The sequence below is a fragment of the Falco peregrinus genome, chromosome 5, assembly GCF_023634155.1.
Source record: "Falco peregrinus isolate bFalPer1 chromosome 5, bFalPer1.pri, whole genome shotgun sequence".
Taxonomy (NCBI): domain Eukaryota; kingdom Metazoa; phylum Chordata; class Aves; order Falconiformes; family Falconidae; genus Falco; species Falco peregrinus.
The window spans coordinates 25,733,043-25,856,656 of NC_073725.1; the positions used below are offsets into that span (position 1 = coordinate 25,733,043).

At 40.7% G+C, this 123,614-nt stretch overlaps 1 protein-coding gene across 3 annotated transcripts; it reads right to left on the reverse strand.

The window, feature by feature from the left end:
- Nucleotides 1–22,615: 22,615 nt before the first annotated feature.
- On the reverse strand, nucleotides 22,616–97,933 carry NFX1 (nuclear transcription factor, X-box binding 1). 3 transcript variants are annotated; one of them, XM_055804535.1, is made up of 24 exons: nucleotides 97,810–97,933; nucleotides 88,865–89,908; nucleotides 86,163–86,324; nucleotides 80,247–80,324; nucleotides 77,983–78,088; nucleotides 68,765–68,836; nucleotides 66,946–67,085; nucleotides 65,772–65,871; nucleotides 65,329–65,546; nucleotides 64,134–64,231; nucleotides 62,657–62,687; nucleotides 61,246–61,328; nucleotides 60,623–60,731; nucleotides 55,075–55,194; nucleotides 54,313–54,392; nucleotides 53,748–53,978; nucleotides 53,383–53,456; nucleotides 50,690–50,791; nucleotides 47,306–47,347; nucleotides 46,848–46,946; nucleotides 40,399–40,465; nucleotides 34,941–35,086; nucleotides 28,045–28,146; nucleotides 22,616–26,616 (listed from the first exon to the last, which is right to left on the reverse strand). In XM_055804535.1, the coding sequence occupies exons 1-24, from the start codon at nucleotides 97,832–97,834 to the stop codon at nucleotides 26,541–26,543; spliced, it is 3,405 nt and encodes a 1,134-aa protein (XP_055660510.1). In that variant the 5' UTR covers nucleotides 97,835–97,933; the 3' UTR covers nucleotides 22,616–26,540. The 3 variants fall into 3 exon arrangements, 2 of the variants coding, with proteins under 2 accessions (XP_055660510.1, XP_055660511.1); XR_008747300.1 differs by lacking the exon at nucleotides 34,941–35,086; XM_055804536.1 differs by lacking the exons at nucleotides 22,616–26,616; nucleotides 28,045–28,146; nucleotides 34,941–35,086; nucleotides 40,399–40,465 and adding an exon at nucleotides 43,796–44,706.
- Nucleotides 97,934–123,614: the final 25,681 nt, after the last annotated feature.

The window sequence follows — 123,614 nt, forward strand, 5'->3', positions numbered from 1 at the left end:
CCAGCCGACAGCCTGCCAAAGGCAACCAGAGCGGGCTGCGGGGCCCTGACCCCCGGCCCTGAGGCGATGGCAGCGGGCGGAAGGCCCGAGCAGGAGCTGTGTGGGTCGCTTTTCGGACAGGTGGCGGAGAAGGCCCGCCTGCGCCTTGGGACCGCCGGGAGATGCTGACGGTTCCCAGAAATCGGCTCTCCGAGGCGGCAGCCGTGTGCGGCGGGCACCGCTGGAGGCCCGGGGTCAGTGTCTGGGCTCTGACCCAAAGTGAGGCAGAACCAGTGAACCGGTGATGGGCACTGGATCGAATCAAGTATTAATGGTGTAGCACTAGTGATGAGCTGTAGCTCTTGGCTACCTTAGACTTACTTCCCAGAGGAGGCTGCAACAGCTCCGCTCCAGGAGTAGAGAAAACACACTTGGAAGCCGAGGGCCTTTTCCTTGTTTCCTGCTGTTCTGCCTTCCCAGCAAAGTGCTAGAATAGAGCAGAAAGACTCTATGCATGTCAGTCTTTGCCTGTGCGTTTCAAAGGGGGCTCTGGTGGATTTGTGGGTCCCATACCTCGGTGGGATGGCACATGTCTGTGGCCTTCAGAGGGGGCGGGGAAAGTGATTCTGGCCATCAAAGGTGGCAGTGAAGTGGCAGATGAGGTGGGAGGGCAGCAAGAAATGGAGAGGCACAGAGGCATGGTAACACTTTGCTATCTGGTATGAGCTTCCAGTTCCACTCACGTTCAAACCGTGGTGTAACTACAGTAATGAGAACAGTGGCTGCATGAAAAAGGAGTGTCTGTGTCAGGGATGTGTCTCTTCATCCTCCCCCTGCCTTTTTCCAAGCTTAAGAAAGCAACTGCAGTGGCATCTTTGCTAGTGATAGCAGAGTTCTAATATGTTAATGATGTTACCTGCACACACAAGGATGTTTTGGGGCACTTTTAATGTTAAAGCTCACTTTGTCATGGTGCAGACTATTATTAAAATTAATGGTACTGAGGGACTAGATACAATGATAAATTAGAATAGTAAAAGTAATTGTAAACCTTATACAAAAAATAACAATTCACTCTTCAAAACAAGGACTGAACAGCATGCGATGTATAAGGTATGGGATCACGTGTGAGCATTGAGAAGAAAATTTTAAAAGCTGATCATTTTTTAAGTGCCATTGATCTGGTGCTCTGCAAAGTCTATTGAAAGAAACCCATGTATGATAAAGCTGAAAAGTGTATCATACTGCACACACAAAAGGTTGAAGTGGGGAGAAATTAGGACTACAGCCTTCAATTTTCCTTCAACCTGATAAAAATTTTTTGTCTAAAACAGCAAAGAGCCAAAGAGAGAGAAGCTTTGGACCAAACAACTTTTGAGCGAACAGAGACAGCACTTCCTCTTCCAGCTGTTCTATTTCCTCTGACATAACCCTGGAGACCCATGTGATGAAAAATGGGTGCAGTTCTGTGAAGCGAGGATGATAAGTTCGTATGGGGTTGTGGGTTGTCCCCCATGACAGAGATTCCCTGTAATCTGAGAGCTCTGATTTGTGAGCCTCTTAAAAGTTTTTGCACAGTGAGGACTTGGGACTGGGAAAAGTAACTCACTTCTTACGTTGATTTATTGTCATTGCCTTTCAAATAGCATGAGATAAGTAGTGCTGTGATACATGCCAGGTTTAACAACAGACTACTCTAATGGTACCCTTTCAGGGATAAGAAATAAAAAAGAGGAAAAGTAGAATAAGATTAGGACATTATATAGATCTGTGTCTAAAAAGCACGATGCTGGAATCATAACGTTACATAAGTGTTTTGCAGAAAAAAAAAAAAGAAGCTTTAAGTCTTTGATGCTTACTGAAAGCAGAGAGCTCTGGACCATCACCATCTTTCTGTTTGGCAAGATAGGAACACAGGAGGTACAGGACCAATACAACCAGATAGATCCAGATGGGCCTTTAGAAGGCATTCCTTCTGTAAACAAAAATGGGTTTTGGGGGAGAACATTCTACTGAACACTCACCCCCAACTCCCCCCTCCTCCCCCCAAAAAAACCCCCGCAGGAAAACCATGTGATATGAAAGTGTAATGAAGCTAGTTTACAAACTTGTATTGCCTTTGATGTTATTGAGGTATTAGAAATAAATCACTAGAAATAAATAAAAAAATACAGTTACTGTCACAGGAAAAAAAGTAGAATCAGAAATGGCAAAGAAGGAGAGAAAAATGCTTAATACATCCAGATCACAGTCTATGCGACCGACAATAAAAATCTTACTGAAATTACACATTCTCAAGTCACCAGGACTAATGGAGTTTATGTACATGAACTGAAAATAAGTTAGCCAGTGACTTCTTGGACTCAGGGATGTTAAATTGTTAGATATCCTGGAAAAACTGGGAAAATTGCAAAAGGGTGATTGATTGTCATTATTGAGTCATCTATACCTAAGAGGAAAAAAGAGTGACTCAGGAAAGTTAGGCTAACTGGCTTAATGATAATTTTGTTTTAAGGAAAGATGATTGTGATACATAAATTTTGGGGGACAAGATAATGTGTCTGAACAGTTAAAGTTGTTCTGTTGTTACAGCCCACATGAAAATAGCCAAGGCATTTGATTTGGTACCAGATGAAATTTCGTTGGAAATTTCTGTGGAATTAACTCCATATACCTTCCATGTATTTCAACACTGCTTCCTGACAGATCTCAAGGTGTTAGCAGAGGCAGAATGATAACGAAATTTAATTTAGATTTTCTGGTAAAGTCTGTGGGTGACAATGATTGCAATAATAAGTAATGGGGGGAAATGTCTGTAATCTGAATCGAACAGACAAAGGGATTATAATGCAGCCATAAATACATCTGAGTATCAGGACTGCAGGAAGTGAACATTTATCTTGGGAAACAATAACTCCAAAAAGGATATAGCGTAACCCACATTGACTGTGACACCTTTCTTGTCTGACCTTTGCCAGACCTTCCTGACTCTTCGAATATTTCTGTCTTGTACTGTGACCAAAATGCGAGCCAGCTACACAGTGCTTTTTATTTCTAGTGTACAAACAAGTGTTTCCCGAAGTCCCATACACCATGCCGAGTGGTACTGTTCTACGACTTAGTCTGTTGACTACTTGTCTCTCCTTAAGAGGGGCAATCACAACCTGCTATCACCTGATTCCTTAGTCTGTTATCACTGTCATCTAGAACACAGTTCAGGTTAGCACATGGCAATGGACTCCAACTTTGTGAGAGCCAGAGAGTTTCTGTTGCCTAAGTGCTCATGCCTAGGGTATTTCTGCAGAGATGCTGCAGTAGCTGTTCATAATCTGTGGTGATCACTAAGACACACCTACAGCAAAATGTCAGATTTTGTGTCTGTCTTGCGTTCAGAGCACCTGGAAATGGAAGCTGTGAAAACCTGATGAAAGTAGTCATTGCCAACATAGTCAATGCAAGCAGTGAACCGGCACTTTTTAGGCAGGATCAACAAGACCACAGTGGTGTAATCACAGTTTTCTGTGGAAATGGAATACCCAGCAGCAGCTCCAGAAATCCTGTGTGACGTCTCTGTTATGAAAGAAGTTGGCTATACTCTTCCAGGGTCTTCCAGAGCATGCTGATAGAAGAGCAGATGCTGGTATGATTCCGAAATGTGGCATCTTGGCCAGCTGGCTGATTTCTCATTCTTTCCAAATAACAAAATCATAAAGAACATTCTGGGGGATTCTTTCCTGGAATGATTTAGGAAGCTGTATCCACCACAGCATGAAGCATGTTAGGATATCATCACAAAAAAATGGGTATGTATAATTATTGAACAGTATTTGAAAAACTAGTGGAAAGTATTTTCACTTATAAAAAGCTCAGAACACAACTGGATTCAACGACTATTCCCCTATTCAGAAGGTATATGAATCTTAGCTGAACAAATTAGCTGGGGAAAGTAGGGGTGTCACATGCTTGCTGAGTAATGATATGCCAGAGCATGTGCTGATACCACAGCACAGGTTTCTGACAAGACTGCTTTGTAATCCTTTACTGAGTCTCTTTGCATTAAATGTGCATACATAGCTTGATTTTACTTGAGTTTTTAGCAGAGCAAAGCCGTTGGCTCATGGGCAGGCTTTGTATGACATAATTTTATCTTTCAGTAAACTCCTGTGGCTTCTGTAATAAGCACAAAACTCAACATTTGATAAAGCCTTCCATGGCTAAGCTTTGTAGAAATCCTCAGACAGAGTTGGGCTGCTTTATCCTGCCATTGGTTTACATGGTGATAGTTTACGGTGTTTTGTAGTCCATGAAGCTGGGTAGACTCCTAAGGTGCTATGATAGACAGCGGGATTTCTCAGATTTCTGGCTTCAGTGTACTGTATGAAAACCTGCATAGTCTGTTTTGTTGAAGAGATGAGATGGATAAACAGCAGATTGAAAAGGTGTGTGTGTACCTGCCTTAGTCAGTGCATTGTTTTTCACATGGACCTTTCTGACACTGGAGCCTGGGATAGGGATTCTGCTTTTTTAGACAGTAACTGAGAATGCTCAACAGAGAAAGTTTCCAAAGTGCAAGACATAGCAGGCAGACAAGGAGAAGCCATTAGCTGAGAAACTCCCCAAAAGATAAGGGGATCTGATTACCCCAAGGACTAGTACCAATAATTGATGATTAGAAGTTATGGAAGAAATAGATGCAAAGAAACCACGTGATGTGCTTTAACTCCAGGAATGCCGTTTAAAGTTGCTGAATTGTCCAGCAAGATTGTTGAAAAGGCCACACTAGGCAGATTTCTTTTCAAACTTCAGGTTAATTTGTTCCAACCAGCAGAGCTGAAATTCATATATTTGGAGAGTGATCTTACTCTAGCTTAGTATCCTCACATATGAAGAAACCTAGCAAAGAAGGCTGTTGGTTGCATCCTTCTCCATCCTTAGTGCTATCTAAAACTGCCAGGACCCTGAGTGCATTAATAGGCCTTAATTGCACTGACCAGCCTCACCTGAGACACTTCTACCTGCACAACCTCTGCCCCTGGGGCTGAATGGCTCCATGTAATTTCATGCCTGGGCCTTCTGTCTTGATTTTATCTATGGCATAGGTGTCCTTGTCCCCAGATCCATCACAGCTGTGCTTCACCGTGGACTTTGTTGACCCAGAGCCTGGCCTGCTTGTCTCACTTGGATACTGTGGAACTAGTCCCTGGCTGGTGAAGCTCCTGCCCTGCTAGCCTTGTTGCCATGCTTGGCTTCTCTCCCAGGGGGAGATTATGGTCTTGACTGCTCCTTAATGCTTGTCTGGGTGAGGCTCCAAGTAACTTGATCTGCCCTTGAAGTTTGTTCTTAGCATAAGAGGCTGCACTAAATGACTACCAGAGGTACTTTGCAAACTACTTTCTGATTCCATACAAATGCAACCACTAGCCCACATTAACTAGGCACAAGAGAAACAAAACAGAAAAGTAGAAGGGAACTAAAAACTTGGTATGTTATCTGTTGCGTTCAGGATCTACATCTGCTCTCTCCTTTCTACTTTTGCCTTTCCTTGTCAGTATTGCATGGTGTGGGAACATCGTGAGACCTAGCTCCTGTGGTTTTGCCATGCCATATCGGAAGCAGTAAAGGAAGATTAATTCAACAGGTCCCATCTTTTCTGGTCATAAAACAGAATGAGAGCCATCTGCTGCTATGAAAAAGGCCAAGCCTGTGTTATGGCACATGTAACAGCACTACTGTCTTAGAGCTCTAGGAGCTCTAATTTCTGTTCATCCTTGTTGCAGTTCAATATCACTTGCAGAATTAACTTACCCATCCTTTCCCTCTGTGTGCTTTTTTTAACAATATGGCACAGAACAAACACAGTGTCTCCTCAGCCTGTCTCGCTGCACTTTTCATACTATTGTTCGTAATTCTGTTTATTCTCTAGGTACCTTTTCTTCTTAAGAGAAGCTAATGCATGCAGTGCACCTTGAAATTTTTAATCTGCTACAACTCTGTAAGGTTGTTAACAGTTGTTGACTCACGCTCACTTTGCATGGCTCAGTGGGTTGGACATTGATGCCTGCTTGGACAGTTAAACTCCTATAACCATTAATGTGCAAGGGTGTAATTTGTTGGTTTTGTTTGGTTTTTGTTTAATTTCAGGAATGAAAGGCACAAAGCTATAGTTTTGTGTCTTTTAGCATGTTTAGCATGCCATTTGACATGTTTGCAGGCAGTTACAGATAGAGTGGTTTTGAGACAATGCCAGCATTCCTAATGGAAAGTTGGTTTGCTTTGGCATCTGCATTAAATATTGATCCATCCACGTAGGAGTTGTTCTTTCCGAAGACAGCAGTTCAAATCATTATAGCCCAAGGCTGATTTTGTTGCTTGTCCACCTGATGCAGTGTTTCACATATACCTTGAGCTGAGAGATTGTGCCAAAACTGCAGAGATGCAACCTTAGAATATGCATAGTATTTTTCTGACTGCACATCATGGGCCAGCTGGAGCTAGTTTTGTTAGTTACAGAAGTGGTGAAATAAATTATTTTCACTGACTAAAAAAACTGCAGTGCAAATCTCTCTGCAGGATGAAGGTAGGAATACCAACATGTTTCTTAGTGTACTATTTGCTAGCATACCTTTCACATGCACTTGCTCCTCATTGTTATTGATAAACCACTGCATGGGAGAGTGAAAACTGGGCTCATCGTGGAAGTATTCAAAGCAATTGTGCCTCTTAAACTCATCCCCTGCCAAAATGAACAGCTTCTCCGCCGTCTCGACGGCATCTGCTAGCAGACACAGTGATACTAACTTGCAACATTAGCATTGCAGGTTAATCATTGCCAAAGTTTAAATGAATTGTGAAACAAGTTTCATAATGCCCAATAAGTGAGCAGAACACTGAAGCACATTAGAAAAATATGAAGAGTTTAAAGAGCAATACCTGGTCAAATGAATGGCAGATAGAAACACTGAGATAATAAAATGGAAGTTAATACTAACTTTGTTCAGTACTACTTCGCTTTAACTGTGTTTTATTATTCTGCTGGCCTAGGGTACTTGACAGAAAAAAAAACCCGCATAATTCAACTGCATTGCTTTTCTTCTGAAGGGAAACTGTACTTAATGGTGAAAATCCCTTCTGCCCCTCATCACTGTCTGTTCCCTGATACACACTCCTTTGGAAGAGTGAGTTGTTGAATCTCCTCAGTTGAATCCCCTCAGGCAAGAAATGTTTAGAATCCACTTGGAGGAGTACTCTAAATAACAGGTTATTATGCTAAAAGTAGGCACTTCTCCTTCTGTTTTTAATTAACTAACTTTTAACTGTTATACACCATATTCTTCAATATGTCTGCTGGATGAGGACCCTCAGAGGACATGGGCAAAATCAGGTGTTTCTTTGCTTTATCTGAATTGCAGTGAATCTGTGCAGACAGGCTGATTCTTTATGTGTGAAGTTGAAAATCAAATACTGATTGAATCAGACAAGTCACTTACCTTGTTAGTAGGGAAGTATGTCTTCTCTGTTGCCATCTTGGACACAGGCACCTGAATTCCTCCCATGTATTTGTGTTGTATTAAATGCCAAGGAACATGGCCTTAATGTAGTTCATTATTGTTTATAACTGGCTCTTTAAAAGATTGAAGCATTTGTTGGAATCAGCTGGTGGCAATTTTCATTCTCCCTCCGTAAATTATGTCAATTTACTTTTTTTTAAAAAAATAATGTCAGGGATTCTTCTTAGTTGAACATTACTTGGTCTTGTAACTTGTCCATTGCTATCAGCTGAGAATATTTCACCTACATATAGGCTTCACAGGCATGGTTAGGAGTGACACAGTAAATCTATCCATTTCACATCTTCTGTAGATTATAATGACTAGATGATTTTAAAAAATACAAAATTGCTTCCAAAATGCTGAATTTAAAATGCCCAGACATTAGTTACAGTTTATCTTTCTTCCTTTTAATTTTCTTATGCTTCTCTGCTAACATCTGTGATAAAGTCAAGTTGAAAACACACACAAACATAATTGTGTATATATATATATATATATATATATATATATGCTTATAAGGAGATTCTGCTAAGTTCATCGTTTTGTGTTCCAACTAGAGGCAGAGTTTCCTGGCATTTTTCCTCAGTTGCCATCTTTCTTTCCATTATTGGAGGGTTGTAAAACAAAGGTGGAAACAGAAGTTCCCTGAACGGTAGTAACAAACTGCACAGTTATTTCTCAGTGAAGAGAGCAAACACCTTTTATGTACCAGGAAAGCTAGCCAACTTAATGAGCTTGCAAACTGATAGAAAACAGCTGCTCCAGATGATGCCTTTCTGTAACCTATTGCAATGGCCACAATTACAGTTTAAAATTTGATTATTGACTAAAATTATAATACATCTTGTCATGCTGAAATACTGATGAACATAATTTTATTCCTTCTGTATATTGTGCTCAACTAAATACATATAAAAACTCATACCTGTATTAGATTTACTGTTTTTTAAAAATCATAATTTTCACAGTAGTTGAGAATGTGTAGTCTCTGTGGATCATTTTTTTTTTTTTTTTAATCATGACTCAGTGTCCCCATATCATCCAGTGGAATACAATTGGACAGTGGCTATCAGAATAGCCTGAGGAAGTAAAACATGATTAAACAATGCCTTTCCAGCCAAGAAGCAAATGGAATTTTTTACCCAGGTTTGAAGCTGGGAGGCAACTGGTGCTGAAATGACATCTTTTGGTGGCCAAAGAGCTTGGAAGCAAGAGCCAGGTTTTAGAAGAGATTTTGGGTTTTTTTCCCCAAATTTAATTGTAATTCAGTGACAAACACAGCCATGGTGGATTCCAGGAAAACAGGCTAGGTTGTGCCTTCTATATGGACTTTGATCACACTTATCTAGAGACTGTGTGCTGCAAGCTAACTGACTAAGAGATGCTCATTGCCTTTAGAAAAGCTGTCTACATCTCTGCTACAGCCTGTTCTCACAGCTTTTCTTCAGAGATAAGCTCTCAGCATCAGCCAGTTTTGCCTTACAGGAACAAATGCCTACGCTGTAATGCAAAGGCAAGTCCTGATCTAAGTTGCACCGTCATTTGGGACATTACACCTTGAACTGTTTCCTCAATGGAAGTTCAGGAAACTGTATGAAAGGGCTGAGTGCTGCGCAAAGCCTTGTAACTCTTCATGAAATATCACCTTGTTTGCAGCCAAGAAGGTGGCTTCAGCCAAGGACATGATGTTCAACTTTGAACTTTCCAGTTTTTCACTTTTTTTAAGTTTTGAACTTTTACAGCATAAACAGAAGGGCATTGTTTTCCCTAGCTAGGCAGCTCACATGGCAGTGGTTTTCTGAAGTCAGACTAAGCCATGGATACGGAGCGTCTAGTCCCTTAGCACATACCACCGGGGAGTTCTAGGTGATTAGTCCTCAAGTGGGAACTACAATACTAGTGGTTTCACTTTTTTTTTTTTTTTTTTTTAAATGTAGCTATGTAGAAAGCAACGATTATTCTGGCTCGTCATTTTCTGCTTACACAGGGGTTAGAAGTGCTCTCCACCTTCTTCTCTGTTCCTAGAAGTCTGCTACAATGAAACTAATGAACAAAATAATTTTTGTGTCCTTACTTGGTGGTGATATCTTAACAATAATTGGTCTTGAAAGGAAAAATGTTTAGTTCTCTGTCAGTTACTGGGTTTAGTCTGAAAGTCTTAGCAAATCTGGATTCCCAGAAGAGATTTTCAGAACTGACACTGATAGAAAAGATAGATGATACTGCCATATTGATACATCTGAGCTGCTGAGGTACATTATCATTGCTTTCAGCAATGACACATTGGGGGCAACTTTTAAAATTTTTTAATGGAATAAATCAATGAATGTTAATAGAAGGAGTAGGACGGTGAAGAAAAGAAAGAATAAAAGTATTACACTTTTTGTTTAAAATATCACTTAAGATTTGTAAGGAATATGGAACTGGAAATAAATCAGCCAAAGCTGAAATATAACTGAAATCGACTGTAATTTAATGAACAAAATTATGAGAAAGTCATATATGCTGCCCGCCAACTTGCTCTTAGAAACAAGATTCAACTAAGACCAGTGTGCAAAACGGACAATGCTAGCAAAGGATTTAAGCAGTAAGAAGAAAGTAGTCTACTAGCAGTAAAAGGAAGCCCAAACAATGGTCAGTACAGAAAGTTAAGTATTCGATACTTGTGTATTTCATCTTTTATTTGAAATGAAAGTGTCTGCTAATGCCTACCAAAATTAAACACCTATGACAACTATGGCCAGAATTAGGAAAGAACAATATAACAGAATACTTGTATCAACTGAATATTTTTGAATCCACAGCACCAAATGAAATTATCCTTATTGTAATAGGTAACTATATAAAACAATCTTAAAGCTATTAGTGGACACCCATATTTTTTGCATCTGTTAAGACTGGGACCGTACAATCACCACCCAGACAGCCTTGCATTGTCTCTCCCATTCCTGAGTATCTTTCTTCATCCTGTCCAATGTCTCTCTTTCCAGTAAACCCAGATGTTACGAAGCTGCCATTTCTTGTGCAATTCTATTGTCCTTATCTTTTGAGAAAACTGACATCAGCAGTCATTCTGTCACCAAGGCAAAGGGGTTTCTTTTGGAATTCATTCACTACTTTCCATCAGCAGGCAGGGGCTCAGCCATCCCCAGGGCAGCAGGGCTCCATCATGCTAACAGTTACTTGGGAAGGCAAATTCCATCACTCTGAATATCCCCCCTTTCTCTTTCTCCCCCCAGCTTTTATTGCTGAGCACCACATCATATGGTATGGGATATCCCTTTGGTCAGCTGGGGTCAGCTGTTCTGCCTGTATCCTCTCCCAGCCTTGTGTGCACCCCCATCCTATTCACCGTTGGAACAGTCTGAGAAGCAGAAAAGGCCTTGACTGTGTAAGCACCCTTCAGCAATAACCAAAACATTCCTGTGTTATCAACGCTGTTTTCATCAGAAAACATGATCATCAGAAATGTGGTCTGCTTCCTGTTGCACCGTAAAGCACACATTCGTTTGCCAGGATTGGCAAAAAAATAAGTCATTAAAAAGTAAAGGCATTCCAATGGGTAGAATGAGTAATGAGTGAAATTTCTGAGGTGAGCACAGTAATTTAGAGGAAGCACTACATGAAGTTGTGGTGTGACTAAAACTAAGTTTTTGATGTGGCAATAATGGTGTGTGGCAGAAGACAAAGCAGTATTGCACTAGGAATTCAAAATGCAGGAATTGATGCCTGTATATTTAAACAAGTGCAGAAGAGACTCACAAAAGTGTTTGATCCAGGAAAAAAAAATTAGACTATTTTCTATTAATAAGAGCATGAGATGACTAGATTATATTATGGGACTAGTTTTGCAGGTAGATAGTGTAGGGTACTAAAGAGCAATTAATCTAATAGAAAATCTCTGACTGAATGCCAGAAACAGATAAGGAGCTATTGGCTCAATCTTGGAGGAAATAAAGGGCTTCTGAAGAACAGTGGTCTGGATAAAATCTGGGAACTTCCTCTGAAAGCTTTTACTTCATGGATTTAAAAATCTGTGCAGCCATCCCTGTTACTACTAGTTTTCTTTGAATTCATCAGCCATTTTTGCACATAACAAGAAGCTGTCATCTTGATTTATGCTTCCATCTACCTAGTGATTATTTTTTTTTGTTTCTCTAATAGTTTCTTTACAAATTATTTTAAAATGTGTGGAACCAGATTCATTTTATGTAAACTGGAGGGATGCAGGCAGAGTAAAGCGAATGGGACTTCAGATTATTACTATTTTTTTCATCTAATATATATGTCCAAAGAGCTATCTCAGTCAGGTGTTCCTGGTGGAGATACAGTCTATACTGGCAAAAGAATACTTTGGCTGGCCAATTTCTTAGGACAGCACTCTAAACAGAACAAGTCATACTTGCAGCATATACTTTCTTTTAGCTGGTTATACCTTTATGTAGGCATGTGGTGGAGGGAATCACATCTCTGAGAAAACGGTCTCAATATTTAAAGGTATAGATGATGTAGTTAGAACTTCAATGTTAAAATACTAGAATTCTGTAGAGGTGTACAGTGTTCTTGTAAAGAGCACTTTCCACCATTTCAGCTCATCAGTCTGTCACAAAACATTTATCTGGAGACAGTGAATGTCTTAACCCACTCCCACTCTAGAGATTCTGTTGCCTGTAAGAACACATTTTTTCTTTTGATATTAAGGGCTTAAATATATAAAATTACTGTTACTGTAGGATTTATTACCTGATATAGATATATATATATATGTATATAGTTTATAAAGTGTGTTTATATACACCCTAATATATTAATCTAGTTATAATTCCTGTAGAATTAGAACAAGGAGACTTGAATACCTCCTTAGCCAGAGTTGATTGTTCATCCTGTCAAAGCCATGGAAACAGGCAGCAGCAAGTCACAGCAGAGAAAGGAGTCAGAAACTGCTCAATTAGCTCAGCAACTGCTGCAAGATCCTCCTTTAAACACCGACTTTGTGAAGAAGACCTGTCCTCACAATTGGACAAGAGAAAAATGGAACGTTCCACCTAGAATGAAACGCCCATGAGAAAGATGACATAGGAAGAGACTGGGAGGAACCAGTTGCCATAATTGTATACAATGTGTTTGGGCTTGAATGGACAGAAGGGGATGACTCTGTGTCTAGTTGAGAGAATGGGAAACCTGGGAAAGCCAGCGTTGCATCAAGGGTGGAGCCTTGATCTGAGTGAGGGCAGGGAAGAGAGGGACAAGTTGCAGCTGTGACTATCACGTGGTCCCTCCAGAGTTCAGTGGAGATTTGACCTTTCAGTGTCATTTGACCCTTAGTCACAGCTCAAGCTCTGGAACTTGTTTCTTTATATGACTCCTTCACAGGGCTGAGTTTTGATCAAAACCAAACAGTAGAGGCGGTCCATAGAGTACAGCTGCAACCAGGGTGGCCCACTGCATGGCCCATGGCAACTCAAACCAGACATACACCTCTCTCTTTGTATGTAGTCTGCCAAGCCAGCCCTGTACCATCTTTGCTGCTTCTATTTAACTTTCCAACAGCCAAAACCCTACTCCTTTACCAGGTTATACAAGGCTAATTTCATTGGAACATGCCAGCTTCACCAAATGTATTCTTGACCTTAACTGAAAAAATTGTATCTCTGCCTATGTTGGTTTGGTTTGGTTTAGTTTATTTTGGTTTGTCGCCTCTGGCTGGGCTTTATCCACGACTGCCCCATGTCTGACCTCATTCTAGCTGCTGGCGCAAATTATTCCACTGCCATCTTCTTCCCTCCTGAACCACAGAACTGCATACACCTTTCCCATTCTTCCTTACTGTTTGCTATGTGACGCTGTTGCAAGACCACTGTATTTTACATTTTCCACAGATTGTTCAGTTGATGCAGTATTAGCAGTAATAACAGCAATCTAAGAGGGTGGTCACCGTAAGCTTAAAAGCATAGGGGAACACCAACAAGTTAGAACATGCAGGGGCGCCATGCTGCAGTCATAGAAGGCCACCAAGAAATCCTCAAGCAAGCCCTGTCCCATGCAAAGGGGCTAATCCCGTGAGCCTGACCAACAGACCCGTGCACCTTGACCCAAGCTGCCAGGATGAGCGTGGCAGTTCCTGGGGCAGAATTTGGGCTTTGCACTGTGCTGCAAGATACAGGCAACACTGCACACTAAAATGGAAAAACAGAACAAAAAAACCCAACTTTGGGTGAATGTGTAGGTCGTGACCATAAGCATGGGCAATTTGGTGCTGGCTAAGAGGCCTGCAGGCCTCTTAGCAGACAAGTTGGGGGTGGGGGTGGGCAACATCCTACTACGGTTTTAGTGCTAACTCCATGGCAAAAATGTCATTTGGAACAAAATATTCCTGTTTTCTGCATACAGTTTATGTCATCAGAAGCATAGCCCTTCCCTGCTTCTGTATATTCCAAGATAGGCATGAAGCACAGGTGCTTGTTTAGTTTACAGATCTATCCATAGCGCATTGCACTCTTCCAGCCTTTACATTGCTGACGCTTTCCATGCAAGCTTTGTGTTTCTCACAAAAAATCATAGCCAAATCAATGTTTGTTAATAGCCAGGGCCTTGTGCTTCTGCAGACATTCCCAGACCTGCACATCAGTCTGCAGCTGGGGCACCTTCATCTCACATCCATATTAACCGCACAGCTGTGTGGACAAACGGAGCTGGCAAAGTGTACAGTTATGGATGTGATCACACCACAAGTGACAAATACAGCAGCGAAGTTCCTTGCCCTGAGTAGCTTTCTGACAACCTTAACACTGTGGTAAGTTTGATCATGTGAAAAGAGGAAGGAATTCTTGGGATATCTATGCTGATCATTTGACTTAAAACCACCTCAACACTTTTTCCTCTCAGATAGAAGATATGTAACATGCAGCAGGTCTTCAGGCAAGGTGATCTCACACTGTATGACCTTCCCGTGCACAGACCACCCCAGCTGACAAGGCAGCTCTTTTGCACCAATTAACAATTGTCCATCTGCCAGATCCCACACCACTCTTAAGTCCTGTGAGACTCCCAGCACAACAGTTTATTGTTACCATTATTTAGATCAACTAAATAGCACCACTTTTTATCTATGATTTTAGAATGGCAGATAGACTGTAGGGTTCTGTGTCATATGCTCCAAACTGCTTTTATAGTAACGATAGGCAAGAGGAAAGTCTGATCAAACCCACAGCTCTCATTTAGTCTGTAGGAGAGTACTGGTACAGTCTAAAATTCTCTCTGCTTTCATATTGCTTAAATTAATAGCGGCAGAATATAAAGGGTCTGACAGCTTCAAGATGGAGCTGAGCATAATCCCCAGGTTCAAACAGTCGGCATGAGTGGTTAAAGCAAACATTTCATGCAGTTCTTGTGGCGATACGTCTACATATTGCCTAGCTCCAACCGCCTGGATGTGCCATTACCATTGCTGTACATCTTGCATGGATGCCTCCCACTCTACCTCCTCTGCTACATTTGGCTGTAGAGGTAACACAGCACTTTCAAATGCCCCCTCAGAACTTCGGTGCACTATCAGTGGCCCCTCCTGGTAGACACCCTCATTGTGAACTTGTTCACAGTGGGCACAAGCCCTCGTTCTATACGATGAGTGCAGTATTAAGGATGTCCCTTCCAGAGGATTCTCTTCTGCCCTAGCAGGACACACGTCCACTGTCCAGCAGATTCAGAAGAGCAGCTTGCACCTGGGGGACTTGTGGTTGCAATAAACACTCCCTAGCAAGATGCTCACAATAATGCAGAAATGGTTTAGCTTTACTAATAAGCAGTCTTTGCTGTAACAGTGTTTTCTCTTTTGCCGGGCCAAGAATTGTCTGCAAAACAAGCACTTTGATGCCCTCCACTTTGTTGCTCCTCTGTACCAAATAATAACCATGGTCTTCAGCTCTGCAAAACCCCTACTTTTTTTTTGGTACACTTGATCTTTCAGCCACAGCTGTGGTCTCTAAGACCATGTGTCTGTAGACTGCATCCCAAAGCCTGGGTCTTGCTGCTTCCACTGTAGTCATGGTCTAACAGTACGGCCTTTATTTAATTCTTAGTATTCTGCTTTTTGTTTTCAACAACATCCTTAGGGTAAGGAAACACAAACTTCCAACCCAACCATTATTGGTCTTAGAAGTTGCTTGCTGTAAGCTTCCCCTGGCTGTGGGTGAAGGGGGCTTCCCCACAGCCCACATTCTCCAAGTGACACTTACCTTGCGGTTCACTGCACGCACTGGCGCATGCGGTCCTTTACGAGCAGCCCTTCGGCCTCAGCCTCTGTACAACACGCGGTCCTGCTTCCCAGACAGCCTGGCTTTTTCAGCCCTGAGATGGCACAGACTCCGCCTAGCGTTACTACCCTCGGCAGCAAAACCGAAGCATTTTGCCGGATTGCTAGCCGAGTGCAACTGTCTCTCTTCTCTCATTCCAGTACTAAGAGTGAGGAATTTGTCCTGGGGCTCCCTGTGTATGCAAACAATAGAGCTGTCATCTTTTCTGCTAGCAGGAATCTGCTGCCCTGTAAATGTCACAAGTCCAGCCACAATCCTACTATGCTGTGCAACAAATAGAAAGTCATTAGGACAATGTGACATGAGCAGTCTTTTGAATTTGTTCATTCTAGCATTGGGCTCATCTGCTTTAAAGACTGCACAAGCTGTTGAGCAACCACTGTGCCTGGCCTTAGAACTTGAATCTCAATAGATTAAAATCACATGGGGTTTACCAGTAGCAGTCAAAACGTTAAGTTAATATGTTTTGTAAACCATATCCTACAACCACAGGAATGTTATCACTGAAGATGATGAGCCAAGGAAACAGTATCTCATAGAGCGTAACAGAGAATATTCTGTCATCTCTGGCAGCTCTGCAAAAATAGAATCAAAGGCAATTTATACCTCCAGTTAGAGGACAAGATCAGTAAGAATTCACTGGTCCCTTTAATACTTACTGGTCCTAAGGATGAACAAAACTTCCCCTCTAAATGGCACACCGTCATAGAACAGAGCAGTACTGTTTTCCTATCCCTTGATAGGCTGTAACTCCATGCTATTACCTGGCACCCTGTCCGTCTTAAAACCAGGAAGCCTTCTGGTACTTAATGCAACAAGCACATCATGCACTATCTCCTGGGCTAGTCAGGAGAAAGAACTCAGTGCCCACTGCAAAGTGAACTTCTCAAATCTTCTGAGTCTTCAGTGTACTGGCATTCTCATCCACTCCTCTGTGACTTTGCTTACCCTTTAAAGCAGGCCAAACTCTTGTTGAAGGTCTACCCCACATTTGGCAGGAGAGGGGAGGGAGTTTTCACCTTTTGAAAGTGATGAACATCATGTAAAGAGCCTGGAGGAATAGATCTTCCCAGTCACCCCCCAACTCACTCCATCGCCTACCATGCAAAGCTTCTTTACTGTGAGCTTTGGTGTAACCATGAACTTCAAGCATAATCCACCTGTTTCTCTTTTGATCACAGTCTGCAATCATTAGCTCATGTTTGCCTGAATCTCCCATTCTTATTTCAAACAAGTTTGTCCCTTGCTGTGCCACCAGAATGGTCTGCCCACACTTTCCAAACGGCTGGGCCAGCTCCATTTGTTTTTGGAGAGTATCGCTGGTTGCTGTCCAGGGTGCAATATGCTCAGGAATACTGTTGAGTCTGTGTGTCCCATCCCTTATGCTGTCCTGCTCTGCTGCTATCTTTCCCCATCACTGTGAAACTGTTTCCACCCACGTCTTACTCCAGAGCTTGATCTTCTGCCCTTTTAGCAGAAAATCCCTGAGCAACATTTCCTGCATGCCATGTCACTACGAGTACCTCATGACCCTAAGGTGTGCTAGAAGACTCTCCACACCTGGGCTGCTGGAGTGACAGTCCCTTTGTTCCCTACCACATATGGTAGCGCCACTGCTCTCTTCCTTCCGTTTCAGCCAAACCTGCAGTTTTCTGGCTGTCTCATACCCTTAGGAACACCCTTGGGAAACCAAGCTCAAGAGCACAAGGCATATGGCTCCAGCCAATTTCCAGTGTCATTCATCTACAGTGGCAGATGTATGCGACCTTCCTTGCTACCTTCCTGTCTTCAAGCATGAAGAAAGAAATCCTCCTCATCCCCTTCCAGCGTTCTCCATGTGTTTGGGCACCCTTATGCCAAGAGACTGCTAGCTACAATACAATATTCCAGGAAGTCTGGCATGAAAATCACCAATCGTTACCTGAGAGCATGCCTTTTACTCTCTCTCCTGCCCAATTTGCTTTTCCTAAAACTCCTTCTGTCATGGATTCACATGGGGCCACAGTCGCACTCTGCACCCAGAATGGCCAAACCTCCCACCTAGTAACAATTTGGGGGGGCTCGTACCTGGAGAGGGGAAGGATCCTTACTGACCTGGCTGGAGGACTGAATTTGAACTGAACAAGAATCAGTAACTGATGGGAGCCAGTGTGCTATAAAGTAAATCCAAAATTGTACTCTTCAGCTGTGACCTTGGTGGGAAAAAGGGGAAGTCTTAGGTCTAAATGTGCATAATTCTAAAGTAGTTTTTACTGATATAATTCCTTTCACATTAATATTTTCAATTTGTAGACCTGGATAACGTTTTGGAAAATATATTACAGCACAACAGTTTTTAGTTTATATTCACTTGAAAAGTAGCACATCTGCCACTGCTCAAGTTATTTTTTGCAAATCCTTTTGCTTCTGAAAACAAACCTTTTCCGTTATAGCTGGCAAGATGTCGATTCCACAGAATTAACTGACTCTGCTTTAGTAAGTTTTTTGATAATAGACGCTGTTTGGCCATTAAAAGTATTTGCATCATTAAGGAATTAAGTATCAGGTAACACTTAAAGAATGCTTTATTAATCTCAGAACAACAAGAGCTCTCTCTTCAAGCCAATGCCTTTCTAGATTTTTTTTAGACATTCTTTGATGCAAAAGAAACCTGTTATGAAACATTGAAATATTTTTTTCATTCACTTAAATCTTCTGTTAAAAATCTGCTCTTATTATCCCCAAAATTAATATATGAATTTAACTATAGCTATGTTTGAATCTGCAAACACTGTAGTAACTGAAGGATTACAGCCTTGTCGTGAGTTACAAAATTGCATATATAGCTTATGGGGTCCTAGGAAACCATGACAATTTTATTTCGTTTCATTCAATTTACTCTGTCAGAAGATATTCTACCGATAAATGAGTAAAACCTACTGAATGGTAGATGTTAGAAAAGTACAAAAGCTGTATCAGAATAAACAACAACAACAGACCAACTGTCAGATTTGGAACAAAACCGTCAGAAGCCGTAAGCACAGAACGCTTCAATGTGACGGTGGAATTACCTCTTCTATCAATTAACCAATCATGGCCTTTGGGAAAAAGACAAAATATAACGCTCAGATATTAGCTTGTTAATAGAATTGCTTGTGACTTCTGGAGGTTGCGTGCAACATTCAGAAAGATGAGTAAACCAGACTAAGATGATAACCAGCCTCTTCAAAAGGAAACTCGGGGAGGTCAGAACAGCCAAGATGTCTTTGCCCAGCAAAGACGTGGGCAGAATTTGATTAATTGATCTCTATGAACACTTTTGACAGGCAACTTTGTATGTAGGAAAAGAACTGTTAAAGCTCAAGGCCAAAACTGAATCAAGAGCATAGCTTTAAGTTGACTGTGAATTGCAGGATCATATTGGTTGTAAGGGACCGCAGGGAGGTGATCTAGTCCAATTACCTGCACCAAGCATGCCCAGTTCGAGTAGGTTGCTCAGGTTCTCATCTAGTTGACTTTTTAATGCCTTCAGGGAAGGAAATTCTGTAACATTTCTGAGCTACCTCATCCTGTATTTTACCACCCTCGTGGTAGAAGTTATTTTGCATGTATCAAGTCATAATTTCCCATGTTTCAACTTCTGCTATTTCCTCTCGTCCTTCTACAGTGCACTCTGGCTCTGTCTTCTCCATACCCTCCCATTAGTTGTGGACAGCAGTAAGATCTCTTCTTACTCTTCTCTCTGTAAGGCTGAACAAATCCAGTGCATTCAGCCTCTGCAGGTATGTCAGGTACTCCTCCTCCTGACCAGCGTGGTGGTCCTCCTCTTTCTGACTCAGTCCAGTCAGATCCCTCTTGTACTGGTGAGCCCACTGCTGGACCCAGCACCACAGAAGTCGCCTCACAAGTGCTGAATGGAGGGGGAGTAACCACCTCCCTCAGCCTGCTGACTTCGTGCCTGCTAACACTGCAGAGCCCACGGCTGGCTGCCTTTGCTGCAAGGGCTGCCCTGCTAACTCAAGTTCAACCTGCTGCCCCCCAGGAACCCCTGCTCCCCAAGGGCTTTCTACACAAAGCTGCTGTCTAGACAACAGGCTCCAGCCTGTATGGTTGCATCTGGTTATTCTGTTCAAGCTGCCTGGCTTTGTGTACATTTAGGCGGAAGACTAAACATTTCTCATAGTCAAGGATTGGAAAAAATGGGAGACATGGGATAATGCCATTGATTTCATATGGGGCTTTATCAGCTACTTCTTAGTAAATGCATTACTACATTACTTCGTAAGCACTGAGACGTCAGCTAAGATGTAGCACTCTTCAAATGCCTAATAAAGTTACAAGAAACAGGCTTTAAACAAAAATTAATGAGTTGTTTCATTGGTGGCATCAATCCAATACCTGTTTAATGACTGCGTACTTCAATAATTAAATTGCGTAAGCCTTTGATTGAAGCTGCTGAGCTGCCCTTCCTAAGCACCGACACATACTTAATCAGAAACTTTGGCACCTATTTAATTGATGCCAACATACTGAATTTAAACAGCAACCTAAATCAGTACTTACCCCAGGAGCTACTGCACTGACTGAACATTTTAATTAATGCTTCCTGAAACAGTGTTCATTAGTATCTGTTAAGAGGTATCGAACTTACTGGGTAAGCAGTAAATTCTGAAATCCCTTAAATTGCTTGTTAAAAAAAAGACAAGCTCTCTAGGTGCCCAGAATGGCCAGAAGGTTCCTTCCTAACTACAGGCTGGTACATCGTTTGACAAGCAACTATCCAACACTTCCCACTCCACTAGTTAGTTTTCATCACTGCCTTTTATTTTGTATAACTTAAGATTTATAAAAGATGCTCCATGCTCCCTATTAAAACATCTAAGCTTACCCTACATACACGATTTTGAAAGTGACAGCCCTTTGGTTCCTATCTACTATAAAAAAGTATTTTATTAACAGATTAGTTTTTCTTTGTAGCGATCATGATTTTTAGTTCAGTTTCTTACAGCTCCTTACAAACGAAGCCCTCTAGTCCTCGGACTAGAATAAGTTTCCTACACTTAAGGAAGTAAACGTGGGTAGCAAGAAGACTGGACATTGGAATATGCACACCTCAGATCCAGTCGAAAGCTGAACCGTTTACTGGGAGGCTGTTCCTGGACACGACTTCACAGGAGTAGAAGTTGTGAGGGGCAAGCAAAACAGATCTCCACACAACAGGCTCATTTTGCCCCTCCTTTCCTTTCACTAAAAAGAGCTCCAGAGCCGGCAACAGGAGGCCATACAACAACAGAGCCCAAACCAGTTTACAGAGGATTCCCTGAAACACCATAATGGTGCTGCACACTGGTCTGTGCTCTTTCTGAAAAAGATTCTTTCAGTGGCAAAACCCATCTTCTGTTGTGAGACACACCTGTATTTTCCAAAGTGTAAAACTGGACACCTGCCTTAAAATACAGTGCTGGAAACAGTAGCTCATGGAGTGGCAGAGTAAGACACAACTCTAGCCCGTAGAAGGGCACCTCACCCCTACCACAGCCCTACTCTTGAAGGAAACAAAGCCCGTTCAGCAACAGATTTCATCCACCGAACACACAGGCACACCCGCCTATCCTTTGGCTGGAAGCTGAAAGGATCCACACGTTGCTACCTGCAACAGGGTCCTGTTAACACCAAAGGATTCCCAGGATCCTTCTGGGACCTGGCTTTTCCCAAGACAGCAGCATCACGGTCTCCTTCCCTCTGCTCAAGAAGCTGCGCTATGTCCTCCAAAAATCCTGAGATGATAAAGTCTAAGAAACCTGGTCTAGAGCTCAGGAGTGTCCAAAACACAGCCTTTCTAAAGGACACCCCTTCAACATCTCTGCTATTCCAGTTCACGGTTAAAAACCAACTGTATAAAATAAAAGTATGCACATCGACCATCTTATGGATTCAGCATCTTAGTAAAGGATGAGAACAGCACTTGTTAAGTAGCAAGGCTTCTGCTGGGAATTTAGCATCTACACAGCCTAAAATACTCGAAAACCAACATTAATTGAACAGCAGCATCTAAGCGTTTTTATTATTTTAAACATAATAGGGGACTGTTGTGACTATGTCATGACTTGAATGACTGTTCCCAAACACGGACAAGGTAAGCGAACAGAAAGCAAAATTGTTTTGTCTCTTCTGCCGCCATTTGCACACACTGGTAACAGTGATGTTCGGTCACCTTCTAGTCAACGATGGCCTGAAATGAAGTGCAAGTATTTTTTTAGGGCAGAGATTTCCAATGAAGTACTGTTCTGCAATCCTTATATAGCTGCAACATGCCACCTTCGTCCTCCAAAATACCCTGTACAGTCCAAACTTACTGGCAGTTGAGGCAGTAAGGCAAAAGGTTTTCAGCTGTCTTTCAAGAACTCCATCTCAGACCATTTACTGAATTTCTTTGAGCCATCTAGCACTCCACCTGGAACACCAGGTCAGGGCGCTGCCTTTCTCCGGCTGCTGTTCTTCAGTTCTGTGGCTTTTGCCGATGGAGACGCATTACTTGGCATTACAGAAGTTTCAGGAGGAAGTAGTTAAAGTAATTTCAATGATTTTCAGATTGTTTTCTTTTTGAGTCTCCCTGGCATCTACCAAACTGTGTTGGCAAAGTTTTCACCCCCACACGCCCCCAACACTGGTCATCCTGTATTTGTTAAATCTAATGTCCACAAGGACCTTTTAGTAACATTAACCCTCCCCCCCCTTCTGCAGAGTCACCATTACAACTGAACAGTGGGCAAACAAAAATGAAGGGACGATGAGTTAAAATCATACGTTTTATTGCCAAGTAGCATTTAGGCTGACATAGTAAAGGGTTTTTCAGGTAACCACTATGTACATTTTCAGATATTCTCATAATTATCTCTTCTGCACTGCTGAATCCCGAGAAGGCAGCAGATACTCCTTACTCTCCCTTTCCTGGGGAGTCCCTCTTTACTTGCTTCGTTCTCCTTACATCATTCATTTAAAATCTCTTCAAATCCAGGAAATCACATCTCATATTTCAAAACTTGAGGAAAAGGACTCCCCAAACCTCCGTTTAAACCTTTATTGTTTCTCTGTGGTATCTCAGTCTTCCAAATTTGGAATACCAAGACAAAGCTTGTAAACAATTCCAAAACACTGAACTTCCAACTGAGATTTATTTCAGATTTATAGAGAAAGTAATTTTATACCAGTAACTTGAAAAAAATCAAGTCAAATATAAAACTTTCACAAATAACTTAAGAATATGTCTTTTAGAACAACTTTACTTTGCTCATTTCATTATGCGGCCAATACTGTACAAAACTGCTACAGAAACAGTAGTATTGAAGTCTACTTAAGCATCTTACACAATTTTAGGTTAAACCCAAGCACTGAATATTCAGAGCACTTATGTTAAACAATATAGATAGGCAATAGCACAGCCCAAATGCGAAAGTATCTGCCTATTTTATACACAATTTTAAAAGCACTTCATGAAGTTGCATGAATTCCAACTGACATCACAATTTATTTCAAAAGATGCTTATTGCAGAGTACTTTTTTCAAATAAATTTACAAGAAAATATTACTCTTCAGGCTGTGGAAAATGACTAGCATATCAAAGCTTAAGTCTTGGTTCCAGTGATGTCAACAGGACTTCTGTCACTGACTTCACTGATGCAAGGATTTCTTTTATCCACTCATTTTTCTGTTAGAAGGTGTAAAGGCCAGCTCAGATTTACAAAATAGCTATTTGAAAAATATTTCCATGAGGCACACGTGCAATATGAAGATGAGTTATCACGGATATCAAACCTACAGCCTTTAAGTACTATTCCATATGAAAGTCACAGATACACTGCAGCAAAAAGCAAACCAGAACATAGAAGACAGCACCACTGTTAAACTTTGCTGAGTTCCTTCTTAAGGCTATGTAACTGTTCTGGGAAGACAGACATAAATCCTTTCTTTTTGGTATTTACTTCCCCAGGTAAATGTATGGTATCATGTTTTTAACTGAGCTGTTAGAATGCATTTCAAAATAACTTTTTCTGTACATGTGACTCGCTTCATAACTACAGATGCACCTTCAACAGCCACGATTTAGATGTGTAACATCTATAAAAATGTTTTAACATTCATGTAGTTGAGAGGTTTAGTGATGAGAATTACGACTTCTCAGTATGAACAGAATCAGTAATAATCATTAATCTCATCTTGAGAAGCTGAAGATTACTTGGGTTTTCTTATTAAAAGCCACGGCAGAACACTTGACAGCAGAAGTCCATCTCACCAAGGTTCACACTTTATGTTAAAGCCACAATCTGACAAAAACTCCAAAGAGCAGAACTAAATATAATGCTATAAAACCTTTAAGTTTTAAATTTCAAATCAGATGCGCAAAAGTGCAGTTTTAGCTATATTAATGTGAAACTGCGTGGAAAGTTAATAGGCTTCAGCTTTATTTATTAGAATAATCAACTAAAGATCAACTAAACATTACAGACAACCAGAGTGATTTAGTCTACCTATGGTATAGCAGCTGCATGTGCATCCAGCTTTATTCTCTCAGCTTGCTGGATGCATGTGCCAGCTTCTGCTGAGCCCCTGCCCCTGCAGTAGAACTACGAACGTTCTCCCTAACAGGTGCTATGAGCTTGAACCATACCGTGCTATATTAACATCCCTCTGAGGTTTGAAACCAGAATTAAGCCTTCGTCTGGCCACAGTGAGCTGATACCTGTCTGCGAGCACCGAGGAGGTACACTCCTCACAATGAAGGGACTGAAGAACTACATTCCTGGGAAGATGCCGAGAAACTTATTTCTTCAGCTGAACTTAGGAAAGCAGTACACACTGTAGAATCAAACATTAATTGGCTTAAGAAATTAAGGGCAATATAAGCTGTGTCAATTTAATTTATTTTTCATGTCCACAAAATATATAAAAAAGGTAAAACCAGTTTAAACCACTACCTGAAAATTAAAAGCCTGAACACTCTTGAGGGTTGAGAATCCTTCTGGTAGCTGTTTTACTTGAAGCATACGCATTTCAAATCCTTAGAAACATTTAAGAATGCATATTTTTTTAATGTGAAATAAGCTCCTACAAAAATCTGCAATAACAGCATGCGTTTTAAATTTCAAAACATTATGGGGGACAGACGCTGAGAGTTTGCTGCTCATTCTATCATGTTCCACAAGCTGTTCAAGATCAATTACGTAGCCACAGAATGCTTCACCGTTAAGGCTCAGGGTCATGTGATAACTGTAAGCGAATCTAAGCATGAATAACTGCCTTCCGTTTTCTTGGCAACAAACCTCATGCTACACCATAATGAGCTGGCTGAAAAATAAATGAACACCAGATGACAAGTCTTTTGCTAGATCTGCTTCTTCACCATGCTAAGCCCCTGTTAGGAGCAGGCTCCGATGCTGCCTAGGGGACTCACCTATAGTGCTACATGCAGCCAGCCACAAGGAACACTAGAACAGTGCACCAGAGTTACTGAAGTTACCAGTGCAGAGAACCTCCTCGAGTGAGCAGGTATTACTCAAATTCAGAGCCGTGCCACCCCTTCTGATCAGACCTCCCAGAAATACAGTCACCCACCTTAACTCATTGTTTGTCTGGAAACAACTCACCCTCTATGAGACCACTTTGGTGTCCTTCACCGTTTAAACCATCATCCCATTTTCTTCATGGCGTTTCCCATAAAACAAAGATCTTCCATTGCCAAACAGTTTAGACAGATGGTCTTATAAATTTTACAAATTTTGTTCCAAATTCGTAACATACTTAAAGCAAACTTCACAGATTCACCTTAAGCTTGCATAGTACAGAAAAAGATAACCCCCCAATAAAACCATGCAAAAAACCCCCAGACCATCAAGCTAACATCTAAATACAAAGTAAACCAAATAGAACACCAAAATAATATATAAAGTCTGATTTTGTTCAAGGTCTGGTATTATTTTTTTTTTGGGGGGGGGGGGGGGGGGGGGCGTGGTAGTGGTTATTTTGGGGGTGGGTGTTTGGGATTTTTAGTTTCGGGGTTTTATTTGTTTTATGTTTGGTTTGGTTTTTTCAAATCAAATTTGAGAGAAAGCAAAGTCAGTCTTAATTCTCTACCTTCCCCAAATCCTGTTTTTTCATAGACCAAAGGAAGTCTCTGCTCAAAGTGGGCATATAGTGTGTATATTTATATTCAGACTAAATATTATATTTCCTTCCATGCAGAAGAGAAACTCAAATTCCCAAATTCACCACTTTAACACAAAAGTGAATTAATAAAATATGAAAACACTTTAATATAATCCCTAGTATTTTTTAACACAGATTATTTCTGGTCCATTTTAACTTGTGTGAGATATGTCAAAATAAATCTTGGAGATTTACTGTTGTTCTTACTACCCCCAAAAATATATTTTTGTTCTCTTACTCTGAAGGCATCAATGGAATCTACATCATTCTAACAGCACATTAGATAGAGAATTGCACCAAACCCAGGTCTGAAAAGTTACACTATTGTTAGGTATTATGCAGTTATGTAAACTGTAAAAATGCAACTTTTTAAAGTACCACAATCAATGTAACTTTAGATGTTAAATCATGAATATACCGAACAACTGATCATTTAACAGATAACCAAAAAGCACCTCACACAATAACTTAGTATCTTGACCTCTAAGCTTCTGTATTGAATTTCATTTCAATCACTTCAGTCCTGGACATCAAAGTAATCAATTACCGGCTCTTCTTTTAATGGTTTGGATAAACCACTGTTTCCACTACTCCTGAAATTATAAGAATATTAGATGTTACTTACTGGCATGAAAAACAAGATACAAAGTAAACAGAAATAAAAACTCCCATAATGTCTCAGTGTGCATATACACATTGCACTAGTGAATTACATGCATTTCCAAATTATGTTTTAATGGAAGTATCTTCTGCTCCAGAAAGCGTTTGTTAACTGATTTTTTGGAAAAAAAAACCCCAATTTTATTAAATCAACATACATCAGTGTGTAGCTGAATTGATATAATTTTTTTTTGGGGTTTTACCAGAAAATACCGTTTACTGGTATTACAAAAACTATACTGTTCTGAAGACTAAATGTTCAACATGCCTTTTAAAAAAAGCAAAAGAAATACTGTTGAAGTGAGCTGATGATCAAATCTGCTTGCTTTTAAAAGCAAGAGTAACAAAAATATATGGTAATACCAAATCTAAACACTGTAAAGATTTTTTTCATAAGACAAAATGAGAATTTGTAGAATTAAGCACATCTAAAAGATATTTCATGCCTAGTAATTAAAAATAAATGGCTAAAGCCGCACCCCCCCCCCCCCCCCTTTTTTTTATTATTTTGGCCACATAACACCTGTTCATTAGGGTCACTGAAGACAGGAATCCAAATGAATTAAGTGGAAACAAAGAGTAACAGCCTTCTTCAAATTCACATTGAGTTACACTGTAAGCAGTCATTTTAGACATGTGTTTCGCTCTAGATGCTTAGTTCTGAAACAGTTTAAATCAGAACAGCCTACTTTGTATTCCAGCAGGACCTTAAACACCCCATAGCTACCCCAGTAGTTACTGCTAAATTAAGCTATCCCTTCCTGCAAATGGTACTTCACAGAACATGATTTGAAATGCTAATTTGCAAATAACTTGAGGAAAAAAGTTCTGAAAGGTAAACCTGAACAAAGAATAAGCCATCCATTAAAGAATAATCGTACCTATGAGACTACTACAGGTAGCTGAAGCTGGAGGCCATACAAAGTACAGACTATTCACCAAGAAGCCTTATGTATCCCCAACTTCAGTAGGCTTCACTATCTGAGAAAAATGGTAGTTCACCTTTTGGCCAACTGTGTAGTCATATCTACACAAGAAAAATACATTTGCTACCTGTCCAAATAAATAATTCTATGCCAGTAAGACGCTGTTCTTTTACACCAAAGAGTTAAACTTTATTAAAAAATAAAACCTCTGTAATATTTGTTATGTAACTACTCCTACACCCCATAACCAATCCTACATTTTCTTAGCACTTTGTTTCAGGTTTACTTCCGTGGAAAGAAAATCTTAGTGCAGGCTGTAAGCTCCAAAGCTGTGTGTGGGGAAAGAAAGAAACAGGGTGTGTAAAGCTGAAGCTCAGGAACACGCTCAACTCGGCACGAAACTGAAGAATAATGTTTTAAAAACAAATTCCTTACTTATCTGTTTGTTTGTAATGAGGAATAGGAGGCGGAGGCCTGCTCTGCATTTCTTTATCTAGCACAGAAGTTAAGGTATTGCTTGGACAAAATGATTTCCCTCTAGAGAAATAAAAGAAAGATTATTTAATTCAATAGGAAATTATATTCATTAAGAAGTCAGGGCAAAAAAGTTGCATTTTTAAGTAGCAGATCTGGTGTCAGAGTTTATACTTGTATACTTAAATCATCTATTCAAATACTTAATTTTCCAATCATGAAGACCAATAGTGTGCAAAGTCCATCTTCATTACCAAGAACAAGATATCCAGTATCCTATATGTCTCTTGATCACTGTCTACAGAAGATGCAGAAGCAGCTTACAAGACGTGTCACTGTCCCGACCCCCTCCTTTCTGCATGTGAAGTGCACAGCTCCTTTCTACTACAAAGTACACAACGTGATCAACTGTTGAAAAACCAAAAATGCAATACTTGCATTCTAGGGCAACATATATCTGTTCTTCTACAGAACAGACAGAAGACTGGAAGCAGCAACTTAACAGTTTAACCCAGCATCACGTAAACACAATTCACTGCATCTTCACCATGTGTTATCTAACGTTTTGAAATCCTGTTCTTCAACTCTGTCAGTAAGTCATGTTAAACCTGTTTATCACTGCACTCAAAGCAGCCCTGCTAAGCAGCGCTCTGCCAGGAATAATACAGCAACACTGCCTCTTCCTTGTCAGCTAGCCTAGGTGAACAAGATCAGGAAAAAAAAAACATGCATTAGGGAAAAAAAAGAACAAAACACAATCAGCTGTTCCTGCCCTCCACACTAGCTGCTATTATATGGCCACAACCACACAGTGAAGCACCCTACTTGTGCTTGTCCCACCTGCAATACAAGGGGCCACCCTGTGGCTGTGGCGCAGGACAATGTTTCCTCCAGTATAGGAGGGCAGTGTACTTTGTTAGCTATATTTATATGCTTTAGGCATATATTGGCTGTGAAGTTCAGTGCGGCAGTCCATGCCCCAAGGCTGCACTGGCTGGAGAAAGAGGAAGGATATTAAAAAAATACCCAGAAAAAAACCTAGAAAGATTGTTCCAAAAAGGCATCTACTTTAAAAATTCCAAATAATTACCAAACACACTGTATCTCTAATAGGCTGTGGAAAAGTCTTAAAAATTTCCTATAAATTCATGAACCACTTAGAAGAGTAAGCTTGCTTTATTTCAGCTTCTAGTCACCACTATGATTCAACTGCAAGACTAAAAAACCTTCCACAATTAGCCTCTTTTCCATTCAGAGTTTCTTTTTCATCTTTTCTTGGGGGAAATAAGCTGAATAAATTAAAATTCTTAAACCTTGACAAGGTCAGTTTCCAACCCTTCTTGTACCTTCCTCTAAACACATGCTGCTAACATTTGAAGACCGAACTACTTCTGGTACACTAAACTGGATTGTTTTCCTATTTCTACCTGAATGGTTTATATTGGACAGCAGGAAAAAATTGTTCACCGAAAGGGTTGTCAAGCATTGGAACAGACTACCCAGGGAAGTGGCCAAGTCACCATCCTTGGAAGTGTTTAAAAGATGTGTAGACAAGGCACTTAGGGATGTGATTTAGCGGTGGAATTGGTAGTGTTAGGTCAGTCGCTGGACTCCTAACATGATCTTAAGGTCTTTCCCCAACCTAAGTGATTCTATGATTCTATGTCAATCACTAAATAATGTTTCCTCCTTGTTTATTTTATTAATGAATTTTAAAAATAAACTCCTTCCAGAGCAGTCCTCTACACCACAAGATTCTCTGCATTTACTAATTAAATTCCTACTTTCAAGCTCGTCTTGTTCCTTTCAAAATTACATTTCAAATAGCAATAAATTCTGCAAAACAATTGCTTGTACATGTGTTGAGTTCCATGCTTTGTCACATAGGTGTTAATTAATTTTTTCCCATCTCCCTTCAGAGCTCTAAGCAGTTGAAATCTCACATCAGTACACAAATACTAGCTCTGCTTCAGAGCTTAAAAAAAATTAAGTAATTGTCTTATTCCCAACATATTTGTCTTACTTCTATCATGTCTTGTTTCCATCAGTTCTGAAAATAGAATGCCCAATTCCTGTGATACTGTAGCAAGACAGATAAACTCCACAACATTCTCAAGGTAAGTCAGAAGTCCGCTAAACTATGGCAGGCTGGTCCCTGACCCCATTTCAGTATTGTTTTAAACCGAGTACTGACAGTCTTTTCAAATGAACTGCAAAACCCTGCAAACACAGGTCATCAGTTCAAAGTGTCCTCACCTCCCCTGCACCGAAAATGTTCACTATTTGGAAAAAAAACCCCACAACCCCACTTGCCACTGACCATAATTTTTTCAGGATTATATTATGTTCACATGTCCATTCCAACAGCAAGTATACTAGTGTCCCATCAGTTGAGAACAACTAACTTTCCCTTCTTGTACTAAATGGGTAAAAACTACTCCTCTCCTTTAGCTCCAAGCCTGGCACAAAAAGCCAAATGCTCCCATATCATTTCAGTTACCTCTCAACTGTAGAGTTCTACCTGAAAAGACTAAAAGAGGACAAAAGTAGATGGGAGAATATTTTGTTGTCTTCTTCCATTGTTAAAAATGGTGGGGTGCAAATACATGGAAACCCAACTGACTGGAAGTAAATAGGCAAAAAAAAAAAAAGTAGAAAGGCCTTCATCAAGTAAAGTGAAGTATCTCACTTTATTCAAAAAAATGTCAGGCTAAATCCTGCTTGTAAGCTCTACTCTTAAGTTAAATGCTCCCAGGATGTAGAGGGTTAATATATCAAGCCTTTAAAAATAAGAAGGGATCAAAGCCTTGTGGACAGTTAAGAGGAAATTCCCTTTGGTTACATCAAGGCCTAGTCCTGTGCTTTTACAAGATTTAGTGTCCCTCCAAGAAGACCCTCACAACCCAAACCCAGAAGAGAGATAGAGCAGACTATCCAGCCATGAAACCACAGATGCTTTAGAGACAAAAGTCTAAGAACTCCCACTCAAGCAAAATTCACACCACTTCCTGGGTGCCTTGGCGACACACGGGACAACACTAGATTGACTCCAATCTCCCCAGAAATTCTCTGAATATTTCTAATCATTGGTTTAAAAAAAAAAAAAAAAAACCACCACCAAAAAAACCAAAACCCCAAAAGAAATGAAACAGCCGATCATATTCAGCTCATCTGAAAGAAAATCAAACAACTGAATTCAACTAAATAGATGTAAAATGGAAAAAACTCCTTGACTAATTCATTGCCCGAAAGAAGGAAGTAAGCAGATCCTCCCTTCCTGCTAACGTAAATCACCGTTATCTATCATCGGTTGTAACAGAACTGTGGAGATGGAATCAAAGGACTCCACAAGTACTTTGGACACGTTGATAGGAAAGTTGCCATTCTGTTAATGTATTCTCAAAGTAAGGAAAAAAGACAACTGCCTGCCCCAAGCAACAGAAATATGACAATTTTTCAGCAGCACTCCAGGGAAAAGTGAGGAGAACATAACTACCTACCTGCTGACTATAAAGCACTGGTGGTGACATCAGGATAGGCCACTGTATACAACTGACCTGTGGAATCAGGACTCAAATTTTTCTTCTTCAAGACTGGAAATTCAATTTTCCTCCCTCCAGGATGTATCAACATTGATCCATTTTGGTATGAGCTACTACAAAATTCTTTGCCCACTAACCTATCCAGAACTGCCTCCATGTAGCTTTGCAATAATGATCCATCAGCTTCCAAACAGAGCAGTTTTTGTGAGAAGTGCCTCCAAAAGCTGATACAGTTTGGGTGGAATAATGAAGCAAGTGGCTGTCAGTCACCTGATGGTTTAGATTTCACATATTCTATGTCATAAGCTGTCGAGAGGCAACACACACTATTCTGAGGGCAAACAATGTCATGATTGAAGGAAAAATTGAAAGAGACATAGCTGTTTTCTGGAGCAGTACTGCTGCTAAAACCATTTTGGCTGGTGACCTGTAGCATTATTTATGCTTAAATTGCTCAAAAAGCCTCAGAGGTTACAGGTGTTGAGATGCAGTCATTGGAAAAGGCCTTTGTGATTGCAAAGGGGGCGGGGAGAGAAGTTAGCTTTTTCCTTGAGGCAGAGGAGAAAATTCCTAGAGTGAAGAGCAGAATGAAAGTCCTTAAAGTAATAAAATACCTTCAGGAAGTCATCAGAACTTCTGTCACATTGGAAGTGAAGTTATTCCAGACACCAGAAAGGCTGCAGAGACAGTTAACTTATCAACTGAAATAAACTTGTACCTGGAGATAAAGCACTGAAATGTGCCCAGAAAAACTTAAAGAAGCCAAAGAATAATTCTGTTTCCTCACAACATAAATTTCCTTGCAACTCTGCCACTGGGATGTACAGGTTTTGTCTTCTGTGATGCAACTGCCATGACCCAATAAGGGTGTTCCGTGTAGTTACAGGGGGTTTAATTTCTTTATGTCTTTGTTCCTGCTGGTCTTGCATAGCCTGCAGCTGGGTGACCACTTGTGAAATGTTTCCACACTGACCTCACTGAAAGGAAACAAAATCCTGGGTGAAGAACAGAGAACACTTCAAGTGTGGCAGGATGTGGCTTTCTCAGTGAGAACAATGTGCAGGGACCTCATCACCTTCCTGAAAAGTCCTCTTTGTCATGAGGGGAGACTGACCCTATTGTTTTTCCTGCAAAGTACAGGAAAAAGGATGGGTCTTACAGGGATGACTGTTCTCAAAAACACTTTCAGGATGTCTCAAGTTCATACAAGCTGCTTAAACAGCAGTCACTATATAACAAGCAGATACCCCTTAACAAGCTCTGGCATCCAGAGTTATTTGTAGGAGGAAGAAATTCTTATGAGTAAAAGACTTCAGGAAAACACTGACAGGTACAGTGAAGCACATGCTTCAACTTGGAGGAGAAAGCCCTCCCCTTCTCACCACACAGTCTGGACATAACCTTTGAGTCTGGATCAGAAGGAAGCTGGTATCGCAACTGCTCAAAAGATAGCAACTGCAAAGACGACCAACAGGGAATCACAGATAAGGGCACTTGCAAGGATTCACTCAGGGTCTTCAAACAACACCAGAACTGTAATTCAGATCAACCTTGACAGTCAGTACTGGCAACACTCTCTACGTGGCCAGACATCGGCAGTGCTGTACATGCAGCGAGTGTGACCAGCTCTTACTGATGTGGTGGAATGATGATGGGCACAGGGACTGAGGGCAAAGCAGATATGTGGTGTTTGCTCCTAGATATCTGGAAAAGGAAGAAGTCTGGTTGGAGAAAGCTTTCTTAGCTCCAAGGAGACTTTCTCACTCCTCTGACCTACCTCTATGGCAATGTTACCATTTCAATGACAATGGGGAGCGTGAAGAGGAAGAACAGCCTCTTTGCCTGGCATCATTCTGAATTATCTAGACTCAGATGAAACAAAATGAATCAAACCATGGAATTTCCGGTGACTACTAGCCCGTGGACTTGAAGAGCTGTTGTGAAATACTCAAAAATAGCATCCTGCAACTTGAGCTATCCCTTTTCTGAGGCTTAAATGTTTTTTATGTCTTGAAGAAGTGGCAAATAAAAAGACAATAAAAAGAAGCTTTGGATGAATCCACTGAAATAAGAAACATTGCTACGCAGCTGAAGAGTATCCTTAGTAGACCATTCAGTGTCTGTAAGAGTGAAAAAGTTGAAATGGCAACATATTCATTCTGCATGGTACGCCATTCCCCAAACACCACAAGGGAAGGAGCAAGTATGCAATCTCTTCTCAGACAACAGAGGAATGCCTCCCATTCTCAAGTTGTAGGATACGTCTTTGTTTTTAAAGCTTAGTCACCTGTCCTGCTCCTTGCTCACACACTTTTCATTAATTTCTCATTCCCCTATCAATTTCTTTTTCTTAAATAAGCTTTTTCAAATATGATCTCTTTTCTTTCCTTTTCTAGAAACAAAAAGAGTATCTTTCATTGTTTCATGAAAACAGAAAGGGGTATCAAAGCAGTGTTCCAACTTGCCTGGAAAAAAATTCCAGATTGTGGCTAAGCTACCAACCTATGACCAGGCTCAGGAGCAGCCCATGGCACCACAGCACAGATGGTGACAGGGGTTTTTATAACTACAGTCAATATCTACAGTTAAAAACAACTTGTTGTCAAAGAACTATAATTTGACAATGCTAAATTAAATATACTGCTCAGTGAGCAGCAGAATCAAGGAAGCCTTGATATCAGGTTTGGGAAACCTTCCCATACTATGTCTCCAGTGCAATCACCTTGCTTTTCCCCCAGTGACATTCCCTTCATTTCCTTCTCTAATGTGAGCTGCCTTATATGGGTCTTCCCCAAATATTTCCAATCTTGCTTAGAAATCTCTTCAATTTGCAGTAATTCCAGCTCCCTCTTTATCCACTAAAGAGGGAGTATAATCTATGACAGGTTCAAATAGGTGGGAGAACAAGTTCCAATACCAATTTTTTTCAAAAGAAGGTGCAAATTAGTTACGACTTCTCAGCCCAGCAATTAGTTTTCATAAAATTTTATGACACTATCTTTGATACCTCTCAAATTTAGCTGATGACAAAAAAGACAAAAAGTTACTGCTAAGATGAATGGAAAAAAGCCTTGCAAAATCTTTTCTTAGCTATTTTATTTCTAATTGGGATTTCTTCTCTGAAGGTTTACTCGAATAGTGGAAATAGAAGTCTATGAAATTATCAATTTAAAAACTACTGTAGAAAAAATTTCTACTGAAAGTTACTGCATGTTTCAAATCACATTGTAAATAAACTCATTTGAGTAAGTGATAAAAAAATCCAGTTATTTAAACTACAGTTAACAGATCTGAAAACAGTAATGAGTTACATACTTCACTGCAGTGATAACAACATTACGCTTTGGTTCGTTGTCATAGCTCACACTTTCAATGCCATAAACCTGAGCTAATTCATGGATGATTCTGCGGTGATCTCTGTTCATTGGTGGGTAACAATGGCTCTTCTTTGTATGCTTGCCCTGAATTCAAGAGAAAAAGTTAAAAAAAAAAAGAAAGAAAAAAGGTAAAGTTTTCCTTCGAGGGGGATAACAGGGAAAGAAGAAAAAAAAGCGCTTCTACCTCTAAAATTTTGCTGCTATGAAAAATTAGAATCATAGATTGCTAATACCTCAGCATTAACAGGAAAGTCATCTTAAATGTCCATTTATTTCCCCAAAATTAAGATGTATTGTCTATGGTTTCCATCACCTCAAAGTAAACACACACATATATCTTTTAAGTTTGAAATACAAATCCTGAATATATTCATTCTACTCACATCCCAAAGAAACACTATAAAATTATTTTCTTCTGATTTTTTTTCCGGAAATGATCCATCAGATCTGATTTTATTTTTCAGGCTGGCTTTCCAATGCATATACTGTAGATAACTACAAGGATGTCTGATTTGCTTCTACCAAAGAAGCTGTTTATCTGCAAATCTACCATGTAATGGCATTAATAGACTTTTTATTAAGTAAAAACAAAACTGTAGTTATAATTTCAGTTAAAGACTGGTAATGCTTGATTTGACACTGGCTACTATATACATAGTAAAAGAACAAACAAAAAAGCAGGGCCCTGTAAGTGCTGTTGTAATGGGCTGGGTGACTTTGTAACAGCAAATGCAGATGAGGATGGGACACTCCATGCTTTAGTCTGCCTCAGGCACTCAAACTCCTTCAGTTTTTGCCTTCGTTGTCACCAAAGTCTTCTAGGTCTTTGTGTCTACAGACAGGGTCCAAGTGGAAAACCCCCCACCAGTAGTAGAATGAGTTTGAGTCAGGGTTTTCTACAGAAACCCCAACCTATACAAGTTCCTGGGACTGCAGGCAGTGTATTTAAGAGTGCTGAGAGACCAGGATGATGTCCCACTCTCTGTCATCTCTGAAAGACTGTAGAGAATGGTATAGGAACCCAATAACTAGAGAAAGGTAATTGCTGCAACTATGTTTGAAACAAAAATAAAAACCAAAAAAAGCCCCAATCCACCCAAGAACTACATATAGGCTGATCAGCTACACTTCAAAGCCCAGGGAAAAAAATCAATCCTTTCAGAAGCCATTTTTAGGTACATGAAGTAGAAGGCCACTAGGAGTAGTCGATGTGGATTTACAGAAGGTCAGTCACCTAAATAAATGTGAAGACCACCACAAAGAGGTACATTACAGCTACCTGTAATTAGGGGGTTAATGTCTGTCTCCTCTTAGATTGTAAAATAGCTCAGTTAAATAGTAACTGGATCAAAAACTGTGATCATTCATTTCCATAAGTCTTCAGGGTAATCACATGCTGTCAGGATGTAATCTTTATTTGGTAATAAACAACAATAAGCCTCCCACCTATGACAACACTACCAGCACACAAAACTCCACAAATTCTGTACCTATTTATGATGACTAGTAATGCTTGCTCTAAAAAAAGCGGTGCTAGTTCAGTGCTCAGAAAAACATCAGAATTTCTGTCTGTATGCAGAGCTAGGTGATATAAATGTTTCCGGTCTTGTCTGCTTACATATATCAACGATGACAACTCTGCTATGCTAGATGAGTATGTAGCGATGAGTCTAGGGGAACAGATGTTCATGAGGTAAACAAAGTCATATACTGACACAGCTGAAGCACATCAATGTTAAAACTTGTAAGTATCAAACCCCTTTTTGTTACCCATTTATTCAGTTAAGCTGAAGCTGGTATCTCCAAAGGCACAGTGCAAAAAGTAAAAAGGTCAAAGTGAAACATGTAAGCCCAAGGAACAGTAATCAGTATGAAAGACACAGTACTGATATAGGCAGTTACCTGAATGCTTGATAGAGTAGCATGCAAAATGCTTTTAATACAATTAAGTAAAGCTCTACATCTAGAAAAGAAAATAAGCCACATCTTTAGTCAGAAAGGATTTAGGAGTCACGAAAAACAAACAACTGAACACAGCCTCAAGCGAAAGGAGGATCGGGGACCATAGCAGAAGAAAACCTAAAAACAGTCTCCTTGCATAATGCCACATCAAACATATTAATCCAGCCTTTGGCTACATAAAAAGTGGGAGCTGACTTGGTCAGGCTGGACACAGGCCTGAAAGAGCAACATTGGTAACAACAGGTAGAGACATGCCTGAGACAACATAGATACCTGTAGATTGCAAGATGAACGATGACTCTTACAAGAGAGAAAATAAAGCCTCTGAGACTTCCAGACATAAAAATAAAAGGTATGCAAGAGAAAGAACTGAGCAGAAAACCATGTTAACTTTACAGTGCAAGGGACATGTTCCCTTTTACACCATACATGCCACCATTTTAAAGGAAAAGAAAGAACAGAGCATGGCCTCCACACATTCTGTCACTTCTATCTTCAAGATGGGCAAGGACACATGGAGCTACAGGTTGTCAGCCTCGCCTCAGTCCCTGGGGGAGTGATGGGGCAGCTCACCCTGGAACACACTTCCCGATACAGGAAGGACAAGAAACTCCTCAGGAGGACAGCGTGGCTTCACCAACTTGATAGGCTTCTGTGATGAGGTGTCACACCTGGTAGATGAGGGGAGAGCAGTGGCTAGGGTCTGCTGGACCTTCAGTAAGGGCTGGGACACTGTGTCCTACTTGCCTCAGGCCCCCGAGCTATTGCTGCAGGGGCTGGATGAGCAGACAGTGAGGTGGATTGAAAACTGCCTCAATGGCCGGGACCGAAGGGTGCTGATGAGTGGCGCAGAGTCTGGCTAGAGGCCGGTAACTAGCAGTGTACCCTGGCGGGAGAGGAGGAGGGCTGTACACTGCAACCAGTCAGGTTTAACATCTCCATTAGCGATCTGCACAACGGGACAGAAGGCACCCGCAGCGAGTTTGCCCATGATGAAGTTGGGAGGGGTGGCTGGTGGGCCAGAGGGGCACGTTGCCACCCAGCGTGAGCTTGACAGGCTGGAGAAATGGGCTGACAGAAACCTGGGGAGGTTCAGCGAGGAGAAGTGCAAAGTCCCGCCCCCGGCGAGGAACAACCCCACGCACCAGTGTGTGCTGGGGGCCACCCAGCTGGGAAGCAGTGTGGCAGAAAAGGACCTGGGGGTCCTGGTGGACGCCAGGTTGAACATGAGCCAGCGATGCGCACTTGCAGCAGAGGAGCCTACCAGTATCCCTGGAGTCCTGTGTCCAGGTCTGGGCTCCCCAGTAGAAGAGAGAAATGAGCATACTGGGGTGAGTCCAGTGAAGGGCCACAAAGATGATGAAGGGACTGGAGCGTGTCTCCGTTGAGGAAAGGCTGAGCGTGCTGGGACTGTTCAGGCTGGAGAAGAGAAGGCTCAGGGCTGCTGCTACCCATGGCTAGGAACAGCTGAAGGGAGGGTGCAAAGGGGACGGAGCCAGGCTGTGTTCAGTGGCGCCCAGTGCCAGGACCAGCGGCAGCGGGAACACACAGGAGGTTCCCTCTGAACATCAGGAAACACTCCCTTTGCTGCAAGGGTGACCGAGCGCTGGCACAGGTTGCCCAAGGAGACTGTGGAGTCTCCACCCTCGGAGACAACTCAGAAACTGTCCAGGCATGGTCCAGGGCAACTGGCTCTAGATGGCCCTGCCTGAGCAGCGTGGGTTGGACAAGATGACTTCCAGAGGTCCCTTCCGACCTCAGCCGTTCTGTGATGCTACCGTTACTTTGTACATCTTTGAGGTGAATTTAAGCGTGAGGTCACAAGAGTTTGGTAATAGAGCTGAGCCTCTTCAGAAGCAGAATTGTATTGAATCATTGATAAAAATGAATGTTAATCTACAGTTACTGTAAAATAATTTAGGTCAAAAATTATCTCTCAGGTCCTTTGGTCCAGTCTGCCATTCGGAGCCAGCGTCAAAAGTAGGTTGCTCAGCACCCTGTCTCGTTGAGTTCTGGGTATTTACAAGGATGGCAAATCCCCATCTCTGAGCTTACAAGCAGTGTGGTAACTTGAGACAAATGTGCATCGTCCCCTGTGAAGAAGGTTTTAGGTATGAAATCGCTCCTGCAGGCAAACTTTGAGAGAAGTACTCAAAAATAGACTGTTCCAGATGTAAGGGTGCTCATTATAATTAAAAGATCACATGCTCTCTAAGGGTGAAATATGACAGACACAGCTGTTGTTTGTATTTATATTTTTCAACCTCTGAGCATTGGAGATGCTGCTGAGCTCTCTGGTTCTCTTGTTCTGCCATTTTTGGTATCACTAACTCATTGTATATTGCAGATTCAAGACATGTGATTGCCCTCCCCCCCCCCCCCCATTTATCTTGGTTTGATATGCAGTTATATATATAGAAATATGTATATGTGTACACACTTGTGTACACCTGTGTATAATAAAGGCAGTATATAATGGTACATGTAAAATAGGATAACCACTGGCAACACAACATTAGGCAAATTATTTTTAGTTGTTAACAGATGCACAGAAGAGTTGTTATCAGGTGTCTGAGGTTGGAGGGGCCTGAACAGAATTCGACACAGATGGCCCCCTTTTAGACTGTCATTCCAACATGGAAAACAATGGGCAAAGAACATTAGACAGGTGGACAAGCACAAAGATTAAGTAAGAAACATCATACATAAAAAAGAAGGAATAAGTTAAGTAACTGTCCTCAGAGGTTAGAGAGAAGGAAATTAACCCTTTCTACAGAAGATTAACTACTTCTTGAGCTAAGGGCAACTGAGGACAGTATGGTTTACACTGTCCTTTAAACCACGTATACTGGGTCAGGCACAGCGCAAGCCAGGAGTATGCTAACATGACAGGCCTGAAGGTGGAATTCTGCTTTCATTGAAACATCTATGATTGTGTCTGTGGGATCAACCTCTCTAGGTGTACTGGAGCCTACCAAACACCTGTGGCTGAATCAGAGTCTTGTTACAGAAGGAGGACAACTACCTCACACACTGGCAAATGCAAGAAGGTATCCACAAATTTGTGAGCAAGTTCCACTACAAGGATCAGAAGAACCTAGGCTTTCCTCCTCAAAGGCTGCACCGTTAAATCTTTGATGATTAACACTTTATTAATGGAGATCTAAAAATTAATGATAATCCATTGATGCATTAAAGCCTAGCACTGGTTGAATCTTTAAACAAAGCCTGGCTGTCACCAAAGTGATCCTGAACTGCTATGTCTCCTAAAATTTTTCTTCTGTTTATAATTAAATTGTGCACTCTATTGGAGCCCAAACAAATCTAGTATCAACTCATAACTCTTAATATTAATAAAGTTTAGTAACAAACTCCCCCCAAGCTAAACAAAACTGTTTCTTATAAGAAGTCATACAGAATATCTGAATACTGACCTTATTCACAGCTTCCACAAGCATTCTCATTTCCTTCTCAATGTCACTGACGAATTTTAAATCCTTCCTGCAAGAACAGCATTCTAGGTAAATGAGGCAAGAAAGCGTACAAAGACGGAATATCTTTTGTAACATTATTTTCAACAAGAACAAAATTAAAGAACTCAATTGATGGAGGAAGCAAGAGTGAGAGTACATTTTGGTTTATATACTGCATCATTCACATTTCAAAAGTGTTAGTATGTCATCGCTATTACAAAAAGAATGTATTACTTTTCCTTCAAACCTTAGAATTTTATGCTAGGTTCCATGATACAACTCTACTGCCTGACTTTTGACATTTTGATTTTGAAGTTGCCATTTCAGTCTTTTTAAGTTACTGACTGGTGTTCAACTTGTCTAGCATAACAGAATGGTAAGAACAAAAGCAGCAGCATAAGGCTACTTTGTAAGCAAACAGAAAGTTCTTATATGAGATATTGAGGATTTTCTTAAACTATTTTTTTTTTAGCTTGCTCAATCACAGTAGGTCAAGTCTTTCACCCAAGAGTGAGCTCTGCACCCTGTTCTTAAATAAGCAAGTAAACTAACTCCAAAAGTAAGGGTGTTATTTGTTAGGGCACCATCCCCAGGGGGGAAAAAAAGGCTATCTCAAGATTCCATATCTCAAAGCTGGTTAGTAGTAAATAATCTTATTTCTTCAACAACAGGCACCGTTCCATACCAACACAACACCAATTTGTAAATAATGTCAGAATTTCATCAGTCAAGAGGGGCTCGTGAAGCAGGCACTACCATCTTTGGTAGATGCCCTACCACAGTTCTGGATGCTAAAGTAAATGCATCATCAAAAGACCAAGTGGTCTCAAACACACATGCCAAATGGCAACACTGAGTACATTAGCTACCAACATCACTCGCTCACTGGTACGATGAACACAGCCCGTCACTGGAAAACATTCAAGGTTTTCTAACAGTGGACGGATGCTGCATGCAGTTATCGGAACTCCTGGATCTTCAGTGGAGAAAAGTATTACACCAGGAAAATTGCACCTGGACTTCCAGAGTTAATAATAAAGAGGACTCCAGACACCAAGGCTATAAAATACAGTCAGCCACACAGGGTGAAGCTTTAGAAAGAACATTACAGCAATAATCTCAGGTTCAAAAGAAAAAAGAAAAAAAAACAAACAAAAAACCCCCAACCAAAACCACTAATGCATTCAGGATGACCTTAACTTCAGATTACCAAAAAGCAAATGCTTTTTGTGTAACACCAGCCATGAACAGCCAAATTTCAAGGTGAAATTATCACAGGAGGTAGGAAAAAAATAGAACCAACAAACCAATGAGAAGGTCCACAAGCACCTGATGTGTAATTTTTAAAAACCTACTGAGGAACTAGCTCACAAACTAGGAAATGCATTTTAAAAAATTAACTCTTCAGGAGCCTCTAAAAACAGAGTTATCAACTGGAAGCCATCAGTGAAATCAACCAGGTGGGAGTTCTTTCAGAAACACCTGGAATGTCTCTCAGCATCAAGACTTAAGTACTCAAATAGGAAGGCAAAGCAGAAAGGATACTATGCTGGGGACACGGCCAGGGTGGTGGTGACAGCAGAAATCAATTTTTTGATTGAGAGAATGTTATTGCCCTGTACAAAAAGGTGAGATGGACTGCAGCAGATGAGCTGTACAGAAACTAATTCATGGGCAACATCTAACATCCCTACTTGCAATCATTCTCTAAAGAGCAGAAGCAGGACCTTACTCCTTTTTGCTTGTAACATACTATGCAATGGCAGAGTTGTGACTACCCATATGTGTGTTCAAAGGTGAGGGAAGTGTTTTACGTGCCCTTTGTACCTCCAGAGTCTTTCATATAGAGTAACTTCATAGAAGAACAACCCTCAGTCACCTGATGACCTGAGCGAGCCCCAACCTACAGACTGTTCAGATAGGAACAACAAAGGACAGGCCAATGCAGCTGGTGGAAGGGACAGAACAATTGCTTTTCCTTTGGAATCATCAAGAAGACTCTGAGGGAGCACGATTTGCACTGAGGAATCTTCAAGGAAACGGTGGACTTCAATATTCCTTAATCTGAAAGTCTCCTTTGAAAGAGGTACCCTCCACAAATATCTGGATTGCCCTAGAGTTCTGGATGTATCAGCGAACAGCTGAGAATCCAACAGGAAGATGCATCTTCTGTATCCATATGTTCTGAGTGAAGAATAGTATTTCAGGCAGTTTACTCCTCTGCCACTAAGGCTGACAAAGCACAAGTAAGATTTTCTATACTGTATCAAACTTACCTCGGAGATCACTGCATGAAACAGTAAAGAAAGAATAAAGTCTCTTTTCAACTGTGTGCAGTCTTCGCTTTCCACATTTGGGAGCAAACCTCATTAGGCTGCCATGACCTAAGAGGAGGGGAGCATCAGTTCAACACGCACGGAAGCACACTCTTTATCTCTAGTTATGCAGAAGCACAAACCCACACTTCATTGAAGAGCAAAAAGAAGTCTGCAGTTGCCAAGAAACATTGGCAAGCTCAACTGTTAGCAAAGGTATTGAGAGGCTACTGGTAGCAGAAACCATCCATTAAGATGAGGAAGACAATGAAACCTGCTGTAAATCATTCACAAGAAGATGGCGGGGGGGGGGGGGGGGGGGCAGTGCAGGGGAAAGTCCTGCAAGCTCAGTAGTCTTCTCTAGATGATCCTGATCAGACACGCAGGTGGGCAGGGGCAGTGAGAACTGGCTACTGTTTATTTCTCACCTGTACTTCTCTCTGGTTCTGGGGTACCAGTTTTAGGTTGCTTGTTTCAGTGTCTCAACAGCTTGCTCATATCCTGTTTGGGACATTGCATTTGTCGTCATCCTGAGTTGGAAGTCACTTGTGTATTTACAAATAAACCAAAGTACAGTTCATACTGCCCTATGAAAACAAATGGAGTGTCTCCATTTCTCAGGACACTGACAAGTATCTATTACCTGACTGATGCATTTTCTCAAGTTTTTTTTATTCTTTTGGGGTTACTCATCTGAGCTCTTACAGTAAGTTTTCCAAGTTTTGCCAAGTGTGTTTTGTTATTTTAAAAGGAATGCTATTATGGCTTACTAGCACAGAAATCATGACTTGCACACAATTCTTTCAATTAAGCTATTTATGACTGGTTATGGGCAAACAACCAGCTAACTGCTCACTGTGAGCTCCTGTGTTCTAACCTGCAACTGACACTTAATGAAAAGTGTCAATGTACAGTAAGGAAATTAAGTGGTGCTTAGAATAAACACATCTGACAGTGGGTACACCAAAATTCTGCAATGTGGGACTTAAAGTCTATAGACCCTGCACAGAAAAAGAAAGGGTGTACATTAGGCTTCTCCTCACCTCCTTGCATTTTATGTAAGCGGCTTCAGTTCCTCTCAACCACACCACTTCACATGAGAATGTTCCTCATTGCTTGGTTTTTCACTGTAGTCCTTCCTGTGTATTTTTTTGTTTTCCCCAGATTTTGCTGCCTCTGCTAAAAACCTCCTTATTCTTGCAACACTGGCCAGTGCAAGATTTTGCCTTCAAGTGACTGACATTCCAGGCTTGCAGCTCACCAGTCATGCACTTGAGAAGCTGCCCTCACTGCCTCTTCCTTCAGGCACACACAGGAGTGCTTGGCTCTGCCTTCATAGTCTACAACAGCATGTGGAAGGTTAACTCCTGGGAAAACTGGCTAAGCAGCTGCCTACAAAGGACCCATCTTCCTCTGGACCCCTCTAGAATTAACCATTTGATCTGAGATTTCCCTGGTCCATATGACTGCTGTGGGGTCTTGCATAGGTAGTGACAAAATAAGAAAATCCTCTTCTGCATAGCTGTATGTTGCCAGACATTCCAGATGTCCTCCTCTCCTTCTCCAGTAGTCTTAAACAGCAGCCTTAGCACCATCCTTGTCAAACTGGGCATTGATACTTGGGCCAGTCTACCCTCCAACTTCATGTCAACAGGCCAACCTGAGCATTTACTTGCTCTCTGTGTCTGTTTCTGGAGCCTCTTAGCAAGGTCAGTGCTGAAGTGTCCACCCAGCGGATCCGTACACCCTGACCAGTACTCAGTCATGCTGATGCAGTCATCTCCATGTCAGAGGATGGATTCCCCTTGGCAGCATGGTATCTTCTAATGTAAAGCTGCACGGCGTAGAGACTTCTCATCTGACTCCTTGTCAGATTCTGACAAACACGTCAGCAAGATAATCATGCAGCAGCATTACCATGCTATTCCTGGTACTTCTTTCTCCTGTCATTTTCCTACAAAGGAGAAAAATTACCTTGACACACTTGCACTTACACATCATCTTCCTGCTACCTGAGTTGTACAGCATCTTGGACCTTTAGGGTTCTGGAATTGAAGATTACAGCTCAAAATCAGGAGTCTTTCCACAGCTTCCTCAAGTTCTCTCTGTAGATTTGTAGGTGTGCATTTTTTTTTTCAGACCTTGACAACATATCAGCTCCATTGAATTGCCTAAAGATGATGAATCTACTCATGGTTTTGGCAGCTGCCCCCTTCCTTAGGCAGCAACCCCGAATGCACAGGAAGGCAGCTGTGGTATTTCTCATCATTCTGAGATCCCATACATAGATGTATAACTTATGCTCTGCAGAAAACCATAAGCCCTGAACTCTTGCATTACTGGAGTGACCTGCTCAAACAATAAATGCACCTGTCAGAACTTATACAGAACACCGAGCTACCTGAAAAAAATACTGTAACAGATACACTTTGTAGGTCCTGCTGTTAAGAGGGAAACCCAGATCTTCTGCAAGACTGTTGAGATAAAAGATCATCAAGAGCAGTCAAGGAAGCAAGTTCATAAAGCCACAGCTTTATGTGAGCAGCAGTCTGCAATTTGTAAAGTGAGCTACGTTAATACACGAAGAAACAAATTTATCTTGAAGACTAGATAAATGAAATCAAGTAATTCAATGTGGAAAGTTACTGACTTGAGGACTAACAAAAACTTTTGCTTTAAGCTGTGATTCAGTAAGAATAGCCTGGGTGTATTAGTTTATTGTGTGTTACCAATATAAAGTGGCTACAAAGGAAATGCAAGTAAAATTGCAGAATGACTGAGAAAAGATACTTTCAGACAAACATGGAAGCTATTAAGTCTAATTTTCAAGGCATCTGTCAGACCCCAGACAATCCGAAATTCAGTGCATGATTCTGGGCAGTTCTGTCCATGAAAGATGAACACTGAGCTATGGGTGGAAAATGGCTGACAGGAAGGTGAGATTGGATTGTACTGAAAGAAAAAAAAAAAAAAAAGAAAAAAAAAAGAGAGGCAACTACACACCACAAGGTATTAAACACAGTAAGAAAATGAGAATGTGCGCTTTGTTTTCTGAAAGAGGTAGAGCAGAGCATATTCTATACAAACATAAGAGAACAGTCCTTATAAAATATCCCTTTTAAGTCCAAATACTAATAAAACTACCTCCACAATGAAAACATTCAACTCTTATATTGCAGTGGGCTAATAAATATGAAGTAAAACAAGAGGTGATTTACTCTTAAATTCTGTGTGGCTATTTATGTAAAATCTTCACTTGTCTCAACACATCAGTAAAGAAAGGATTTTCAAGCAGAAAACATCCTCACAAAAATATGAAATTTATGTATCATTAGGATACTGAAGCAAGAGCAGATGCTCCAAAAACTTAGAGGTAGTAAAAACTAACGTCATGCCTACAAACACAAGAGTAAAAACTCCTTGGACGACACTATTTAAGCATCTGTTTAAAAATGCGTATGATCCCTCCCTGTCATTCCAGATTGTGTAGTATTTATTAGTGTGATGTTTTTGATATTACCTTGCCTTCCTATTCCCTTGTTTTCAGATGTTTCAGTCTAGCAGCCCTCTTTGCAGTCAGCACTGGCATAGGCTTAGCTCTGCATCAATCAATTTATTAATTCCATTTCTTTATTCTTAAAATAAAGGCGGTAAGGCAAAAAAAATCCAAGAGACTGGTGGAGCGAAATCGTATCAGGCTATGAGAGCCTATCTCATTACTTCACTATCACTTTGTCTTTATCTTGGAAAGTTTACAAAGAGGTCCAAGATGGGGGTTAGTTGTGTATGGAAGCAGTGGAGATGTGAGAAGTACAGGTACTGATCTGTAGTAAGAAGAATGGTGGAAAATTATGTTCTCATTCTAAATCTGCTCCCATTACAGAACAAAGCAATCTATCAGGCACTTTTTACTTTTCAGGTTCTCCTTTTGGAGGTCTTGAGAAGCGTACATTACCTTCTTTGACTCAATTATCACCTACAGCCAAGGTTTGAGAGAAAACAGGCATTTTTTTCAAGAGTAAGTACTATTTTGAATTTCCCATCTTGCTCTCAACACTGTTTACTTATGACACTTTTCATCATTAGAACACATACCTTGCATCTTCTTTTAAAAGGTCACTGTACTTCGGTCCAGAAGAACGGATATTAAAAGGATCAGAACTGTCATCTATTTCAAGAGCCTCAGCAAGACGCCTAAATTTGAGGGTAGCAAGAAAAAAACCCAAAACATAACAAAACCACAACCAAACAAAAATAAACACACAAATCCCCCCAGCCTCCCAAACATGTTGTCATTGAAGAGTAAAGATACAGGTTACTAATATGGATGAACAGCTCGTAAAAGGTACAGTCTGTACATTTGAAACTCATTTAGGACTTTTCACTAGAATATTCTACTCTCAGATCACTCAGTATAGACCACTGTAACACAGGAATCATCTCCACATTTACCAGTTCTCTAGGTCATGCAGGAAAGGATTGAAATTTTTTCCATATAGCATTAACTTTCTGAACATGGACTACTGAAAAAAGCAAGCAAGTTCATTGCCCACCTGTTCCTCTGAAGAGCTAAGCATTCCTCATCACACTGCAACCTGAAATATAAAGGAAAAATAAAATTAGAATCACTGCTGCTACTCATACTTTTCAAAGTGTAGCTTTGTGGCGTCATACCATTATCATAGCCTAAAGAAGAGTGTGTGAGAATAGTTTGTTGTATTACATCAGATAATACAGCTAAAAATAAAGATCTTTGAGCACACAAGACCTTCTCCAGGTCTCGAACAGAAGCAGCAATTACCAAAGCCATGCAGAAGCTGAGAAAAAAAGCTTCTGAACTAGATTCTATTATATTGGTAAATTAGATCGTTGAGGAAAAAAATGCAGTTGGTATCAGCATTGAGGGGATGCTAGGAAGGATGGAAAATCAGTAAAGGAAGATGTGACAAGGTCATTTACTCCTACGCATCAGAAAAAAGAGGAAAGTTAGCTATTCTTATGGAGGATTATGATGGACCATAGAAATCACTGTTTCAGCTGAGCCCATAACTTCTAGTGTTAGCAGTTACGAATTTCAGGTTTTGGTCTAATCTTTGAAAGGGATTTTATAATTTAAGGGACTGAAATGTCAGAGAAGGATCAAGAGTTCTCCAGAACTTCACAGTGGCAGTGACAAACTTCTGCCCCTTAGACTGCATAAGTGAGTTAATTCTGTTGATACAAGTTCCTTTATTTCAAACAATTTCTACAGGGGATAGTGGTTGGCACCCTAAGATCAAGAGCCAATCCAAGTCATTTGCTTGAAGAATCATTTTCTCCTCCTGTAAGAGAGGAATGTAGCCAATTTAGAGAAGCTACCCTAGGTCTGGCCAAATCTGCCACAAAAAACCCACCCCAAACCCTAATAACGAAACAAAACTAGAGTATAAAATGTTTACAGACAGGACCAGAGAAAGAAACAGAGAAAGGAAATATCTGCACAGTTTGCAGAAAATATTCTGTTATTGTCATTAAATGGAACGGATTTGTAAGTTACCTTGAAAATACTGAAGTATGACAATAAACTAGAAATTTAAGAATAATTATTTAATGTGCCACCATCTCTTTTCACCACCACCCCTGTATTTGGTAGATGAAAAGAGTGGGGAAAGGAGAATACTTCCTCTGGCTGTCCTTGACTAAAAGCTACCTGCACAGTTCAGATACCATATTATGAAAGACCTGCACAAAGAAAAGCCATTTTTGGTAATTCCAACTATCCAAGCAAAGGGCAGTGTAAGTCTGCCCACACAGAAAGATGAGCAGCAGTGACTACAACACAGCCTGTATTACACACTGCGAAGGCTGCGACACCAACAGACACTGGTGTCTTATTTGCATTCCTGGAAAGTATACAGCTGTTATGACAAGACTTGCAGCTTCAATAGCTGAAAAGGCCATTCCTCCTTCTACCACCCCCACCCTCCCCACTGAGTTCTAGCACAGCCAAATGGTTGTTTGCTTTAAACAGTGACTTTGTTTTGGAGAAGCTGAAGTTAGCTTCGTATCATTGAGTATATTTATATCTGGTTTGCACTGCGATACAAAAAGAACCAAGTAGTTGAAGCTCAATCTGGTTAAAGCAGAGATTATTCCACAGTAATTCTAGAGACAAAATTTAATGCTTATATTGTACATTTTTGAGTACTCAATTAATTGAAACAAACAGGGTAGGCCAAAAAAAAAACAAAAACAAGACTAAATTACTGCTTCCTATTTGTGTCTTTATTATACCATGCTTATATAGTGCTAGTATCGCTGCCTTTAAAGTCACGTGCAGGAATCTGTATGGCTCTCCCCCTTTCACCTTGCTCCCCAGCCCCCTCTGTTTGTAAGTATCACACTGGCCCAATGAGAACAAAGCTGGAGACTAGGATGAGCAGGTGCTCCCATGTGTCATTTCTGCTGTAAGTTCATCTTGCCCATATACTGAATTAAAACTCAATGCAGAAAATGATCCAAAAGGACTGTAATAATGTGCTCCAATTTCACAGACGTTAAACAAAACCAGAAGAGAATGACTAAAAAGGTTCTTGAAGTATGCTGGTGTTACCTTTCGATACAGGAAGTCATGAAGCAGCTGTACGGGAAATTTCACTATTTTGACTTTTACAATATAAAGGAACATTAGATTTTAACACACATAAACTGACTCTGAAATAATCAAATTCACAAATAAGAAAGGAGAGTTTTAACAGAAATAAAATAAAACCAGAAATTAGGGACTTCAAGGGCAAAGACTTGAGGAAGTCAGGTTTCTGAAAGAAGGATGTTGAAAGAAAAAAAAATCTTTTAAAAGTAAAAAGACAAGCTATTCCAAATCCTGAGGAACATCAGGAGGAATGGAAAAAATCACAAAGCTTAAGTCACAAGAGGTTTTGTGACTTCACAGCAAATTTGCAGTGCCAGCCAGTATGATAACACAAAAGTGCCAAACTGAGATACAAATGTAAGAAAATAACAGCCTTTGGTTTGGGCCCCTCACTACAAGACAGGCACTGGGGGGCTGGAGTTGTCCAGAGATGGGCAGCGGGGCTGGAGCACCAGTCTGATGGGGAGCAGTGAGGGAACTGGGGGTCTTTAGCCTGGAGAGGAGGAGACTCAGGGGGGACTTTATTGCTCTCTGCAGCTGCCTGACAGGGGGCTGCAGGCAGAGGGGGCGTCAGTCTCTTTTCCCAGGTAAGAAGTGACAGGACAAGAGGAAACAGTCTCAAGGTGCACCAAGGGAGGTTTACTTTGGGTATGAGGAAAAATTTCTTCACTGCAAGGGTGGTCAAGCACTGGAACAGGCTGCCCAGGGAGGGGGCTGAGTCACCATCCCTGGAGGCGTTTGTAAAACCTGTAGATGAGGTGTTTAGGGACACAGTTTAGTGGTGGGCTTGGCAGTGCTGGGTTAAACGGTTGGACCTGAAGATCTCAAAGGTCTTTTCCAACCTAAATGATTGTAGGATTCTATCTAAAAAGGGTAATAGAGAAATATTATAAATAGTAAGATGATGACTAGGGGAAAATATGCCCTGTTAATCATCCAGGAAGTAATGCTGGATGCTGAAACAGAAGATGATAGCAAAAAGTTATACTGTCTAGATATCTGAAAAAAATACAGAGAAACTGTAAGGAGCTTGCTGGGTAGAAAGAAACTCTAAACTCAAAATTATATTGTTCCATACATAATTCTAACAAACCAGTCAATGATAGAGAACTCATTCTACATGCAAGCAAAAACATGAACCACTAAGGAACAACAAAATACTTCTAGCAGTATTGTTAGAGTCAGGCTATTTAACATCTTCCTATTTTAGGTAGTATTTTGCTCACAATATTACGTATTTCCTGCATTGCCTATGTTTCAGGTACACGCAAGGGTTTCAAATACGTTTCTACATGCATCTCCTTACCTTGCCTGCTTCATTTCTTTTTTTGTAATAAGCCTACTGATTTCCACGGAATCTCCAAGCTGTAGATCTGTTAACTTAGTGGCTATAGATATAGCAGCTATTCTGAAAAAGAAGAGTGTTAAGACTTCATTTGAGACAACACGTAAACCTCCGAAAAGGCATATAAAGCTGCAGAATTAAGCCTCCGGGTGGAAGACGGACGACAGACTGACCATTTCCTCATCAGATTACAGAATGGGACTAGTTCCACATCACCCGGTTTTAGGAATCTTAACTAGCTACGTAAATTAAGAGGTTACACTATCATCTCCCTCAAACAACTAGAAGCAAGACTAACACATGGACACACTTCTTCAGCGAATTTTTCAGAGCATCAATTCTAAGCAAGTCTAAACTAGGCAATACAAATACTCTTTCTTCTCACCTGCTTAATGTTCAAATGACAGCTAACCTTATAGCTTTAATTACCTTTTAACTTCTATGTGATTCTTCCTTACCCACGTGCAACTAAAACCTGTACAGTGAATTTATGAAGTCCTTAGAAGTTCGCTTAGAAAATATGGATGATACAAGTCATAAGGAAAGAGCAAAATGCCTACTGATACTATTATAATTTTCTTGTGAATGATTCTTCATCATTCCCTTCAATAACAAGCCTTCCCAATCTGATTTTCTTGCTAAAATGCCTATAACTAAAATATACAAGTTTTTAGTGAAATATTCCACACCATTCTCAATGGAACATTCTGTCCTCTGAACAATCTTTTCTGTTAAGTTCAGATAAAAGAATATGTTTGACTGTGTTTTGCATCACAGAGAACTAATCATCTATCAGGAAGGAGGTTAATCATATTACAGAAACACAAGAAGCACCAAGAGGCACCATCAGCTTCATATTTATGAGGTGATGACAAAGTCTAGGTAATGGGCAACAAAGTCTAGGTAATGGGCTGTTAGATGATATGACATCATCATTTGTATCATGTGTACAGATATAGCAGCACACTCCCTCTTCCCTTTGCTGTCCCCTTGGGCATTCTTTCACTGATATCCACTGACAAAGCTCAAAGTTTTTTCATCACTCCCGTAATGTTTTTAAGAAAACTTGGATACCCCATTAATTTGCTGACCTTTCCACAGTAGTACTACAAGAGTTACATTGGTGTGTTTGTTTTTTGGCTTTCATTTTCTCCCCAAGTGCGTAGATGGTGGGGAAAAAAGTCAAGTTTGACTCCCACAAAATCAGAGTATTTTTCTTTCAGCAACCTGAACGGCTGGAGTTACCATACAAACTCAGCCGGCATTCAATGCTGCTTTTGTTAACATCACATGGGGCAAGGGTAATTTGTAAACATATATGAACATATTTGAATGAACAGAGAGGGACACTTGATTTAAACTGACCATTTCTTTCCCTTCCTCTTGACTTGGGCTCTGAGTAGATAAATAAATACGTATGTGTTCAGCAAGGACTGCCACTGACTTTCAAGAACCACTTTCAAAAATTTAGACTTGTAATTACATTACCTTCCCAGTTTATAATTAACAACAAGTATGTGTCCAATTAAATTGGTTGAGTCAGTCTTCTGATTTGTACCCATAGAGAGACAGATCTTAACAAAAAAAAACCCCACACCTTTTTTTCTAAAAAAGAAAAACTATCACTACTCCTGTAAGTCTATCTTGCATTCAAATTAGTATTGACTGCAATTGTTCTTAACTGCTCCCGATTAGCAAATTTTTCTCCTCATTCTCATTAGGTAGTATTAAGCACCTATTACGTAGATGCTAAACCACCTTCTATCAGAATTTGAATCTAGGCAGTGCTCAGCAGGAACAAAGCAGCATATCCTAAGCTGGGCTAGTATCTGGCCCTCAAATAGCAGTTCCAAATAAAAAAAAAAAAATCATTAAGCAGCTTTTTTAGAAAGGAAGAATCCGTGACTGTGCTCTTCTATGAACTGGGATGAAGAACTCTGGTTGCCCATCAACTCTGCACTTTAATTTTTTGACTCTCTCTCAATCAAGGCCTCAGACTAAGTTTTTTTAAAAATTATTACTGTTTTGCTATTTTCATTTCAAAAGTTCCAAAGCCCTACTCCTCTTCCTTGCCCTCTCTCATAAGAGAGAAAGCGAAATAAGTTTAGAAATAGGATCTAGAGACAAATTATTACAGAAAATGGAGCTGGGTAGGAATCAGTTTGCATATTAAGAACCAAGATTTAGATGCCAAAGCTCTCCTGTATACATTCTGCTATTTCAGAATAACTTTAAATCACTCTTGAGCTTCCATCACCTGTATTGACTAGGTTCCATCACACACTAAGGGAACTTGACAGCAGCTCACACATGGACTGCTACATGTAATCACCTGCATTCAGAAGCCTGAACCTGGAACTGCCCAATTAGTCTGTATCTGGTTGCTCTGTGTGGGTAGAGCAGAGTTCTGCAGATGGGAAATCCCAGCCTCGACACACCACCACAGTTACACTAGCAATGGTGAAGAGAGGAATGTGTTCCAGTACAGCATACCTGGTATGAAAGCCCAGGGGACTACAAAAAACGAAACCATACATGTAAGTACAAAAAAGTGTGGGAAAGCATGTGAATTAGATATATTTAGTCCAGCCTGAAGTTTAATGAAACTGAAAAAAAGTCCAGTAAGGAATTAAAAGAATTATTGCAATACAAACCTTTGATACGTATTAGATGCTTCTGAGCAAATCATACTCTCCTTTCTTCTTCCACACTCACACTGAAGATCGACCTGTTGTACCACACAAAGGAGTATCTTTTTAAACTTTTTTCTTTTTATGGCCATGGAGGAGTGGAAGGGAGGTAAATCTATTCTTTTTGTAAGTCCCATTTTAGTGGAAAAATGGTTAATTAAAAACGATGAATAGCTTTTTTAGAAAAACTCAATATTGTAAGTTTACAGAAAAAATGTCATGCTATCAATATACAAACATGCCATTTTTTGTCACAACTGTTACTTGCTGACAATTAAACCATAAAATTTGCCTGTGAATGTGCAGTGAGTTTTCTTTCGGTATCTAACCTTTGCATTGCAGGATGTTGTCGGGCAGGGTGAAGAAGGATGACATGGAGCCATACAGGGATGACTACAATATAGCCTTGGAATAATACATGGCTGTTTACACTCTTCATCTATAAGACATTCTCCCTTATGACAGATTCTTTTACATTTGTGCATTCCACATTTTAACATTTGATTGCAGCGAAGTCCGCAGGAAATGTCAGTGAGATGACAAGGAATATTACTTCGCAGCTGGAAGAGGGGAGGAAAAAAGATGAATACTAAAAATGAAAAACTACAAATGCAAATCTCAAACTACTTCTAGTGTTCACACCTTCATTTGGCACTGTCCACACAAGAATCTGAATACTAAAATATCTTGGGACAAAGACTGAGTTTTTCTTTGTATCATAGTCCAATATAGCAGTTGTTCTGAATGTGTATGGCAGAAAAGATACACTTTTCTGATTCAATCAAAACTCAAACTCCAGTAACATATTCCATTCTAAAGAGGCTGCAAAAAAATGTAAGCCTACAGTCCCAGAACATTATTCAGTATTCAAAAACATTAAGTGTCCAGACTTACTTCATGCTTGCCCATACACCATTTCTGAGTGAGATAGGTACAGGGTGGACATTTCTCCTCGCTATGACATGAATGGTACACTGCAGCCACAGAAATATAAAAGCCAGCACAGTTTTATCAGCATACTTCAGTCAAATGCATTAAAGGAGACAGTGATGTCCATTAAACATGAGTTTGCATTTCAGAACTACACAATTTATGGGAAGTATGACGCTTTATGCAAGGATAATCTGTTCTTTAAAATACTCTTTAGAAATTATGATTGCAGTTTTCACGTGAATATTATTCCATATTTTTTAAATTAAATAGCAGAGAATTTTGTGACTTTAAGCAGAGTTGTGCTATCAGACAGAATTTGTCAGAAAGTGTATCTATTTGACCTGTGCTATATTTTTGGTGATCAGCCAATATAATTCCAAGAAATGTAGAAACTAACTGTTCGCTAGACTATCCTACTGTTTCAAGAGAGCAAATTAATCTTTGGAATATAGCATGTAATGTGTTGTGACTATTAATAATGATAGGAACAAAATCCAATGTTTCACCAGTCAGAAGTATCACTACTAGTATTCACAGCAAGTTTTTAGTCGGTCGGTTTTTAAGCGGAGACTTTTGGAAATATTTACAACTACTGAAAAAGCACCTAATGAAAAAGCAAATATATTCTCAAATGGACCTATGTACGCTTTTCTACATTTTGATTAAAAAAAAACAAACAAAAGAAAATAAAAAACGCAAGCAAAACTGAATGGCCTGACTTACCTGGATGATCACAGTCATGTGGCCTGGTGCACGTTTTTTTACACTCTGGTGGCTGAGTGCCACAGGGGACAGGGGGGTAAATCACAGATTCACCACAATAACAAGTTAACTCGTCAAAACCTGAAAACCAAGTCAAATATATCAGCATGGTTACATGTATTTGCACTCGTCCTCTATGAGAAATCTTCAAATAACACGCAAATATTTTACTCCAGCTTTGGTTTTTGATATTTAGCACTTTGATATAAAGTGAATTTATTAACTTTTGTGGCTCCTGTAAGAAAACTGGACTGTGATCACTTCATTAGGAATTGTGCTTCCTTTTAGAGAGCAGTTCTTTGACAGCACCGTTTTAAACTTGAGTGAGATGTTCATGTCAAGTTGAAACCTGTTGCTGTTCTATCCTTGACTTAAAAATGGGGAGGTACCTCTTGAATTCCCTTTCAGAAAGCACATCATCCAAATCTTGTGCTCCAAATTTCTCCCTGCCATCATTTTTCCAGACCAGTGGTTAGACTTTTTTTTTTTTTTTGCCAAGCCCTGCACATGGTACCAGGAAGATTCCAGAGAAAATTACCAAAAGGCAACCAGTTGTGGACTTCTTCCATGATTTCTTCTGTATACTTATGTCATTTGGTATTACATGGATCCTCATAATTTGTCCAAATACTTAAAAAACAACTTTATTTTATATGTTTTGGAAGTTCTGTCTCAAACAGTATACCTTCCCCCCCCCCCCCCCCCCCCCCGCCCACCTTCCACATCTAGGAAATTTTAAAGTCATCACAAGATTCCAAATCTCAGTGATAAAATAAACAACAGAATAAGAATACTAACATATACCATCCCAACTAAAATTTAACACTGCACAGAAATTAATACAGTTCACTGCTGGTTTTCAGACTATAAAGAAACTGGGAGGGAGACTGATTGGAAAGCAAACTACAGTTCAAGCATAAATCCTTAGAAAAACAGAACAGTACAAAAATACTATCAGAAGTCATATAGAAGAAAGTGTGAGAACAAAAAGAGAGTATGTTTGGTCTGTAAACAGAGATAGTGGATCAGGAAGAACAAGACAGAACGATGGAGAAGATAAGAAAATAATGGGGCAATAAAAACAAAACAACTCCAACCTGAAGACAAGACTAGTGTGTTAAGGGAGCTGCTGAATTCAGTAAGTTCTCTGACTCTGGGAATCACAAGATTCCTACTTCCTAGTCTACCAAAGCAAAATCTGGTAACACCAAAACCCCAGAGATTCCTACTGTCCACTTCCATGGATATGATGGCTGCTGGGTCAATATTCAAGTCCAGCCAGCAGCAAGACTGAACACGTCTTCCAGAGAGACAAGACACACAATCCATATGTGACAATAGCATGACCAGATGCACTGAGTAACACGGAGCCAACTGAACAAGAGTCACGTGAACAGGAATACAAATAGTCAAGCCCTCTTCCTCCCCTCCAGCTTATAAGGATTGAGGTTCACTAGTGAGGACACGGACACACACACCCCCTCTAGATGCACATGCACACCACATTCATGGATCTCAAACACAAGCATAGGCTCTGTCTAACATCCACACCAGAACAGAACCCTTACCTAGTATTGGCTGAAACCTCGGGTATTTCCAGAGTCAGATCTCCTACTAGCCAGTCAGTCTAGCCTTGAAGCAAGTTCACTAGGAAGTTACCCAGGCATACACAGGAATTAACAAATTAATCAAATTAACAAGGGAACTGCACACAGCCCCGGTCTCTCCAGGTGCTAGCACCCCAACCAAGGGGCCCCTATAACTTGTGATCCCACTCTCCAGCTGCTGGCATACTGTATGTCCGATCTCCCCAGTTGCTAGCCTAGACTATGTGCTCCCATGATCTGCAGCCAAGTTGCTGGCATTTAGACTTCAGAATAGCAAATGAGATTACACTGAAAGATACTAAATCTTATTCTTAACCAGGACACAACAGACAGTTGCCACCAGGTGCCCAGGGCTGTCAGAGATGTGCACTGAACCAGCAGTTTCATTTGTGCAAATGGCACCTTTTATCGCCCATTCTCTCCATTTTCCACGCATCCACCTTGATTCCTCCCAAATAATCTACCAAAGTAAATTTTTCCCCATTGGTCCCAGTTTGGCTACATCTGTACCCAAATCTGCTACTACTAGTATCATTTGCTAGGTCATCCCAGCATTGCACAACTACTTAATTCTGTTGGCCTTGCAACAGTCCACTCCCAAAAAGGTTCCCAGTACCTCCCTTCTCCAATCACCTGTGAAGCTCAGTCATCGCTTGCCCTTAACATCTGTGAAATCCATCCATTCCTCATGGTAGTGAAACTTCTGTCAGCTTTTCGCTGTGTTTTTTGTTGTGTTCAGAAATTTCTCCCATCCAGTTGGTTTTTTTATGGTCTGTTCAGCCAGCTAAATCTCAGGCCAGGTCCTAGTCATTTACCCATGTATCTTAGAGTGCAAAAGTTACTACAAAGGATCATAATTTTTGTCTAATGAGACTCAATTACAATAAACTCCAGCAAATAAGAGTGCTAGGGAGAACAAAATGTTAACGGTTAGAAGGAAGAGCTGGAAAGTAATAGGAAAAGCGCAGAACTTTCAGAACATCCATGGACTTTCTGTGAAAAGCAAGCATAGAAAGAGCAGGTCTTTTTCTGTCCCTCACTGCAGGTCTTGAAACAACCTATAACCCTCCGGGCTTCAAAGCCACAGATCCTCCTTAGTCCAGGATGATGAAAGGTCAGAGACCAAGGTCCCTGGAAGACCTGAGTGTTAGACAGCTACACTGGCTGCTTGCTATTGATGAGAACCAGTAAGTGAAGAATCTTAATTATAATGAAGGTTCCTTAAGTAGCACTGATTGGGATAATGGTGAGTGCAGAGAGGTATGATCCACAGTAGAAATACAACAACTGACAAATTAAAAAAAACCAAACACCCCCGCCCTCCCAAAAAACCTACAAAACAAAACACCAACCCTGACTAATGCTGACATCATTTATTTTCCCCAAGAGATGTACTGCTGTTTGGAAGTAGACTGGGTGTGTATAGACACCATGGCATAGAATGGGACCTCACCTCCCAGCACTGAGGCAATGGCACTTGAAAGGTAAAGTACCTGGGAAGCACACAGAACCACAGAGGTGTAGATGCAACCTAGTACTGCACCTTGATGTGCATTACCATTCCCAGTAAAACCAGGAGTGGAGATGGAGGCAGGGCAAGAACTCCAATCTGAATGGTAAGTGGCTTGCAGCTGACTATGCCATGGCAAATGATAACACGGCTGATAGACCCAACTGAAAAGTGACGGCTAGACAGGTGGATCAGAGTCAAGGATGGACTTCTTAGTGCTGGGAAGCACTCCCCATCAGCTACAGAGTCAGAATCATGTATGCCTCTGAAATCTCAACTAGCAGCATCCAGGGAAAGCAGGTAACAAATCTTTGAAGATACTGCTTAGCTGATTTACCTCTGGACAGATTCAGAACGGTAGGTTTCAGGGACACAAAGGTTTAAGCCAAATGATCATAAGTATCTGGCTCCTTGAGTAGTGAGCTGCTTTTCCTGTGCTCAGAAAAGGGCCTCACTGCAGAATTTCAGCAGTGAAGCTTTGACCTCTCAATTGCACCACATACAACAGTGGAAAAATTTACAGGGTAGGCAATCCTTAGATCTCCCCAGGCTAAGACAGGCATCTGAATCTTAGTCCTGACAGTGAAATACAAACCTCAAAAATATTGCAGCAACGCAGAGAAGTTTAATGAAGTTGAAGATCATACCCATAAAACCCAGTGAAGGAAAAAAAAAACCCCACCTTTAGAAAAAATCTATGCAATCTGACTGAACTATAGCAGCAGTTACTAACAGGACCTCTGAGACGTTCTGATTCCTATTTTGCTTTGTGAAGAGAAATGTTTGGACACAGAATCTTTTTGGGTTAGTTTGAGGGGTTTTTAGAGGGGTGCAGTCAGCATGCCTGTCATATTCATAGGCTAGTAAGAGAAACTACAACGTTACTTCAACCAGTGACCTTTAGAGGCCCTACTGCCTTTTCTTTTCCAGCATGTTTCCAAGAAAACATGACCTCCATAAAAATGGAGTGCTTTGACTATGCCCATGTTCATCTGAAACAGGATAGACATGTACTACTGCAGCTAAGACCCTTCCAGCTGTAAACATACTTGTCCCTCTCCTTTACACAAACATCATGAGGTCTGGTTTGCACTTTCAGCATCTCACTGTCCTCTTTCCCACATCCCAGTGAGCAGTTCCAAAGCTGCACCCAGTTTCTGAGAGAGGAGACTCATTTTTCTCCACCAGTGACTGCAGAAGTACTAGAGAAAAGACAGTATTTGATGAAAGCCAAAGGGGAACTACAGGTGAGTTTTTATATTCCATTCCAGAAACATTCCACTCACAGTTTTATTGTAGGTTACAGCAGATGCAAAAACACACCTAGAATTCACAGCTGTAAGACCTAATGGCAATGGATTTAAAGAAAATTTTCAAACTACTTAAGCAAACACTAAGTGGAAGGATGGATACAAGCTGAAGAATCCATTTAGGGCTGCTTCTGCCCAAATTTAAAAAATTGCATTTAATAAGCAGCTTATGATTTCTGTGATAAGCTATATCTACCTAAGAAAAGGGAAACCTGTATTAGAATATGAAACAGAAAAAAAAAAAAAATTAAAACTGCCATCACACATGAAGAAATTCCAGATCAACTAAAGGTTCTGCTAGCAAAAGGAAATACAGAAGCATTCTTCTGTCTGCTTCAGGCCAAAAATCAGAAAATGTATTATTATCTACCTATTACAGTGGTGCAAAATAATCAACATATGGTCCCCTACATCGAGTGATAAAATGTAGTTGTAAAAAACTAGTGTATTAACTGGCACACCTTTTAACACTTGTCTAAAGCTACTGCACTAGCTTAAATCCTTAAAACAGTTCAACAGTCCTAAGAAAATCAATACCTGCTGGCTGTCAATCTATTTCTATTAATTCAGTACTAATTTCCACCATCCAGAACGTGACCAGAAAGTCTAAGACACACACGACTGATATCTCTTATTTCTTCAGATGGTCCTGTCCAGAGAAAAGAATTGCTACTGTACCATTAGGAAAGTCTGAATTCTAAGCAAATAAAATTCTGCTACATACTTTAGCAGTTATTACACTGTTAAACAAGAGCACCCTTAACTTAGAAATTACCTTTCTAAACTGCTTTTGTTTTCCTTGCATGATTCCTCAAATATTTTAAGTGATTACTGGATCAAGATACATAACTAAATATATTTCACTATAATTCACTTTTAAATAGTTAACTATTAAAATCCAACGCTTAGTAATCTCATCTGCAATGAAATAACCTTCTCTTATGAAAAAACAGAATCAAAATCAACTGCATATTCTTCAGGTTCTGGTCAATTTTGATCACATTCTGTGTCCAACTCTGACCATTTAAGTGAACAAATTTCTATAACTTATAAGAAATAACATACTCCTGCAGATAACTCACTTGTTTGCCAGCACGTTTGACAACTACCCCGATGACAAGGTTCTTCACATCTGTGAAGCCCACAGTTGAGTTTACGACCACAAACCAAAGAACACTTATGTTCTGTGTCCTAAGGGAAGGCAAGAAAGAAAAAGTAGAATTAAAATATAAATCCTATTAGGATTGGGTTTTTTTCTGTGAGGTCATAATCTACCAATTGACAAAACTGTACGGTGCAACAAATACCTTAGGCTTGATCTATACAGTTTTTCCATCACTGTATGGATACACAATTTTTAAAGCGGATTCTGTTAAGACCTCTGTTGCAGACATAGCTACATGACAGCTTATGCTTCTTGTATTAAGTAATATCCTTCCCCTCCCCGTTCTCCCTGGAATCACTGCATTGACAAAAAGTACCTTTACACTCATTTAATTGCATTTAGGCTGGAACGTAGTTTTACAATTGTGATAACCATAAAAGAAACGCTGCAAAATAAATGTACATGCACACAAACTTTCCGAGCACAACCAATACTGCAAATAGAGGCTGAAGATGCACAAAAATGGAAAGATACAAAAGCAAAAATGTCTTTTAACACACATTACAACGAACAATTTCATAAAACCACACATAAACTTACCACACAGCAAACTTCATTACACTTGTGTCGTCCACATGATCTTTTCTTGTTGCATCGCTTGTCACACATGAATGTGATAGCAGCTATGAAAACAAACAAGAAAAACAAACCAAGAAACGGTCATAACTTCTGTCTTTGCTTATGCTAAGAACAAAAGCTGCAATCACATTATTATGCTAAGGCTATCGCAGCAGAGCATGGTCTAGAAGAGACTAATACAGAGTAAGTCAGCAAGCAAACTTTTAAAGTATTTGCTCTCCCACATTAACCCCCCATGTGAACATTTGACTTCCTTTAAACAAAACCATGTTCAAAAGCATTTTGGACAGCAGAATACATGAAACCAGTTTATTTCACATTACTCTTTACACCATAAACTCTGCAAAATAGAACACAGCAAACAGGATAACCTGATACACTGGAGTACCGCAAACATCCAATTTAAGACTGCTCAAATTGGTAAGACAGTAAAAGTCAGCTAAATACAACTACTGCTGATATGTTAAGGAAACCAGTGCTGACAAAGAACATCCGTATCACTATCCACAAGTGACAAAAGCAATCACTTCTGGATTCTGAAAAACATAGTCTTCATAAACAAAAGCTCAAATTAGGGAATATGCGTATTACTTCAGTATCTTGTAAATAAGTACCTCAGTATGACAGGGGCCCATCAAATAAACATTTCACTGAGGTGAATTTTGAGATGTGACATCCAGAATACCAAGAAGTGTCAAATGGGAACTCTCTACCAAGCTCAGATGCAAAGACCAGCAGCATAAAACTGTGAAGTAGAACTAAAGCTTGTATTTCCCCAGGAAGTTGGACAAGAGCAGAGCAAAAGCATTATTTTGCATCTGAGCTGTGCAAGTTGACCCAAAGACATGCAGGATGGTAGGGGGCAACCTACTGAATATGGCAGGTGGCGGAAGAAACTGTTCAAATTGGCACAGACAGCTTGTCTGGAATCTTTGAGATCAAATGCTGAAGAAGTCTTTCCTTATGCAAAAGATGTAGAGAAATGAAAGAGATTTATCTCAAACCTCTTCCCGAAAGTAGTAGCATCTCAAAAGGTGACAAGTTCCACATGGAAATACTGATTAAAAAAGCAATACTGATCAGATGTTTGCCAACTCCATCAACCAAACCCCAAATTAATATGAAATGTGTATTGTTTTTAAAACAATTTCACATTATATCATAGAATGGTTTGGGTTGGAAGGGTCCTTAAAGATATATAAGTCCAAGCCCCCTGCCCTGGGCAGGGACACCTTCCACTACACCATGTTGCTCCCAGCCCCGTCCAGCCTGGCCTTGGGCACTGCCAGGGATGGGGCATCCACAGCTGCTCTGGGCAGCCTGTGCCAGCGCCTCGCCGCTCTCACAGTATTTATTCAACATAATATTGTACCTTTATTTCTGAGAAGAGCACATGGGACTTCCTAGGAAACAAAGAAGGAGCCATTAGGTTAAAACAGATGAAACAGCTGAAACTTACTTATCTAGAAAATACCGAGTCACATGGTACAGAAGGATCAACTCAGTTTTTACGTGTATAACACTTCCATACACAAAAGTTAAAGAAAAGCTAGGAAAGAACCCTTTTAAGAAAGATCTTTTTAACATGGTACTTCTCCCTGAGAGATCCAATACTAATGAAAATAAAATTCTAGTTTTGTATTCCCACTCATTTCAGCAGATAACGCTGTGAAGTGACAGAAACAGGTTTGTCCTAAGAAAATAGAAGCTTGCATGGAGGAATACAAAACAACCAAAACAGCTCTCCCAGAGAATACTGACAGGACACAAATACATGCTTTAGTCAGCTGTTCCAAAAATGCAAGTCTGACTTGATATGGGGGGAGGGGAGAGAGTTAAGTCAAATCTCATGATCAAAATTTTACCTAGATTAAAGACCCTCAACATGAAAACGAAAGGCAATGGATGAAAAGAACATACATGATCAACTACATTTGAACCTTCAGTCATCACAACTTTACATTCTAAGTTGTCATTTCTGAGCACCACATTTTTTTAATGACATTTAAATTATCACTGTTGATCATAATTTTTCAAGTAGCAGCTTTCTGGTGTCTGAGAAGCTACACAAACTAAAACCCAAACTTCACTACTTAGTTTCAGGCCTCAAAATGAACAATAATCTGAAGCCTTCTACCCCATAACTACCTTCAGCACACTGGTAGGAGAAAACTCTTCCAAACTCAAGCAAGCCTCATTCTTATGTACTTATAAACTTATATATTCAGAAGCCATCCCTACTTACAAATGACATATAAGTCAAAAAGTCATCAAGGCTCCTGTGATAGTAACCAAAGATTTCAAAGCTATTATGACAGAAAGTAGCACAGTTTAAAAATATACTACTTATAACAACTGCTGAGAATCTGCTAGGTCACTATATAAATGTGCAAAGAATGGGGACCAGTAAAAACTTCATCTTCTTTCTAAAAAATTCTACAAGTCTACAAGCTATTAATATAAAGTTTTATTTAACTTTTTATGTTGGGCTACCTTTCTTCCCACAGTTTACATTACTCTTGGTAAAACTACAATTCTTTGTGCTATATAAATACTGCAGGATAATAATATAGGACTTCGCAGCCAGCTTAAACATGATTCTGTGTAAATGCTGCAAAAACACTTCAAGAATTGCCTTCACAGTAAGAAATTTATGTTAGCACTTCACAGTATAATCTAGCTAGCATCTATCAGTATACAACGAAGGTTTTTGCAACTAAGAAGCATGGTTCCTTAGACTTTCTAGCTTTGTTTTCCTTGACAACTTCAGCTCCTTTTTTTTCCCCCACAGCTTTAAAAGAATCAACAAAGATTACCAGTTGCCAAGTAAGGAAGTTTTATGCACTCACCTTTTTTTTGAAGCCACACCTACAATAAATATTTGATGTGTGAGAACACTGTCTACAGTCTCCTTCATGGCAAAGGCTTTCACATGTATGAACGAACTCTAGCAAAATGAAAATACAAAGATCAATAATTAATAAAAAAATTTAAATCCATGACCTGGTACTCCATATTTATTAGGAGCATCACTGGTCAAAGACACTAAGCTTACGTGCAGCTGGGTTTCCAAACAAGTTCACTATTTTGAGTTAAATGTGCATAACATTTTGTCATTATTTTCAGCATTTTAATCATGAATCAACAGACTGACTTTCAGGTTTACAATGAACATTGAAAATGCATACATTTTAAGTATTTTTTATATTACATATATAGAAAAAACCAAACCAAAACAAAAAAGATTTTGCGTGATATTATCTTACCTAAGTTCCAGGAATTTTCAGATAAGTTTTTTCTTTCTTTTCCACCCAAAAGAATCACTTACTATGCATACCTTCATATTTCACTTACTAGGTTAACTGAAATGGAACTAAAAGCTAAATCACTCATTCCCTTTCTACTTGTTGCACTTGGACTGACAGAACAGATCAGTCAATAAGAAGCTGTGGTCTTGACATCATTGGTCTCTCTCCTCTCTAAAGTCTAAAAAATCACAACTAAATATGTAGCCTGTAAAACTGGAGCTTCGTACAATCTCACCGTTAAATACATTTGAATTATCTAATGCACTCATTCAAGCGTCAAGTTGTGTCTGCACATAACTTCCTCCAACTTTTCAACACTACTTACTTTGTGACACACAGCAGCAGGAAATGAGCGTTTACTGCAGGCATCTGAACAAAGTAATTTGTCTACCATCCTCCACATGAGAGTCAAAGATCTAGGTGGGCTTTTAAAAGACATCAGTGCATGCTGCTCTCTGGAAATTCCTACAGGTCTGTTCCTCTACCAATATAGCAAAGGTGCATGTAAACAAAATTTAAAAGGCTAGCTAGTGTTAGTGCTTCCTAGAAAAAATGATTTTCTCATTTTAAGGTATTATGAACAAACAGCCAGACAGCAGGCTCTGCAGGGGCTTTTACACTCACTTCAGTTAAAACCAAATAATTACTTCTTGAAATGAAACAGTTAAGGACCACTTTTTTTTTTTCTAAACAATGAGATAATTTGAATATTCTGATTCAATAAAGTTCTAATTACCATAGCTACCACAAGAAAGAGGTTTGCCACATGTTTTTCCACAGGACGGGATAGGGTCTGTGCATACTTTACGTTCAACACATCCTAATTCCAGTAACTTGCTGAGAGGAGTCTGACCACAGGGACAGCGATACACTACTTGTGGAAGTCGTGGACAGAGCTGGCAAGGCTGAGGGTGGCATACTTGCGTACAGTTGTGCCTCCCACAATTTAATTTTCTGGAAAAACACAAAACCAAAGAAACAAAAACCAAAAAAAACCAAACAAACAAAGGAGAATTATTTAAGAGAATCACGATCACAGAGTGTGAATAAAATGACCTTTTAAGAATTAGTTATAAGCATATATATTTATAATTTCTATATATTATTTCTAAATTATTTCTAAATATATATATTTAGAAATATAAATATTTCTAAGTCACTAAATTATAGTGACCTTACTTGCCACATATGTTCTGACATGAGAAATTCCCAAATCCATCTGAGAATTCTTCCTTTGTCCCACACAATACTTCTTTAAAAGTGCTTCCACAGTAACACACTGAAAGAAAGCCATATTCCATAGAAAACACAAGAGAACGTCAGTGACAAAACACCTCCAGCAGTACGGCAAATATAAAAAGGTAAAATATGAAAATTTATTACAGTCGTTTTTTAGAAGGATAATGAAGTTGCTCTTCTTCAGATTTATTTCAGCAATAGAGGTTTCTCAGTCCTACAGAAGTTTGAATTCCTTTTCTATTTGTTTTGATAATAAGATAAAACTAAAGGGGAAGTACTATCTGCACAAAAAGCTTACTTATTAAAGCAGTACACATGAGTTAATTATTACCTTAAAAGTTGAGAAAATTAACTCACAACTTCCTATATAAACTGTTCAACTAAAATTTATTTGTATACTGGTACACATACTTGGACAAATTAATTTACATTCAAGACCAAGTTTAGAAAATTTTAACAGAAACCACGAGTAGCTTGTTGAAATGTGCTTTCCTATACCTCTTTCTATTCTTCTTCCACACACTGTTTAATCAAGTCTCAGAATTATAGTAAAAGATTAAGTGGGATCATAAGACAGTTCAGGTCAGAAGGGACCTCAGGAGACAGGCTAGCCAACGCCCTTACTTAAAGCAGAGTCGGCAATCAGATCAGGCCATGATACTCAATGGTTTTTATTCAGCTGGGTCTTGAAAACCTGCATGTTTCCAAGGAAAGAGTTTTTCCTTATAGCTAGTTACAGCGTTTTAACTTGGGCTCATTCTCTCTCATCCTCACCACATGCACTGCCCGTCTGCAGCCTTTCGAGTACCTCCAATCAGCTACTCAAAGGCCACTACTCAGCTTTCCCAAGCTAACGGAGCCCAGTACCACCAGCCTGTCCTAACAGAGCACATGCACGAACAGCCTAATCATCCTGGCAGGATTCTTTCTATTCATGTTTACATTCCTATTTAAATGTACAGTGATGCTGACACATTTTCCATTTTTTTAATATTCTAGCAATAGATTTTGGTTTTGTTAAATAAAAATAAAGCACTTGCCTCTTGGTACTTGTTTTTTCACCCTTTGTTTTCATAGCATAGAGAGGATATACACAAGGCATGCCAGTACTTACCTTGCTGTACTGTTAATTGGCAAGGTGAACATTTTCCTCCATGGCACACTTGAGTACAGCTGTGCTTACCACAGTTTAAAGTATTTCCACATACGTTAGAACAATGGATTTTTGTTGATTGGCCACAACGAACGGAATGACTGTAGAGAAATGACACCATAGTCTGTCAGGTACCTTAGTATCTATAGAGCATTTATTAAAGAGGAAAATACTTTTTCAGTAAAATGCCAAAGCCTTTGAAAGGCAGCAGAACTTAATGAAATAGTTTTTACGAAATAACCCCCTAATTTTTCCTCCCTGCTTACCCTCTCCCACCCCTCAAGAAGTAGGACATGTATCACTGCAATGAGTCTACAGAACTTTATTTCAACAAAATGGAAAGGAAAGAGTGACACCAACTTGAACCTAATGTATGGTTATGCATTTTGCCAGAAGCACAGGGATTACTATTATAGGATCATTTAAGTCTTTGGAAAGATGGCTAAGTCCACTGAGCACAATGAAGATAGGGATGTGGGTTTAAGAGTGAGTCAGTCTACATTAAGAGTTCAGTTTTTTTAATTAATTGTTGAAAAAATGGGACAAAACAATAAGTTCTCCTATTTTTCCATTCTGGCTGGCCTCACACAACAGCTGTAAAGTGTATGTTTGGAACAGTAACTTTGAAAAGTCTTAAACTCATAGGTGCCATATCATACAACTTGGATACTAATACAGCGCATATTAAAAAAATGCTATTTAGAAGCAAGTATTAAATGCAGTATTACATTATTAAATTACAACAATCAGTAACATGGTGAAAGGAGCTGGCACCTGGGAAAAAAATAATAAACTAAAGTTGGTTGCATCTATTAAACTTTTAAATGCAAGGAATAGCTAGAATAAAAAAAAAAAAGTGGTGATGTTACCACATAAAATAAAATTCAGTAATCTACAACGTTTTTCTACTGAAGACAAAGTGCTTTCAACTACAAATACAGCCAGAGAAATACCCATACCACCTTCTGAAAAATTAAGATCACTTAACAGTACATTCAAACTTTCAGAAATAAGTGTAAGACTCTGAAAAGATTTTTTTTTTTCTAGAGCAAAAATGCTAATGCTCTAATGCTAGTTTAGCTAAATGCTAAACTGAATTAGGTTTTTATTTGTTTTAGTTCTGGAAACGCGCACAGGTCAAGCATTTTATTATCAGTTCTAGGTAGCTAGAACAGGGACTCTAAAGACTCAGAACAACTGAATATGAGAGATCACAGATAGCATGGGCAGCACAGTCTTGCTGTTGGCAATGACTCTATATACCTCAAACATGCAAGAAAAAAATAGCCTTCCAGTCTGGAATATACTACAGACTCCTCTCTTCTTAGTGGTACAGCTTCCCAGAAATATACGTGTTATCTTTGAAATTGTAATTTCCAGAATGGAATAACTTCAATATTGCATTCCATTCAATTTGAAAAGGTGTGAACCTTCTTCCTGCTTCTTTCTTTGTGTCTTCCACAAAATAAAATAAAATAAATACTGGAATAGGATTTCAAAATCAAATAAACTCATAGACAAAAACTGAATAATTCAGCTACATGTAACCATAAATTGACTTTACACACAGACAACTCTATTCTTGGTTTTTTCTGAAAAGATTGTCATTGTATTTTTTTGAATATAAAATTCTCAAAGTTATTTTAGCACACAAGAGTTACAGCTCAGAACAAACTTTGTTCTGTAAACATTTGATAAACTAAGAAAGGAAAATTTTAATATATAAACTTTTAATAAACTATTATTATATATTTTGTTTCTATAATAGAAGCATTCTCACCTTGTTTGTCCACATTCACATGTTTTTGTCACAAAGGCTGGACATGAAGGGCAAGGTCCTGGATGGCACAGGCTTAAAAATAAGTCAAAAAAGCAAACAAAATTGTAAAATTAACTTTAGCTTTACTACAGTCCCAGAGAAACAATCACCATGATCCAATGTGCAGTGCATTATCAGAAGACTATAGAAGCTACCTACACTCCTGCAGGGTATGAAAGCATTATTAACACAAGTAAAAAATACTAAGTATTATAGTTGCATCAGTCTCAAACATCACAGATGTTGAAGGAAAACTTCAGTATTCCTGCTGCTGTCAAATCAACAGTAACAGCGCTATAAAATTTCGTATTTTGCATTTCACCAGCAGAAAAATGCATCAACTCAACCATGTTCATCACTGGTAACACTAAAAACAAACATCACATGTCCAAAACATTAATACTTTTCTTTCTTCAATGACCTTGTATAGATTAGAGACAAAAACTTCTCTATGAATTTCTTCTTTTGGGAGCTCATTCTTTTATTTTTGAACACAGCATTTCTCATACCACCAGTAAGAGTTGCTGCTCCTTTTCCTGCAAGGTAGCACATGGGAGATGCAGCAAGTCTGCCTCAGTTTTCTTTCTTACTATCAAGTGCGATTTCCCTTAAGTGTCATCAGTGCCAGTCCTTCCCTGATTACCAGAGCTCATTACCTACTTCACGAAACACTAGGTGGTCCCTATCTGCATATAGACCTGTACTGGGCACAGACAAGCCCAGGTTTTCGAAATTATACTTAACTTGCCTGCATTCTTCCTCAGCCAGCCCTCATTCCCTTTTTTTGCAAATATAGCAACACCCCTGTGGAGCAATTATTATTGGCCAGGACTGACCAGCCTGGATGTCCTAGCCAACAGAAAGAAAAAACCAAACCAAAAAAAAAGCCACAAACAACAAACCTACCACCACCAAAAAGCCCATAAACACAGACTACCCAATTAGATGGCAATTACTAAATTCCCCAAGTACAGTTGTTATGTAAGTACTAATTAGTTAACCAGTCACTATAGTCATAATGCAATATAACCAAGTCATGTCAGCAATTTGTCAACAGCCATCTGGCTCCCTTCTTCCTCTACCACTCCTCCCAGCTGACAATAAGGCCTAACCTACCACCCAACTTAGCTCTAACAGTGAAGCCAAGCCACGACATGATAAACCGAATCAACGCGAAACACCACAAACAAAACCAAAAAACAAACCACCAAACAAACCAGAACCCTCCCTCTTTGAGAGGTCGGGCTTATGGCATAATAAGAGTAAAATAAGCTCCAGGGCAGGCATGAGGAAAGGGAGAAAAGAGCAAAACTGATGGAGCAGAGAAAATGATACAGAGGGAAATGGGGAACCCATTAAATTAACTAAAACTGTATTATGGAACCTCAGACAATGAGAATTAACTTGCACATTCAGCAACAGAATATGTCTTGTAAAAGGACAGCACTATTTATTTCACTGTCTTGACTTTAACTCTCACTGACGCATGCAGGATTCTAAAAGCTGGATGTCAGCTTATATACTTAAGAATCAGATTAGAAGTAGATATAAACTCAAAATACTATGATCTAAGTTGTAACTGGGAAAAGGGCGAAGATATATCATCTTCCCATATCCTGTCATGCTAAGTTTTCTACCTGGTATATTATTTTCCTCAACATTATCATATTCAAGCAATGTTAACATTGCATCTATGAGCCAGTCTTGGCACACTTTTCTGATGACATTACACCACCCAACAGCAGCTTATACTGATCACAAGTATTTTTAGGTTGTAGCCACCTATAACAGCAGACTGCAGCCTTAGAGCAAGATTCCTTCTGTTAGAAGAGTATAACGCAATTAATTTCCAGACATGTCCAAGTTTTGACAAACGTGTTTCTGAGACAGTTTTAAGTAAGCTTGCATCATTTTGTTCATATGAACAGAAAAATTCTAGTAATGCAAAAGCTAACACTTTGAAACCAACCTTCTAACTTTAAGAATAAGCATTCTGTATGCACCCCTCCAGATACACACACTTGCACTCCACTAACTTAGCAAAAGTGTCTGGTACTTTATGCAGAAGCTACAGTATGTCTACAGTTCCAGGATTTACTTGATCAATACAACAACAGTTCAGATCGAAATCTGAATTTCCTTCAGCACAGACACACAGAGGAAGCACAGAAAATTCTCCTTAGATGATAAAGATGGGTGGTACCTTAGAGTTTTAGTCTGTTTTAAGGGACTAAGCAAAAAGTTAAGTTAAAAAACAGTGTAACAAACTGAACTCAAAAGGACAGGCTGAAGATCTCAGCATTAACTTCTGTTCAGTGAATGCAGAGTCTTATTTTTACTGAAGCACCATTATCTATCATTGGCACAGACATTTCACGATTTACTGCTGCTGCTCTGACAACTGGCATACAAGAGAAGCTGTGATGACAGATACATCTAGACATAGGAAAAATTAATCTACCATTTCCCCGACAGTGAAAATACTAGATACTGTAAGACAGCCCAAAGGGACTTCCAGTAACTGCTGTGGAAAAGATTACAGCACCAAAGAGATATGAAGGAAGACCAGACACTAGTTTAAACAGGTAGAGAGAAAATTTAATTTACTGCCTTTCTAAGACCTTTTTCAAATGCTCTCAAGGCCTTGCATAGTTCCAGCCGGCAGGGAGAACTTCAGAGTCTTAAAAGAAGTTTAAGTTTGTCATGAAGCTTACTATCAGGAACATTTTCTTGAAGGTTAAGCTAGATGGGTTTTTTGATGTAGAAGCTAACAGCGAAATGAATTTCAGTGTATTTAAACTAATAACGTGAAAAGAATTCACTTTGTGAAGTGCTATGAATGCCACAGCTCAAACTAGCAAAGGACTTTCAAAGCATTCCCCTTTCAAATAGTGGCTTGCCTGTTGCTCAGCTTAGCCAAAAAAGCTGTTTATATAAAAGGCTACAAACCTATTTCACTAAATCTGAGCAAATATTAAAGATTTATTATTAAAACAGGATAAATTACCCTCACTCATTTTCACCAAAATGGGCTAGCTAGTGCCACACAACACACAAAGATCCAACCAAACTCTATACCATGTAAAGGAAATTAATCTGACTTTTTTCTTTTTTTAAAAAATATAGATGTAATTGTGTTAAATACAGTTGGGAATTGGCCAACCATTAAAGAAATCTGTGGGGCCGGGGGGTGTGCGCGCGCGTAAAACCCCCCCAAACATAAATGAATAGCCAAAGTACCACTTCAACAGAAAATCATTCCAGTGTTATAAAGGGGATCAATACACAGGCGTAAGCTTGTTACAGGCAACAAGCTTAAGAATTGCCGTACCTCTGTAAGCTCATTTTAAAAATCTGAGTACCAATTTCAGACATACCTTACAAGTATAAAAGAGATGCTAAATCATATGAAAGCCATAACCTCCAAGGTCACACAATCTAAGAAAACATATTTCTGATTCAAACCGAAAATACATAGGATGCATAGGTCTCATTACACCATTTTAGACATTGCTTAAAGACAAATACCTCAAAAATTATGGTCTACCACAGCAAAGTAGAAAACCATGACCAATTAGACACACACACACAACACACTTCTTGCCTGAACCTGGCTGTCATCCTAATCTCTCTTAACCAGGGTATGAGCTTTAATATTCTTTCCAAAAGCATCTATGTGATGCTGACAGCTCTTGACATTCTTATTACCCATATCAGGATCTGTTCTCTTTTGAATCTTGTTAGTTATTTGCATCAATTTCTTGCAAGGAGATGCCCTGCCTAGGCAGAATGTATTTGATGTATTCTGAATTTGTCACCTTCCAATTTAATTGAAGGTCTCATTTCCCACACAGGTAACACAGCAGGGGAGAAAATCCCCATATTTTCAATGTTTTCTTGATAAAACTAATCACTTCAATTTTAAACTAATCTCTTTACTTTTAGATCCAAACCTTTTCCCCAGTTTTAATCCAATTCTTTCTCCTCAGCCACAGAAGTCTGATGCTTACTCAGTTTTAAAGGGAAAACAGATGCTCAGCTATCTTAATCCACTTTGATCCATTTAAACTTGCTAATTCATATTACATTAAGAATAACATAACCACCTAAGCAGCACTTGGAACAGCACAACTGACACCACCAGAAGATGACATCACCAGTCACTTTGCCCTCAGGGCCCCTCATTCCACAGCAGACCATCACTCACAAAAGCCTAGCACCTCACAGGGTGCATACAGAAGGCAGGCAGCAGGAGGGAGCCCAAACTTTAGACCACCACCACCTATACACCACCTCCCATACTCTGCACGTTTCATCTATATGGCAGAAGGAGCAAATACAAGCAGCCTAATGTGAAGCAATGAGAACAAGTTTCTCTGGGTCATGGTTTAACCCCGGGCAGTAAAAAAGTACCACACAGCTGCACTCTCACTCTCCACCACCACACCCCCCCAGACCCCCAGACAGACAGGGAGGAGAATCAGGAAGGAATATGAAACTCAAGGGCTGAGATAAGAGCAGTGTAATAATTAGAAGGGGGGGGGGGGGGGGGGGGGGACAACAATAATAATTATAATGAGAAGGAGGGAGGGGAAAAAAAAAACAACAATAAAGTGATGCACAATACAGTTGCTCACCACCTGCTGACCAATGCCCAGCCAGTCCCCGAGCAGCGATCAGCCCACCCCAGCCAACCCTCCCCCCACCAGTTTATATACCGAGCATGAGTCCCATGGTATGGAATAGCCCTTTGGCTAGTTTGGGTGAGATGCCCTGGCTGTGTCCCCTCCCAACTTCCTGGGCCCCTCCAGCCCTCTCGCTAGCAGGGCCTGAGAAACTGGAAAGCCCTTGACTTCGTGTAAAAATTACCCAGCAACAACTAGAAACATCAGTGTGCTATCAACATAGGTCACACCAGAGCCAAAACACAGCACTGCACCAGCTACTAAGAGGAAAATTAACTCTAGCCCAGCTGAAACCAGGACAGTCTGCTATAAGGACAAAAGAGGATAATGTTTCATTCTGGTAGCGCCACATCAGAGAGCTGCACTGCAGATACAAGTGTGTGGTTTCTGAAATCTCAGGTAATATTGCAATTCCAGTTCTTTTGCTAGACACTGCATAAATCATGCTGATATAAAGAGCAGAGAATAGCTATAAGCATCTAAATCTTCCATACTCTGTTGATGCAACAGCCACAAAGACAAGTAAGAAACTAAGCAAGAACCCCCTGACTCAAAAAGCAGGTTTCCAAAGACTCAAATTCAAGTCGCACCAATGAACAGGGATTCATCCAGATAGCTCTGTCAGAGCCTCATGGACTACAGACACAGGGGTCTGCTCAACTGTTAAGACAATGCATGGAGCCAGACTTATTAAATGAGAGTCCCACATCAACGGCAAAGGGTTTCCCAGAATAGATGGGATTAAATACTGCAGAAGGGGCAACATCAAGAATACCACACCGACACTCAAGACACGAGCACTAGACTCATTCCACTGCCCCTAACAATGGACACATCCCTACTATTAACTAAAGTCGCATACAAGAGCGGGAATAACTCAGAGGATTCTTTGTCCCATCACACTGTGAGGCAGGAGGTCTTGACAAAGACATGAAACATTTGATGCAGAAACAGGGGGGGGCGGACAGACCAAAAAAGCTTTTAGGATCTCAGTGAGCAAAATGGCATTTATGGTTCAAACCTTATGGGAACCTGTGAGAGCAGAGGAAAAAGGCACACAGCAGATCCACAATCCAAAGAAACAAGTGTTTGCAAAAAAGAGTTCCAAGATCATCTCAACACAAGCAAAAACCATGAAACACTCTTGGCCCTGATGGCAACAAGTCCACCTTTGAATGCTCTCTTTAAGAAAAATTCTGCCCAGATACAGATTATGATCCAGATTTCTAGATCAGTTGAGGCTGTCCAGTGGGAAGGAGCTGGTAAGATAGACTACCAAAGATGCATTCAGATGATAAAGCTCCACATCTCTAACTCCACCACTTCCTGATACAGCAAGAGGGAACAAGGTTTCTACTTGCTTTTTGATACAGCAGATGGAGGCAGCGCATCCTCATAAATACCCAAGATTCCCACATGGGAGGAAGAAGTATCCAGAACACACTGAGCAATGGCCAAAACTGGGTAACACCAATGCTGAAAGTGCATTCCCCACCAGATCACTATCACAAGTCAAAAAGTGCCAAAACCACCCCTTATTTTAATTTGCACCTTTGCTGTTTCTATACCTCCAGGACTGACGATCTCAGCATGGTTTTACTCAAGTGCAACAAGTTGAATGATAACACTCTTGAATTTGCTACACTTAAACTGGTAGCACACTGGAACTTTAAAACAGCCCAATTTTCACAGCTCTTGATACAGATCAGACTACCAGGGACTACAAATTTTTTAGCTTGCAAGAGGCAAAGTATTTCCTCCACTGTTCAGAAGATGTCCAAAAGAGAATGCCAGACTGAGCCTCTGCTGTAGACTAGGAAAGGAAAGAAGGAAAAAAAAAACCAACCAAAAAAAGAGCACTGTAGAAGAATGGCTGCAGAAGCGTGGCCTTAGAATCTCTGAAGATCTGCACAATCCAGGCCTGGTATTAGAATAGGCCTGTAACCAGAATTGTACTGAAGTTGCTGTGCTGAAGTTAACAAGAAAGGTAGCCTTGAGCTATTCTTGAATCCTGAGACCAAGTAATTATGTTGTGCCAACAGGCCGTGGCTGTAACAAGCTACAGCTGCTGGGAAAGCAGGTGCAGGGCCAAGAAAGATAGGGAGCAGTAGGGGAAAATGGGGAGTAACAAACTACAAGGCTGAAGCACAGTGACACAATTAGCTACATGGATAGAATGCTTATTTTAGTCATGATGATTAGGGGTGTGAGAACCGCGCACGTTTAGAGACTACTAACCAATTATATTTCTGCTTTATGAATATGCATGTGTATCGGTTCTATACAAGTAGTGTTAGAAACTAATAAAGTTGAGCAAGATGCATAACTCATATTGAGCATCTTCTTGACTCCGACGAACCCTTCTTCCAACAGAGCAGCTATTTCTTCCAAGCACTATAGGAAAGTCTTTCAGGTAGCAAATTGCAGTCAGTTAGTTCTCATAGTTAAGGAATCTACCTCTGACTGGGCCAAAAAGTCCTCCACAGACATATGCCTCTCCTGAGATAAAGACGAGCAGCTGGGCTCCAACAGAATCAGTGTTCTGCTGAGTCAGGATATCAGCTACAAACCACAGCAAAAATGATTTATGAATTAAGAAAAATGCTGTAGCTCTTAAATGAGTCTGAAAAGAAATCTAGTATTTCTAATGTGGGAAAGAAGTATTAAAGAGTACAGAAATCTTTCATTCAAAATGTTGAAATAGGTTTAAACCAGAACACGTTAAATAAAAGTTCGGAGTAAAGTTCTAGCAAAATTCCGAGTTTTAGTAAACCTTGGAAGAAGTATGAAATTACTATCTATTTGATAATCTGAAGACAATCTATATTAACAAGGCCAAGTGCAAGGTCCTGCACATGGGTTGGGGTGATCCTAAGCACAAACACAGGCTGGGCAGAGAATGGACTGAGAGCAGCCCTGAGGAGAAGGGCTTGGGGGTGCTGCGGGATGAGAAGCTCAACATGGCCCAGCAATGAGCACTTGCAGCCCAGAAAGCCAACTGAATCCTGGGCTGCATCAAAGCAAGCGTGGCCAGCAGGTCAAAGGAAGGGATTCTCCCCCACTGCTCTGCTCTTGTGCGACCCCAACTGCAGCACTGAGTCCAGCTCTGGGCCCCCCCAACATAAAGACATGGACCTGTTGGAGTGAGTGCAGAGGCCACAAAGATGCTTAAACGGCTGGAGCACCTCTCCTATGGAGACGGCCTGGGAGAGTTGGGGTTGTTCAGCCTGGAGAAGAGAAGGCTCCAGGAAGACATTAGAGCACCTGCCAGTACCTAAAGGGGCCGACAAGAAAGCTGGAGAAGGACTTTGTACAAGGCCGTGTAGTGATAGGACAAGGGGGAATGGCTTTAAATTGAAAGAGGGGAGATTTAAATTAGATATTAGGAAGAATTTACTTTACTGTGAGGGTGACAAGGCACTGGCAAGGGTTGCCCAGAGCAGCTGTGGCTGCCCCATCCCTGGCAGGGCTCAAGGCCAGGCTAGATGGGGCTTGGAGCAACCTGGAGTAGTGGAAGGTGTCCCTGCCCGTGGCAGGGGGTGGGAGCTAGACAATCTCTAGAGGTCCCTTCCAACCCAAACCGTTCTATTTGTTGGAATGACTGAAGTTTTTGATTCTGTACCAAGAGCAGAAACAATTGGTTCTGACTATTAAAACTTTCACAACAGAAATATGAATAGGCATTACAGACCAACTTCCATACTTGAAAAATGAAGCTAGATACAGTAGGAACAACATACTTTATTTTTTCTGACTAGCACGCATATTTATACATTGAAAAAACTCACCTAATGCTATTAACCTTATCAATATTACACTACCACACTGCTAAAAAAAGATCTAAAGGAAAATATCCAGAACGAAAACCAGAATTGCTGTTCTTTGCCTCTCATTGATTTATACTAATAAATGTTAACAAAAACAATCCAAGTTATGTATACTGACCAAGATCTCCATGAGGGATTCTGGTTCAACCACCCAGCGGTCTCAACAAATAGTTAAATACATATTGCCCTCTTATCCTCAACAGCTTACAAGCCAAAGGAAAGAAAAAGAAAAAAAGGATAGAAGTAAGCAGTCCTTCAGTTTAACAAAGTACCACCGCTTTTAGATTAACTTACACAAACACTATTACAGGAAAAGCAGTACCTAGAACATCTGGTGGACCACTGGATACATGTTTAAAATCACTTCCATTGACTTATTTTTCTGCATCAATGAAAGTTCTTGAAACCAAGCCAGGCAGCTGGTTCAGTTCCTAAAATGGATGGAAATCTTGCTACAACTATTTTTCTTAACCTTCTGTTCATTCTCTCATATGAACTCTCTTCAGAAATACAAATGCAAAAAAAGCCTTCATTTCTTCCAGGCTTCAGATGAGCTATAAACAAAATACAGCCCCGAGCATATCCTATAGTCAAAAAATATCCAAACGCAGTCTTCAGAAACTTTCCCTAGATCATTTCAATATTCATATGATAAACATTCACTTACATGTTACAAAGATGTGGACAGTCCAAACACTGTCTCTTCTTTCCACAAAGTTCCCCACAGCTATGTGGGATTTCATTTCTATTCCATTCAGGATTGTGCACCTTACCTAAACCATACCAAAAGACAGAAACATATTTATTGCCTTGAATACAATACTAAATTTGGGAAAAATACTACATCAACAAGAAAAAGCTGTATTTACAATATCTTCTTTGAAAAACAAGATGACACCACATGTTTACTTTTTCTCTGTTTTCAGTGATGATATATACACTCAACTTCTTTATAAGTAAGTGCTACTGGAATATCAAGCTCCAGAAGATTCTTTCCTCCTATGCTCTCAGCAGGCACTTAGGTAGTTGGTATTTTACATTAAATTAAACTCATACAATGTAAGAAAATTAAAAGCCCTCTTTAGTTGGTCAGGCTGCATAGTAAATGAGACAAAGGGTGAAACTCCCTTGCTGCCTCAACACAGAAGAAAAAAAGACACCATTCCCAGAAAGTAAGATCTAGCTGGGAAGGTGATGCAGAATACGGGCAAATGAAATGACTAAGTATAAAAGTAATTTCTCTAGAAAGAAGCAGACTCTACATAAATCTAAACATTAAAGGTTGATATTTTGATGAATACACAAATCCAGTATGTTATCTTCAAGTATTCTGTACTTCAGATAAGCGCTGAAACCGTATTTTAATTAAACTGACATACTGTTAGCAAATCCCACAGCTCAGTGCATGAGATGACCATCAGGGTCAAAGTTAATTGCCACAGTTAACACATGCAAACTTAATTTGTCTCTCTGCAAGAGGTTAATTAAACTAACAATAAAACAACTGAGCCAACAAATTTGAGTTGCAACAACTAAAAAGACTAAGAAAATGTATTTTTGGTGACATGGTTATGTAATTTTAACTCTTCTAGTACACCTTTGTATATTCTACAAGCAGCAAATTAGGATAACACAAATAAACACCACAAATGGCATTTTTTCACCTGAGCCTCAATTAACTAGTTGAATACCCAGGAAAGGAAGACTCAGAAGAACAGCAAGCTAGGAATTTCCTCATGGAATGGTGGAAAAAAAACCCCACACCACCACACCCAACAAATAGTTAGTATTTTGCATCAAATGGAAGATAGCTTTGCATAAGCAACTGGTGGTGTCCAAACACTGTGTCATTAACGTAAAATTATCAGTACAGATTAAAGTCCTATGTTCCAACATGGTGCTCTGCTAATATTAACCCCAAGGACAACTCAAGGTTCCTACTGTAGGTCTCCCAAAACTATGAAACAGTCTTTAAGCCTAGGCAGAATTTCTTTCCTGTTTAACAGATGGACAACCTGTCTTAAAAGTGTCATTTTCCTTTGGAATCAAAACACCCAATGTAACTGAATTGTTATCTCTATACTCGTAAGATTCCACACATTGTCATACAAAAACTGTCTTACCTGGATTACACTGTTCTTAACTGACTCACTGACACATTTAGATAAAGAGAACTTTAGATAAAAATGTCAATTATTACAACATAAGTCTACGTTCTTTAGGGCAAGCTCAATGACTCCCAGTGCCTTTCTCAAGTCCAAAACACTGTTTTGTAGGAAGTAAGGTGAAACTTCCCCGTGACTCAAGACTCAAGGAAGAGAAAGCTACATGATATCAACAGAAATTTTGCAAGCGTAAATCCCAAACAAAATTTATTTGCATGTATCCAATTAAGTAACATAATTTCTCCCTTTTTGTCATATATTTACAGCTTAGTGAATGTTATACTCACTTCATTTACCACTTTTATTAAATGTGTATCCGAAAAGGTCTGAAAAGTCTGAATATTATTTCCTATTTAACCTGTATATGTCCCTGATCAACATAAATGATGAAACTGCTACATCACTTTAACGGTTTAGATGGTTGTATGCTTGAATTGTGTATTATTTTGGTGTATCTTGCCACAAAGACAGACATAACACATGCAGGCTACTTCAGTCCTTCGACAGAAAAAAGCTTATAAGATGGCAGGCCAAATTATCATTATTCTATAAAAATCACTCTTTTTACATAGTGATATGAAAATACCACTTACAATTTAATGTGTGATTCTCTGTGCAGCCACCTTCCAGTGTCAATAGTTTTAAACATGGTTAAATTTCAGGGATGTCAGCAAATGAGCAGCCATACTGAATTCCAAATTAAAAAAAAAACAACTATCAAAATGACAAAACCGTTTTTCTTCACAAAAGCACGCAAGAAACTCACCACAGAAACAAGTGTAAGTTTTAGGAACTTGCGTAGAAGCATTCTGACAAGCTGGACATCTCCAACCACTATTACCATCTGTAGACAAAAAAAAATTAAAGATAAAAATGACTTAAAAGTAAATAAAGGAGCTAATTTGCAAACCTAGAATAAATGCTCTCACCTTTTTTTACCACAGCTGCAACCAAACTAGTTTTTCCATTTACTCAGAAGTGGCGAGAAAGCATGTTAATAAAAATGCATTTTACACAGTATCAAGATAAACACAGCAGTGGTACTTCATGCAACTAGGCTCCAACTTTATATAGAAACAAGAACAAATTTTAAAATTCCACTTTTTCTTCTATTATCGTGTACTCTGTTGTAAGACATTCTACTAGGATGAGAAAACACTTTTCTATGAGGAAAAAAAGTGCTAAAGCATGGGCAACTGGTGAGAAAAATATAATTACCTACAGTCTTAAGCATAACCTGTATTTTTCTTTTCACTGTCCTCTCATGTTTGAGTTAACATGTCTTGTAGAAGACCAATTTAATATTGCTTCATGTTCAGAATAAATTAGTAATATATAAACCAGAATAGTCTACTGTAATTAATTTAAAGGTGACAATACCTAGCTATTGACTAGGACATTATTCTTCAAGTTGGTATTTTATTAAATAGTAGGGTTTTTGCTTCTGCATTTCAGGAGGGTGTTGTTTAGCAGTAAAGGAAGAACTTCAGCGTTAAGGAAAGCAACATCCATGAAGATGTTTCCCAAATTCAGTATGTAATCTGGCTATGAAGAATACCAGTGTGAGAGCACCACTGAACACAAAAGAGGACAGGGAGAAGAAACTGAGATTTTTTTATATGTATATATATATAAATAAAAATAAAAATATATAAACTGATTAGCTCTTACTGTCACTCTTACCCAATCAATTCTGTGCTGGTAAATTCATAAAGCTGTGTTCTTGGTGATTAAGGAATCTGACCAAGTTTTACGGTATTTTCATGTTATGAATGCAGGAGGGCTTGCAAGCAGAAAACCCTATGTGTGACAAGACGACAGGCACACCTAGGCTCACTATCAACTGAAACGGAGACCTCTTACATTAACCATCTTATTGCACAATGGTGACTTTTCACAAACTGGGAATTATCCAGATTACAGACTGCCCTGACAGACTTGAAATGCCTATCTAAAGCATGTCTATTCTTTTCAATACTTGTTGCTTATTCATGCCCCTTGTCATCCTGGCTCGTATCACTGTGCCACCAAGACTGCTGCAGAGCACCGTACAATTAGGGGCTGAGTAGCTGCAGGACAGTGACTCAAAGAGTACACTCTCACATTCAAGACCAATCTGCATTTCCTGACCAATATATTTTTTTTTTGACTGCTACAAACAGAAACATCTTAGAAAGAAGTGTTAAAAGCTACACGTAAAAACTGGCAGCAGTATTTGCTGACAAAGCTGTCAGCACCTTATGTGGCTCATCCCAAAGCTAGCATACTAAACCCTAAGGGATTCCCTCCAGGATTACTTTGTAAAGTATACTTAACTATTACATTATCAACATTTCTTTCACTGTTATTCCATGTTACCTTTGTCAAAAGCTGTGAAGGTAAGCTTCAGAAGGCCTCTTCTATCGCCATCTCTCCCAGAGCAGGATGTCTAGTCCTCTACAAACAGCTTCTCTAGAGAATAGTAAGGGTCCAAGTAGAACAGCCTTTCAAGATGTATTTTGTGCTTCTTAATTATTGATTATCCTTGGTTCCTTTAAGACATAACTACACGGATGTGGCTCCACCCACAATGGGCATGCAGTTGTTTTCCTCTAAGAATGCAAGATATAAAATTTTTCTTCCTGGATTCAGACACAATTACTGAAGGATAGAATGACTGTAGGATGACTCCTGACATCCACGTTTGTAAGGAGTGGTCCTGTAACCATTCCTTACGAATCCTGATTACTGAAGAAAGAGAGAAGGATGACCCTACAGAATCAACATTCCACTCTCAGGTATCTTCTCACTGAGTAGCAGTGAAGCAGGCAGAAATCCAAAGACTCCAGAACAGTCGTCTAAGCAAAATCAAACACACCTCACTGCCATTTATAAATTTAGTATTTGCTATCCTCTCCCTCCTTCTGGGATATAAAGATTCCTTGCTTGTAATTATCTTTCCCACACATATTGCAAGCATCCCTATTTCTAGCACTTTCAGCCACAAAAAATCTGCGTCTGTTGTAGCAGCCCAGAATCCTGCCACTTCCTACTGTATACCTGTTGTCATAAAGGCACAGTGAAGAATCTGCTCAGTTTCCAGACTTGCAAAGGATTAACGGGTTCCAGAGAACCTTGAGTAGGAAAAGGGGGGAATTATAGATACAGATTATGGATCTTTATGTGCAGTTTCAAACAAGCAACTTTCCTCTTTACATGATGAGTCATAGGTGATTACATAAGAAAGGATCCAAACACATCTGCTGGAATAAAGAGAGAATGCTAAAAAGCTACATTTCCAAAAGCAGCAGTACAGCAGGACTTTTCAACATATATACAATGCTAGGTGCATAAAAAAAAAACCCTCCAAACAGAAGATTTCAATCACCTCAGGTATAGCAGAATATACTAGTCAATACTGTCAGTTTCATGTTACTTTCTAAAAGGTGTTATGTAGCTCTCCAATGAGATAATCAGTATCAGTAAATTACTGCTTTGACTTCTCAGCTGGACAGAATCAAAAGCTTTTGTCCCAGTAACAAAAAAAGTGGTAATGTTTGTGTAATATCCAAAGTACACAGAACTGCTTCAGCCCTTGAACAGCATGGCTGAAGGTAAAAAGAAGGGAAAAAAGAAAAAAATAGTCAAGTAGATTTATATTCAGACCACTGAAATCAGAAGCCATCTTTTAGGCCAATACCGGACTGGTACAGACCACAAGCTCATCTGGAAGTGGAGGGCTGGGGCAGCAGAGGGGGCAGAATACAGAAACAGTTGTAATAACTCAAATGTCTCTGGCCCTTCCAACCAAAATGAGTAATGCCAGTAAAACCACCTTCCCTGCAAAGAAGGGAGTAAATGGCTTAATGTTTTGTTCCATCAGCATAAAGGCATAGGTCAAACACCACTGACATATCAGTTTTTAAAAGAAGCAGGAGGAAGAAGGGGGCAAGAGACAACAATTTTCCCTTTATAGACATAACAAAGTATGTGCAATGCAGGCATTTTTGTCAGATTGACCTTAGCTGAGAATATCCATGGGTCACGTTCCACCAATTATTCAAAATGTTAGAAAAAAAGCTTGCTAAGGAGAAAGTTATGTTCTTCCTTACAGGCAAGAATCTTTTCACATATTGGCAGTGATGCCTATCAGAGGCTCCTCATCCTCCTCCTGACTAGGACATCTCTAATAGACAATGAAAATCTATTCTCTAGTTCTGAGTGCTGCTGACAGTCTACATTGTAGAAATCCTGAACGATGGATGTCAACCACAAGTAAGCAGACCAAGAATAAAGCAATGCCCTATGACTCCCCATGATAATCAGGAGATTCTTTCACTTGATTTGGCCAAACTAAAAGTCATTTTTCAGATGACCATCAAGACAAGGCAAAATCATCTCTGAGGGAAGACACCTTAAGTATAACATACCTGAAAGTCTCCAAGGAAAGAGATACTGTCGGGTGCGAGAAAACTGTTACAGTAACCTAGGATAGTTCTTCCCTTCTTCCCACCCCAGCATAGTTCACTTCCCCTCCTCATCTGCACCCACCTTTGCACAGGTGCCAACCTGACAACCAGCTGCAGACCTTGGAATTCAGAAAACAGCACCTGCATTACATCAGTGAGTTCACTAACGAGCAACACAGGACACTGCATATGTACAACATGTTAATCTGCACTGCAGTGCATTCCTTTGAGCTTCATTCCCAAGCAGGGTTCTGTTGTGTTGAGTCTGCATTTGATTAGCCCTGGTGTCCCAGAGCTCCCATTGTGGCAGTGCTACACCTTCACTGAAGCCAAAGCTTTCACTTGCTGAATGTTGTGCCTTGTCCCCAAGTGATCTGCACCTGCTTTTCCCACATAACAGATACCCATACTATTGATCTGGAAAACAGAACTATATGAGAAGATACCCCACCAAGGATGTTATCAACTTCATCCAACTTTCAGCCTCCTACTACATGTCATAGAAACAGAGCTTCTGTAAGACCTGAAATGAAGGGACATTTTCACGAAACATTCAGCTGCTTCAAAACACAAAAGACTGAACACTCAAAACTGATCTTACGAACAAAATATTCTCACTAGGCAGGAAATGAAACGTAGCAGTGAAAAGTTTGAGTGCTGAGATTAGGTAAAATTTCCTGGAATTCATTACATTTTCAAAATGAAGTAGATTTAAAGTAAATCACGTCCAGAAAAATATTTTTTTTCCTCTTCCAGAAAAACAGTGAATTAACAACTTCGGTAGATTACAGTGTCCTATTTCTTTTCTGGTAGACAATAATTACTGCCAGGGTTCTAGTGAATTCCTCAACATACAAAGCTTGAAAAGTAGAAACTACACTGACACAAGCCACCAGAAAACAAATACACTCTGTAGAAGTTCTAATCAAGATAGGGTAGCAGGGCCTTGCAAGTCAAGAAATATGCATCAGCATCCTTACTGGAGCTATGCAATCAGTTCTACTGAGGCCACCACCTTATCTCAATTAAGGGTTAGCTCAACTCCCCTCCTAAATGGTCACATATTTAGTCCACAAATTCTTATATGAAAAGCAAATGGCCAAAAGATATGGCTATTCGAAGTGCTGTCAGGATTCAAGTACCTAAGGTCACTGTCTTGGCAGATAGGCAAAACCTTCCTTACACAAGCAGATGCTCTTTTGATCAAGCAATAAGCTGTTTCAGGGAGAAAAATGAACTCCAAAGAAGATGACCAAAAAACAGCTAGGCAATAAAGGTTCTCAGTAGTCACTCTCAGTTACCCAAAAATCAAACATTCTGATGCCTTTATGTTTCAAATCTTGTACTGGTATTTCTAACTTCCTTTCTATTGCCAGTATGAAGCATGAGCAGCCCTACTGAGAAGTCCATCTATGCAACTTCAGAAATCCAAGAACTTTGTAACCAATCCCTTCTGCAAGAACTCTCAAACACCTGGAAGCAGCTGACAGTATTTCCTCAGTCTGCCCAGAGAAAGTCAGAAAGACACAGGAAGAATGGTAAATGCTAAACAAGCAGGGTACAGAAAAGATTAATACTATGGTCTTCAGAGTGTGTCTGTATCATACAACTGCAAACAGCAGAGACTGCAATTCAGCCTTAACTTACACCAAAGTGTTCAGAGGGCACCATGTAGTGGTATAAGCTGCAAAAAGTGATATAATACAAAGAATCTGAAACAGTTTAAGCTAATGATAAATGCAGAAACTCTGTCTTCTCTGAATTTCGTTTCACTGCATGGCACCAGTGATGGATTTCAGGAGTAGTTTATCAAAGAACAGAACTGAGAAGTGGTTGAGTAAAAGCAGACAAATAATGGCTGGAGTGCTGTTTCTGTTTGACTGCTCAGTCAAGCACATATGAGAGGATGAGACATTTCTTGGTGTATCAGAACATAGCCACAGAGCTTTGCATCTTGATGTACTGATTTCATTGAGTAATCTTATACTTATGTATCCAAACCTGAAAACTAGTTTTAGCTAGAATACTAGAAGGAATCAAAACAGTTAGGAGTATTATAAAAAGCATCCAAAGAATGCTGAAAAAATTTTTTTTTTTACTTAAAACTTGCTTGGTTTACAGCTTACTAATTACCTTAAACAATATTTATAAGTCATTTTCCAACATACGAAACACATGAATCATGGTATTATTTATATTTGAGAGAGAAAACATCTGCAAAAGAGAATACCAACCTTCAGCTTGTGAAGCTGGTGATCGTGCCCACTTCTTAATACAATTCAGGTGGAATACATGGTAACAATTCTGACAGTTCCACACTGGGGCTACTATTCGGACCACCTCACAGCATACCATGCACTCGTACTTCTCTGTGGTCAGCTGTTCAATCAATGACCCTGCAAACAGAATATGTTACTTTGTACATCGAACATCTGCTAGCTGAGAAACAAAATTCAAATGGAATTCCAGGATTTCATTTAAATTATAACAGAACTTATTTTTCCTGTGTGGCTACAAGCAAGGTACTAGCTTACTCCTTGAAGATTCTCATTTGATACTTGCTACTTCTCTAGTCTCAGAGCAGGAAGAGTATAAGATTCCCATAAAAATGGCAACAATAATTCCTGTTGAATAGCAATCATTCTGATCTTATGAATTAAAATTAATTAAATTTTAAATTAAATATTAATTAAAATTAACAGTTTTAAATTTGGCAGAAGTCTGAGATTTTACTGGGAAATCTACCTTCACATAAAGTTTAAACCAAAAAGCTTAAAGCTCTTAACTACAGAAGTTTCAGCCAAAATTAAATTTAATTCCCCATCCTCGAGTATTCCTGGAAGACCACACGAAAATATTAGCAGTGAAGTACCTGGATTACAGAAATAAACCCCTCAAACTGACTGCTTTAGGAGTGGAGTAACTCGGAACCAACAGTCAAAGCACAGGGCCTTTTAAGCCATGTGAGAGAAGGTGAAAAAGTACTTGGAAAATAAAGCAAGAAATCCATATGAAAGACAAAACAGCCCAAAAACAGTTAGATGTGTAAGCACAACAGAGGCACCACATAACTTCAGTTCTGCCAGATTAACTCTCCCATCAAGGTAAGGCTACCAAATACACCTTAGAAATGCTATTTGATCTAAGTCCACAGAATTTTAAAATATCTTGATTACAAGCTTATATTGTAAAAACGTACCATTTTTAGATGGTGCCAATGCAAGCGAAGTTAGAACTCATGACAAAGGACAAAAAACAGAAGAAAAATGACTTATCAATTCAAAATGTGCTTGTACCACACATGACTGAAAGCAAGCCCATGGATGCCTGGAAACTTGGAAGTGTTAACACTCTTTGCCCTCCTTAATAGGATATAAGCACTTTCAAGCTTCTTTTCCAGCCCTCCTACATCAAGCACCACAAGATAGTAGACTTAAGAGTCATTTCTGCTTTCAGTGCCCTATGAATATCACCTGCTGCAAAGAAAGCATCCCCACCTAAAACATACTTCTTTTCACCAGAAAACTAAAATTATACCATACCCAGAAAGGATAGCAGTCCCATAAAACACTTAAAAAGCGCAGCCTCAGTCCCCTGAAAACAGTGGCAGATACTGCTTCCAAAATAGCTCCTAACTAAGGCATACAAAGAAAGACTGCCATTTTGGAGGGGGATGTTCCTTAAGTATCTTATAAAAGATTACTACTTCTCTTCCTGCTTCTTTCATATGATGATTTTTATTTAATAGTAATACTGGAAGAAAGACTGAGTTATCTTTAATTTTGTAATTCAAGTAGAACCTAGAAGTGAGAAAGCTAAGGTATTTAAATTAGTGTCAAGGAAGATCTTGATCCTTGAGTTTCTCCTAAGGGAACGAAGTTTCTGACTGGAGCTCTCTTACACTTCCTGATTATGCTACTACTTTCTTAGTTCTGAAAGAGAAGAGACTCCGAGAAGCAAAACCTTCAAACAATTCAATACCACAGAGAAGGTAAGAGGAGCTAGTCTATCCATCTCTGTTATTCTGGGCAAGAGCAGATGAGGTTTAGACGCTTTGCAAAAAAACAACTAAATATAATTCCTAGCGCTTGTTCAACTGTAAAAGGCCAAAAAAAAAAAAAAAAAAAAGGGAAAATACCTCTCCTTATTGCAAGAAAACACAAATACTTCTACTGGGTGCTATGAATAACATGAGACTATTTTCTCAGTGCACACTTAAGCTTAACTAAAACAGTAAGTAAAAGCTATCTAGATGGCTAGAAACAGAAACCAGCACTGTGGCACTGAAGAGATTCAGCTGATTTCCATTTAATGTTTTAAGTCCCTAATGGTACGAGTTGGCACAAAATTCACTCAGACAGTCAAAACCTGTGGGTCTGCTTTACACTGTCAGTGTCACATGTTTCTATTCTCAACTTCCAAAAATTGTACCCAGGGATTTTATCTATGTCTAATTACCTTTTGATACTACCACTGGGAAAAAAAAAAAAAAAAAAACCACCACACGAAAAAAACCAGAATACAGTTCCTCTATTTGGCATTTTCCTACTTCTACATAAAACACGAGAAAACTTACTCTGCAAAAATCAGTTTTAGGACTGACTGTCCTTCTCAAGTCCCATTGTCCAGAATGCTCACTATTTTACTCTTCGCTCCCACAACATACATGTTTTAACAGGGTGCCTGACCAGGCCATCTTTTGCAGTTTGGTAGTAAAATAAATGAAAACTTTAAACAAAATCAGTTCTTCTCTAGTAAACTTACAGAACACATCTCCACTCAGAAACCACACATTTACGTTTAACCTGCCCTCTGAAACGGATACTGATCCAACATGAAATCATAAGCTTCTTCAGCTACTCAAATGGGAAGGCAGTTTAAATTATTCAAGATCATATCTTTAATACAGGAGTACAGGACAGTCTAGAAAGCTTACCTGTATGAGTTTCTTTGTTTTTTGGTACATCACTTTGCTTTTTCCAGTACTGGGTCCAGCTGAAATGAAGTGCAGGTGCCTGATCCCCCTTTAGCAGGAATTTTCTTCCATTACATCTGACAGAACTGGACAATTCATGCCTGATTTCACTGGTCAAGTTTTCATCATTTTTGTGAACAGAGAGTTCTTTCTTCTTCTCATTTTTATCTTTTGGAGTATACGCAAGAGAAGACTTCTTACCTACTTTTGTATTTTTACTACGGTGAGAATCACGTCTTTTCTGACACTCCTTTTCTGCTGGGGGTTTATTCCATACAGGCTTCCGTGGATATCTTTTGTTTACGTAATTGTAGCCTTTCTGCTCATCCCCACTACCAACAGGTGCATCGCAGAATGCCTTTCCAACAGATGATTCTGAAGAGTCAGACTGAGTCAAATCCAAAGATGGAACATTTTCAAACAGCTCTGCTTTCTGTTTAGAGCTCACTCTCTTTTCCCGGTCATGTACTTGCTTTCCCTTCTCCCTGAATCCTCTTCCAGATGCATGCATCAGATGTGTTTTCTTTGGCTTAGCTCCTCTGCTATCTGCATTAGGTACCTCCCTGTCACTCTCTGAGGAAAGCAAGTCACTGTATCCTCTAAGAGGTGGTCTTCTCCCAGGTACTACTGCAGCATCTGAAACACCCGGACCAGCATCAGCAGTACTTTGCCTTATCTTACTTCGAGTACATGTGCTATCGTTTCTTGATCTGTGCCACCTGTGGCTTTGCAAGTTGCGATTCTTCAAACTTTTACTGGCACCAAAATATTGGTGGAACTCTTCAGAATTCCCATATTGACTTTCTGGATTACAAAAGCCATGATGCTTTGTGGAAGAGCTATCAAAATCTATACCTCTTTCAGAGGACAGACTAGGAAATGATAAATTATTTCTATTCTGATTACTGTTAGGATCTTTCCTATCTTTATTCACCCAGTTTAGATCTGTAGGTTGTCTTTCTCCTGAAGTGGAATCAGCAGTATCAGGACTGAAATTCAATGCACCTAAAAATTAAAGAAGTAAAAACACATGTCTAAGACTATTAAACAGTAAACATTTCTTTTCAGCAGAATTACCGTACATGCAAAGACCCAGGAGCTCAATCAACCCCACACTTGACAGAAAAACTGCAACAAGTCTTGAAAAACTAGTTGAATCATACAATGATTTGCAGAGGTTACCTTCTCTTGCCATCTTTACAGAAAGACTGTGATGACCCAGAGTTAAGAATATAAAAACATAAAGAAAAACATTTGAAGCAGCACTGTACAGGCATAACACATGCAATTGTGATAATCAGTGTTTAACGTGCTCAAGTTTTTCCTAGCATGTTCACATACACACATGAACCTGAAGGAGTCCTTTAAATAAAATGTCTACACCCTAAGATTTTAATATTACACAGAACTTTGAATATAAATTAAAATCCATCAGCCAAAGAGTAGCAATAGTAAATGCTTGCATGAACTCTGATCACACTGTTCCACATACAGACATATCAAATGGTAGAGGGACTACCCAGAGCAGCTTTGCAAAAGTACTTTTCTGTTACGAGGCCATCAATATGAACTGTATTTCTACGCAAGAGATCCTCTGTTGTTTTTATGTCTCTAGATAAAAGAAAGAGGTGCACCTTAGAAACCCTATGTGGCTCAATTTCATATCACATTGTGGCAGAGGGGCCTGCCCGCAACAGGAATTATCAGGTGAATGTCAGGGACAGTCTAATGGGTTGTAGCAGATTGTTTTTTTCACAGCAGTGTGAAAAAGAAGAGAGGCTTCTAAAATTTCATGGAGGTAGTACTCATTTCACAGGTTAGGTAGGTTACCTCTGGTGGTAGGGCAGGTGCAGTTTATTCCTGGTTCAGGACAATTCAAAAAAAGAATCAAGCACTTGGGCTATGAACATAAGAGACTCTCCAAAAGCCAAATGCTATCCGAGTCTCTCAGCTACCTATGATTTTAACTTTTCAATAAAGATTGTGGAAATTTACATTTTGAAGGAAAGGACAAACCAGAACACTTCAAATCATTTTAACATTTTTCAGTGAATTTCATTTACTTTCAAATGAAGAAGTTTTTTTAAACCTCCAGGAATGGTTATTACTACTATGAGGGATTTGGTAGCCAAAAAAACCCAACCCCACAACATACAACTTTATGGAAGTGAAGCTTTAAGCTTACAAAAAGTTCAGAATTTAAAATCAAATTTAAGATTGTTCTTAACCACATAACCCAATTTATATTTGTTTTTAAAGAGACAGTTGAAATCACTTTCTTTGCAAAGACAATACATATATATAATTACACATTATTATACTACATTACTTACATTTAATATGTTGAGATATTGTAATACAGTATATGTTCTTAATATAACATAGAATATTGTATTATCATATGCTATGCTATATAACATCACATATTATTATTATTATACTAGATATAAATGGCAAATACAAAGTGCTTGGGGATTTTTTAAAAACTGTAATACTAACCTGAGTTTCAGACAACTGAAACAGAACATCAGACAGAGGTCTTTCAAAACAGCTGGGGATTGACTTAAAACTCAACCTTAACTCAAGGGGAGGGGCAGCGGCAAGGAGGTGCTGAGCTCTTCTCCCTAGTAGCCAGTGTCAGGACAGGTGGGAACGGCACAAAGTGTCCCTCAGGGGAGGTTCAGACTTGATGAAAAACATTTCTTTACCAAAGAGGGTAGTCAGACACTGGAACAGGCTTCCATGAGGGGTGGCCAATGCCCCACGCCTATCAGCCTCTAAGAAGCATTTGGACAATGCCCTTAATAACATGCTTTAACTTTTGGTCACTCCTAAAGGGGTCAGGCAGCTGACTTGAACACTCTAAGTGCCTTCTAGCTGAACTGTTCTGTTCTATCATTAGGACTGCAGACCCTATATAAAGTATATATAGGTATATAAAGTATATAAAGGTATAAAGTATTAGGCTTATACATCTGAAAGAATCTGGACTGCAAGCAGCTTCCCTGGAAATGTTCTGTTTTTCTTAATTCAGCACATGCATCTTGGGTAAAGAACTCAAAATATAAAGTTGTAATTTTTACTTTCTACAACTACACTTACTTTCAGTTTTTCCAGTCTTTTGCCAGTTTGTTTTCTAGCACTAAAGAAAAAAAAAAAAAAAAAAAAAAAAAAGAGGACTACAAACATAGATTGTAGTCCTTTTACATTATAATGTAAACAGCAGTCGCTCAGTATAGATTACCTAAAATGGTTTCACATACTTTGATTTGAAGACAGGATGCGATCCTGTAATTACATACAAACCTTATTTGAAGCAACCCATTTTATTAGTTGGTTTAAGATTTATTTTGTGCACTCTAAAATTTAAAGTTTGATGGATAGATATAACAAGGTAAACCAAATGGCTTCTTAATATTATAAAGACATGTTTTTCAAAAAACACATAGCTTGCCTCTAAAAAAAGTGTATTCTGTTATTAAAGACCATTGTTTCTTTGGTTATGAGATGTGGTACATAAAATGCATGCATGAATTACAAATTGCTGCAGAGGGCTTTCAAATGAATGCTGTAAATAAGCTTGATTAAGTATGCTTTGTAGATCAGTACAATATACTATCTTATACTGACACAGAAAAACATGCTGGACATGGCTTTAAAATGCTGGCTTTCTAAAATACGCTTTTGAGTATGGCCTCCAAGAAGCATAACCAGGACTTGACATTTAGCCGTGCAAGTGGTATCTTTTAAATCACTTTCCAAATAATCTATTAAGTTTGAAGAAACAGATGGGAAACCAGGACTCAGATATTTAAAAGCACCTCCAAAATATGAATAATTCATTAGGACTTTATATATCACCCATGAATAGGATTCCTATTCTTACTGTCAGCTTTTACATTACAAAAAAAAATTCCAAAGTGGTAAATTCTACTAAAACTGATTTCTGCCTGGCAAGACAAGAAACAGCAAAATACATACACAAGTCTAATAATCAGCAGCTAACACTGGTTCATGTTTCCTCAGACATGTTTTTACCTGTACATACACAAAAATCCCAAGAAAAAGTGAATGGCCAAAGCTAGATTCTAGTCTGTACTTCTATAAAATAAAGAAAATCACAACACCTTTAGAAGCAACCAAAGGTTGCATTGCAGATTTTAATATCCCTAAGATGCTGAATGTGAATTAAACCCAAGCATATGAAACTCACATGGTTTCATGCCTGCCTTGCCATAACAGTACACCACTTCAGCATTCACTGCAGACAGAGCCAAAATGCCCCAGAAAAGTTGGGTAGTCTGCATGAACTATCCTTCAGAAAAATTATTTGATAAGGACACTTTTAAGAACATGAAGAAAACTAGTACATACATGCCTCATTTTAAAAAGCACAAGCTCTACTTCAAAAACAGAGTTTACTTTGGGGACCACTACCCCAAATTTAATAACTTCAATGCTTTTTTGATAAAGACAATAATGACATTTGAAGGTGCCACTTAAAGACATCATGAGTAAGTGACATTTCTTAGCATAGTTTCAGCAAGCTACATCCAATTAGATTTTGAAGAGCCATTAAAAAATGTACTTCAATTAGGCAGATACTGCATGAAGTTGATAATTAAGAATAAAAGTTAAAAAAAAAGTATTTAAGGAATCCACCCAGAAAAATATATGAGCACAGGAGTCCACAATAAATGTCAGAGGTTGTACTTCTTTATCCTTAAATGAATTCAACTCTATCTCCCAGATAGAAGGAACTCCAATTTTCCTTCTGAAACTTCAGATCAATACAAAACTAGAACTAAATAAACAACATTGATTAGTCCTTCTGACTGGACAAGCACTTTTTTTAATTGACCACTTCTTATTGAGATACTCAAATTCAACCAAAAATAGTGTCACCTTGAGCAGTGTGTGCAATTCTGGGCTCCACAATACCAGAAGGACATAAAACTATTAGAATGTGTCCTAAGGAGGGCAACAAAGACGGTGGACATGACTTATGAGGAGCAGCTGAGAATACTGGCTTTGTTCAGCTTCAAGAAGACTGAGGAGTGACCTCCTTGCTGTCTACAGCTTCCTCACAAGGGGGAGCAGAGAGAAGGGCTGGCATCTTCTCCCTGGTGGCCAGTGACAGGACCCGAGGGAATGGCTTAAAGCTGTGTCAAGGGAAGTTCAGATTGGGTAGTATTAGGAAAAAGTTCTTCAATGAAAGGGTGGTCAAGCACTGCAAAAAGCTTCTCAGGGAAGTGGCCATGGCCCCAAGACTTTCAATGTTCAAGAAGCATTTGGATAATGCTCTTCGGTATGTGGTGTAATTTTTAGGTTGCCCTGTGTGGAGTCAGGAGTTGGATTCAATAACTCTTCCGAGTCCCTTCCAACTCAGCATACTCTATTTGTTCAGTTTATATACTGGCTCCCAATAAAAGACAAAGGTAATTGCAGGACAAATGTCTTCAGCTTTAAAGCAATTCACATAACCTGTTCTTTCACCTAAAGACAGATGACAGTACAGAGTGCATACACAACAATGTAATTGTGTCAGCACTGCCCATAGCCAGACAAGAGATGGTCCAGCCAGCTGAATGCAAAGCACAAGTTACAGGGAAGACACTTCCTGCAGGTCTTAAGACAGGTACCTGTATTACACCATACCACAAAAAAAAACCAGGAACGGTGCATTATGAAAACCTGAGGCTCTCCCCATAGCATTGAAAGCTTTAAACCTCTTCCTCAAGAACACCAAGCTTGATCTTTTCTGTCTTCTCTGACCATTTTATATATTCCCCTGCAGTGGCCCACCATTTCCAGAGATAACACAGATTTACAAAAGGTTGGATTGCTTCCTAAACAGAAGCTACACTGTTTCAGGCTCAAGCAGTGCAATCCACTTACATGCAAACCAATGTGCCTGCCCAAATATTGTTTATTCCAACTGTAATAGCTCATCTAATAAAAGCTATGCTTCCTTCCCACAACTCTTGCCAAAAACTGTTAGAGAAAGATTAACACACAAAATCATCATTACCATAGAATCACAGAATGGCTGAGGCTGGAAGTGACCTCTTGAGATCTACTCCAAATACCCTGCTCAAACAGGGTTAGCTAGATCGAGGTGCCCATGACTGTGGTCAGCTGTGTTTTGAGGATCTCCAAGACCTGAGGCACCATGACCTCTCCTGAGCAACCTGTTCCAGTACATGACCATCCTCACAGTAAGCAGGCTTGTTCTTCTGTTCATTTCATGTGTTTTAATTTGTACCTGTTGCTCCTTGTCCTTCCACTTAATACCCCTAAGAAGGATCTGGCCCCATATTCTTTACCCCCTCCCATCAGGTCCTTGTACACAGCACTAAGATCACTCTGAGTCTTCTCTCCAGACTGAAGAGTTCCAGCTCTCTCAGCCACTGCTCACATGAGGGATGCTCCAGTCCCTTAATAATCTTCACGGTCCTTTGCTGAATTCACTCACTAATACTAATGTCCTCCCCGTACAGGGGAGCCCAGAATCGGACACAGCATTCCAGGCATGGCCTCACCAGTGCTGAGCAGAGGGAAATGTGCATATCCCTTGACAAACTGACAACACTCCTAACATACTCTAGGATACTGTTGGCCTTCCTTAAAGAGGGGGCACATTGCCGATTCATGGTCTGCTCATAGTCCACCAAGGACCCCAAGGTCACTGTCTGCAGAGCTGCTTTCCAGCTAGTCAGAGCCCTGTGTGTATTGGTGCACAGGGCTTTGGTTTTGTCCTTTTATGCTACCGCCCAAATTCAGTGCGTCCACATTTTGAACAGAATGTTAATTTTCAGCTAGCCCATTTCAAGATGGTATAGGAGAAATATAAAAGCAGGGAAGAAATACAACTTCATAAGTACGTTCATCATCCAAACAGAATACCTACTACAGAATGGATTTTGCATAAGGAGAATAAACATAAGGTTTCACTTTCCTGTTCACCCTTACAATGGGCTACTCACAGCTTTATAGCAGCTCCCCGATATCTTCAGTTTAATGATGCACTGTACCGTGTATAACGACCCAGCTGTCATTGTGAAGACAAAAAAAACCAAAAACACATCCAACAGTAATTACAGCAACTGATGGAAAAAATAAAATCTATTAATGCCTATTAAATACAAATACCACCTGTCCCTTCCATGTGCATAGGACTGGAAACTAGTATATCAATGTGAATAATCATTCTACGATGACCTTGTTTCTTATATTTTTCCCCTTTGTCTCTTACACTCGTTCCCTGGGTCTCAATAATCATTCACTATTGGCAAAATATCCTGGATGGTCTGCAAATCTGCCATGACCCCAAACTGTCATTCTTCAGCCTCAACCATTTCCCCAATCTACCCTGAGAGCAAAAATCTCTTCCATATTTAAGCTCTCAAAAGCATATGCTTGCTCTGTCCACAAAGGTGCAAGGCAAAAGCCAGTTCCCATCCTAATACTGCACAAGCACAGTTCAAAGGTTGCCTATGAGACAGTTCTTCCTAACATAGCATGTATTACCATAACAAGGAATGAACTCCAGAACTTAACGCCATGTGACAATATTCATATTAGCTTAAGTGTTATAAAGCAAATGTAGAAATGGTGTACCATCCAGACTGATCTACTGCTTTTCAGTAAAACTGTTTCTAGCTCAGTATATTTATTTCTTTATTGCAGTAAACACAGACAGTACAAAAGGTTTCAGGACCAGAGCTGACTAGCAGCCTGACAGCATGGAAGATAAAGAGACAAGAAGACTTTGGCCTGCACCAGCTTCTCTTTACTGTAACTGTCAGCCTCTGCTCTCTGAACCATGTCCCAGGCCATTTCACTTCCCACAAGGCAGCTGCGGACCCATTTTCATCCCATCAAAAAATGAACTCCAATAACTTTTCCATCACGATAGCCAGACTACCAAGAACATAGAAGAGATAGGGAATGCTATTTATGACACAGGCTAACGACAATCTTAATCTGAATTAACAACAGGGTGCTGCAAAAGCAGAGATTCATACTTTTTTCTTCACACCAGCCACAAACATCCAGGATTCCTTCTGGCAGAAACCTGATGACTCTATGAACAACAAGACGAGTCAGCTCACCAAGTGACCCCAAAGCAACAGATTACCTGAGAAGTCTACCCAGACTGCAAGAAAATCAACAGACACGATGAAAACGCTAAATAATCACGAGTGACTCTGGGCAACAGTGATTTCTATTACCTGCTCGAGACGATTACATAAGGGTCCTTCTATCATGACGTGCCCTTAACACACGGTAAATCATTAAACGTGAGGCTGGAATTCGGGCCGTGAGAGGCTGTCCCCGCTGCTCCGCCACAGCCACACCCAGTGAAGCCCAAGTTAACCTGAACCCGCAGCCCAAGGGCCAGCAAAAGCCGACGGACGAACACAAGCCCTTCCCCACCCTGCGGCGCTCCCGGCGGGGGCCCTCGGCCGCCCTCCCCCGCTGCAGGCAGCCCCCGGCGCGGCCCGGGCGCCGCGGCACCCCCTGCTGCCCGGGACCCCTCCGCTGGGTGTCAGCGGCAGGCATGGGCAGGAAGCTGTAAGTTTTCCAGAACCGAGCCGGCTCTCTGTACCGATTCTGCCGTTCGTTTCTCACAGACTGGAAGTCCGCGCCCCCCCTCCTCAGGTCGAGCCCCCCCGCACGCAGGCCGCTCTGCGCTCCGCGGGCGCCGCGAAGTTGCGGCGGGAGGCGGCAACAGGTGCTGCCGCAGCCCGCGCCCCTCGCCACGCCAGCCCCCGGACGCGGCCCGGCCCGGCAGCGGCGCCGCGAGCCACCACCGCCCCTCCTCCTCCTCTCCCCCCCTCACCCCCGCGCCGCCGGCCCCCGGCTGCCCCCGGAGCGGAGCGGGGGACAGCAGCCACGCTTACCCGCCCCGGGTCGCGCCTCCGCCATGCCACCGCAACGCCCCCCCACGCCGAGGGGCGGCTTCCGGGACGGCGCGCGTGCGCACGGCGCGCACCTACGGCGCCCCCCTTAGAGGGGCGCGGGAACCGCGCGCAGGCGCAGCGGGGAGCAGCGGGCGGGCGGCCGAGCAGGGGCGGGAACGAGGCCGGGGGGCGGGGCTGGGGCGGGCACCGCCCGAAGGCGCGGGAAAACGGGAGCCGGGCCTGGTGCTGCAAAGGCGGGAAGACGGGGGCGTGCCCGCGGCACAAGGACCGTCAGCGGGCCGCCTGCCTGCCGCGGCCCTGCCCCGAAACGGGGTTTACTGCACCGCCTGCACCGCTAAGCCCAGCAAACCGGGCCGAGGGCGGGAGCGTGGGTACAGGGCAGTGCACCACGCTGGCATGGTGTGCGTAAAGGGTGCTTTTCTCTGGGCACAGGGTAGCATGCAGGGATGTGTCGCCAGGCTGTCCACTGCATCCTGCATCCACTGCTCTAGGGAGGTGGCAGAGCCACACGTTTGTCACCCCAAATGAGTGCTGGAACTTAAGGTTCTTTGGGAATGCCCACATGACCCCTGCACTACAGCTGGTGCTGCAGACAAATCTCTCGTCATGCCCCAGCCCCAAGTGCTCTGCAGAACAGAATGTGTCATCATGCTGCGGGTCTCAGCACCAGTGTGTAGCCGTTGTATGATTCACACCTCCCCGCAGAGGTTTGTAGCGTCATGGTTACAGGACATCCACAGACCGTTTCTGTGCTTTCAGTGCTGCACCGTAGCTCCAGAGTCCCTTCAGAGCTGCTGATCTTTCCAGGCGCTGCAGAGCAAGTCCACAGTTCCATAGCAACTGCAGCTCTGAAGAGCAGCACCGCTACACACAGTCTCTGCATTCTGCCCTCCACACCCTCCCGGTGAAATTCTCGGGTCAAAGTTCCATTTACTGCATAGTTCTTCCCCTCATAGCTGGCAAAGTTCACAGCTCTGAAGCCCTTAAAGAATGGGTGGGCTTACCGCAGAAACACTAGCTGTTAAAACACGCCCCAGGCTCCTGCCACTGCCGCAAAGGAAGCTTTGCAAACCAGTATGGCAACAGCCTCAGGAGGATGCTACGTGTTTTGCCAGGGATGTTGAGCGTTGCTTGAAGTGCTTCGCTGTATGTAAACGCTGTAACCACCTGAGGCTGCAAAGAAATGTTCTGTGTGGTAATGGCATCCTTTCAGAGGCCATGCATGGGTTTCCCGCTGCTGTCAAGAAACTTGCAACAGGCCTCTGGTTCCCAGAAGTCTCTGTTACTCCTGTGGAGATGTGACCGTAACATTCACAGCGAACTGCTACAAATTTTGAATGCTGCTTTACATGAACACCACAGCACTACTTCAGTAGCAGTAGTAGCCCGTAGTAGTGAGTAGTAGCCACTCTTTTTTGATACCACCAAAAAACCAGTTTGTGGTATGGAAAGCACTATATATATTTGCACCTATATGTGCTGCTGCTGCACAAATGCCAATGGTTAGGTCTATACAGTTTTTCCTTTGTTCTCCCTTTTTATCTAAACAGGTCTGCTTCCGCCCCCCCCCCCCCCCCCCCCCCCCCCCTTTCTTGCCTTAGATTTGCACTGGGCCAATGCCATCCACTCCTGATAGCCTAACTTAATTGTCCAGCATTTCCATACAGGCACATGATTTTATTCTCTTCTTTAGTTTGGCCAAAACAGTATTTTTATCTTTTCCTCTTCATTCATCCTTTTCAGTGCAGGGATAGGGGCAAGAATCTCTCCACTACATCGTATGCCCTCCTTAAAACACAAGTTTTGTTTCTACTTTGTCATGTTTGAACATTCGTCTCCGCATCCTTTTGCCATTTATCACTCATTTCTTTCCTCAGTGCTGCTTTGTTCCACCTGACCTGTACGACTGTCTGGAAGCAGCAGAGACAGACTGCTCCACACGGAAAGTAAAGCTGGGAGCTGAGAGTCAGCAAATTCCACAACACCCAAGCAAGAAGAGCAGACCAGGTTCACCAGCACTTCAGGCAACATGCAGGTCACCAGGCAAGCCTGCAGTAGTGACAGGGCAGCTCAAGCCAGTGGATAAGGATCAGAGAGGGTAGGCACAAGCACACCTGCAATGTAGTTCAGGCAGGCACTGGGGATGAGAGCATGACTTTTAAAGCAGCATGGGAAAGAATGAGGGGCAGGCACCCACTGGGGCTTCTCAAGGTCTGACAGCTGCTTATAAAAGTTGGCACTGAGCCTACCCAGCCAAACCCCCAGGGTGGTGGGAAGGGACCTGGGGAAGATGTACTCAGAGCCCTTACAGTCACAGATCTCTCCTATATGCAGCAGGGATGCTGGTAAACAGCCTTGCCTTCAAGAGAGAGGGGAGACGAGGCAGGGAAGCAGATGGAAGGGAATCCATACCATAACTGCAAGTGCCAGCATGCCAAGAACTGCTAGTAGAAACATATTCACTCCAGGACTGGCATCATGGTACAGTCATTTTTAAGGACCAGTCAGCCCATGGTGGGGTCAGTGACTGCTCAGAAGATGCCTTGGCATGAAGAAAGCAAGGCTGCCATGATGCTAAGATTCTGGTGAGGAGGCAAAATGGACTGCAGCCAACCAACTGCAAATCTAGATGTTCAGCATGAGTCTCCTGCATACACATAGTACCCTTTTGTGCAAAGGATTTCCTAGGTTCCTGGGTTTTAAGGAAGCTGTCCCTACGTGTTTCCAAATGCCGTTGGAGTTAGTCTCTGCAGCCAGAAGCCGTAGTTTCACATGGTGCTGTGTACCCCTCCAGAAGGCAAGGGAAGGAGTTAGAAGGTGCTGTGGGCACAGTCCATTGCAGCACACAGTGATGTGCTTTCTCTTTTGTCCTTTCCTTCCTTACATAAAGCTCTTATGTATGTCTTTATGTAAAGCAAAAAAAAAAAAAAAGTCCACCAATATGTGCTTGCATTAAAAAAAAAAAAAAAAGGAACTACCTAAAAATGAAGAAGGTTGTTAAAACCAGAAGGGCAGCTGAAGTAATTATGTCTTTGAGGATTATGTGGAGACTGTAAGGATACCACACCGGAGGCTCAGGGCAAATGTATTTAACAAGAAAAAGGAACCTGCCATGGTTAAGCAGTAGGGACAAGGCAGCCTGTTGCAGCAGGTGGCTTTGCAGAAACATCCTTCCAAAGGCTAAATTTGGGCCTAAAATTGAAAATAGAATTCAAACTTGTGACAGATAAAAAGTAAACCACACCATGAGACAGGCCAAAAGAGTTTGAGGAACAACTTGCATAAGGGATAGAATCTAATAATAAATGCCTTTCTGAACACTTCAGGCTCTGGAAGCCTGCCAGACAGTCTGCAGCACCAGGAAAATTAAGAGAAATCTTAAAGGAGCATGCAGAGAAAATAAAATCTAAATGAATTCTTCACATCTCTGTAGAGCTGGATGAGATTCCCAAGCCAGCTCTTGTTCTTTATGGGGGGACTGACCAGGGGGTGTGTCTTGAAAGAGTCAGCATGGAACATACAGGTTTATGGAACACACAGGCAAAATTAATAGCAACAAATCACAAGGACCAGATGGAATATAACCAGCAATTCTAAAAGAATTCAGGGGTGAACTACAAACTTTCCTCTACAACCTCTAGTATAAAATTGCTTTTGTAGCAGGGAACAGGTATGTGTTAGCTGTAATGTCCATTTTTTTAAAAGGATGCCATAAGAAATCTAGAAAAGTACACGACTCATATCTTTAGCAAGCAATTTAATGCAAACTGTAAGGTAGGTTAGAATTAGTGAGCATATGCATAAAGATGCTGTAATAGCGATGAGTCAAAATGGCTTTTCTAAAGGGAATAACTGCCTCACAATCCTACTGAAATGTGTATGAGTCAACAAGCTTGTGGCTAAGGGAAACAGACCCTGGAATCCTGACCATGGATTTCTGGAAGGTATTTGCAGATGTCGCTCATCAAAAGCTCTTAAAAGTTACCCTGCCAAGAAATAAAGAATTGCAGGGGTTCATAACTGGTTGACAGACAGGAAAAAAGACAGTAACAGCCAATAGTCCATTTTCACAGTAAAAAGAGGTCACCCATAGAGTCCCACAAGGATGTGTTCTGGAACTTGATCCGTGCAACTTATTTCTCAAGGATCTGGTAATGGCAGTATCAGTGTGTGTTAATGGTACAATTTCATCTAGGGAAATACAGGAAACGGCAGGCTGAGAAGAACTGCAAGCTGAAGAGTCTTGAGATACTGTGTGTACAGGCAAAGAATGGCAGATGGAATTTAGGGAAGCTCAATGTAAAGTAGTGCATATAGAAAGAAACCATCTTATGTTCACACTTGAAATGAAGAACCATGGTCTGCTGCATATGTTATAATGGGTAGTTGTATGAAAATTTCTTGTCTGTGCCCAGTAGTGTGAAAGAAAGCAAATCAATTACTAAACATTGCTAAGAAATGTAAAAGCAGTAAAGAATGAAACAGAGAAAACATTGAGACAATGTATAAATTGATAAAGACATGATAGCTGTAACGGAATGGCTAGTCTGGATTGAAGAATGTGAGTGTCCATCCCAAAGGACCACACCAGAAAATTAAAGCTATGGGTGCATCAATAGACCTTACTCACCCTGACCAGCCTCACCTGGGGCTTCTACCCACATGCTCTGCCCCATGGGACCAGGAGTTCCATTTCACTTCGGAACTGAGTCCCGAACTCTTGCCTGAGCTACATCATAGGTGTGCCACAGGTATACTTATATCCACTTTTGTCTCCTATTGCTTGTTCTGTCTTCTGGATTTCAGCATTGATCTCAGATCCAACTTACCACCTTGCCTTTGTCTGACGATCACTGCACATTGATGCAAGTGTGTTATCGTCACCAACCCTGCTTCGGTACTGTAGGGCTGTACCATGAGTGCTGAGGTCACTGCTTCCCTGCCCTTGCCTGTTCTATGGTCAGTCCTGGCTTGTCTCAGGCTGTGCAGGTGATAACCCCAGTGGCTCCCTGAAGCTCCAAACCCTGGCCAGGAACCAAGAGAGGTCACAGCACTGCAGGATTCTTTAACATCCTCCGTGGTCAGAGTGACCCCTGCCCCAGCTTCGCCAAATCCCCTTCAGTGGGCATCAGCTGGGGTTTCAGGGGGTTCACAGCTAAACTTTACAGCCAAGGCAATAAATACTAGATGATCTACAGTCATAATCTTCTGGCTTTCAGGGTGGCCCTCAACTGAGTCACCTCTAAGAAACAACTGCTTTCCAGAACCCTGAAGCCTTACTCATTGATTTGCTTTGGTGTCTCTGGGGAGCATTGACATGCAGCTGTGCCTGCCAGCTCCAGCAGAAAAGCCAGGTGGCTGCTGACTAAACAATCCCATTTATGCATTGTCTATGGAAAATTGGCTGGGAAGAATATGCCTACTACAGATTACTGCCTACACACAGTTATTCCTTTGGTGAGGAGGTGATGGGCAATGCAAGAGGTTGGAGTAATTTGTGTAATGGTTTCTTTCTGCTACTCCTTGCTTCTTACCCATTTTTCCCTGCTCTGGTGTGGCCCACCACAATCCCCTTCAGGGGTGTACCTCTACATGTATAGAGCACCTCTTTTCAGGAGCTCATCTCCTTCTGTTTCCTTCATTTCTCCTTTCATGTCTCCTCTGCTTCTTCTCAGGGTCTTTTCCTCTTTTTCTCCATAAGTGGCTGCTGCTGTCTCTTGAGTACGTGTGAGCTGGGGTGCTATATGCTCCTCTGAAGTTTTGGGCTTACATTGATTTCAAACATATTTAGTACTGACTGGCACAGGAGAATACACAGTCTTCTCCTGTACGTCACCTCTAACCTGCCGCTAAAGCCCTGCAATTTATGTCCAGCCTGCTGCGTTACAGAAGCACGGCCTCCTCATTAACTGGCAATTGGGTTTCTTGTATTACCCATGCAAGAAAAGAATACCCAGGTCCTGAGGCCAAAAGTCCACCCCAGGATCTTCTCCAGGCTGTATTCCCCATTTCAGCACCCCACCTGGGTTGGTCTGGACTCCTATATTTCTGGTTTCATACTGCATGAAGCACCACAGCACAGCCTCAGCCCAACACTACTACACCACTGCAGCTCTGTCTTGCCAGGTGCCAAGACCGTACCTCTGCCTCAGCCTCTGCTACTCACCCCTCTGTGCTCCCAGACAAATACAGCGATCCTGTGGATGTCTGTAAGAAGGAGGTAGAAAACACTACCATCCCATTACTCACAACTGCCACATTGACCTGGCACCAGGAAAGGGGACACCCTTCAGGTACATCTTTGGCTTATAGCACCCTGAATTAGCAGCCTGCAAGGAAGACATCAAGGACTGTCTGGCATGTAGGTTTATCCACCCCTCCCATGTCACTGCTGGGGCCTCTTTTTTTTTTTTCTCCTCTTCTTAAAAACGTCTCTCTGTGTGTCACAGCACTCAAAACTAGCTGGCTACAACAAGGCTTTTACCACCCCATACCAAATTGGCTTCGATAAGTAGTTCCTGTGCCTTGCCCCAGCACAGCCACCAATCCCCCACAAGGTTTCAACAGTTCATCTACCGTCTGTGCTATTTCTACATACTCTTCAGGCCAGTCCACCCTGCTTCTTGCCTCTGCTGCATTCTTCTCCTTGTTTCTCCTACATCCAGGGCACTCCCTCTACTCTCTCTGCTCTTTCCAGGTCTCTCTTCATCTAGTACTCTTCTTCCCTCCCCCTTAGAGCTATTTAACTACTTAGTGGGAACCAGCCACAGCTGCACATTACCCACGTCAGCCAAACCACTGCCCCTGAAGCCAGCCCACAGCTGTATATTATCAATGTCAATTAACCCAGCTTCATTCCTCTACAATTCCTCTACAATTTCCCCTTTTTTCTTTTTTTTCTTTTTCTTCTTAACATTTTGTATCTTATGTATTTAACAATCATCACAACCTTTTTACAAATAAACTTTTCATACAGTCCAGACAACTTGTCCCTGAACTCTTTTTTTCTTCTTAACAGTTCATGCCTTATGTATTTGACAATCATCGCAACTTTTTCACAAATAAACTTCTCATGTAGTCCAGACAATTTGTCCCTGAACTCATACACATATTCTTTCTTCACTTTTATCTTGGGCTTTTCAGCTTCTGTAGGCTGATCACCTTTCTTCTCATCTGCTTTCTTGACATCTGGGCTTTTGTTTTCTTCAGAGGAGGGTTCTGATAAGCTTATAGTACCTCATCCTTTCACCTCCTGGGCCACATCGGACAGTAACCTGAGTGAGCTTGCAGCAGCAGCAGATCTAGAATACAGCACTAACACATCATCCCATGTCCTGAAAAACTTAACATCCTTGTGGTCGCCCATTTCTTCTACAAGTGGAGACATCAACGAGCACAGAAACACCGGCAAGAATACCACCAGGCCGAGCAGCAGCAGCAATGGCAGGAGCCGTCCGCAGCACCGCACTGCTCCCGCACCTTCACCCGGCACAGCCATCACTGCTGTTGCTGCTCATTACACTCAGTATCATAATCTGAAGGTCATGAGTTCAATCTTCACACGGGGCACCAATTGTCACAGCACTCTCAAAACTAGCCGGCTGCAACAAGGCTTTTATCTGTGCAGATTGCAGTGGGCTGAACGGCACCACAGTAAAGGACTAGCACCCTATGCCTCTTGCCTTGGAGTTCTGTGAATGTCTGCAGGGAACTGGCCGGTTCACAAATCTAGACCTGTGAGAAGCCTGGCAGGAGAAGGAATGGAAAACTGCTTTTCATACCACATACAGCCACTAAGAGTATGTTCTGATGCCATCTGCTCTCTGCAATGCTCCAGCCAACTTCCAGCATATTGTAAATGACGTTGTGAAGGACCCACTTCCCTACTACATAGCAGCACGTCCAGATGACACCTTTGATATTCTGCAGCACTTAAGCGGTATATGTAGACCATGTCTGGGAGGTCTTGAGTTTCTCTGGCAGCACAGAGTTCTACGCCAAACTCGAGAAACGGTCCTTTGACCAGCAGAGGGTGGAGTTACTGAGGGCCCGACATCTTGTGGGCGGACAGCAAAAAAGGTGAAGGCAGTGCAAAAGATCTTAGGATTTGGTAACATCTATTGACAATTCATGAAGGGTTTGTTTGCTAGTACTGTGGTTCCTACAGGAGCACTCGCCTGAAGTAGGCTTGCTTTCGATGGATGTCTGTAGCACAAATGGCTTTTGAGAAAATGAAATGGGCATTCACCCACCCTACCCAGATCCCAGCTGCCCTTAAGTTGCAGAAGTAGATGCCTCAAACCAAGCCACAGTGACCATCCTCTCCCAGAAAGTCGGCCTTGCAAAGAAGCACCACCCTTTTTTCTCTTAGCATCTCCTCCCTGTTGATAAGAATCAGAGATAATTCTTATCTCTTATCCAGATTAGAATCTGGATAAGGACTGTCTTGTCAACCAAAGCTATCTTTGAGGAATGGCAGCGGTTCCTTGAGAGGGCAAAAAACCCCAACAGTGTTGCTGACCAACTATCAACATGGAATAGTATCAATGGGTGAAGTGTTTCTGCTTCCATCTTGCCTCCTTTACATGTTTTCCCTTCACTTTCACATTATGTCCAGGAAAGCAGAACAGCAAGGCAGATGCATTGTCATGGAAAGAAGATTCAGATTCAGAGGCAAACCTTCTGCATGCACCCCAACCCTGTTTCTCCAAGGCATTTCATTACATCTATGGCAGAGGATGAATTCACTGCAGAATTTTTCCTGGCCACTGGAAGTAGCCTGAACTTAACACAGCATCTCAATGGCACGACTGCCCTCAGCCTGCAAGAACAGGATGGTTGTCAGTGCCACGGCAGGCAGCTGTACATCCTACGGGGCCCACTGCAGACACAAGTCTTCTGCCGGTGCCATCATCTTCCTGCTCCCAGACACAGGGACTGCTGGATGATGCAGTACCTGATTACTTGGTGGCCCACAGGACAGGGAGATGTGGCTGACTATGTCCAGGCCCACAACAGCTGTGTTTGCACCAGAAGATCACAGGTTCTCTTAACAGCTCCCCCCTGCTGTCAAATAGCCTTGGCTGTCTGTGTGTATGGATTTAATAGCAGACCTGCCCCCCTTAGAGTGGAATGCAGTGGTCGTAGTGGCTGTGGACCTGTTCACCAACGTAGTTTACTCGATACCCCTCAGAGAGTTGCCCATAACCTCACAGACAGCCTTGCCTTTCTATAGCTCATTTTATGATGCCAAGGCCTTCCAGACAGCATAATTAGTGAGCAAGGGATCCGTTTAACAGCCAGATTTTTAAAGGACCTTATGGGCCTTCCCCAAGTGCAAACCCACCTTTCCTTCTTGTACCATCTCCCAGACAAGTCATCAGACTTAACATCAATCAAATCCTGGACCAGTGCCTCCAGTGTTACAGTACCTTTCTCCAAAGGTGAGAGGCTCACCAGCTTCCTATTGGTAGCATTTGCCCATGCTAACAGCATCTATGTGTTTACACAGCAGACCCCACGCTTTGCTTGCTTTGGTTTCCCACTGTGAAGTCATCCAGCCACGCCAGCTGCTTGATGCTTACTTGCAAGTTGGAGATCTGTTCACACAGCTCCAACACAGTCCTACCCCCCCACTCATAACTCAAACAGACAAGATCAAAAGGGGTTACAAAAGATGAGTATTGGCTGGTGCTTGGCAGTTCTCCTGGGACATGGTCTGCAGAGTGGAAAAAACCACTTTAGATTAAAAAAGTACCTTTAAATGGAGAAGAGGCTTTTAAGAACCAGTGAGAATTCAGTGTGACTAAACATCACTGTAAACAATTGTTCAAAGTGTATGGAAAGTTTCACAGTGTGTTCGGAGGGGTGTTAGCTTTGTGGATTACCACCTAGCACCCGGCTCTGCACAGGCTTGTGATAAATGGTATCTTGGCCCTATGTGTGAGATTGGCTCCCTGCACACCCGGTAACCCACTCCGTTTGTGAGACAACAGGCTTACCGTGCATATATTTCTCAGTTAACTACACTTCTAACCAGAACACAAGGCACCTGCTCCACAGGCATCTGTCGTATGTACAGCTGACATGCAGTGGATCTGTAAGCACTGACTAGTCACATCCCTGTGATTTCCAACCTTTCCTACATTATGTAATTTCAAGGAAAAGAATACAAGAGGATTCTACCGATGTTGTGTTACCTAATTTACTACCATAAGTTAAAGCTTTTTTTTTTTTTTTTTTTTGAAGACAGGTCTTAAAATTTAAATATGGTGGATTTCAAACAGATCCTCATAACCAGTATGCTCTTCTTCCTTCCTCTACCACTTACCATTCAAATATCAGAGGCAAACAAGTAAAAGAATTCACCGCATGAAGTAAAAGTATACAGGAGGACCATGCCAGATAATTTACCACCTGGATGTTCTCCCAATACTGAGAAGAAGCACTAAGAATGATACTTCAGGAATGATACAAAAAAAGACCTTTGATGTCATGGTAACAGAACAAAGAACCAAAGCCCCTCTCAGATTTATTTTCATAATCAGAAGAAACTGTACCTCTGAATTGATGAGCAGCCTATGGCAACAGAGCTGCTTTGAACATCTGACAAATCAGTGAGGGAAAAAAAAATCTAAAAAAGAGATATGGCAGTACTGAAGAAATATGCACGGAGCACTCAGAAAATAGGGTAAAGAAGGAGAAAGCCTGAGAAGGGAAATAAGAACAGGACACATCATTTTGACCCAGAACTAGGAGCTGACTCACTCAGATTCCTACATAGGGTCCATGAGACTATAGGAAACAGATGCTTTTTGTGTCCTGCAGTTCACTCACCTGAAAAAAACTCCTATTTATTTATTGTCAGGACTCTGAATACTATGCAGTGATAACCCAGCAAATGAATCTGCAATGCTGAGCATACCATTCAACTGGTGTGTCTGGATTTGTCTTACAATAGAGGAAAAATCTGAAAAAGTAGGTGAAAACAGAACCATTCAGAAGAGCAAAAAATAGCATAATCTGTCTCAAGTTCCTTTACTGTCAATTTATGTAACAGAAACTCGTAATTCTGCAGAATGTGTGTGTGGGTACATATCTGTATAGAGAGCAAGGGACAGAAAGAGAGAAAAAAATAGGAAGAACCTAGGCCTGGATATACCAGATAGCCAAAAGGCAAATTGCCAGTGATGATCTAGCTAGCAGTCTAATTAATAGCATTTCTTAAGGGTCAGCACTGAGGCTGACACTGACATCTTCACCGATGACCTGGAAAAAGGGGAGGTCAGGACCCTGAATAAGTCTGCATATGACATGAAATCGCAGGGAGCACAGGCTATGCTCAAAGGCAGGCTGGTCATGCTGATTGACCTCAGCAGGTTGGAGGAACGGGCCACCAGCGGCCCCATAATACATACAGGGAGAGGCTGAGGGAACTGGGTTCCTCCACCTGAGGGAAGACTAAAGGAGATATCTGACTGCTATCTTCAAATACCTAAGTGGGTTTGTTACGCAAATCCGGGCTCTTCACCAACACCTGAAGTATTTCTTTATTGCGCATCTGTGCAGAGATGGGTGCTAGGTGGTAAATCCACAAAGCTGGCACCCCTCCGAACACATGGTGAAACCTCTTTGACCAACTGTTTACAATGACGTTTAGTCACACTGAATTCTTACCGGTTCTTAGAAACCTCTTCTCAATTTAAAGGTACTTTTTTTCATCTAAAGGTTTTTCTTGCACTGGGCACGTTCTTGTGGGGAGGGGGCTTTGTTAGTAGGGGGCTTCCTTCTGGCGATGCCAAAACGGCACAGAGTAACTGCTCAAAGACTAATTTTGTCTTTAAGCAGCAAAGGTATTTATTTTGTGCAACGCTGGGGAGCTAGCCGTTTCGCACCAGACAAACTAGCTCCGAAGTTTTCAGTGAAAAGTTGGGTATTTTATACAGTTTTTGTGAGAGGTTACAACATCTTTACATACATATTCACTTGATTTTGACACCCAATCATTCCATTCATAATAGGTGGGATCTAGGTGGAATAAACCTTTCAATTTTCTTTGTTCAACAATTTTCTGACTTATGGTCTCATCTCCTTCAGGTGCCCACCTTATCTTTCCTAATTATTCAGAGCACATTCCTTTAACGTTGTCAGTGGTACATTCCTTTAACATCTGCAGTGGAACCTTTTCTAATTATTCAGAGTACATGAGTACATTCCTTTCTCAACACAAACAGAGCATAACCCAGAGCATTGTATCAAACTCATCCTGACCAATCTTTTTAAGACCTTGTTCTGTTTCACTGGAGGGTGGGTCTTTTAGTGTGCTAATTAGAACAGTTCACACACAGTTCAATTAATTTTCTGTTTGGTCTTATTAACCACTGGGTTCTCCTTGAGTTTACCTTGTTAAGCCCCAGCCTGACCAATTTATGGTGTCTGTCCCTTCTCTTAAGGCCATGTTTTGTTAACCATAAGGATTTAATGAACATTTTCTGGTTTTCAAATTCTTTCTTGTATTTCACTATAGTTATTTACTCCCCTCCTACCCCTTTTACTTTTTTACAGTTAATAATTCTTGTATCAGATTTACAGGGAAAACTAAGCCAAGCTCTTCTCTGAGATGCACAGATAAACAAGAAGCAACAGACTCAAGCTGAAACTACTGCAAATCCAACTGAAGATGAGAAAAAGATTCTTCACTCTTGGAACAGTTAAAAAGGTTGGCTAGGGAAATGGTGCGATCCTTGGAGATTTTAAAAAATCACTTAGACAGGGCCTTGAGCAACCTGATCTAACCTGTAGTTAAATCCACTTTGAGCAGGTTGGATAACAGACCTTCAGAAGTCCCTTTGCAAGCTATTTTTTTCCTAAGGTGCTGTGTAATATTTACAATAACAAAATAACAATATCCTTGTCTGCTAATATCTAAATGAAAGAGCTGTTTCAAGTCTGTGTTAAATGAGTTCTTTCCTTATTATTATTGCATCCCAGGGTACTGGGGATAGTAAGTAAGAAAAAGTGAAGACTGCACTTCCATCCCAAAGTGTTGCCTCTTTAGTGAGGATGTTACCAAAAAGCGTAGCCAGGAAAACTCTCAAACCAAATGCAGCACTGGGTGCACGGGGGTTTTTCCCTCCTACCATGCACACCAAGCTACTCGAGGGCACACATTATATACAGGAGAGCACTTGCATATTCATAGTGCATTAAATATTCACTTTCATTCACACACAGGACTGGCTACAAGTTTCTCACTTCTAATGCAAATTAGCGCGCACCCTCAGACAGCACTAGGGGAGGTTTTTTACCAACTCCACATGCTCCCCAAGCAGGGGTTTGCCCTCTTTCAGGGGCGCTATTTGAGTTGGAGGTCACGATCTCCCATTACCACAATTGCCTTTGTCCTACTTTCAACTAATTTTCTGTGGGTTGCAACACCTTATCAGCTTGTCTCCTCTTGGGGCCAGAACTTTCTCCCTTGGAGGCTTCTTTCTGCATAATTTAGGTAACGATAACGGTGTGCTTCTCCCGATCTGTTCTTTGTTTCCCAAGGCTGCCTGCCTTGACTGGAAGTCCCTTCGTTCATCAGTTTTGATGCCTTGAGAGGAGAGGGTGGGTCAGCTTCACCTAAACCTTGTGCACATGCTCGTGTAACATAAGAGTTAAACACCAAACCAGGGTTTGGTAATTTGGGAGTTTAGGCAACAAGAAAAGTGGGATCCTATTTGTTTGCCTGCCTAGACACCTCTGCACAGGGATCCTTCCAGCAGATCAACACTCCCACTCAACACGGTGTCATCTGTAAACTGACTGAGGGTGTGCTCGATCCTATCCTCCAGATCATTGATGAAGATATTGAACAGGACAGGCCCCAGCATGGAGCCCTGGGAACACCCCGTGTGATGGGCACCAGCGGGATGTGACTCCATTCCCCACCACGCTTCAGGCTTGGCCACCCAGCATGTGTTTTACCCAGCGCACAGCACACAGCCCAGTCACAAGCAGCCAGTTTCTTCAGGAGATGCTGTGGGAGATGGTGTCAAAGGCTTTGCTAAAGTCCAGGTAGACACCACCCAGAGCCTTTCCCTCACCTGTAGAGGAGTGAAGGCAGTGGGTTGATTGACATTGATAACGTGCAGCTGTGGCCTTGCTCAAAGGCAGTGGGTTGATTGACATGGAGGATGTGCAGCTCTAGCTCATCCCCACAAAGTGGTTAAATAGCCCTGAGGAGTATGGGAGAGGGAGGTTCTGGATGAAGAGAGGATTTGCATGAATGAGGAGCCTGGAGGAGGTAACCCCAATGTAGCAGACATGAGGAGGAGGATGGTCTGGTCTCAAGAAGGTGGAGAAACAGCTTGAACAGTAGAATCTGACTAACAGTAAGGACTTTTTTGCTAGGTTGCTTGTGCTGTGACAATTGGTGCCCTGTGTGAGGCAAACTGGTTTAGACTCAAAATGCAATGCTCACCCACTAAGCAGGTCACCTGGTCAGAGAAGGAGATCATGTTAGTCAAGCAGGACCTGCTTTTCCTAAGCCTGTGTTGGCTGGGCCTTATGACCTGCTTGTCCTCTATGTGCCAAGTGATGGCATTCAGGATGATCTGCTCCATAACCTTCCCTTGCTCCTTCTGACCCTTGTAGATGGGCATCATATTGGCTAACCTCCAGGCAACTGAGACCTCCCAGTTAGCCAGGACTGCTGGTAAATGAAGGTGGCTTGGTGAGCATTTCCACCAGCTCCCTCAGTACTTTTGGGTGACCCTCATCCAGCTCCATAAGCTTGTGTGTGTCTAAGTGGTGCAGCAGGTTTCTGACCACTTCTCCTTGGATTATGGGGGTTTCATTCTTCATCCCTGTCTTCCAGCTCAGGGGGCTGGGTACTCAAACAGTTGGTTTATTATCGACTGAGACAAAGGCAGCATTAAGTACTCAGGCTTTTCCTCATCTTTTGTTACTATGTTTCTTCCCACCACATCCAATAAAGGATGGAGATTCTCCTTAGCATTCCTGTTGTTAATATATTTATAGAATTGTTTTTATTGTCTTTTATGGCAGTAGCCAGGTTAAGTTCTAGTTGGGCTCTGGCCTGATTTTCTCGCTGCATAGTGTCACAGCATTCTTGTAATCCTCCTGAGTTGCCTGCCCCTTCTTCCAAAGGTCACAAACTCTCCTTGTTTTCCTGAGTTCCAGCCAATGCTCTCTGTTCAGCCAGGCTGGTCTTGTTCCTGCTAGCTTTTGTTGCAGCACATGGAAATGTCCTGCTCCTGTGCCTTTATTTCCTTCTAGAAGAATGTCAGCCTTCCTGGACTTCTCTGCCCTTCAGGACTGCCGCCCTCTGTGAGCAGCTGCCCTCTAACAGTGAAGCAGCTTTGAGTCAGAGGTGCTTGAAATCCAACATGCAGATTTTTCTGGTTTTGATTTGCACATAATGATGTTCTAACCCTTGACTGCTATTTCTGGCTAGCAGGAGGTATTTCTGGCTGCTGCATTCTGCTAGTTCACATATTGGTTTTATGTAAATGGCAGTACTTCTCTACTGCTTTCCTTCAGCACTTATGCACTTTTTTAAGAAAATAGATGTTCAGAGCTCTTCACTAATGTAACAAAAAGTGGTATTCATAAGCAGTGACATTCAGTAATAATTTCTTCAATTAATACACCAACGATGAAAATCAGCCTTAAGTTTGTCCCAGCTGGAGATTGTGTTAGGATTTTTCAAACACTAAATCCATTGACACCTCAAAAATCACCCAGTCCTTTAAGTCTTTGTTTATGCAAGAGCTCTCTGGGGAGTATGTGGAAATGAAACTATCATGCTGTTCAGGAGTGAAATAATGGACTCAACGACATATCAACATGATCCTAGTTGAAGCCACTTTAGTTAAGTTTCTGCAAGGTTATATACAATTTTTGTATCTGTACATGCATCATGCCTTCATTCTATTGGTTACATACACTCTTCACATGCTGCTATACAGATATTAATTCGTTAAAAGCATACAAGTGGTTAGTCCCATCTTTAAAATTGTTGACATTCCTGTGGTTATCAGCTCCCAACTCAGCTCCTGTTTTCCTGTTTGCTGAGCGGGCAAAGCCTTTAATCATGTCAAGCTGCTAAAGCAAGAGTGATTTTTGATAGGCCACATGTCCCTTTTCTTCCAAATACATTGCCACAATTCCCCCTTTTTCTTCTTGGACTACCAAAACATGCTTAATAAGCCTTTTCCATTATTCCATAGATACATTTAAAAATACAAGGAATCAAAAGCATCAAAACCAAAATAATTAAAATTTTTACACCTTGTTCAACCATATCTAATAACCATCCATTAATTCCCCAACCCTTGAGCCATTGGTCCAGCCCTCCATCTGTTACAGTGAGTTTCTTCATGTTTGCTCTTAATGGTTCTAATTGCTTATGAATTGAAACTGAGTGATCAGACAGGTTCATACAACACATACCTTCAAAATCTTCACATCTGTGCCCATGTGCTAACAATAAAAAGTCAATGGCTGCACAGTTTTGTAAGGTAGCATGCCTTACGCTATCCAAATCTACCAATAAACTTTTCAAAATATCTGACATCAGGTTAAGCTGTTTAGCAGCCCAACATCCCAACATTTGTATATTGCTGAGTGCTTTGCCGGCAGCAACCCATGGTATAAACACGGAAGAAACCACTCGGAGTGTTCCGAAGTTGAATTTTGTCATTGCAGTTTTCACTCAGTTGCCATACTGCTTGTTTTTTCCTGTGCACTGATTTGTTATTATTCCACAGGGTTTGATTTAATACTTGTCTTTGAGTAGGAGCAAACATAGTTAACTTGCCTAAATAACAAGGCCCTCCCAGAGCCTTAGCCAGGATTCCAGGCCATGCTCTATCACCATAAATCAGAAACAACCCTTCGGGCAATGCTTGGGGTTGTGATGATGCCGTAAGATTGACCCATAACCCTCTGTTACAGTATAGCTAGTATTTCTATACCAGTGCTCCCTAGGGGTTACCCAAAAAACTTTGGTTGGGGTTTGTCAATAATGGCCCTTTTTTCAATACCTTTTGAAGAAAGTTGTCAAATAATGCCTCTCTATTCCCAAACTTGATGCAGGATTGGTTACATTTCAGAGATCTTAAAAGATCTAACTCTTGAGGTGGTATCATAGAAACATTCAGATGTTGAATAATAAGTGCAGCCTGCATAGCATCTTCAAGTTGTGGAAACCCTTCTTGCAATGTCTGCCAAGTTTTTAATAGCATTGAGTGGGGCCAGGTCAATTTAGTAAAGGCAATAACTTCAGCTTTGTTTAGAATTTCACTTTTGCTGACCCATCCTTTAAATTGGTTTGGGTCAAAAGTTGGAACCCCTGTTAGACAAGTACGAAAGGGATCTTCTGGAGTTGACATAGATAAACAGATAGAGTCTTGACCAGTAGCATTAGCAAGAGTAACCCATACATTTGCGTATTCTTAAATAACCTATGTGTTTGTTCTATCATATCTACATACTTAAACAGCAAGCACAATCCCCATAAAATAACAACAATTCTCATTTTAAATCCTTACAAATCTATGAGTCCTAACACAAAAAATATCTTTTTTGGATTACTTAAAAAATGTTAGTATGATCACATCTAACACAATATGGACTTAATCTTAGTGAAATATATCTCTGGAGATCTGTTATAATAGATTATATTTTTACCACAAAATGTATGATGACAGATTATATACAAACTACACTGGCGGCAGACTGGACAAAGATGATGACTGGCTCTTATTGTCAGCCAAATCTCCTGTGTCGTTTATTGTCGTGTTCCTCCCATCAATGGCAGGTAATTTCCATGGTTTTAACCAAGGAGCCAGAATCCACTTTGGTCCAGAATCTGTAATGATACACATACATCCTCTCCCGGTTAATTGTACTTCTGCCAGACCTGTCCACTGACCAGTGTTTATCTTTATACATTACTTTGACTCTTTTAGTATTTACTGTTGATAAATCACTGCTTAATGCTTTTCCGTGAACAACTATGGGTGGATTTTCTGCTGTACCTGCTAAGCGCAAAAAATTAATGACATATAAAACTTTCCAAATATGTTATTGCAGGGATAGACCCATTTCCCCCATTTTTTGTTTTGTGAGTAAGCTTTTTAAAACTTGATGTGCATGTTCAATGATGGCCTGACCAGTAGGCTAATTTGGAATACTTGTTTGGTGCCGGATACCCTAAAGCTGACAAAGTTGAGCAAAGAAATGTGAAACATATGCTGGACCGTTATCCGTTTTAATACACTGTGGAACACCCATAACTGCAAAACATCCACGTACATGTTTTTTAACATGTTTTGCTGTCTTACTCATGAGAGGAGTGACCCATATAAGGGAAGAAAAGGTGTCAACTGTGACATGCACGTATTTTAGTCTGCTGAATTCTACTATGTGAGTGACATCAATTTGCCACAATTGCAATGGCTGTAAACCACGTGGATTTGCCCCAAGGCCAATTCCAAAACTGAATTGCTGACAGGACAGAATTGTACAATACCTGTGGCATCTGAATGCGTTATGCCGAATCGATGCGACAGCATTTTTGCACTCTGGTGAAAAAATGCATGTGATTGGTGTGCTTGTTCAAAGCAGTTCACTGGGGGGCCACTCCACACAGGGGCTGCTAGCATGTCAGCTTGATCATTGCCTTCTGCTAAACCTGATGTAATTCCAGAATGACTCCTGATATGTGTAATAAAATATGCACTTGTACATTGATTTAACAGCATTAACAAATACTGAAATAAAGCAGATAAAACAGCATTAGTTAGTTCCTTTGATACTGCATGTTCCAATCGCTGTACTGCTCCAACGACATATAGGGAATCAGAAACAATATTTAAAGCAGTGGTGGGCCAATGAGAAAAAATCAAGCTACAGCAGTCAATTCTAACATCTGTAAAGAATCTGACGGTGTTCCAGGAATCACGTGGTCTTTCCAGACGTCACCCTCTTTCCATGTAATTGCTGCACGCTTGCTATTTTTACCAGCATCTGTGAAAACTGTAAGTCTTTTGACTGGTACTTCAGATCATACAGGGATGTTTTCAAGTAGGTTACCACGCAAAAAGGAAAACAACTTATGTGAAGGATAAGTGTTTATTATCTGACCAGCATAGCCTTGTAAAGCTAATTGCAAATCTACGGAATGTTCTATAGCCCATTCAAAATATGCTTGGACTAGAGGAATTATTATAATCTGTGGCTCTATACCAGACATTTCTACTAGTCTGGAGTGACCTTTCATATTAAGTTGAGCAAATAATTCCATTCGAGTCACAATAGACTTTCTGGGCTGAAATGATAAAAATATCCATTCCAAGATTTTCAAAGGGTTGTTACAATTTTATCCCATTGAGCCAAAAGAGCAAAAGGGTGGTTACTAGTTTTTTCTCCATTGACTATGATTAATTGTATTTGCAAATCAGGATCATAATGAGCTGCTGCCAAATTAACTATTTTCTGTCCAATATGATCTAAAGTCTTTTGCTGAATTTCTGTTAATTTTCTTCCTCGGCATTTGTACTAGATGACAATAATGGCAACAATGGTGCCAAATCTTCATTTGAAATTACAGAAAGATTTCTAATCCACTGGGTATCCCAAATCAATTTTCTAATCCACTGGGTATCCCCAATCAATTTTTGAGCATCTGCCAATGTGGATATCTCTGTTTTTATTGCAATCTTTCGGGGTTTTACTTGAGCTGAGGTAATAACCCAACCCAAGTAATTCCAAGGTTTTGTTTTTTGAACCTTTTCTGGGGCTATTTTAAGATCAGAACTGTCCAGATAAAATCGTAATTCTGATAAAATTGTTGTAGTGGACATATCGTTATCAGCTACCAAGATATCATCCATATAGTGATAAATTAATAATTCTGGATAGTTTGTTCTAATTGGGTTTAAAGCCCAAGCCACATATAATTGACACAATGTTGCCATGTTCACTCCAGCACTGCTTGTTGTTGCAGTGGGGACACAGTCCAAACACCTACATTTATGTCTGCTGGAAGTTTCCCAGAGCTTGTCCAGTAATACTGAACTTTGATCGGCATTCTGCTACTTTATGCCAAACTTTTCCACATCGATTACAAGCTCCTGCAAACGTAGCCCCTGCATTATTTGTTTTAACAATCGATTTAACATTTCTACCTCTTCTTCTAAGTGTACATTGTGATTTAACATGACCTACTTTTCCACAATTAAAACAAGTAGAATTTCTGTTCCCCTTTTTGTTTTGAATGAGAGGCCGGACAGCAGCTGAGAAAGCAGAAGCCATGAGGGCTGCATTTTCTTCTGGACCACCAATTCTATCACAAGCTTCCAACACAGCTGCCAAAGAAGCACCCTTTGGTAATGTACATAATATTCTCTTAGTTCTAGGATTAGCATTCTCAAAAGCCAAATATTGTGTTTCTCTTTCACATCAGCTGACAGATCTGGGTTAATCTATCTAGCGCATGGGTTAATCTATTGACAAATTGCATATATGGTTAATTTTCCCTTTGTTGAACAGTGCTATACGGTGGGTTAGTTTTACCACTTTCAGGCACGCTTTTCATTGCTCTGAAAGCCAAATCTTGAGCTTGTCGTAATACTTCTACCGCAGAACGAGCCTGCCAGGCAGTGTCAGCAAATGGACCCGTTTCCATTAGCATTTGTGCAGTAGCCTGATGCAACGGGTTCCCCTGCTGTCGATCGTGATTTTCAGTATCAGCAGCAGCACAGAGTTCTTGCCAATGATGGGAAAAGTGAACCTGTTGTACCGGTGATAGCAACGTCTTTGCAATAAACTTAGTATCTCCTGGCACTAATAACATTCCTGAGAAAAGATGTGACAGAACAGCATCAGTATAAGATGATTTCAACCCATACTGTGCTATAGCATTCTTTGCTTCCTTTAAAATTTTCCAGCCAAGTGGAGCCCACTAGTTATTCTGAGTATTACCACCCAGTGCAACAACAACTGGAGAAGGCACAGGTGTTTGAATGATTTCACCTTCAATTAAAGCATCTCTTATTATTCCCCGCCATTTATGTCGGGGATCACTATAATCTAGCTCCGGCACAGATGGTTTAGGCATCTGTATCATAACTGGCCCGGGCACGTGAGTTGGCGCGTGTAGACAAGGATACGAGGATAGGTTGCTCCTGATGAGTAGTTTCTAATTTTTCTAATTTTTCTTTCATCTGTCATACTTGATCTTCTAAATAATCTGTCTTATTATTAAGTTCATCTGGTGTAGGTGGTGTTGCTTGCGTCAAAGGAGGATACAAAGATGAGACTGCACCACCAGTCACGTTATCATCTTTATATCCTTCTCGGTCAGCTGCCTTCTGTAATTGGATTACAGGTTCTGGTGGTGGTGGGTGGGTGGTGGAGACAGAGTCTTTTCTGCCACCTTATTTTCATGCAATAATTTTGCAGCTTCTAAAGTCAATTGTGATACAGACTTATCGGTTAGCTTGTCACTAGTAGCCTCAGCCTCATGGTCAAATGTGGAGGGTTGCTGTTCTTTTGGTCTGTACGCAGTAGCAGGCAAGAATTGATGCAATCCTTGCAGAGCAACTGCTGGCGCCCATGAAGGCGGATCTACAGCATCAAAAATACTAATTCCTCCATTTGCAGTTTTTGGACGAGCTCTAGCATTTGGAGACAAAGCAACAAATGCCAATGAGGCAGCTGTTCTTTCTGCCTTCATTTCTTGTAAGGTTAATTTAATCAGCTTCCAAAGGGTCACTAACCCCTTTGCTTCTTTAGACCCATCACTGATATCATCCCACAGAGCAGCTCCAATTGTACATAGTTCAAAAGCCGCTCCTACTCCAGCTAATAAATTTCTTTCTTTAGTCCATTCAAGTAGTCACTTTAAGTGAGATTCATCATATTTAATTGGTCTTTTAGAGAGAATATGTTGGAGTTGTTTAACAACTGCTTCTTCTTCTTTAGTTAAATTATTTCCCATTTCTCCTCCCTCCCTCCCGCTCACCTCGCTGGCTGATCTGCTGCAGAAACTTTCTCCGAGCCATCCTCCGACTCCCCTGTACCAGTCCAGCTGGTCGGTCTTCCAGTCAGGCCCTCCTGCAACTCCTCAATGTCATCTTCACGTCGTTTTCGATATGAAAATGTAAGGGTTCGGGAGCCAATTGCAGGAGCAAAATCACGGACTCAACGACATATCAATATGATCCTAGTTGAAGCCACTTTACTGAAGTTTCTGCAAGGTTATATACAATGTTAATATTCATACAGACGTCACACCTTAGTTCTATTGGTTACATACACTCTTCACACACTGCTATACAGATATTAATTGGTTAAAAGCATACAAGTGGTTAGTCCCATCTTTAAAATCGTTGACATTCTTGCAGTTATCAGCTCCAAACTCAGCTCCTGTTTTTCTGCCTGCTTGACTGCCAAAGATCCTGTTTTCTTTATTCTCGGTGTCTTTCTCACACAACCTTGCGGCCTTGCTGAGCGGGCAAAGCCTTTAATCATGTCAAGCTGCTAAAGCAAGAGTGACTTTTGATAGGCCACATGTCCCTTTTCTTCCAAATACACTGCCACAGTACTGGATTAATACAAGCTTCTTTCACACTTACTATAGTTAATGAACTTTTCTGCTATAAAGCTGAGACTGTCAGAGACCACATTGCTGTCGTGTTGACAAGCTGTGAATATGGTTAGGTATCTTCATTTCCTCTGCAGAGCCTCTCTAATTGCACCTATCATCAATATTGCCCTCAGTTACTGGTGGTGAGGGGATGACACTTTTGTGCTGCAAATGACCACCTGAGTGTTGTTGGCACAGAACTTCTTTGGGAACATCAGCATCTGATTCTGTATGATCTTAATTAATGAGAAACAGGAGGTACAGTTTATGATGTCTTTATAAGCAACAGTAAAGAAATCATATATATGTGATGCTGGCTATTTCAGTTCTGCTATATAAATACAATAACCCTGAAGGCATTATTTCATTCTTTTCAAATAGCCCCATTCAGCAAAAAGCAGATTCAGAGTTATCAACAGTGGCTAATTTTCTGGTTTATCACCAACAAAAGAGACCAATGTCTCTGTGACTTGGACCTCATGGCACACATATCTTAGTCTGCATAACTCTACTGTCAAACTCACGGGTTTTTTAAATTCCAGATTTATAACCCTCCTCTTTTATATCCCTTCTTAGTGCCCTCCCATCCCCATGCATCCTCTGAACTGTGATATGCTCATGACTTGAGATATAATGGACCAAAACTTTGAAACTCCAAGACCTTCCCTGTCGTCTTCTTGGCCTAATCAAGTTAAGTGCAATTAAAAATCCCCAAACATATAGTTTACAATTATTTCATACTCTTTGTTTTAAATTTTAAAATCTCTTTATTTTCGAAGAAATGGTTGTAACAACTTGTCTATGTAGGGTATGTTAAAACAGAGCTTTAAAGTATTTTCTTGTCAAGGAATGGGAACTTAACATAAAAAATAAAATGGCAATTTTTCCTAAGTTTACTTGCCTAGTTCTGCATGTATTCAGAGCCTGAAGCATTGAAACTTATGAGCTTTTATAGAAGAAGTAAAAACAACTAGAAAATTTGGGTGTCTTCAATGTTAAAACAGAATTATGATAACATTTTCACTTAGGCACAAATAGTCACAAGAAACACTGCACTCTTCTGAAAGCATCTTACCTATTCACTTCTTTTTTGAGAAAGCATGGTTTCTTTCTGTAGAACCCTGCCCTTAAATATCTCACCTAATAAAGTGCCCTGTTACCTGACCTAACCATGGCCCCAAACTCCCAAATCTAAACCAAGTAGCCCTCAGCTCCATTCCCTAGGAAGGGCACTTCACATGGGAAATTTACTCCCTGCAGAGGGAGTGATTCATTCCACTGACACTGTCATTTAAACTCTATCCTGCTCTAATAAGTATTTTGTTATATTGTAAAGCACTCAAAATAGAAAGACTGAGAAAGCCTGAAATAACTCTATTTGATCAGAGCACTTACAAGTTTCAATGTCTTCATCAACATCCAGTTAACTTTGCAGCTGTACACACTACTGTTAGTGAGAAGGAAGACTGAACATGGCTCCCCAGATCTAGAGATGAATAGGGACTCCCCTGGGGAATACATACAAACTGCTACAAAGGAATGAGTGAAAAAAAAATCTGAAGTACCTGGATAAACTGTGAGCGAGAGAAAGTTTCAGATAGACTAGAAGTTGTGGAACCAGCAGCAACGTTACAAAGAGTAAATAAAGAGTAAATTTAATACTTTAGATTAATTTATAAATTAATAAAAGTTATAAATTATATATAGTAATGTATACAAAAATATGAAATTAACAAAAATAAAAAAGTTAGTAACTTAAAAATAAATTTTAAAAGTCCAACAGCATGAGCTGAATAGAAAAGAAAACACAACCAAAACAAAACCCACAGGCTAAATCACACACTGTGCAACCATCTATCCTGTGTGCTAGATAGTGAATGATTGCTTTGGAGATAATGGGATGGGATCGTGCCTCGACAGTAACGCTGTTCCACAGGCAGGTTCGTTGCCTGGTGTGCAGCACCAATTTACACACCAACTTGAGGTATTCTATTCTTTTATTCTAGTTTGCACAAAGGAGGGAGCCAGGTGGTTACCCACAAATTCTTAGCTCCCTTATTGCCACACCTTTACACTGTTTATAGGTTTCAACAAAGCCATCAGCCTTCATTGGTTGCAAGTTAACACAACTCTGCATTACTTAAAAATCATTTTCCTATTTGTTAAGCAATTCTCCCACTTCCTATGCGAATTATCCCACATGCTCAATCTCCACTTCCTTTTGAATCAGGGAGTTTCTTGAGCTGGTGGTCGCAATGTCCCCCTGCCAGAATAACCCTTTCCCTACTTTTGCTGAGCCCATTGCTTGTGACGGGCTTCCTACCAGCCCATCGATCACGTGGAGGTGCTTCCTTTGGAAAGTTCCTTTTCTGAACAAAAGCATTTGCAGAGCTTAAGGAAGTGCTTAACAGGCTGCCCAAAGTGCTTGTAACCTGAATTAACCCTTAATAACTCATTCACTCTAATTTGCCTTAAAGTCAAACCATTACCGAAAAGCGTAGCCAGAAAAAACTCCAAACCAAATGATGGCTTAGAAAGCCAACAGGGGTTGATCGCAGAGCTGGGTGCACGGGGTTTTTTCCCTCCTACCATGCACACCAAGCTACTCGAGGGCACACATTATATACAGGAGAGCACTTGCATATTCATAGTGCATTAAATATTCACTTTCATTCACACACAGGACTGGCTACAAGTTTCTCACTTCTAATGCAAATTAGCGCGCACCCTCAGACAGCACTAGGGGAGGTTTTTTACCAACTCCACATGCTCCCCAAGCAGGGGTTTGCCCTCTTTCAGGGGCGCTATTTGAGTTGGAGGTCACGATCTCCCATTACCACAATTGCCTTTGTCCTACTTTCAACTAATTTTCTGTGGGTTGCAACACCTTATCAGCTTGTCTCCTCTTGGGGCCAGAACTTTCTCCCTTGGAGGCTTCTTTCTGCATAATTTAGGTAACGATAACGGTGTGCTTCTCCCGATCTGTTCTTTGTTTCCCAAGGCTGCCTGCCTTGACTGGAAGTCCCTTCGTTCATCAGTTTTGATGCCTTGAGAGGAGAGGGTGGGTCAGCTTCACCTAAACCTTGTGCACATGCTCGTGTAACATAAGAGTTAAACACCA

Coding starts and splice junctions, on each gene's coding strand:
- NFX1 (XM_055804535.1), bottom strand. CDS start 97,834: ATGGCGGAGGCGCGACCCGGGGCGG. Junction 80,325..86,162: donor ACCAGCTTCACAAGCTGAAG/GTTGGTATTCTC, acceptor TTTTGTCTACAG/ATGGTAATAGTGGTTGGAGA. Junction 28,147..34,940: donor GTTGTTATCACTGCAGTGAA/GTATGTAACTCA, acceptor TTATTTCTCTAG/AGGGAAATCATTTTGTCCAA.